A 143,867-nucleotide genomic window follows, 5' to 3' on the forward strand; every position below is an offset into this window, starting at 1 on the left:
TGCAGGGAATGAAATGAAACATCACAAGAATAAACGCTATTGATACATTTAGCTACTTTGTTACAATGTTTATACTTCACACGAGCCTTTTCAACTAGGCATGTATGAATAGATGCATTATAATCATTACGGAATTTCTATTGAAGGATTCTTCAGGCTCCACATCATAGGATGAGGTCACCCACCATTATGCAGCCTTCAATATATTCGTCCCTTTTAGAATCCAATTGAGTGGAAGGAGGACTTATACTCTCGTCTCTAACATGTAGGCTCAACATTTCCAATCAGTCCCATTACAAGTCAGAATGTTGAATAAACCTAATTTGTACTTACTTTACCTGTTGTGTTCTGATTTTAATTTGGTTCCTTATGTCAGAGGTGATCTGATACAAAATATCCACAGGGAAGTGTTATTAGCCTGATTTTCAATTTGCTGGTCAGTATATGGTTCTGTTTGTTTGCAAATTAGGGTTAAGTGTCTTGCTCAAGGGTAAGACACTTCACCTTATTTGTCACCTTGACAGCTGGTGTATTCGAACGAGTGACCTTTTGGTTACTGGCCCAATGCTCTAACTGTTACCTTCTACTATTGTTTACATATTGTGCATCACGTGCAATGCATCAGGAGATTGAAAATGCAAACCGGAAATACAAGCTGACAGAGCCATATACAGACTGGTGCCCCAAGAAGTCAGGTTAATATGACTTTCCTGTGGACATTTTAGCTCCTGTTCTTGCCGTCAAAGGGACCAACAGCACGGACAACTGGTGAAGTTTTAAAAATATCATTTTATTTAACATTCTGGCATGTAGACTTGTATCTTTTTTTGGGGTGACTTCTTTCAGACTGAATAGCCATGGTGTAACCACGGTAACAGGCTGATGTATAAGGCAACCTTCAATAATAGCTACACATATTCATCTGACTATTAATAGCCTAGTGAAATCACCAGATAATTCTGCAACAAGAGTGGCATGATGGTGAAGCTTTTTCACTTGTTATTCAATCAAAGAAGTTCAAATGCCACTGAAGGTACTGCATTTTTAATTTAAACTTGATCAAAGCAGCTTGAACTCTTTTGTTTTAGAGAAGCATGTTTATTGAGCCGTGTCAACCAAAGAACTCTCACAAGGTGTTACTGTATGAAATACAACATAAAGTTGACTGACCGCAGCCTGGTGAGGTAGGCCAACGTTGATTCACTGAAGAGGCATCTTATCTTAAGCCACAACCTACTCTTTACCAAGTTATGTACAGTCAGTCTTTTAGTAGCAAAATATGTTATCCATGATTTCTGATCAGATTAAATGATGAGTTGACACACGTGGTCTAGAGTACCGAGCACAAAGCTGTCCAGTACAGAGATGTCATTATGTGATTGTGTACACTTGCAGTTGATGTGAAAGAAGCAGGGTAGTTGCCCAGAGGTGGTATGACAAGAGTGTGATGCTCCACACTGCCACGGAGTCATCACAGATGAAGCCCCATAATCTAGTGAACTAATTTGTATGCAGAATCTTGAGACCTCATGTACAGTCAACAGGACTTTAGTTGGCACCCCACCCTAGTAGTAGGGGTGATGATGACACGCCCTTTACTGGACATCTAGGTACGTTTTCCTGTCTATAGGGCATTAGTCAGCACTCACTTGGTCATTGTTCAGCCAGTCAGCACCTAAGTGAGAATCCTAGATGAGCGAGACAGATCTGAGCTGGACTTGAGTGGTAAGAAATGGTATGTATTGGGTGATCAGCGGTACTTCAAATAAAATGTTATATGTGACATGCACCGAGTACAACAGTTGTAGACCTTACTGTGAAATGCTTACTTACAAGCCCTCAACCAACAATGCAGTTCAAGACATAGTTAAGAAAATATTGACTAAATAAACATAAGTAAATAAAGATATATTTAAACTATTTTCTACATTGTAGAATAATAGTGAAGACATCAAAACTGTGAAATAACACATGGAATCATGTAGGAAACAAAGTGTGTTAAACAAATGTAGCCACCTTTTGCAATGATGACAGCTTTGCACAAGCTTGGCCTTCTCTCAACCAGCTTCACCTGGAAGGCTTTTTCAACAGTCTTGAAGGAGTTCCCATATGCTGAGCACTTGTTGGCTGCTTTTCCTTCACTCTGCGGTCCAACTCATTCCAAACCATCTCAATCTGGTTGGGTGATTGTGGAGGCCATTCATCTGATGCAGCACTCCATCACTCTCCTTGGTCAAATAGCCCTTACACAGCCTGGAGGTGTGTTGGATCATTGTCCTGTTGAAAACAAATGATAGTCCCATTAAGCACAAACCAGATGGGATGTGGTAGCCATGCTGGTTAAGTGTGCCTTGAATTCTAAATAAAGCACCCACCATCACACCACCTCCTCCATGCTTCTCAGTAGGAACCACACATGTGGAGATCATCCCTTCACCTATTCTGCGTCTCACAAAGACACCGCGGTTGGAACCAAAATTCTAACATTTGGATTCGTCTGAACAAAGGACAGATTTCCACCGGTTTAATGTCTCGCTCGTGTTTCTTGGCCCAAGCAAGTCTATCCTTCTTATTGGTGTACTTTAGTAGTGGTTTCTTTACAGCAATTTGACCATGAAGGTCTGACTCACACAGTCTCCTCTGAACAGTTGATGTTGAGATGTGTCTTACTTGAACTCTATGAATCATTTATTTGGGATGCAATTTCTGAGGCTGGTAACTCTGAGGCTGAACTTTTACCAAATAGGGTTATCTTCTGTATACCAACCCTACCATGTCACAACACAACTGATTGGCCACATGCATTTTGAGATAATAAACAGTGAGTAGCAGCAGTGTTAAAAACAAAGTGTGAGGGGGTGTCAATGCAATCATGTGGGTGGCCGTTTGATTAATTGTTCAGCGGTCTTATGGCTTAGGTGTAAAAGCTGTTAAGGAGCCTTTTGGACCTAGACATGGCGCTCCGCTTGCCGTGCGGAAGCAGAGAGAAAGGCCCAGTCACCCAAGTCATAGACCAATGACGTGACAATTTTTTGGGGGCCTTCATCTGACTGGTGAAGTGGTACAGTATGTTTTGGGGCGTGCAGGCTGTTCCCTCTAGCTAGCTGTTCCCTCGTGAGGGAGGCAGGGAGCTCCTACAGTATATCCTTCTCCAGGGTTCTGACTGGGCCGCTTGAGGAAGGAAATGTCTTTCCTTCCCTCTATTGTGTTGAGCAGGAAGGTGGCAGTGCTGCCGTCACCAGCTGACAGCTGTTTCCTGCGGCCCACTGCCATGTTCTCTACCCACTGCCTGGGCTGAGCCAAGGCTGTGTTCTCTGAATGCATGCACAGCCTGTCCTCTATCCTTAGCCTGTCCTCCTATGCAGCTTGAGGTCGGGCATGTTCTAAGACAATCAAGCATATTCCCTCACGCTATCCTGCTGTTGGAGGAAGTTCTAACACTTTTAATGGTTTGGGATGACCACCACCACAGTCTGTGCTGTTTTTCAAGCTAGTTGTCCTCAGTTTGCTTTTCCTTGTTTATCAACCACTCTCTTAGTTGCTTTTGACATGCCTTGTGAAAGCTGTTGCCTTTTGCCAATACAGCATTGGGTTCATGAAAGAATTTGCTGTAATGTGTCCATGTTTCTGAAGGACCAGGTTCTTACTAAATCGCAGTAGAAAAACAGTCATTTTAAATAAAGTGTGAGATGGGAAAACGTTGTCAGGCAACAGAATATTAAACCAATCTGTTCAGTGAATCTGAATCTGGAGTAGTTTTTGTGGAAGCTGGTGAAATTGCACCATCACAGTTCCTTTAGAGGCCATTCTTTCAGAGAAGTCAGACTTTTCTTTTTTTCCCGAAAGCCATAATTACAAAGCACAGTAATCAATATGTCTAGACCGTATCTCCCCTGCTCATAATGGTGCTGGGAGTGTGGTTGGTGCCCCATGCTATTCTGTCCGTCTCATAAGGAGAAAACGGAATAGCTTACATAATGGGAGGGAGAGTCTCGCCGTTACACCACTGACTGACTGGCTGGCTATGCAAGGCACTTCCTCATACAGATAGCCAATCAGTGACCAGGGGGGTTTTCTCCAGCTCAGTGATGCACAGTAAACTCATTTATATCTAAAAGGCTCTGCTGCTCAGGTGTTTGGTTTATTACAGTATTATTACACACATTATATACATCTTTTCCTATTCTTTACTACAGCACTTTCGGCAAGCCCTTCTAGCTGAGATTGACTGAGGTGTCGATAGCTAGCTGATTTCTCTCTGAGGGACTGGTGTGATGCATGGTTCTGTGTACTCTGGTCTCCCTGGCTATGAATTAGCAGCAGCAGTCTCATACTCCTCATCTCTCTCTCCCTCCCTCTCCTGCTGTGTTCCAGGTATAGCCAGCCGCCTGTCGCCATGGCAACCAGCAGCGCGGTGCCTAGCGACAACCTCCTCACGTACAAGCTGGTGGTGGTGGGGGATGGTGGAGTGGGGAAGAGCGCGCTCACCATCCAGTTCTTTCAGAAGATCTTTGTGTCTGACTATGACCCCACCATTGAGGACTCCTACCTGAAACACACAGAGATAGATGGACAGTGGGCCATCCTGGACGGTATGGAGACATTTTCTCACTGTCTCTCTGGGTTAGGAAGGGCTGGTGTCCTTTATCAATTATGTTTAGGATTTTAATGAAACATACTGTTGTGGCACAGTATTCCCATATAGTTTCAGATTTAGACCTATACAATATGTGCATTTGTTTGCAATTGATAGCTTGTAGCTTTTCCAATTATCCATATGAAAACAAGCAAGAAGTTGATTCACAGTAGCGTCTTGTAAAACCTGTAACACTGGTACCTGTATGTGTGTAATTGCACAGTGCTGGATACAGCAGGCCAAGAGGAGTTCAGTGCTATGAGGGAGCAGTACATGAGGACTGGGGATGGCTTCCTCATAGTGTTCTCTGTGACAGACAAGGCCAGCTTTGAACATGTGGACCGCTTCCACCAGCTCATCCTCAGGGTCAAAGACAGGTGAGGCCCAGCTCTTGATAATGATGCGTGCCTTGTGGGCCAGACACCTACACGAGACTGCTGCTACTGTAACGAATGCCTCTGACTGGGTTGTCTGCCGCAATCTTTTGTGTGTTCCCTCTAACACTCTCACTGTTCAAGGGTTCATCTACACATGCTTTTCTTTTTTGTATCTCTTGTTCACGACAAAGTTAAACAAGTCCTTCCCCATCCAATGTTTTCATTCCAGTCAGGTTGTCAGCTGTGTAGTGGTGTAACTGTACACATGTTATGTTGAATGAGATACATCTGCTCTTAAGTCCTTCTCTTTCCTTCTGCTCTCCTTCAGGGAGGCCTTCCCCATGGTGCTGGTGGCCAATAAGGTGGACTTGGTTCACCTCCGCAAAATCACCAGCGACCAGGGGCAGGAAATGGCTGCCAAACACAATGTGAGTACAGTGTCAGCTCAGACAAGGAGTGGGGCAGCTTGATGTCTCAATCCTTTGTTTTGAATATCTTGTTTGATGCAGTACAGTGTCCAAATTGATTAATGTACTCTTAAGTCTGAATGGATAATTTTGGCTAGTCTTTCATGGTCAGGAAAAAGTCTGGGCCATAGTTGAACCTGTAGAAGTCCTTTCCCCACTGCTGTTGTCAGTGACGGGTTGTTCTATGGGCTGTGTGTTCTGGGCTGCTGTCCCTGGGAGAGGTTTTTGGGTGCAGGGCAGGCAGGTATGCTGACTCAGTTAGCTACAGAGTGTGATATAGGCCTCTGGGGAAAGATTGCACGGAGGCTCTGTGGTGGGGGTGGGGGGGAATCACAAATATAGCCAAGCTTGGCATTTACTGTTTTAGAACAGTGTAAGAGTGTATAAAATTGGGTTTGCAGATCTAAGCTTGCATTTGGTTTTTACTTGCAAAATTCGCATCTCTTGTTATGAGCTGGAAAAGCATCATTAGTATTTGTGTATACCTTGTAGCACTAGCAAAGACGGAGACTTTTATTTTTTTGCTTGTGTACTATGTCATTTTCCTGAATGTTTGATCAATATGTTTGTTTTTTCACAGATCACGTACATTGAGACAAGTGCCAAGGATCCCCCTATGAATGTGGACAAGGCGTTTCATGAACTAGTCAGGGTTATAAGGTCGGCCAAACTACTAGACTCGAAGGCTATGTTTAAGAATTGTATAGGCTTGATCATTATATTGGATTCAATTCATGCTTGAATAATAGAGAACCACCATTTTGGTTTCCCTTTGCAAATATACTGTATATGGCATGAATGCCAGCAAAAGTCTGTTAAAGGGTTGGGGGAAAACTATAGCTATGTCCTGAATGAACAGACATGTAATTTCAGAGGAATCCAGTATGTGTTGATGTTCGGTGTGGTCATATCCTGCTGGAGGGCCCACTCATCTGTTTGTCAGGCATTTAAAAAGTACCACATAAAGACTTTGAGGCCCTCTAGCCAAGCAGCAAGACTATATGATTTTTAACCCTCACGCTCCCTTCTCTTGTCCTGTCCTTCTCTTGTCTACTCCTTCCTTTACATACCCTCCTTTCCTACAAATTTTCTTTTTTTTCCTACACTCTCTTTCTCCCCCATCCCTTCTCTCTATTTTGCTCGGTCTTTCTCTCTCTTCCTCCCGTGCAGGCAGCAGATCCCAGAGAGGAGCCTGAAGAAGAAGAAGAAGAAGTGGCGAGGAGAACGATCTACGGGTTCTCACAAAGTCCACTGTGTCATCTTGTGATGGTGTCGCCTCTGCTAGCAATGATATTAGAGAGAACTGCGGACTGGCAGTAACCAACAACTGGAGGGGGAATTGGGGGAGATAAGGAACTGACTGTTGACTGTTACGGTGTCAAAGAAAATCCCTCACTCCAAGGCATGGCCAAGTGGGGTCTTACAGGGGCATCATTGTCTGCCCGCTTCCCCTAATTGGTCAGAAAAAAGCACTCCCGGAAGAGCTCCTTATGAACTGACTGATTTCCAGACAGTGCAGTGATGATGCTCTCCATGGAAGTGGAGGTGGACATCAAGGTATTCTCCTGGGTGGGGAGATGTGACGTTAGATGTTGTTAGGGACCTATGAACTGATTGTGTTGTGTTGTGGTTGTAAGTTCTCCATGGTGTTGAATGTTAAATTCTGAAATGATAAAGAGGACGATTATGAAGTATATTCTATCTGCACTAGCCACAGGCATAAGAGGATTTGGCTTTGGGGTCCTGAAGAGAAGTGGGAGGATGTGGCTGTTAGTACTTTTTATTTACATTTTTCTGGTGGGGAATCTGGCTTTAGGGGATCAGTTACTCCAAGCAACAATATGTTAGATTTCTCTGTCTGATAGGGAGTATTTAATACCTATGAAATGGCTTGTACTGTTAAAGCACTAAACAAAAAAAACTTTGGGGCTTGTTCATCTGGGGTGTATTCATAACGCCAATTCTGTTGCAAACTCCAAACGGAAAACCTTTGCACGAAAACTAGACTTTCTATTGGACAAATTCAGGTAGGTCCCTCCCTGTTTTGTTCAGTTTACTTGTTTTGGTTCTTAAATGGTAAATTATTTCAATTGAAAAATGTAATGAATACACCCCTGGTTAGAAATTTGCCCTTGAATGAAGTACCTTTGCACTTTGAATAGATTTTGACTTTCATATCTGCATGTGTGGAAAAATTGCAAATGATGAAAGGGAAGACGTAATAGAAATGGACTCAATGTGGAAAAACTGAGCTTAACATAATTATGTCAATACCATGTAGCTCATTTGCTTGTCTCATGTCGGTTGGACAGAACAGTTTATACCAGTGGAGGCTGCTGAGGGGAGGACGGCTCATAATAATGGCTGGAACGATGCATATGGAATGGCATCAAACACACTGAAACCATGTATTTAATACTATGCCGTTCCAGCCATTACAACATGCCTGTTCTCCCCAATTAAGGTGCCACCAACCTCCTGTGTTTTATGCTCTCAGCCCTGGGTTGTGTTCAGTAGGGCACACTGTAGAAAAACAGTTTGCAATGGAAAACTAAAATTGACATTTCTTATTGAAGTCTAAGTAATCAATCCACGTTTCAGTACATTTTCATCTGGTACCTACTGAACATAATCCTGGAGTGATCCTGCTGTACTTCACCCAGAGGTACAGTGAAAGTTCCACTTCCCAGGGTATGAAGCAACAGACATGGTGTCTTTGGCAGTATTTTACAAAAAAAGAGGTCTGAAGAAATCAATGATATTGTATCAAGTATGTTTGATACTTTTTTATTATTGATCTGAATTTCTTGTGTTTTTAAAAAATAATTAATAATTTATTACTGTACCTGTTACCTCAACATGATGTATTATAACTGGCTGTGTCTGACTGAGCTAGAGGAAGATGAGGCACAAAACAATGGCCACTGCCTTTCTATCTGGCTTCCTTCAGGGTTTCAATAATGAATAAAGAAAAACAGTATTGTGAATTCAATGATCCTATCTCTGACTGTGTGTCTGTATGTGTTCTTGGCTTACTTAACCACGGAACCAAACAATCTTTTACAAGAGATTGTGGTTGCACCCCAAATTTGCCCTGGACGAACGTAGTGCACTGTATAGGGAATTGGGTGCCATTTTGGACATTATGCACACTGTCTTTACATGTATGTTCTGTGTAGTGATGACCATAACTAATATCAGCCGTCGAACCGTTGACTGTTAGGCGCTAAGTGTCCTGCTGTTTGTCTGTTGAAGTAGACTGTTTTATAATGATCTGTAAAATATGTATTATGATGTGCCTAAAGCAGGTAGCCCAGTGGTTAGTGTTGGGCCAGTAACCGAAAGGTCGAATCCCCGAGCTGACAAGGTCAAAATTTGTCTTTCTGCCCCTGAGCAAGGCAGTTAACCCACCTTTCCCTGGGTGCTGAAGACATGGATGTCGATTATGGCAGCACCCCTGATTCAGAGGGGTTGGGTTAAATGCGGAAAACACATTTCAGTTGTACAACTGAATGCCTTCAACTAACTAGGTATCCCCCTTTCCATAATACCAGCCTTCAGAGGTGCTTGTTCAGCAGGAGCCCCCGGTATTAATCATATTGCTGGGTCAGTAGAATGCTGTATTTCAAAATATTGATCTCTCCACCCACCATGGAATAGATACAGCCTCTACTGCTAAAACGGATCCAATTGGAAAATGAATGTCCTTGTCATCAGACTCCAATGAAAAGATTGAGTGTCACTTTCTTTTAAACTCTCACTGCAAAGATATACCTGACTTTCTGGGTGATAGAACACACTATGTTCATTTGATATGCAAAGGAATTAAAATGTTATTGTACATATGCTGTGCTGCTCATTTTTTGGATGCACCCTAGAGAGTTAAGAACTTCTCACTCGGATAAGATATGCCTGCATCAAGGCTGTATCTTGTACTGTTATTTTAGAGCCTTGGGGTCTGTTCAAGTGATTGCAATGTTATAGAACGTGCAGAATCTTCATATAGAATTATATTGTGTAGAACAGACATGCTACTCTGTGATATATATCTTGGTCCTTCTGTGGCTCAGTTGGTAGAGCATGGCGCTTGTAACGCCAGGGTAGTGGGTTCGATTCCCGGGACCACCCATACGTAGAATGTATGCACACATGACTGTAAGTCGCTTTGGATAAAAGCGTCAGCTAAATGGCATTTATTATTATTATTATTATTATTATTATTATATACATTAGGGGATAATGTAAAATATAATGCATATGACATATCTGTAAAGTCTAGAATGTTGCGCCATCCTGAATGAGCCTCAGCTTTCTTTTACTTCTGCTAGTCAGTGCTTTTATTGTTAGCAACAAACCTACTTCTCATCGGCCTGTAGCCCCGTCCCAAATGGCATCCTATACTGTACCAATGGAGGCTGCTGAGGGGAGGACGGCGCATAATAATGGCTGGAACAGAGTAAATTAAATGGAAACAAATACATGGAAACCATGTGTTTGACGTATTTGATACCATTCCACCAATTCAGATCCGAAACTACTGTTACCCTTGACAAAGATTAGCAAAAAATACCATTTTAAAAAATCATGCAAATTCTGAGCTTTATTTTTTTTAATATATATATATATATACTAATTCAATTGCTCAGAGAAAGAGATTTTGTTTAACAATTAATACTAAAAAATTCTAAAAGATGTTTTCAATACTCTGCAAGACTGTGAGGATAATGGCACTGTGCCTTTTTCCAAAATGTTTTATGAGATTGGAGAACACATTGGGGTGATCTAAGACCATTCCTCCATACAGAATCTTAAGATTCTTGATATCCTTTGTCTGCACTTATGGACGACCCTCTTCAATTCAAACCACAGGTTTTCAATGGGGTTCAAGTCATTGGCACTTGGATTGTAACCTTTGCTATGGTCAGATGACATGTAAAGAGATCTCTTTGGCCATGCAAACAAGTGGTGGGTTTGGAGTCAAAAGAAAGATGTATATGACGAAAAGAACACCAAACCTACTATAAAATATGGTGGTGGATATTTAATGTTATGGCTTTATAGGTCAACCATAAACCTGGTTGCCTCTGCCAGGAAGCTGAAACTTGGCTGCAAATAGATCTACCAGCAAGACAATAACCCCAAACACACATCAAAATCCAAAAATAAATGGTTAATTGACCAATGCCTTGAACCCCCTACGGGCCCTGGTCAAAAGTAGTGCACTATGTAGGGAATAGGGTGCCATTTGAGATGCAGACAGGGTCTAAATTACATGCAGCATGTCACACTTCACGCCTCTCTGTGTCATCTTTCCTTTTCACAGACAATGAATAAATCATGTGCTGATGAAAGCTGCTACTGCTGGGTGAGGAGTTGCTCTGATATTGAGGACTTTGAAGATTATATTTCAGAGGGGCTCTGAGGAAAGAGATGTCAAACACCAGACATAAAAAACATACAAAACATCTGGTTTTGTCAAAGTCAACTGATGTTTTTTAGATTGTGATAAGGAAAGAAGCATTAAAGCCATTTTGGACATTTCTGTAAAAACATGCATGAAGAAATCAAATGAAGGACTAAAATGTAATTAATCATGTTGTCCCAGCCAGGGACCATGACCTGACCTGGAAATATTATTGGTTTTCTTGAACTATAACTATATTGTTGCAAACTTGCATGAATTTCAATGACTGATGTATGCTACAGGACTTGCTGCTGGCTATAGTACACAGATTTAAGTTGTGTATTTACCTCATTTGGCCAAGTGATGGCGCCATTGTGTTGTCTCAAGGGGTGTTGCATCAACCTTGTGTAAAGCATTCACATCCCATGGTATTACCACAGGTTTCAGTACCTCACCTTGTAAGGATAACAGCACTAAGCTTTTTTTTGCAAATGTTTCATGAGATTAGAGAACACATTGGGAGGAATCTTCAGGTTTAGAAAGGTAAGTGTCATCATGCCTGTGTCCATCTCTGACCATGGTGTACTGGTATCCAAGTGTCTCTCTGATGCAAAACGCAAGAAGTCAAACTTCATAGACAAGAAGGGTGGCTGCTTTGTTGAATTAGCAAAGAAAGGTGTGACCAAGCAAGTGTAGCATATTATCTATGCTATACTCTCCAGGTGCCAGCACTTCATCTGTTACACTGTGATCAGTTGTGTTCCAGAATAATTCACCTATTCATTTCATTATTCATTTGCTAAATTATTGCACAACACAAAATGTTCTCAGTCAAGAGAGAGTGTGCCGCAAACCAACAACCAAAAACTGTCAACACATGTCAACAGCTGTGCTGCTGTTTGTTATAATTATATTTTATTTCAATCTATGAAGAGCAGCCTGCTCTCAACTCATACAGAAGAGTGTACATTGTGAGCTCACTGAAAAACGCAAATGAATGAGTCCTTGTGGTTCAGTACTAATGATAGTTAATTTAAGCAATAAGGCACGGGGGTGTGGTATATAGTCAATATACCACTGCTAAGGGCTGTTCGTATACACGACGCAACGCGGAGTGCTTGGATATGGTCTGATATACCACGGCTTTTGCCAATCAGCATTCAGGGCTCGAACCACCAAGTCTATTATTGAAAATAATTCTGTAGTTCAACTCACACTAACAATTATATATCTACAGTATATACAGTCAGTTCCAAAATGATTGGCACCTTTGATAAAGATGAGCAAAATTGACAATACAATAAATAATCAAATACTGAGCTATATTGTATGCAAAAAAAATAGGAACATTATATTATTTTATACTAATACAATTTATTAGAGAAATACATTTTATTTAACAAGTAATATTTTTCTCTCTCTAAAAGATAGGGGTCAAAATAATTGGCACCTCTGTTTTCAGTACCTCACCTTGTAAGGATAACAGCACTAAGCCTTTTTCTCAAATGTTTCATGAGATTGAAGAACACATTGACCATTCCTCCATACAGAATCTTTCCAGATCCTTGATATCCTTCGTCTGGGCTTATGGAATGTCCTCTTCAATTCAAATCACAAGTTTTCAATGGGGTTTAAGTCCGGAGTCCGGAGACAAAATATCAATTAACCATTTATTAACCATTTATTTTTGGATTTTGATGTTTCAGCCTCCTGGCAGAGGCAACCAGGTTTTGGAAAAAATTATGCTGTTGACCTTAACCGTTGACCTATAGCACCATAACATGAAATATCCACCACCATATTTTATAGTAGTTTTGGGGTTCTTTTCGTCACATGCATCTTTCTTTCGATGCCACTTGTTTGCATGGCCAAAGAGCTCTATTTACATGTCATCTGACCATAGCAAAGTTTCCAATCCAAGTGCCAATGACTTGAACCCCATTGAAAACCTGTGGTTTGAATTGAATAGGGTCGTCCATAAGTGCAGACAAAGGATATCAAGGATCTTAAGATTCTGTATGGAGGGATGGTTTAAGATCACTTCAATGTGTTCTCCAATCGCATAAAACATTTTAGAAAAAGGCACAGCGCCATTATCTCACAAGGGGGAGTGTTGCGGAGTATGGAAAACAAGGGTACCTGTTTTGGGGTTATTTTTTTATTATGTGTTAAACAAAATCTCCATCTCTGAGCATTTCTATCAGTATATATACAGTGGGGCAAAACAGTATTTAGTCAGCCACCAAGTTCTCCCACTTAAAAAGATGAGACAGGCCTGTAATTTTCATCATAGGTACACTTCAACTATGACAGACAAAATGAGGGAAAAAATCCAGAAAATCACATTGTAGGATTTTTAATGAATTTATTTTCTGGAATTATTTTCTTATTTTGTCTGTCATAGTTGAAGTGTACCTATGATGAAAATTACAGGCCTCTCTCATCTTTTTAAGTGGGAGAACTTGCACAATTGGTGGCTGACTAAATACTTTTTTGCCCCACTGTATATACAAAATAATAATAATAAAGCTCAGCATTTGTGTTACTTAATTGATTGACTTTTTTTGCTCATCTTTATCAAGGGTGCCCATAGTTTTGAATCTAACTGTATATGCGCCATTTAGCATTTATCTTAATCAATTTACAGTCATGTGTGCATACATTTTACATATGGTCGGTCCAGGGAAATGAACCCACTATCCTGTTGCAAATGCCAAGCTCTGCCAACTGAACTACAGAAGAACGAATAATTCAGTTGCTTACGTAAGCAGACAGCTAGAGAGTCATGATTTGTATAGACAAATCTATTAATTCAATTATATTCTTCAGTTTATATAAATTCATCATGATAAGTACATGTGCTATTCTGTCTGTCTGTGCTCGTGTTTTTAAGGGTTTTTCAAAGTGTGCACAAATTGATCAACTTCAGGTTATTTTTGCGCACTCATCTAAAGACAGGCAAGATTGTCTGTGTCTGTCTGTCATTTTGTCAAAAATCATTGAAAGCATTTCTCAAGGTCATGTTAACACAACTTTTACATTTCTGTATGTTATCAAATGCTGCATCTCAATTCCTTCTACTCTAACTCTTTGAAGTTCATGAAAAGTACAAGAAACATTTCGATGAAAACATGCCTTCAGACAATACAAAGTATTCTATCTCCATAGAAACAGTACCTATCGCCCCGCCGATGATATTTTACACTTGCCCATGAGGGCCAATCTCTACCCTTAACCTTGTTCTGAACACCTCCAAAACAAAGGTCATGTGGTTTGGTAAGAAGAATGCCCCTCTCCCCACAGGCGTGATTACTACCTCTGAGGGTTTAGAGCTTGTGGTAGTCACCTCAAGTTCCTGGTGAGTGTGGCTAGACCGTACACTGTCCTTCTCTCCGTTAAATCTAGACTTGGTTTCCTCTATTGTTATCACTCCTCTTTCACCTCAGCTGCCAAACTAATTATTATTCTTGCCCTTTGTGCTGTTGTCTGTGCCCAATAATGTTTGTACCCTGTTTTGTGCTGCTACCATGTTGTGCTGCAACTATGTTGTGTTGCTACCAAGTTGTTGTCATGTTGTGTTGCTAACATGCTGTGTTGTCATGTGTTGCTGCCATTTTATGTTGTTGTCTTAGGTCTCTCTTTATGTACAGTCGTGGCCAAAAGTTTTGAGAATGACACAAATATTAATTTTCACAAAGTCTGCTGCCTCAGTTTGTATGATGGCAATTTGCATATACTCCAGAATGTTATGAAGAGTGATCAGACAATATTGTAATTAATTGCAAAGTCCCTCTTTGCCATGCAAATGAACTGAATCCCCAAAAGATATTTCCACTGCATTTCAGCCCTGCCACAAAAGGACCAGCTGACATCATGTCAGTGATTTTCTCGTTAACACAGGTGTGAGTGTTGACGAGGACAAGGCTGGAGATCACTCTGTCATGCTGATTGAGTTCGAATAACAGACTGGAAGCTTCAAAAGGAGGGTGGTGCTTGGAATCATTGTTATTCCTCTGTCAACCATGGTTACCTGCAAGGAAACACGTGCTGTCATCATTGCTTTGCACACAAAGAATATTGCTGCCAGTAAGATTACGCCTAAATTAACCATTTATCGGATCATCAAGAATTTCAAGGAGAGTGGTTGAATTCTTGTGAAGAATGCTTCAGGGCGCCCAATAACGTCCAGCAAGCGCCAGGACCATCTCCTAAAGTTGATTCAGCTGGGAGATCGGGGCACCACCAGTACAGAGCTTAGTCAGGAATGGCAGCAGGCAGGTTTGAGTGCATCTGCACGCACAGTGAGGCGAAGACCTTTGGAGGATAGCCTGGTGTCAAGAAGAATCTAGAAGAAAAAGAAATGCACACCTATTTAGGCGAGGTGCTGGCTAGCGGAGTAAAAAACTTGAAAATAAAAGAGAGCCGCACACTCTAGGAGCTCAGATGCAAAAATGTAATTACCAGTAATTACATTTTTGCATCTGAGCTCCTAGAGTTGGCGGCTCTCTTTTATTTTCTGGTGTCAAGAAGGACATCAAAGAAGCCAATTCTCTCCAGGAAAAACATCAATGACAGGTACAGAAGGTACCGGGATTGGACTGCTGAGGACTGGGGTAAAGTCATTCTCTGATGAATCCCCTTTCCGATTGTTTGGGGCATCCGGAAAAAAGCTTGTCCGGAGAAGACAAGGTGAGCGCTAACATCAGTCCTGTGTCATGCCAACAGTAAAGCATCCTGAGACCATTCATGTGTGGGGTTGCTTCTCAGCCAAGGGAGTGGGCTCACTCACAATTTTGCCTAAGAACACAGCCATGAATAAAGAATGGTACCAACACATCCTCCGAGAGCAACTTCTCCCAACCACCCCGGAACAGGTGAAAAACAATGCTTTTTCCAGCAGGATGGAGCACCATGCCATAAGGCAAAAGTGATAACTAAGTAGCTCGGGGAACAAAACATCGATATTTTGGGTCCATGGCCAGGAAACTCCCCAGACCTTAATCCCATTGAGAACTTGTGGTCAATCCTCAAGAGGTGGGTGGACAAACAAAAACCTACAATTTCTGACAAACTCCAGGCATTGATTATGCAAGAATGGGCTGCCGTCAGTCAGAATGTGGCCCAGAAGTTAATTGACAGCATGTCAGGGCGGAATGCAGAGGTCTTGAAAAAGAAGGGTAAACGCTGCAAATATTGACTCTTAGCATCATTTCATGTAATTGCGAATAAAAGCTTCAGTATTCCATAGTAATATCTGACAAAAAATACACTGAAGCAGCAAACTTTGTGGAAATTAATATTTGCGTCATTCTCAAAACTTTTGGCCACGACTGTAGTGTTGTGTTGTCTTTCTTGTTGTGATGTGTTTTGTCCTATATTTTTATTTAATTTATTTGTATTTTTAATCCCAGCCCTCATCCCTGCAGGAGGCCTTTTGCCTTTTGGTAGGGCATTATTGTAAAGAAGAAGAAGAAGTTCTTAACGAACTTGCCTAGTTAAATACAGGTTAAATAATAATAATAAAATAATTGGATACTCTGTGTGTTGATCTTTGGACCCCAGCCCTCCCTATTAACTTTCTTCAGCCATGTGGTGATTGACTGGAGTCTGAAAGATGAAAGGGGAGCGGGCCAGAGCAGGTAACTCAAACAGCCTGGACAGGAGAGGACAGAGAGAGAAAGGGAGTGGAAGGGAAGCAGAGAGGGAGGAAGAATAAGAGAGAAGAGGGAGAGGGATAGAAAGAGTGTGAATGAGGTGAATGAATGGCTGATGAAATGACAGGAGAGGCTCACAGGTGCGCCTGAGGGAACACAGCTGGGGTGTCATTCCACCGACTCGGTGCAGTTTGAAAGTGTAACCCGGTCAAAAAATAATAATAATTTCACATAATTTTAACATTCTGCCATGAAGAGCACATCTTTATAAAAAACAATTTTTTCCATCTTAAGAGGTTAAATGTAAAAAAATCTATAGTAAGTGCCTATTACAGTGTAAGTGCCACATAAAGTAACAGGGTTAACGATTTCATCTTATATAAGCCATACATCCCCTCATGACAAAGGGAATTGGCAATTGAATGCAAGCTTCACAAAAAAATGTAATTTCTAAAACATTTGTAGACTCTCTATGTGTAACAAGGTTAATGTGTTTTGCTTGACCCGCTCAGTTTTCCACCACAAACACCAGAAAATGGCCAAAAATAGTAGAACCAGCTGACTTGCTTTTACACTATGATTTAACTATTGGATGTTAGAGTTCCCTCTATCCCTATCTCTCTCCGTAGCCTTCTGTGACTCTGTCTCCTCCGCTCTCTCTTTCTCCTCTCTCTCCCTCTCCCTCTCTATCTCAAGTGCCATAGCATACCTTCTTCTGTACCCACCTTATCTTTCATTATCTTTCGTCAATCCAAATGAGTGTTAGGGCTGTTTCTGTTTTGGTTCATTTTGTTTTATTTTTGGTTCTCCACCAGCTGTAAGGAGCTGTGTGGCTGTGATAGGAGCATCTCGTCACGGTGGTGATGCTAATTCAATGGGGGAGAACTGGGAAGTGATTTTTGGAAGAGAGGAAGGAATGATGCATTGGTGTATTGGGGGAGGTTTCAGGGAGAGGAGGCTGGGGGATTACGATGGGGTGGGAGTAGTCAGAGACTTGATCAGGAGGACTCCCATCTGCCAGCGGTCCTACACTAACCCTGTTCCTGGATGATAAGGAAATACTTGCTTTCTGTGGAACAAAAAAATGACATATCTTTCAAAAGTCTAGCTGTCAAAGAGTGGAAAAACAGTTTGAAGTGCTTTGTTCTTGAGGAGAGAGAGGAAACCCTAAGGAATTAAAAATATGTGAAACTGCTTATCAGCTTCTTATCAACTTCTTATCTAAGGGTTTACTGAGGAACTGTAAATAATAAAGGCTATACTTATTAATAATGTACTTTGAACTTTGGCGAAAAGCTCGGCACACTCATACTCAGGCTGACTGGGTCTCGTTCAGGCAAATGAGAAATAAGGGCACTCAGGCTATCCGGAAGGCCAAAGTTAGTTACTTTATGGAGCAGTTCTCTCTCTGTGGGTCTAACCCCAATAAGTTCTGGAAAACGGTCAAAGACCTGGAGAATAAACCCTCGTCCTCACAGCTGCCCATGTCTCTTAAAGTTGATGATGTGGTTGTTACTGAAAGGAAGCACATAGCTGAGCTTTCTAATCACTGCTTCATTGAGTCAGGATTCCTATTTGACTCAGCCATGCCTCCTGGCCAGTCCAACATTTCCTCTTCTACCATCACTTCTAATGTGACTATCCCTGATGCTCCTCCCTCTTTTCCCCCTGCCCCGTTACAAAGTTCACTGAGTCCGAGGTGCTAAAGGAGCTCCTTAAACTTGACCCCAAAAAAACATCTTCTTTAAGTTTAGACCCTTTCTTCTTTAAGGCCCCTATAATCATCATGCCTATCTCTGACATTTTTAACCTGTCTCTCCTCTCTGGGGAGGTTCCCATTGCTTGGAAGGCAGCCACGATTCATCCTTTATTTAAATGGGAGATCAAGCTGGTCCTAACTGTTATAGGCCTATTTCTATTTTCCTCTGATTATCAAAAGTGTTGGAAAAATGAAATAATCAACTGACTGGCTTTCTTGATGTCTAAAGTATTCTCTCTGGTATGCAATCTGGTTTCCGCTCAGGTTATGGATGTGTCACTACAACCTTACAGGTCCTCAATGATGTCACCATTTCCCTTGATTCTAAGCAATGTTGTGCTGCTATTTATATTGACTTGACCAAAGCTTTTGATACGGTAGACCATTCCATTCTTGTGGGCCGGCAAGGAGTATTGGTGTCTCTGAGGGGTCTTTGGCCTGGTCCTCTAACTACCTCCCTCAAAGAGTGCAGTGTATAAAGTCAGAACATCTGCTGTCTCAGCCACTTCCTGTCACCAAGGGTGTACCCCAAGGCTCGACCCTTGGCCCCACACTCTTCTCAATTTACATCAACAACATAGCTCAGGCAGTAAGAAGCTCTCTCAACCATTTATATGCAGATGATACAGTCTTACACATACTCAGCTGGCTTCTTCCCGGATTTCGTGTTAAACGCTCTACAACAAAGCTTTCTTAGTATCCAACAAGCTTTCTCTGCCCTTAACCTTGTTCTGAACACCTCCAAAACAAAGGTCATGTGGTTTGGAAAGAAGGATGTCCCTCTCTCCACAGGTGTGATTACTACTTCTGAGGGTTTAGAGCTTGACGTAGTCACCTCATACAAGTACTTGGGCATATGGCTAGACGGTACACTGTCCTTCTCTCAACACATATCAAAGCTGCAGGCTAAAGTTAAATCTAGACTTGGTTTCCTCTATTGTAACCACTCCTCTTTCACCTCAGCTGCCAAACTAACCCTGATTCAGATGGCCATCCTACCCATCCTAGATTACGGAGATGTGATTTATAGATCGGCAGGTAAGGGTGCTCTCGAGCGGCTAGATGTTCTTTACCATTCGGCCATCAGATTTGCTACCAATTGTCCTTATAGGACACATCACTGCACTCTATACTCTTCTGTAAACTGGTCATGTCTGTATACCCATCGCAAGACCTACTGGTCGATGCTTATTTATAAAACCCTCTTAGGCCTCACTCACCCCTATCTGATATATCTACTGCAGCCCTCATCCTGCAACAAACACTCAAACTGGACAGTTTTATTTCAACCTCTTCATTCAAAGACTCAATCGTGGGCACTCTTACTGACAGTTGTGGCTGCTTTGTGTGATGTATTGTTGTCTCTACCTTCTTGCCCTTTGTGCTGTTGTCTGTGCCCAATAATGTTTGTACCCTGTGCTGCTACCATGTTGTGTTGCCATGTGTTGCTGCCATGCTATGTTGTTGTCTGAGGACTCTCTTTATGTAGTGTTGGTTTATCTCTCTTGTCGTGGTGTGTTTAGTCCTATATTTTTATTTAATACATTTTTCTTTTTAATAACAGCCCCCATCCCCTGCAGGAGGCCTTTTGGAAGGCCGTCATTGTAAATAAGAATTTTATCTTGACTGACTTGCCTGACTAGTGGTGTGGGTGCTGTGCTTTGGCAAAGTGGGTGGGGTTATATCCTGCCTGTTTGGCCATGTCCGGGGGTATCGTCGAATGGGGCCACAGTGTCTCCCTACCCCTCCTGTCTCAGCCTCCTGTCACGACTGCTGCCGAAGTCGATGCCTCTCTTGTTTGGGCGGTGCTCGGCGTTCGACGTCACTGGTCTTCCAGCCATCATTGATCCATTTTTCATTCTCCATTGGTTTTGTCTTGTCTTCCTACACAACTGGTTCCAATCCCATTCATTACATGTTGTGTATTTAACCCTCTTTTTCCCCGCATGTCCCTGTCAGATATGGTTTGTTTGTATATTTGTGTATTATGTATTGGTGCGCGACAGGTTCTTGTACCACTTTTATTTTATCTTGTGTTTTTGATTATGGAGTTTTGTCAAGCCTATTAAACGACTCCATTTATACCAAGTTCGATTCTCCTGCACCTGACACAGCCAATTTCCACCTGGCACAGCCAGAAGAGGGCTGGCCACCCCTCATAGCCTGGCTCCTTTCTAGGTTCTGGCCTTTCTAGGTAGTTTTTCCTAGCCACCATGCTTCTACACCTGCATTGCTTGCTGTTTGGGGTTTTAGGCTGGGTTTCTGTACAGCACTTTGAGATATCAGCTAATGTAAGAAGGGCTTTATAAATAAATTTGATTTGATTTGATGTGTAGCTTCACCATTGTTTCTGTGTACGTATGGTGCCTTGGCACTGTAATTTAAATCAATGCTCTGTCCCCCTCTTACCATTACTTTCTTCCTAATTTCAGCATAGTTTTTGTCTACCTTACTTTTATTTCTAATATAGTTTCACCATAATTTCCACAGTATGTACCTACAGGGCAAAGGCACTGTATACTAAAGCAATGCTCTTCTCCTCAGTTACCGTGTTAATTACCATTCATTTCTTTCTAATGTCATCATAGTTTCCATGTACCTTACTGTTAGTTTCTTTAGATTTTCTCAGATAGATCAACACCACAATAACAAGTCATTCTGTTTGTTATCTCCATAGATAATACTTTCTACATAGCACAAGAAACATTCATAATATACTCCGTTAATATAATGGCAATTCACAACACTTGAATAAAAGGATTGTACAGTACATACACTGAGCAAAATTATTAAGCACAACATGCAAAGTGTTGGTCTCATGTTTCATGAGCTAAAATATCAGCCTATTTCTCACACAATTTGGGCACAAATGTGTTTACATCCCTGTTAGTGAGCATTTGTCCGTTGCCAAGATAATCCATCCACCTGGTGTGGCATATCAAGAAGCTGATTAAACAGCATGATCATTACACAGGTGCACCTTGTGCTGAGGACAATAAAATACCTCTCTAAAAAGTGCAGTGTTGTAACACAACACAATGCCACAGATGTCTTAAGTTTTGAGGGAGTGTGCAATTGACTGCAGGAATGTCCACCAGAGCTGTTGTCAGAAAATGTCATGTTAATTTTTCTACCATAAGCCGCCTCCAACGTTGAGAATGGTGTGTAGAATTAGACTATGATAGACAGTCTCTCCTGGACAATTTGGCCGACTACAATTTTATTTACTTTTTCTATCGCCAATTACTGGCTAACGAAAACCCTGGTGCATTTTCCCATCCGAGTTGTGTTTCCATCAAATTGACGGAATTGCGGAAAAGAGTCTGTGCATAAATACATACTGCAAATAAAATGAACTTTTGCAGTTATGTTCCCATGAACCAAATAAAAAAGACATGTTAAATAGGTTTCCATCGCATTTTAAACTCCAGGCCTACTGATGTTCCGTAGGTATAACGAATGTGCCAACTCTGGTATTGGCACGTGCGCTCGAGCCAACAGCTCGTAGTGCAGGTAGAAACTCCTGCAAGCGGTTAGACAAGTGAAAATTATGGTCAGTAAAGAAAACTTTAAGCTCGTCTCTCAATTTAAAAAAACGTTTCAATACTTTGCCTCTTGATAACCAGCGCACTTCTGTATTTTGTAAAAGCATTACATGGTTGCTGCCCATATCATTGCATGGTGCAGAAAATACACGAGAGTTCAGGGGCCTTGCTTTAACAAAGTTAACCATTTTCATTGTAGTGTCCAAAATGTCTTTCAAGCTGTCAGGCATTCCCTTGGCAGCAAGAGCCTCTCGGTGGATGCTGCAGTGTTCCCAAGTGGCTCGGGAGCAACTGCTTGCACGCTCATTAACGCTCCACTATGTCTCCCTGTCATGGCTTTTGCCCCATCAGTACAGATACCAACATGAGCAGCAGCTACGTTTGGCTACATACGGACCGTTAGTGGATTTCCAGCAAAAGAGTAACGGTTAATGTGATTGGATGTTAAATATTTGACTTGGCTACCTGTATTTGACATTGTGCTGTTATTTCGCTGAACACTAGATTTTTGTATTTTATTTTTGCAGTGAAACGAGGCTACTTAGGCGAGAAAAAAACCTCCCCCAAATGTGTAGCCCCGACTGTTTGAGAATGTGAAGAATCACATTTTTATTTGGCGTACCCCAGACGGCATACCCCAGTTTGGGAATACCTGGCCTAATGGACCAACTTGAAAGAAAATCAGCTCCTGCACTTCTTTCATCCCAAGTCAAGCACTGTTTAAGTAAGTTACAACAGTGGCCAACCCATTGCTGACTAGAAATGAGCTATAACTGGGCTAATAACTCACTTACTAGCAAAGAATATGAACAAATGTACACACGTGGCGACATGCAGCTCTTGCTTTCATCTAAAAACATGCTGTAAACACAAATTCAAAGTGAAATGCACAGAAGAATATATGGCAATGGTCTATTTGCATAAAGGGATACTCCAGCTCTGATTGGTTATGGTCCAACTGTCTGTGTAGAGTATGGGCCTGAGTCGTGCCTGTCAATGCAATAGAATCCTACTCCAATGCGCTCTGCCAACAAGAACATCTATTTCATAGTTTGTTTTGTTTTGGTGTGTTGCGTTGCGTTGAAAGTGTCACATATTGCGTTGATTTGATTATCATTTGCACAGTAGAGGGAAACGTTGATAGTGTTATCTAAAGGGGACAACTAGAAAGTTGAGTGAATTTCAATCTCAAGCTTATTTGCACAGTCCTGGGGAGCTGTGCGCCTGCGTGCAGCTTAGAGGGAACATTGCTCTCAGCCCAGGGGCAAAATGTATGAATTTATGGTTGGATCAGAATCATTTTTATAATCATTGGCTGGTACGAGTAATTAAGTAAAACCACAAGTCTCTTCATCCATGGCTAATTTAAGAAAGGGACAAATTTAGCTAGCTAACTAACCACTGGAGGATAATGTTAGAACAAGATGCAACAATACATTTTTTTTGCTGAATCATCAAGTTTGCTGACAACATAACAGTGGTTATGCCTGATTACCATCAATGACGAGACAGCCTACGGGGAGTAGGTGAGAGCTCTGGCAGAGTGGTGCCAGGAAAATGATCTCTTCCTTAACATCAACAAAATAAAAGAGCTGATTGTGGAATACAGCAGAGAGAGCAAGCTCCCATCCACATCAACGGGGCCGCAGTGGAGAGGGTAAAAAGCTTCAAGTTCCTCTGCATGCAAATCACTGAGGACCTGAAATGGCCCCTCCACACCGACAGCATGATGAAAAAGGCTCAATAGTGCCTCTCCAACCTCAGGAGGCTGAAGAAATTTGGCTTGGCCCCTAAAAACCTCACAAACTTCTACAGATGCATCATCGAGAGCGTTCTGTCGGACTCATAGAGATAGATAGAGGACTCATCTTTGTATCTCTGCCATTATACCGTCTATGAAAGCATTGGAACACCATTGTGACGATCTCCATTTTCTTCATAATTGGCTGATCCCTCCTCATGACCCCAGTTGGACATGACTCTAACAAGGTCACCAGGAGGGATCAGCCAATGAAGTTGGAAGTCCCACCCAGTTGACTACTGGGCTCTGCCCATGCCAATATGGCCTTTTGGCACTAGAGGCGTCTATCACTCTCTATGGTCGGGCTGTATCATCACCTGGTACGGAAACTGCACCGTACACAACCGCCGGGCTCTCCAGAGGGTGGTGAGGTCAGCCCAACGCATCATCGGCCAAGAAGATCATCAAGGACCTCAGCCACCTGAGCTACGGCCTGTTCACCCCGCTACCATCTAGAAGGCGGAGACAGTACTGGTACAGCAAAGCTGGGACCGAGAGACTGATAAACAACTTCTATCTCCTGGCCATCAGACTGTTAAATAGTCATCACGGCCCAGTACCCTGCCCTGAACCTAAGACACCGTCGCTAGCCGGCTACCACCCGGTACCCTACTCTGCACCTTAGAGACTGCCGCCCTATTAACAAAGAGTCATTGAACGCTGGTCATTTTAATAATGTTTACATATTGTTTTACCCACTGTATATGTATATACTGTATTCTAGTCAAGGCCCATCTTATATACTGTAAATACTGCTTTTTTATTCATATACTGCCCATACTTTATATTCTGGTCTCTGACATTGCTCATTCTGATGTGTCTTAATTTATTTTTTAAATTATTATTATTTTTTAAAATTACTTTTGGATTATGTGTGTATTGTTATTATATTTCTAGATATTACTGCACTGTTGGAGCTAGAAACACAAGTATTGCACTGCACCTGCGATAACATCTGCAAATCTGTGTACGCAACCAAAAAATGTTGATTTGATTTGATTTTGTGATGTGATTGGCTTCCCTTGCTATTGAATTCACTGCTATGGGTGGCAACAATGCAACAAACGTGCTTGGCTCTGCCTGATTATACAATCCTAGCAAGCAATGTAAAAGTAAACCCTTCCAATGACCGGAAGCCACATAGCGCTGGTGGCACCCTGAGCTCCCCTTCCTGTCAGTGGATGTAACCCCCTGTGACTCTGGGCCGTCTGCAAAACACTCAGCATGCCCCCCTTTACACATGATCATTAAATCAACCTTGGGGTGAAGGAGAACATTACAAATAGCTTGCTGTGAGACAGAGAGAACAAGAGTGATGCACAACCTCTTATCTGTCATGGAGTGACAGCTCATTTTTCATTACAGCCCACTCCAGTTCAATCACAATAAATGGGAATGAACAGGAGGAGTAGCTGTCTGTTTTGACATTGAAAAGAATAGATCACAGACACTAGATAGGTAATCGAGGACGCAGAAGCAGCTCCTCTATCATTTCTCCTTGCCTAACACTCCACTGTTTCCTGTAGGTGCCACCTGTTCCTCTATCTCCTCATACCTGTCAGTCTAGCTCTATACACATATTTAGTCTCGGCAGGGGAGATGATGACAACCATGCTCAGACACAAGGTTCATGGAGAGGAGAGTCTTGGGGGTATCAACACGATCTCCACACTCAAGGAGGAGATAGGAGAGGCACGTTCTTCCACTCCGGCTGCCCACCCCAGGGACTGAGTATGTGCATTTACACTGGCAGCCCAATTCTGATACTTTTCTTCCTAATTTGTTTTTTGAACAATCAGATTTTCTCTAAAAAAAAGATCTGATGTGAAAAGATCTGATGTGATTCGTCAACACAGTCTTACTGTTTTCCAAACTGTAAGAAAATGGTCTCAGATTGTATTCCGGAACCACAGATTTCCATGAACCTCAGGTATCCAGTTTACTGGAGGATAGGATGCTTGGGTTCCAGTATGAGTTTACAGAAGTTATTCAGGATTCGTTTCTAAATGCATACAGTGGCTCCGGAAAGTATTCAGACTCCTTTACTTTTCCACATTTTGTTAGGTTACAGCCATATTCTACAATATATTAAAAAACATAATAATTCAGCAATCAACACCCCATAATGACAAAGCGAAACAGGTTTTATACATTATTGCAAATGTATTCATATTAAAAAACAGAAATACCTAATTTACATAACTATTCAGACCCTTTGCTATGATACTTTAAATTGACCTCAATTGCATCCTGTTTCAATTGATCATCCTTAAGATGTTTCTACAACTTGCTTGGAGTCCACCTGTGGTAAATTCAATAGATTGGACATGATTTGGAAAGGCACACACCTGTCCATATAAGGTCCCACGGTTGACAGTGCATGTCAGAGCAAAAACCAAGCCATGAGGTCGAAGGAATTGTACGTAGAGCTCCGAGACAGGATTGTGTTGAGGCACAGATCTGGGGAAGGATACCAAAACATTTCTTCAGCACTGAAGGTCCCCAAGAACACAGTCGCCTACATAATTCTTAAATGGAAGAAGTTTGGAACTACCAAGACTCTTCCTAGAGCTGGCCGCCCGGCCAAACTCAGCAATCGGGGGAGAAGGGCCTTGGTCAGTGAGGTGACCAAGAACCCAATGGTCACTCTGACAACGCTCTAGAGTTCCTCTGTGGAGATGGGAGAACCTTCCAGAAGGACAACCATCTCTGCAGCACTCCACCAATCAGGCCTTTATGGGTGAGGGGCCAGACGGAAGCCACTCCTCAGTAAAAAGCATATGACAGCCCGCTTGGAGTTTGCCAAAAAGCAACTACAGACTCAGACCATGAGAAACTAGATTCTCTGGTCTGATGAAACCAGGATTGAACTCTTTGGCCTGAATGCCAAGCGTCACATCTGGAGTAAACCTGGCAACATCCCTACGGTGAAGCATGGTGGTGGCAGCATCATGCTGTGGGGATGTTTTTCAGTGGCAGGGACTGGGAGACTAGTCAGGATCCAGGTAGAGATGAATGGACCAAAGTACAGAGAGATCCTTGATGAAAATCTGCTCCAGAGTGCTCAGGACCTCAGACTGGGGTGAAGGTTCACAATCCAACAGGACAATGACCCTAAGCACACAGCCAAGACAACGCAGGAGTGGCTTCGGGACACATCTCTGCATGTCCTTGAGTGGCCCAGCCAGAGCCCGGACTTTAACCCGATCTAACATCTCTGGAGAGACCTGAAAAGAGCTGTGCAGCAACACTCCCCATCCAACCTGACAGAGCTTGAGATGATCTGCAGAGAAAAATGGGAGAAACCTCCCAAATACAGTTGTGCCAAACTTGTAGTGTCATACCCAAGCAGACTCGATGCTGTAATCACAGAGCTTGAGAGGATCTGCAGAGAAAAATGGGAGAAACCTCCCAAATACAGGTGTGCCAAGCTTGTAGTGTCATACCCAAGCAAAAACTACTGAGTAAAGGGTCTGAATACTTAGGAAAGTGTGATATTTCTAGTTAGATTTTTTATACATTTCTAAACCTGTTTATGCTTTATTATTATGGGACATTGTGTGTAGATTGATGAGGGGGAAATTCATTTAATACATTTTAGAATAAAGCTGTAACGTAACAAAATGTGCAAAAAGTCAAGGAGCCTGAATACTTTCCGAAGGCACTGTGGATTGTAAAGCAGCAAATATGATGCTCGATCGGCACTCATACAGGAACCCAAGGGGGAAATCAGACAGCGGCTCCAGTGAAGGAGCAGCAGGCCACCTCTACCGTCTGTGATCTTATGCAGCACACGTTCTCTGAAGAATAAAATGAACTCCGACTCAACACCAGAGCATGCTCTGAGTACAGTGAGTCCTGCATCATGATATTTACTGAGACTTGGTTACATCAAGACATCTCTGACTCTCTTATTAAAGTAGAGGGGTTTACGCATGTCTGCTTGGATAGTAGTGATGCGTCACGGAAGAGCAGAAGGGACAGTATCTGTGTGTACATCAACAACAAGGGGTGTAGACAATATACAATACCAGAGTCTTGCGTATTGTAAATAGAATCTGAATTTGGGAACATTCTTATCTGCTCTGTGTCCGGCAGCCCAAGTGGCTGACTGTATCCATCAACAACTACAACACACCACAGCAGCCTCTATTTTCATTTTGGGGGACTTCAATAATTGCAAACTGGAAATGTCACTACCTGGGTATGAACAATATGTTAAATGTGACACTCGAAATAACAGAATTCTTGATAAATGTTACGGAAATGTTAAAAATGCATACACAGCTTGAGCCAAACCATCCCTGTCTAACTCTGATCACAACACTGTCCAGCTCATTCCCACCTACCGTTCAGCTCTCGAGCAGTAAACCCCTTGTGAAATCTGGGAATGTGTGGAAAGCATAGAATCACTTAAGGGATGTTTTTTGTTTAGGGATTGGGACATTTTTCATGAGTTAGATGTGTACAAGTCAACACAGATTGTCACAGTCTTTATACATTTCTGTGTTGGCTCTGTGATACCCAAAAAGACAGTAACGGCCATTCCCAAACAACAAACCATACATCACCAGGCAAGCATGGAAAAACAAGGACAAAAAGGAGCTCAACCAAAAGCTCACGAAGACAAGGAACCAATGGGAAAATAGTTCCTTACAATGAATTCCAAAGAACTGTGGGAGTCGATGAGAACAATTACCAGCATGAACCCTGCATAAATAACCCTTGCACACACCAGGTGAGCTGACCAAAGACAATTCATTATATGTTTTTTCGCGATATTTGATCTACATGACTTCTCTGTTGAGTGTGATAATGTGATTGACTCCATTCTTATTGATGGTTGTGTTCATAGGTTCGAAATCAACCCTATAGTTGTCACTAGAGTCTTCAAGCACACCTGTGTGAATAAGGAAACAGGTCCTGATGGTATCTCTGCTTTTCTTCTAAACACATGTGCAGTGGAACTGACTCTGGCTTGGTGCCCTTTTTTTCAGAGGTCTGTTGACTCCCATACTGTCCCATCTCTGTGGGAAAAAGGCCATTATCACTCCAGTCCTCAAAAAGCCTTGTCCACAATAAAGTAATGACTATAAACCTGTTGCCCTGACCCTCATCGTAATTAAGTGTTTTGAAAATATCACGGTGAGTGAGCTCCGTTCAGATGTGAACCCTGTGTTAGAGTCTTTGGCTATAAGCAAAGTCGTGGAACTCATGATGCAATCAACACTATTTACAATGTTGCACCTTATTGTCATTGGAAAATCACAAGGCCTGTGCTAGACTGTTATATATTGATTTCAGTTCCGTGTTTAGCACAATACTACTCAGCCAGTTAAAGCAGATGGACGTTAACCCCTATAACGTAAAGTGGTACCACTCGTTCCTGACTAGCCTACTCAGCAGGTTAGAGTTAACAGTACCCTCTCTGAGTCTAGAGACAATTGCACAGGGGCCCCGCAGGGTTGTTTGAGTTCACCCATCTTATGCACTAGCAGTAATCCTGATAACTATATTGTCAGGTTTTGTGATGATACCACCATTCTTGGTCTGCTGTAAGTAAGATGGGTGAGCTGTAAGATGCTGATACTACTGTGTACAGGGCAGAGATTCAAAAGGTTTGTCAAGGGGTGTGAAGAGCACCATCTCATCCTTAATGAGAGGATATGGAGGATATGGTGTTTGACCTCAAATCTGTCGGCGACCACAAGCCTGTGGCTGTCCACAATGCCAACATAGCGCAGGTTAGTCCATATAAGTACCTGGGTGTACACATGGACAATGTGCTGAGCTGGAGGGTCCAAGTAGAGAGTGTCTGCTGCAGAGTCCAAAACGCCTCTATTTCCTACAGTGTCCTGAGACACGGCATCACAGTCTGGTTTGGCAACGTATCAGTCCAACTGAAATCCCAAATTGCTCACCTGATACAAACTGCCATGAAGGTCATGAGTGTGAGGCAACATTCATCCCTGCAGACTATTTTTGAACAAACCGTTATCAGAAGCAGAAAATGATTTCAGATCACTATATGGTCATTCCTCCCTTCAGACAGACGCTATAGGGTCATTCCTACCTTCAGACAGACGCTATAGGGTCCCTCCTCCCTTCAGACAGACACTATAGGGTCATTCCTCCCCTCAGACAGACGCTATAGGGTCATTCCTCCCCTCAGACAGATGCTATAGGGTCATTCCTCCCCTCAGACAGACGCTATAGGGTCCTTCCTCCCCTCAGACAGACGCTATAGGGACCTTCCTCCCCTCAGACAGACGCTGTAGGGTCCCTCCTCCCCTCAGACAGACGCTATAGGGTCCCTCCTCCCCTCAGACAGTCCCCACATGTAAGTTGAACAGGTATAAGCACTCCTTCATTCCCATGTCCATCAAATACCTAAACAGCAATCAGTAAAGCTGAGCTGTGTTAGTACGCCTCTGACAGAATAAGGGAATATGCAAAGTTTTATGTATGTGGCTAAATGAGAAGGGTATGATGATAAGGATAACATGCATGCATGTATTATGAATGTGTAATGTAGTTTCTATACTGTAAACAGCAGTACTGTGTGTTCAAGACAATTTCCCCATTGGGACATTAAAGTTCATCCTATACTATCCTATCACAGACATCACGAAATGGTCTACGTCCCAAATGGCATCCTATTCCCTTTATAGTGTAACACTATGTCCAGGGACCATAGGGGCTCTGGTCAAAAGTAGTGAACTATACTGGGAATAGGGTGCCATTTGGGGCGCACTAATTTAATTTGTTGCTCTAACTCCTCCTGACTCCTGCTGCCACACTTTGCCTTTCTATCACTGTTCCATCTCCAGCCTTGTTTACCTCTCTGTGTGTCTGAGACTTAATTGATATACTTTAATATCTTCTGCTCTTTGCTCCCTGCTCTGTATGACTTTCCGAGGCCTCTGTAAGTGGCTGTTGTTGTCAGCGTGGGAAATGGAGATGATGTCCATTATGGATTTATCGTCATGATCATCTTACCTTACGTCAGCACAGTTGTTGTTCTGTTTCCAAGAAACAGCTAACTAATGGCATAGTCTGTTTTTAGATGGCAGGCACGTCCATTTGAGTTAGCATGGCTTTTTCGATTTTTGTCAATGCATGTTAATTGAGATGAAAACATGCATGAATGGCATTGTGTTTTGATGTGTGTAATATGTTCCATGTTAACAAGTAGCCTAGATGGGGATGCGAAACTAAACACACTTGATTAATGATTGTGTGATGTGAGAGGATGTTATGATTGCTATTGTGAGCGTGGTAGAGTACTTCTCTAATCACACACATACAGTTCCCTACATATTTATTTGGACTATTCATTTAGTTCTATACTCCACCAATTTGGATTTCAGATTAAATGTGGTACGTGAGTCGACAATAGAGAACATCATGTTTTGTTTGACGGTATTTTCATACATATCTGTTTTACCATTTAGAAATGAATGCACACTATGTGTCTACTCCCCCCATTTGAATGTGTCTTAAGTATTTGGACAAATTAACTACTATTCTATTACATTTCGTTAAAAGTTTAGAATTTGGTTCCATATTCCTAGCACACAATGACTACATCAAGCTTGTTGGATGCATGTGTAGTTTGTTTTGTTGTGTTTCGCATTATGTTGTGCCCAATATAAATGAATGTAAATGTATTGTGTCATTTTGGAATCATTTTTATTGTAAATAAGAACATAATAAGAACAACAGAAATAAGTCTCTCGCTGTTGCCACCTGCTACCGACCCCCCCCAGCTCCCAGTTGTGCCCTGGACACCATTTGTGAATTGATCGCCCCCCATCTAGCTTCAGAGTTTGTTCTGTTAGGTGACCTAAACTGGGATATGCTTAACACCCCAGCAGTCCTACAATCTAAGATAGATGCCCTCAATCTCACACAAATCATCAAGGAACCCACCAGGTACAACCCTAAATCTGTAAACAAGGGCACCCTCATAGACGTTATCCTGACCAACTGGCCCTCCAAATACACCTCCACTGTCTTCAACCAGGATCTCAGCGATCACTGCCTCGTTGCCTGTATCCGCTACGGGTCCGCAGTCAAACGACCACCCCTCATCACTGTCAAACGCTCTCTAAAACACTTCTGCGAGCAGGCCTTTCTAATTGACCTGGCCCGGGTATCCTGGAAGGATATTGACCTCTTCCCATCAGTTGAGGATGCCTGGTCATTCTCTAAAAGTAACTTCCTCACCATCTTAGATAAGCATGCTCCGTTAAAAAAATGCAGAACTAAGAACAGATATAGCCCTTGGTTCACTCCAGACCTGACTGCCCTCGACCAGCACAAAAACATCCTGTGGCGGACAGCAATAGCATCGAATAGTCCCCGCGATATGCAACTGTTCAGGGAAGTCAGGAACCAATACACGCAGTCAGTCAGGAAAGCAAAGGCCAGCTTTTTCAAGCAGAAATTTGCAACTCTAACTCCAAAAAGTTCTGGGACACTGTGAAGTCCATGGAGAACAAGAGCACCTCCTCCCAGCTGCCCTGGGTAACACGGTCACCACCGATAAATCCATGATAATCGAAAACTTCAACAACCATTTTTCAATGGCTCTCTGTTGACTTGGCTTTCGAAGACCTTAGATAGGCAGGGCAGGATGGATATAGGTCTGTAACAGTTTTGGTCCAGGGTGTCTCCCCCTATGAAGAGGGGGATGACTGCGGCAGCTTTCCAATCCTTGGGGATCTCAGACGATATGAAAGAGAGGTCACTGACCATCTCAAATCCCACCGTACCTTCTCCGCTGTGCAATCTGGTTTCTGAGCCGGTCACGGGTGAACCTCAGCCACGCTCAAGGTACTAAACGATATCATAACCGCCATCGATAAAAGACAGTACTGTGCAGCCGTCTTCATCGACCTGGCCAAGGCTTTCGACTCTGTCAATCACCATATTCTTATCGGCAGACTCAGCAGCCTCAGCTTTTCTAATGACTGCCTTGCCTGGTTCACCAACTACTTTGCAGACAGAGTTCCGTGTGTCAAATCAGAGGGCATGTTGTCTGGTCCTCTGGCAGTCTCTATGGGGGTGCCACAGGGTTCATTTCTCGGGCCGACTCTTTTCTCTGTATATATCAATGATGTTGCTCTTGCTGCGGGCGATTCCCTGATCCACCTCTACGCAGACGACACCATTCTGTATACATCTGGCCCTTCTTTGGACACTGTGCTATCTAACCTCCAAACGAGCTTCAATGCCATACAACACTCCTTCCGTGGCCTCCAACTGCTCTTAAACGCTAGTAAAACCAAATGCATGCTTTTGAACCGTTCGTGGCCTGCACCTGCATGCCCGACAAGCATCACCACCCTGGATGGTTCCGACCTAGAATATGTGGACATCTATAAGTACCTAGGTGTCTGGCTAGACTGTAAACTCTCCTTCCAGACTCATATCAAACATATCCAATCTAAAATCAAATCTAGAGTCGGCTTTCTATTCTGCAACAAAGCCTCCTTCACTCACGCCGCCAAACATACCCTAGTAAAATTGACTATCCTGCCGATCCTCGACTTCGGCGATGTCATCTACAAAATAGCTTCCAATACTCTACTCAAAAACTGGATGCAGTTTTTCACAGTGCCATCCGTTTTGTTACTAAAGCACCTTATACCACCCAACACTGCGACCTGTATGCTCTAGTCGGCTGGCCCTCGCTACATATTTGTCGCCAGACCCACTGGCTCCAGGTCATCTACAAGTCCATGCTAGGTAAAGCTCTGCCTTATCTCAGTTCACTGGTCACGATGGCAACACCCACCCGTAGCACGCGCTCCAGCAGGTGTATCTGACTGATCATCCCTAAAGCCAACACCTCATTTGGCCGCCTTTCCTTCCAGTTCTCTGCTGCCTGTGACTGGAACGAATTGCAAAAATCGCTGAAGTTGGAGACCTTTATCTCCCTCACCAAATTTAAACATCTGCTACCTGAGCAGCTAACCGATCGCTGCAGCTGTACATAGTCCATCGGTAAATAGCCCACCCAATTTACCTACATCATCCCCATACTGTTTTTATTTATTTACTTTCTGCTCTTTTGCACACCAGTATCTCTACCTGCACATGACCATCTGATCCTTTATCACTCCAGTGTTAATCTGCAAAATTGTAATTATTCGTCTAACTCCTCATGCCTTTTGCACACAATGTATATAGACTCTTTTTTCTTTTTTCTACTGTGTTATTGACTTGTTTATTGTTTACTCCATGTGTAATTCTGTGTTGTTGTCTGTTCACACTGCTATGCTTTATCTTGACCAGGTCGCAGTTGTAAATGAGAACTTGTTCTCAAGTAGCCTACCTGGTTAAATAAAGGTGAAATAAAATTTAAATGAATAAAAATGCCTGCAAAACATGCTAACCTCTCACCATTACCAATAACTGGGAGGTTAGCATTTTTGGGGGGGTCTGACATTTATGATTCTAACTTTTCACTCATCATCATTCACGATTCATTAATGATTATCTGAAACACAGCCAAAACAAACTGCAAATGAATCTAACAAGTTTGTAGAGTCACAAAGTTGATGTTGCCATTGCGTGTTTGGAATATAGGACCAAATAGTGAACGTGACTACATTTAATACACTATAAGTGAATTTGTAAAAAATACTTATGATACTTTCAAATGGGGGAACTAAATACTTGTGAAGTGCTTCCATTTCTAAACATTACAATATGAAAATACCTTCAAAAAAGGTGACATTCTGTACTGTCGCCTCATATAAAACTTTTGATCTCAAATTCAAAATGTTTGAGTATTCAGCCAAATTAAAAGTTTTACCTTCACTGTCCAAATAAATATGCAGGGGAGTGTATTTTGTCCTTATATCCATTGTTTAAGGGGAAAAAATATATAGTAATTGTATGGAATTTCTACACTCCACTAGTTTCATAGAACAGAAAGTGGTATTTTAAATTGCATTTATCACAATTTTTGTGAATTGTATTGGACCATTTCCATGTAAAAGGACCCATGAGCACTAACGTGAAGTTCATAGGAGCACATCAGATTTCTTGTCAAATGAAAGGTAAAAGTTTATATTTTCTAGAGAAATGAAGGCATACAGTATAGACATTTTCAACCATTTTCCACCCTAAACATTTGGAATAAGCAGGCTTTTGTTTCTGGTCAAACAGACGGAAAAGGGGTCTCAGAAGACATCTAGCAGAAAAAGTCTTAAAAGGTATTAGATATGATTTAAGGATAAATGATATTAATCCACATCTCTCCTGATTGACTTGGTTGTTGAACCTCAGCTAACGGGTCAAGTCAACGTGCTCGGCTCCGCTTGATTATGCAATCCTAGTGAGCAACGTAAAAGTCAACCCTTTCAACGACTGAAAGCCAGATAGTGTTGGTGACACCCTGAGTTCCCCCTATCCTGTCAGTGGATGTAACCCTTTGTGACTCTGGGCCAACTGCAAGACACTCAGCATGCCCCCCTCTGCACATTAAAGAGGTAAAAGCAAAACGACGCGGAGGCAGAGGCTGCGCGTCCCAAATGGCACCCTATTCCCTCTATAGTGCACTACTTTTGACAGGGACCCATTAGGCTCTGGTCAAAAGTAGTGCACTATGTAGTGAAAAGGGTGCTATTTAAGACACAGACATAGTTTAGTGACTGAGAATATCAGGCAGTAAACGTCGCTAAAAGCCCTTTAAAAGCTGCCACCAATTTACCCGTTGTATGGTGAAATTCTAATACAACACGTTGAATCTTCACGCTGATTCTCCTCCTGTGACTATAATAACTACTATTAAAGGAAGCATGACCAAGCTTTTAAAGTTTAATCATATGTTTTGTTGTTGTTTTTTCCCTGGCTCTGACTTTCATAAAATGTTCCTCTGTGGGGAATGAAGTTGTCTACACAGCTACAGGCTGCTAAGGCTTACAGTAGCTAAAATATGGTAACACTTTACTTGACGTCCAGCGTTATAACACATTATGACACGATCATAACCATGTCATATGTCATAACAGGTGACATAACTTGTGATGACACTGGTATTGTGATTACCATCATAACCATACAAGGCAGATAGGCCTATCAGGTACATGCCTTAATACAAAAGACAATATCAACATGTAAAGTACAATATATTTACAAAAGTATGTGGACATCCCTTCAAATGAGTGGATTCGGCTATTTCAGCCACAACCGTCGCTGACAGGTGTATAAAATCGAGCACATAGCCATGCAATCTCCATAGACAAACATTGCCAGTAGAATGTCCTTCCTGAAGAGCTCAGTGACTTTCAACATGGCACCGTCATAGGATGTCACCTTTCCAACAAGCCACTTCATGAAATTTCTGCCATGCTAGAGCTGCCCAGGTCAACTGTAAGTGCTGTTTTTGAGCATGGAAAACGTCTGGGAGCAACAACGGTTCAGCCGCGAAATGTTAGACCACACAAGCTCACAGAATGGGACCGCCGATTGCTGAAGCACGTAGTGTGTAAAAATCGTCTGTCCTCGGTTGCAACACTCACTACCGAGTTCCAAACGGTCTCTTGAAGCAACGTCAGCACAATAACTGTTCGTCTAGAGCCTCATGAAATGTTTTTCCATGGCCAAGCAGCCACACACAAGCCTAAGATCACCATGTGCAATGCCAAGCGTTGGCTGGAGTGGCGTAAAGCTCAAAGCCATTGGACCTCTGTGCACAAAGCGAGGTCCATACAGAAAAGGTTTGTTGAGATCGGTGTGGAAGAACTTGACTGGCATGCACAGAGCCCTGACCTCAACCCCATCGAACACCTTTGCGATGAATTGGAATGCCGAGTGTCAGCAAGGCCTAATCGCCTAACATCAGTGCCCAACCTCACTAATGCTCTTGTGGCTGAATGGTAGCAAGTCCAGCAGCAATGTTCCAACATCTAGTGGAAAGCCTTCCCAAAAGTGTGGAGGCTGTTATAGCAGCATAGGAGTGACGAACTCCATATTAATCCCCATGATGTTGGAATGAGATGTTCGACAAGCAGGTGTCCACATACAGTCTATCGCACCAGAAGATGTTGTAATCAGCAATTTCAATGTCCTTATCCATGATACAACTCTTGAGCACAGGAGGTTGGTGGCACCTTAATTGGGGAGGACGGGCTTGTGGTAATGTCTGGAGCGTAATTGGTGGAATGGTATCAGATACATAAAACACATGGTTTCCATGTTTGATGCCATTCCATTCGCTCCTTTCCAGCCATTATTATGAGCCGTCCTCCCCTCAGCCCAAGATATGATTTGAAAACCAAGGGGGTCACCATTTTTGTTCAATTCACAATAGAACTAATAGCACTTGTCGAGTTCATCACTAGCTGCCGGGTTAATCACAAGCTGCCAGATTGGCAGAGGTATTCAGGGGAGTTAGAAGAAAATAAATGAGGGTACTTACATTAGCCACACTTGTACGGGTCATAACATGCTTTCCATGTCCTCTGTTACTAATTATAATAGGGAGGACTGGAGCGCTAACAGACCTGGACCATCAGTCTCTAAAACAGTTTGCAATGTTGCTGGAAATATTCCTGGAATCCCTGCGGTTAGGGTGAATCGCGTCACTTTAAAAAGCGTTGGTTGTTCCCATAGCAAAATAGAATTGTCACAAAAGGAAACATTCTTGTTATTGCAAAGTTCATTGAAGTATTCATTTTAGGGCAGTGATGCAGCTGAAACGTTTCAAACTCCTTCGAGAGCACGGGAGGGGGCCAGAGATCATTCGTATCTTCCCTGTGCTAATGAGGGTGTTTAAAAGAGCATAACAATTGTTGACTGCTGAAAGTTGTTTGTCATAGAGTCGCTATAACAAGCTTCAGACCTCATACACTTTCCCTACTAATGGGTCACTGCGGTGAAGAGAGTACAGGAATTATAGGAATGTCAGTGTCCTAGTCCTGGGCGCTCCACTTGTCTCCAAGTGACTTCTTTGTGGCATGAGTGTTTCATACACAGCAGTATACCGGAGCAAACAGGTACCCAATTAAGCTCTTAATTGACACAAGAGAGAGCTGTGCTCCTTGCTGCCAAAGAGTAGATCCCTTCCTCTTTTTCTTTCATCTCTTGTCAATGCAATAATGGGAGGTCGGTACCTCAGCCCCCACTTTCCAGGGAGAGCAATTGGCACAGAACCCATCAAAACAGACTTGACATCGAGAGAGGTGAACCTTGCATGTGTGCTGTGTTGATGCGGGTGCTGCTTGCCAATGATGACAAGCAGAATTTGATGGCATTTGCATTTCTCTTTGATGTTGTGAAAACATATTTTCTCTCATTTTTTTACACGTATATTTAGCTTTTTATCTCTGCCCCTACTGATGAAGGCTTTTGCCATAATGCTTGAAGAAACAGATACTTTTTTGAACAAAAGAGAACTTTGGTAAAAAGGCCTGGTTCTGCTTGTGCCCCCTAACCAGACGTATTCCATGTCATGACGTTGGCCTGTTGGGGGAGGTTTATGACCCTCATAAATACCTTTCCCCTTTTCTCTTTCTCTACTTTATAGAGCTGACTCTTGTAAAGCCTTTGTAACATAGAGAGTCTGGTAACATCAAAAGGTGGGAAACGGAACCATATTTTGGTAATCCAACCAGTTGAAAATATGCATTGGTACTTAATGAATATGATCTCAGATCAGTTGTTGCCTGAGACATTACTACTTACTACTACAGAATGACATAAACTGTATCTTGGAAAGGCGACACATTCTAGTTATCAGATTCACATGGAATTGTTGTGCAGTTTAAATGTTTAAACATGAAACTATTTGTGAAAATATGAAATGTAATTTTAGCTTCTTAAATGAGAGAACGGTTTGTCATAGAGAAACTCTGCTCACTCAGAGGCCCCGCCTAAGTGAACAGACATTGGTTGTAAACTATGAAACACGCCCTACTTTCACCACTATATATACCGGTTGACAAAAATTCAACTTTCTGTTCCAAGTACGAGAGGACGGCGGTCCCCACGTTAAAAGGACAAGATCACCAACAGAACTAAGCTAACCTCAGCGTGAGCTCTGGTTGAACGACAAGAACCTAACGAAATTAGCATCGAATTTCAACGTGAAGATGATGAGGACAAGAGATCCATGCTGGACAACCCGGCCTTCTATCTACAACCAATCTACTGAAGCGCAGCTCAGAGTAAATAATTATTGCATTTTCCTTTTTCAAATGGGCGGTTATTTAGAATGCATAAGATACTGTATTTATGATAGCATAGCTACCTACGGCCCGATGGAGACACAAAATCTTTTTGTTCCTCAGTCTTCCCGCTCTTTCATTCAAATCCCAAACCCCTTTCTTTGTGTAACCAGCCGCCATATCTGTTCCGTCAGCCAGGAACGTTTTCCTTGTATGATCCATTCCGTGTAGATGTAATTCTGTGTGATTATTTAGGTATTTAGTAAATAAATAATTAAACCAAATTTTGTATTGCTGATTCAACTTGTTCGCCAGGGTTCGTGAATATTACCAAGAATATACAACTTTCAGATGAGACTGAATAAGGTGAGGATTAAATATTGACTGCTACTGATGTAAAAGATTACTGGGTCTTTAAGAGTTTATTCGGAAGATAACAGCTCTATAAACATTATTTCGTGGTGCCCCGACTTTCTAGTTAATTACATTTACCTGATTAGCTAAATCAGGTGATATTAATTACAGATACATTATTTTATAGAATAGCATGTCATATCACTTAATCAAGCATAGCCAAAGATACGACATCACGGTTCCCATTTTAGACATGAATGTAGTCTATTGGTTAGACCATAGAGAGATGTAATTTTCCAAAAGCCAAGGCTGTTTGGCTTTTTAGCCTAGCCTTTGGATAAATTCCATGCAATCGATTCCAAGCGAAACTTCTTCTAGTGTTATAGAGAACATTGATTCCATCCATTGTTCCTCTAGTCACACCGTTTTGGCTGGGACATTACTATTGTTATTTTCACCACAACTCCCCATGATTTTAGAGGTGCTGGTTCAATTACACTCACAGTTGGAGGGCCAGTGGCACCAACCACTGTAATTGCGCATGGTGAACCACTAATCATAGCCTATTTTTTTGTGGAATATTTTGCTGCATATGTTCAAAATGTGACTTTTGTGGACGTGGCATACCTATCGTCAGTGTTAACTTAAACACTTTGTGAAAACGTCCTTGAAATCTGCTCACTCCAGTTTGTCCTTGTTGAACACACTTTTGTTTTCCATTTACTAAGTCCCTGTTATTTTCTAATTTTTTACAGTCAGGCGATATGGCCTCAACAGGACTTTACCTGTAAGTGCCCATAAACTAACTACCATTATTGATCCATTGGGCTTCTCTTGGCACCCTGTTAAATTGAGGGCCATATTTTTACAGGAACTAATATAGAATAGCTTTTGGTTTGCTTAAAGCAGGGGGTTCAATTTGGCCCTTGGGTGGTTTGAGTTTAAAATAAATAAATAAATAAACCAACTCAAAATACTTTAAAATTAGAAATATATAAAAATATACCAAAAATATCAGTGCAGCCCTCTGGAGACCGAATGTGTGAAAATGAGTTTGACACCCCTGAATGGACGTGCTCATACACATATACACTTACTAACATGATTAAACCATTTTGGCTTGTTTAGGAACTGTACAATTGAGAACCATATCTATATTGATGCATATAGGAATCAACCTTGGCTCGACTAAAATGACTTCCAGGAAATAGAATAGAATAGCCTTGTCTGTACAAACACAGTAATAGAGGTTTGATTTGATGAGACCCTCGTCTGTAAGAACGATAAAGTAAATACACAATACAGACCTGAGGGGGAAAAAAAGAGCCGTCTACAATACATAGTAAATTTACCAATCTCTCTGTACGAGTGACAGTAATGTAAGTAACTTTAAAAGACAGAAAGAATCGAGAACAGGGAGTAGTGAAATAACATTTATCACAAGTTAACAGAGAAGAGAACAACAAATATCACTGAGACATGACTGTAATCACTTAAGCCAACAACAAGCCAGACTGAGAGAAATGTGCTTTTTTTAAAGGTATTTTTCTAGACTGGATAAAACTCAGCTTGACAAGGGGGAAAACAAAATACTGTTGGCATCCAGACATATGTTAGTCAGTCAAATGTAATTTTGGATTTGAAAAAAATCATGCTTTGCAGAAACGGACACATGATGCAGTCAGTTCCTCTAGCCCTTAGTACTGACCTTAGCCCTCACTTCCCCTAAAGGATGGAATGTCTGATTGTCAACAACTGGGGAGTGTTTGGCAGAAAACATGGATCCTTGGCTCAAAATCACATGGATAAAGCAATAAACATTTGTATTTTTTTGCTTGAAAATGTCATGCATTGGCTACAAAAAGGTCAGTCCATGATTTTGTACAAAGATGAGACATGTGTTTTATTGTTTGTTGTCTTACCCCTCAACTGTGGAGTGTTTCTGTGTGTTTGAGTCTGTAGCCTGCATATTGATCCACTGTATGTATCCTGTTCCTGATTCAAACAGTTGCTGTATCATTTTACTGCAAAAAATGCTTAATTCTGCAGGAGTTAATATTAAGGCTATGTGAGAGGTTATAGACCTACAGTCAGTGTCCAGATTTCCTTTTCCATTTAACCCATCTGAACAGTAGGCTACCATTCCCTTGATGTGTCATAGGGCTATTTGAAGTCCCCATCTTGTGACTGTTGAATTTGTATAGCGGCTCACAATCATCACACAACACTGTTATCATCCTCTTTTACCACTTCACCAAATCTTTCCAAACATGACTTTTCTGGCCCTACCTTCTCTTTATTTTTAACTCTCCCCTGTGCAGCTTTTCTCTTATTGAATTAAAAAACTCTGACATTGTCCTTTTTGCCTCAGTGGATCGAGTTAACTTTCTCTGCCCGTTTCCAAAGGTTTTTGCCAATTGGTGTGTAGGTTATGTGGCACACCTACAGCTTAGGTTTACGCACTAATTCCAGATTGCCTAAAATAATGAAAGAAAACACTCAATGTAGCCTATAGATATAAATTGCACAAGAATGATACATTTATGGATTTTTCAAGGTATTGTTTTCTCTTCATTCAACCCGCCCGCAACCTACCCGCCCTTCATCCACACAATAATTAAGGACCCTAAACCCACGCTTTGCGGATATAACCGTGGGGACTGCGGGTTATGAGTCAACCTGCACAGCACTACTACATTTGTATCTCTATGAATGTACATGCGGTTCCAAGTCTAGGGCCAGGAGTCTTTGGTCCCTATCCCAAAGGCCTGGAGTTTTTTCCCAGCCAAAATATATATTATAATGATTCAGGAAATCCTCCCATATCTCCCCTTGTCTACAGCGTCTCCTCATCATCATCTGCGGTCATGCTACTGTTGAGTACAGGCAGCGTCTCCTTCAGAGAGATGTCATCCACCTGCTTGGCACTGTCCTCCTCTGGTTCCTCAGGGATGGAGGGGTGGAGGCTGTCTGGGTCTGAGTTACTAATGACGTAGCCAGGCAGGGTGGCATGGGTGCTGAGTGTAGGGGGTCCGTTGCTCCGGTAGACCCGGCTGGAGAAGAGGGTGGTGGATCGGGTGGCAGGGCCAATCCCGGCCAGCTGGGACTGGCTGATGGTGCTGTTGTTGAGCACTGTGAGCACCGAGCCATAGCGGTACCTGCCACACACCACCGGACCTTTCCAGTCAAACGCCAGGTTCCAACGAGTCCACGTCTTTTTGATCTCTGCCTGGACCTTTGGGGGAGATGAGGAGAGGGTGAGGGGGAGAAAGAGGGTGTAGGTGGGGTGGTTGGGGAGGAGGATGGGAAGAAATAGAGAGGAAAAGGGTTGGGGGGAATCTTAGCCCTTGTTTCTCATATGTTGAAAGAACAGAGATCTAAGGAGCCGCTCTAGGGATGTTCTCAACCTAGAGATGTCTTATGTTGAAGTTACACAACTTATACAGAGTGTAAAATCATCCGCACTCACCTCTCCATTGCAGTAGCAGTAGATGATGGATACAAAGAACCCCTGGAAGAGACAGAAGAGTGTGAGGTGAGAACCAATGTCATAAAGAAGATCAGTTTATTTCTGGGTTGCAGGGGCTTTGCAATTCAATGTTCATATTGTAAATCAATGGAAAGTGTATAGCATTGGGGCCGCAGGTAACCTAGCAGTTAAGAACAGAATAGGTGAAAAAATCTGTTGGTGTGCCTTTGAACAAGGCACTTACAGTAACCCTAATTGCTCTGGATGAGAGCATCTGCTGTAAATCACAAAGCCTTTGTCAATCTGGTGACATGTACAGTGCCTACAGAAAGTATTCCCACTCCTTGACTTTTTCCACATTTTGTTGTGTTACAGCTTGCATTTTAAATTGATTCACAGTTTTACTGCAGTGGGCTAAATCAGGGACACACAGAGTGATTATTGGTAGTCTTAAACAAATCTACTTTGCAACAAAAGTATATACCTCACACACATACAGTGGGGCAAAAAAGTATTTAGTCAGCAGTTCTCCCACAGTTCTCCCCAAAAAGATGAGAGAGGCCTGTAATTTTCATCATAGGTACACTTCAACTATGACAGACAAAACGAGGAAAAAAAATCCAGAAAATCACATTGTAGGATCTTTTATGAATTTATTTGCAAATTGGCTGCATCATGTTATGGGTATGCTTGTCACAGGTTTGACTTAAAATTCGTCTTGAAAATCTATGGCAAGACCTGAAAATGGCTGTCTAGCAATGATGAACAAGTAACTTGACAGAGCTTGAATAATTTTAAAAAGAACAAATGGGCAACTATCGTACAATCAAGGATTGCTGTAATCACTGCCAAAGGTGATTTTAACATGTATTGACTCAGGCGGTTGAATACTTATCTAATCAAACTATATTAGTGTTCTATTTTTCTATACATTTTTCTATTAATGTTATTATTTTTCTATTAATCTATTTTCACATTAGAGTATTTTGTGTAGATTGTTGACAAAAAATGTCAATTTAATCCATTTTAATCCCATCCCACTTTGTAACACAACAAAATGTGGAAAAGTCATGGGAAGAGAATCATTTTGAAAGGCACTGTATTCCAGGGGGGAAAAGTGCCCTTCTCCCCTTTATTCTCTCTCTATTCAACACAACACAGACTTCTGAAATGCCATAAGAATGCATGAGATGTTTTGATAGGATTCATATGTTGATTTCAACCTTCATTTCTCAAATCATCATTTATAAGAATCATCAATCATAAGAAAAGGTCTTGCATTGATCGGCATCCCTTCTGGTATATCTCACAGCCCATTATATCTGTCCGTCTCTCTTTCAAATCGAGCCCTTTTCTCCACTCTTGCTTTCTTTATGTAAGCAGCAGCACCCTTTTGCTCTCTGTTAAGGTTGCAGATCTATTCCAGTGGTTGGCTTTGCTGTAGACAGAGCTGAGGCATGCATGTGAATGGCTTAGTAAGCAGAGAGCACTAAACTTGCAAAGAACACATGGTGTAATTTACACTCATTTATCTCATCACCACATTGAGCTGATAAATAGAGAAACGGAATGATGAGTCAAACTAAAATATTGTCACACTGTTAGTTCTCTGCTGCCAATGACTGGAACAAACTGCAAAAATCACTAAAGCTGGAGAGTCTTACCTCCCTCACTAGCTTAAAGCACCAGCTGTCAGATCACTGCACCAGTACATAGCTCACCTGTAAATTAGCCCATCCAATCTACCTCATCCCCATACTGTATTTATTTATTTATCTTGCTCCTTTGCACCCCAGTATCTATACTTGCACATACATCTTCTGCACATTCTACCATTCCAGTGTTTAATTGCTATATTGTAATTACTTTGCCACCATGGCCTATTTATTGCCTTACCTCTCTTATCCTACCTCATTTGCACATGCTGTATATGTAATTTTCTACTGTATTATTGATTGTATGTTTGTTATTTCCATGTGTAACTCTGTGTTGTTGTACGTGTCAAACTACTTTGCTTTATCTTGGCCAGGTCGCAGGTGTTAAGGGTTTCTTCCGATGAAGGAGAGGAGGACCAAAATGCAGCATTATCTTTAATAAAGATAATGACGAACAAGACAAAAAAACATGAAAAGCCAAAACAGACCTATCTGGTGCAAACAAACACAGAGACAGGAACAGTCATCCACGAAACACTCAAAGAATATGGCTGCCTAAATATGGTTCCCAATCAGAGACAACGATAAACACCTGCCTCTGATTGAGAACCACTCTAGGCAACCATAGACTTACCTAGACAACTCTACTATACCACAATCCGACACCACACAATGTCACACCCTGGCCTGACCAAAATAATAAAGAAAACACAAAATACTAAGACCAGGGTGTGACAGCAGGTTGCAGTTGCAAATGAGAACTTGTTCTTATATTTCCCTCACTAACTTTAAACATCAGCTATCTGATCAGCTAACCGATCGCTGCAACTGTACATAGTCCATCTGCAAATAACCCACCCAATCTACCTACCTCATCCTCATACTGTTTTTATTTACTTTCTGCTCTTTTGCACACCAGTATCTCTACTTGCACATCATCATCTGCTCATTTATCCCTCCAGTGTTAATCTGATAAATTGTAATTAGTTCGCTACCATGGCCTACATAAACCACAGGATCATACTCAAACGTACAATATTAAATGGGCGGCAGGTAGCTTAGCGGTTAAGAGTGTTGAGCCAGTCCCTGATTCAAATCCCGAGCCAACTAGGTGAGAAATCTGTCATTGTGCCTTTGAGCAAGGCACGTAATCCTAATTTCTCATGTAAATCACTCTGGATGAGGGTGTCTGCTAAACGACTAATGTTTTAATGTACAGAGGTTTCCACACTTCATATTGTGCTGTATGAAGAATAATGCCTCAGGGCAATGCAGCTATGATGTATGTAGAAACCGGAATAATATGAATGCCCTTTGCTAACTGGAGACAAGGGAAGGGAAAGATATTACAAAACACATCACAAACAAACGTGGAAACAAAAACAAATGGGAGGACAGGTCCTATCCTCTGGGCAATTCCATAGAAAGACAACCAGACAAATAAGACAGTTCTACATTGTGCGAGGAAAGCCACGCTTTGTAGTCAAATAAAGTGTTTTTCCTTTTGCCTGTAGAACTACTATTAAAGATATAACAAGGAGGCTAAGATGCAATGAGCAGCTTATGAGGATTAACCAGAGATTTCTAATAATGCAGCTACCAAGCTGTCAGATGTAGCATTGCTCGTTAAAACAACAGTTTGGTGTCTCTATAATGAGCCACTTAAATCATTCAATTCAAAAGCATAAAAGTATGTTTTGAAGCTGAACTATTTCATTAGTAGAATGAGATGAAAATGCTTGGTGCTGAGCCACTACTAAGGCGTCCTACACACTATTACACTGTCTGGCACAGCTGTGATAAACTGACTGAAAACAGAAGGCTCTCATGTCTGACAGAGTAAAGCTGATCCGAGTGAATTTACCAAGAAGGCATTGAATGTTCCTGAGTGGCCTAGTTGCAGGTTTGACTTAAATTGGCTTAAATCTATGGCAAGACTTGAAAATGGCTGTCTAGCAATGATCAACAAGTAACTTGACAGAGCTTGAATAATTTTTTAAAGAATAATGGGCAAATATTGTACAACACAGGTTTATAAAGTTCTTAGAGACTTACCCAGAAAGATTCCGAGCTGTAATCACTGCCAAAGGTGATTTTAATCTCTACGGGATGGGGTGTCCCTGTCCTGGGATTGTTGAGCTAACATGCACTAATGTGATTAGCATGACAGTTGTAAGTAACAGCAAACTTTCCAGGACATAGACATGTCTTATATGGGCAGAAAGCTTAAATTATTGTTAATCTAACTGCACTGTCCAATATACAGTAGCTATTACTGTGAAAAAAATACCATGCTATTGTTTGAGGAGAGTGCACAGTTATGTACTTGAAAATGTATCAATTGACCAATTGGGCACATTTGGGCAGACTTGATACAACATTTTGAACAGTAATACAATGGTTCATTGGATCAGTCTAAAAATGTGCACATACACTGCTGCCATCTAGTGGCCACAATCTAAATTGCTTCTAGACTCCTAAGTGATATAATAGCCTTTCCCTTGCATTTCAAAGATGATAGAACAAAAAAGAAAATAGAAAATTCCTGTTTATTTTCTTTCTATTACCTTTATCAGATCTAATGAGTTATATTCTCCAACATGAATTTCACATTTCCACAAACTTCAAAGTATTTCCTTTCAAATGGTATCAAGAATATGCATATCCTGAGTCCTGAGCTACAAGCAGTTAGATTGGGGTATGTCATTTTTGGCCAAAATTGAAAAAAGGGTCAGATCCTTCCACAAATCAGGCCTTTATGGTAGAGTGGCCAGGCGGAAGCCAATCCTCAGTAAAAGGCACATGAAAGCCCGCTTGGAGTTAGACAAAAGGCACCGAAAAACTCTCTGACAATGAAAAACAAGATTTTATGGCCCGCTTTTTCAGCAGCAGGAACTCTGAGTCTAGTCAGGATCGAGGGAAAGATGAACAGAGCAAAGTAGAGAGAGAACATAGATGAAAACCTGCTCCAGAGTGCTCAGGACCTCAGACTGGGACAAAGGTTCACCTTCCAACAGGACATTACCCTAAGCACACAGCCAAGACAACGGAGAAGTGGCCTCGGAAACAAGTCTCTGAATGCCCTTGAGTGGTCCAGCCAAAGCCTGGACTTGAACCCGATCGAACATCTCTGGAGAGACTTGAAAATTGCTATGCAGCGATGCTCCCCATCCAACCTGACAGAGCTTGAGAGGATCTGCAGAGAAGAATGGGAGAAACTCCCCAAATAAAAATGTGCCAAGCTTATAGCATCATACCCAAGAAGACGTGATTCTCTGATTGCTGCCAAAGGTGCTTCAACAAAGTATTGAGTAAAGGGTTTGAATACTTATGTAAATGTGATATTTCTGTTTTTAATTTCTAAAAACCTGTTATTGCTTTGTCATTATGTGGTATTGTGTGTAGATTGATGTTGAGAAAAACTGATTTAATACATTTTACGATATGACTGTAACGAAACAAAACCTTTGAAAAAGTCAAGGGGTCTGAATACTTTCCGAAGGCACTGTAACTGTGTACCACTCTTCATACTTTCAAGCATGGTTTTAGCTGCATTATGTTATCGGTATGCTTGTCATTGGGACTAGAGTTTTTTAGGATAAAAGGAGAAGAAGCAAAGCACAGGCAAAGTCCTAGAGGAAAACCTGGTTCAGTCTGCTTTCCAACAGACATTGGGAGACAAATCCTCCTTTCAGCAGGACAACAACTTTAACCACCAGGCCAAATATACACTTGAGTTACTTACCAAGACGGCATTGAAGGTTCCTGAGTGACCTAGTTACAGTTTTGACTTAATTGGCTGTCTAGCAATGATCAACAAGTAACTTGACAGAACTTGAAGAATTTAAAAAGAACAAATGGGCAAATATTGTACAATCCAGGTTTGCAATGTTCTTAGAGACTTACCCAGAAAGATTAAGAGCTGTAATCACTGCCAAAGGTGATTTGAACATGTTTTAACTCAGGCCGTTGAATACTTATCTAAACAAACTATATTCATGATTCATTAATCGATTTTCACATTAGAGTATTTTGTGTAGATTGTTGCCAAAAAATGACAATTTAATCCATTTTAATCCCACTTTGTAACACAACAAAATGTGGAAAAGTCATGGGGAGAGAATACTTTCAAAAGTCACTGTATTCCAGGGGGGAAAAGTGCCCTTCTTCCCTTTATTCTCTCTCTATTCAACACAACACAGACTTCTGAAATGCCATAAGAATGCATGAGATGTTTTGATAGGATTCATATGCCTATTCATATGCCATATGACAGACAGAGTGCAGCTGATCCAAGTGAACCTGATCTGTCACTAGCACTTGGTCCGGAGAAAGACCTTCCCTGTCTTTATTGGCCTCAGCTAGACTCGGCTAGACAGGCAGTAGCAGGAGGGAAGGGAATCTCCCCACCTGCCTGAGGACCCTGTCAAACCGCACCAGTCTGAGTGAACTCAACGGAGCGAATGATACGTAGCGAATGCTACACAGCAAAGTAGCTTTCACTGGTTCAGGTCAAACTCCTGTTCCAACTTATTTTCGTGGGATACAACTTCAAAGCTTTCTTTAAAAATTGGATCCTACTTTATTTAATTGGATACTGTTGTATCAGCTTTCGTAGCTACATACATGTACATTCAACCTTGAGGACCGGTTCTATTGTAGAATTCAAACTGTGTTCTTCAAGAAACAAAGAAAATTTGTAATATTTTTCCCTCATTTAATTGTGCGATTTGGCTTCAACTTTCAGGATATAGTGGCTTATTCTGCCACATTAGCAATTAAAGTAACTATTATGAGCTAGGCCTACAGAACACAGTAAACGCCATCTTCCATTCACAGTGGATGCTATTCAAAAGGAATTATTTAGTACAGAATGTGATTATAGGTGCCAAAAGAGGGTGGGACCCATACGTTATTGACACCACATTTTAGCCATTTTCATCCAGAGTGACTAACAGCGAGTGCATAATTGTTCATACTTTTGTGTATTGGTCCCCTGTGGGAAGAGAACCCATAACCCTAGCGTTGCAAGCGCCATGTTCTACCCAACCGAGCCACACAGGACTTATGATATGATTCAGAGCCCATTATTTGCATTACCTGTGGGCCAGGGTTACTGTAAGTGTTGCTACTAGAGTACACTAAAGCAGCCTCAATTGTATCAGTCCTAGTAGATTGGCCTTTCTTCAGGGAGAGGAATGCAGGACTAGAATAGAGTAAGAGTAATCTTTCACTATCACCTCAGTAGGAGTATCTCTAGTAGAAACACATTTCCCTCATTTTCCCCCAGGTACTGCATCATTTCTCATACAGGTCTAGACAGTGAGGGCCAGGGAGAGCCAAGGACAAAGATGATAATATAGAAAGTACAGTAGCAATCAGTTGTATTGATCCTCTCCCAATGCTTCTGGCAGAGTTTTGAATCGATTAAGTGTCACCGACCTGTGGTGATAGATAAAAGTAGAGTTGTAGAAGCTAAATCATAATTTCATTGCCTGATTATTTGTGATGAATGTTGGTGGGACCACAAACAGCCTCACTTTACAGAATAAAGTTCAAGGAGTGTTGAAAAGTAAAGTTCTCCCTGACGTTATTGAAGTCTCCCTGAAGTTGATAAAAAAATGTCTTCAACAATATAAGTGTAATACACAAAAAACAAAGTAAACGTATGCCAGCTTGATAAACCTGAGGGATGTGTACCTCATATCATACATGTCAAGTAACAAATGTAACAAATAACTAATTTTCAAAAGATAGTTAGTTACCTGGAAGGAGTTGAAGAAGAGCTCGAAGTACATCCTGACCTCCCAGCTGAGGCCCTGGAAGGTGTGAGGCATCCCCACAAACACAATGTAGTGGACCCCAAACACCAGAACCAGCACTAGGGTGGACTTAGCTAGCTTCCTGTGGATACATACAAAAACAGAGGATAGGAGGGGATCAGTTTGAGCAAGACAAGACGAGATGTAGAATTGCTGAATCTTTATCTCATAATAGGTCATTATCTGGGATGGAAGGTGACCAGTAATTGTGCGCAGCCCGACTTCAATGCAATTGTTTTTCTCACAAAAACAAAAGCTGAACATCACCAGTCTTTATATCACAGTGGATTCAGTCATGACATCGACACTCACCAACAGTGTTTCAAGTTTCACAGATGGCCATTAGTCATTTCACATTTGCTGCCTTCTGATCTCCTCTCCAGAGGGGTCTCTGGTGGTTCTTCCCCTCAGATCTGTTCTGCATTAGTTATCTATCCAACCAATCTCCTGATCCATCAGTGAAAATGCCAATAAGCAACAAAATCTACCGGTAAGTATAAAGCATTTTTAAATAGCATGTAGGCCGACGTTCCGAACGGAGAATGATGTAAATGGATTGTGAAATGGCACATTTAGTTCAGTGCCTCGTGTCAACAGCCATCATCAGTCATGCTACAGTTCAGTGAACACAAGGCTGACTCCCACAGCAAGGTTGACAGTCTCCAGCAGAGTGATGTTATCTGTGTGTGTGTGTTGTGCCTGTGCATGTGTGTAAACGTGCGTGTGTGTGCCTGTGCGCTGTGTGTGTGTGTGTGTACGTCGGCCTCAATGTCTGTCTGTCTGTCTGTCTGTCTGTCTGTCTGTCTGTCTGTCTGTCTGTCTGTCTGTCTGTCTGTCTGTCTGTCTGTCTGTGTGTCTGTGTGTGTGTGTAAACATGAGACATCCCTGGCATCCTGGCAGCTGTTAACCGGCCACCTGGTGCCCAGCACTGCACTGTGGTACACTGCTCAGCAGGGGAGGAGGGGCAGAAGCAATTGATCACTGACTATTATTAAGCCTAGCAGTGACGTGGGGTTTGGCCCAACTGCGACCCTGGTGGAAACACTCTGGATCAGTCCCAAATGGCATCCTCTTCCCATTATAGTTCACTACTTTTGACCAGAGCCTTATGGGCCCTTGGCCAAAAGTGGTTGACTATATAGGGAATACTAGAGTGTCATTTGAGATGCACGCTCTGAATGAACCCCTGAATAACTATTACCTCCCCAACATACAGCCCTATCATTACAGGGACATCCACTGTGGATGTTGTTTTTTACCATCATGGGTAATAACAACAAGGCTGATGAGTACATTTTCTAAATGTAAGGATATAGTTAGTACTGAGTATAGGAATTCAACATCCACATATTATATGGATAAATATGGATAAAATCACAAGGCTTTGGGCTAGGGGCAGACTTTCTCAAAGTATAATGTTCAATTAAGCTTAATTGGTTTTGGTCAAATACACACTGGTACCATAAGTTCCCTGAGGCCTAGAATAAAGAAGTTGAAGGCATGGACCTTGCCTGAGGCATGGACCTTGCCTGTGCTCTTCTGTATGCTTTATGACCTATCATCCTATTTTGTAATGTTAAGGGGGCACAGAGGAGATTTCAGACAGAACATGAATTGTAAACTAGAGGCAAGACATTTTACACCCTAGACAAAATGTACACCTATCAAGTTATTTTCAAAAGAGAACATGAAAGGAGGAACTAAAGGTCAAATCAAATACAAAACAAAATGCAGAGCAGAGTAAATAGCATATTTAATTTCAAATGTGCAACTCTACAGCCTGAAACACATTGTGCATTTAGAAATAATTCAAGGTAGAATGCCTTCTCTACAGTTGACTTTCATTGGGAAATTCAATTTCACATTTGAATCCATAGCAATTCAAATAACTAGTAGGTCCTTACAGACATCTTACAGAAATATTTGCACTAACTGTAAATCGCTCTGTATAAGAGTGTCTGCTAAATGACTAAAATGTAAAGGTAAATGTAAATCTTTGCCAATGTCACTGTGACATTGATCTACCCACCTGTACTGCTTTCTTGTGTCGTATCTCCCTGCATTGGTCTCCCTGATCTTTGTCGCCAGCACTCGCACAATGTTCACAAAAAGGATAAAGTTGAGCTGAAAGGACAATTGGAAAAAGTTCTAATTAGCCGAGCCAGAGATACTAGCCACTTCATTGCAGAGAGTACAACTCCTCTGCTTGAAACTAATTGCCTCACTTCTTTAATCTCTTCTCAATTCCCTGCATTCTTGAGCTCTATCTGAAAAGCCCATTTTCTTAGCACTTAATATCTCTTCATAATCCCATTATAGAGAAATTGGGTTTAACTGTCAGGAGGCAGTTGATAGATTATAGACCATACAGTGGCTGCACTGAAAACACAGGTTCTATCTACCATGTTAATGTACAGTGCAGTACCTTCGGAAAGTATTCAGCCCCCTTGACTTTTTCACGTCACAGCCTTATTATTAAATTTATTAAATCGCTCTTTTGTTTCCTCATCAATGCACACACAATACCCCATAATGACAAAGTAAAAACTGATTTTTTTAAATGTTTGCAAATGTATGAAAAAAATAAAATTGAAATATCACATTTACATAAGTATTGAGACTCTGTACTCAGTACTTTATTGAAGCACCTTTGGAAGCAATCAGAGCATCAAGTGTTCTTGGGTATGATGCTACAAGCTTGGCACACCTGTATTTGGGGAGTGTCTCCTATTCAGCATCACTGGACAGCTGTTTTCAAGTTTCTCCAGTTCAATCGGGTTCAAGTCCAGGCTCTGGTTGGGCCACTCAAAAACATTCAGAAACTTGTACCGAAGACACCTCCTGCATTGTCTTGGCTGTGTGCTTAGGGTCGTTGTCAAGTTGGAAGGTGGCACAGGCAGGGAGCCCAGCCATCCAGCGAGTACTTTCGCCCCAGTCAGGTTTTGACATTTAAGTCATTTAGCAGACGCTCTTATCCAGAGCGACTTACAAGTGCCTGGAACAGCCATTAGTGACCTAGGGGGTGAGAAGGCTAGGTATTCCTTAAAGAGGTGGGGTTTCAGGTGTCTCCTGTGTGAGGCAGGTCTGATGGTTGAGCGCTCTGGAGCAGGTTTTCACCAAGGATCTCTCTGTACTTTGCTCCGCTAATATTTTCCTTGATCTTGACTAGTGTCCCAGTCCCTGCCGCTGAAAAACATCCCCACAGCATGATGCTGCCACCAACATGCTTCACCGTAGGGATGGTGCCAGGTTTCCTCCAGACATGTCGTTTGGAATTCAGGCCAAAGAGTTCCATCTTGGTTTCATCAGACCAGAGAATCTTGTTTCTCATGGTCAGAGTCCTTTAGGTGCCTTTTGGCAAACTCCAAGTGGGCTGTCATGTGCGTTTTACTGAGGAGTGGCTTCTGTTTTACTGAGGAGTGGCTTCTGTTTCACCACTCTACCATAAAGACCTGATTGGTGGAGTGCTGCAGAGATGGTTGTCCTTCTAGAAGGTTCTCCCATCTTCACATAGGAACTTTGGAGCTCTGTCAGAGTGACCATTGGGTTCTTGGTCACCTCCCTGACCAAGGCCCTTCTCTCCCAATTGCTCATTTTGGCCGGGCTGCCAGGTCTAGGAAGAGGCTTGGTGGTTCCAAACTTCTTCCATTTAAGAATGATGGATACCACTGTGTTTTTGGACTTTCAATACTTTTTTTTGGTACCCTTCCCCAGATCTGTGCCATGACAAAATCCTGTCTCGGAGCTCTACGGACAATTCCTTCGACCTCGTGGCTTAGTTTTTGCTCTGACATGCACTGTCAACCGGGGAACCTTATATAGACAGGCGTGTGCCTTTCCAAATCATGTCCGATCAATTGGATTTACCACAGGTGGACTCCAATAAAGTTGTAGGAACATCTCAAGGATGATCAATGGAAACAGGATGCACTTGAGCTCAATTTCAAGTCTCATAGCCAAAGGTCTGGATACTTATATGTAAATAATGTATTTTTGTTTAGTTTTTTTGTATACATTTGCAAAAATGTCTAAAAAAAACTGTTTTCGGTTTTGTCATTATAGGGTATTGTGTGTAGATTTATGATGAAAAAAAAGTAATTTTATCAATTGTAGAACAAGGCTGAAATGTAACAAAATATGGAAAAAGTCAAGGGGTCTAAATAACTTTCCGAAGGCACTGTATATCATTACATAAAGCAATTCAGCACAAGTACGAGTGTGAGTTATAGAACTCCACATCTAATATAAGGGAGACTATAGGCTTTGTAATGGGCTTCAAGGAATGTTCCGAGTGTTGAGGCAGCATTCAATTCCAAACTCAGAAATATACCTGACTCATAAACGGAATCAGGTCAATGTTCCATTTATGATGAATGATCGTTTCTCTTTGAGGAAAACCTCTCATTGACTGGTGAGAATAGCGGTAAGAAAAGTATTACTTTGGACATATGTGGCAATCAGTTGAATGCCTTTGCCACAATAGAATTAAATAATTGGAAAAATGCAAATAGTCGTTTATGTATTTAGGCATTTCGTTCTGAGGGGGCTTTTGGATTGGGGTTTCTAATGAAACCTAACATCCATTAAACACCATTCTATCACTTTGCATGTGAAAAATCATGGCAATATGAATACAAAATACATTCAACAGTAGTCTCATTTTAGAGTGATTGGTTATTGTGCCATCCATTGCAGTGGGAACAGACTGCAATGGATGGAATTTTAATTTGATCATCTCAACCATCTTGGTGAGACTGTTGGGGCTTAATTTGTTTCACCATTCATATAGCGTGTATATGTGACTAGTGACATCTAGACAAGCTATATGATAGGCCTTTGACAGCCCATTCTCACCATATGAGTGAGAATGATTTCCAAATCCCATACTGGAGAGCTAGCCAGCCCTGAACTAACACACTTTCATTCAAATATTCAACTTCTCTAACTATTTAACTAAAAAGTATTCTCCCTGGACCATAATTAAATGACGAGTAGCAGGGCTGGACGGAAAGCCTTCAGACCCAGATCCAGTATATTCTCAGAACAGATATAATCTTTTCAGACAACCAATCTCAACCTCAGTTCATTCCTTCCAGACAGATTATTTTATTACATCCCAAATGGCACCCTATTTATTTTATAGTGCACTACTTTTGACCAGGTAAAAATAGAACATGGTGCCATTTGGGATTTAACCTTGATCTCTTATTCATTCCACCTTACTTATAGATTCAGATCACCCTCCTCAGATCCCAATCACTTCATACTCCTTCATTTCAAATCAGTGTAATTGTATACATTCCCTCCAGTCTCAGACCCAAAGGGAACAGAGACTGAGACCAAAGCTGCTTACCGGCAGGAAGGAGGGGAGAACAACTGATTAAAACAGACAGCCACGAGGCAAAATTTATTTGAATGTAACATTTAACAACGCACCTTCTTTAGAATACATAGTCTGGCTGATCGAGTAAGTGAAATGTGAACAGAAACAACATAAGGATTTAAATGATGTACAGTATGTTATTAATCCTACATGATCCGATCGGGCATTGTGAACTCCCATCGCAAAGGATAACACTTCAAAGTCAGTCAGACAGTCAGTGGAGTGGAAGCTGCAACTGGCAAATTGGCTCTTATGATAAGATACTGTAAGTGTGCCTCCAAAGGAGTTACAATTGCTCACATCGCAGTCTGCATATGATTTCCCAGAGTTAACACAGAGATGGCGGGGAAATGGGGGGCAGAGTTGAATGTTTAAACTCCATCAAAATCGATCATATTTTGCCAGAGTGCAATTTTCTTCCAGTTAAAGATTCTCAAATTTCACTAGCGGGCTTCATTCATGCGAGAGACCCCCATAGACAGTGTAAGAAGCAGACATCGTCATGCTGTGTCTGTTTCTTCAGCTTCTGAAACAACTTCGCTTGGTGATGGGTCTCAGCAGGCAGGTCTGTGTGTCTAATCTTTAAAGCTCCCGATAACCCACACACTGACAAAAAAAAGTAGGTCGTCTTAACTAAATAAATACTGAGGCTGTAAACATACAGTATATACTTCATTGGTTGTCTATATTTTCTCCCAAGGATTTGTGTGCACTGTAGTCATAATAAGTAGTAAGAACAACTCTATAACAAAGGTTTGAACCAATCAGTGAATCAAATTACACAACAAGACTTACTAAACATCATAATCATTATGTGTATATTATATACTCATGCCTACGATAGACCTAAAGTCCCATTATATTCTGGGAATTCGAATGATCTCTCATCTCCATTTCCTGCCTCTCTCTGGCCTCTGTCCTGTAGTGTTCGTTATTGTAACACCATAGAACACCAAAGAGCAATTATCATGTGAACTGAGTTTGCCTTTCCTGCTCTCATATCAGTCTGTGTCGCTGCCACAGGGGTGTTCAGCTGTGTATTATGAAACAGAGAGAAAAGTTAGGGGGTATAGTTGATCTATTTTCCTGAGGAAGCGTGTCATCCTTAAGCTGCACCAACCCTGAGACTGAGATTGCAGGCAAAAAGCAAAGCATTTCTCTGACTTACTCCGATGGCTGTCAGAATGGGAACCTGGTATATCCACTTAATGTTCCCAGCACTTAACTCCCAGCACCTAGAAAATAGGAGAGTAAAATAGATGGTTAGAAAAAGACAAACCATGAGGATAAAGTTAGAGGGAGTGAAGGAATAAATATGGGGTGATCAAAACAAAGAAACGGAAAGAGAAGTGGAGGGATGGAGAGAGTGAAAGAGGTGAAGAGAGAGAGAGATGCAGTGAGCTGGAGAAAGAGGAGAACTGCACTTAACATTCCTGGGATAGGATAATGAACTCCATTAAGAGACTCCTCCATATTCATTACAGTGACAGACAGGGCAGTTAAAGAGAGCTCCATTGAGTTCCATCAGGGCCAATGGCAAAGGCTATGCCTGCCTACCCATTCAATGTGAGAACGTGTTTAGCTTATTCTGTCAAAGGTTTGTTTACCCGCTATTTGAGCACACTTAATCCGGTTAGGGGTGTTTACATCATGAATCGCAGAACGACAAGCTCTGAAAATAAAACACCCATCCAAAGTGGAGTCATGCTGAGAACCAAGGGAGATTCTGGGTAGACATTCTGCAAACATGATTTGGAAGGTTTTTGAACACACATTAGATAGGAAGCTGTTTGAAAAAGTCTGCAAAGGTTTTATTTTCACTCCAAAAATGTGCCACATTTAGGTATGATAGCTGGCCATAATTGGTATGATAGCTAGCCATAATTGGTATGATAGCTGGCCATAATTGGTATGATAGCTAGCCATAATTGGTATGATAGCAAGCCATAATTGGAATTTGTAGGCGATTTGAAGTATTCAACCTTGCAGTTGTGTTTTTTTCTGCACTGAGCAGCAGTGTGTCTCAAATGGACAGAGTTGACACTTGATTTAGAACTAGTCGGTCTCATTTAAAACTGACAGTGAAGCTGGCTGCAAGTAATCCATGACAGAAAAATCCTTAAAGATGGAATCCGCAGTAGGGGTAAACAGCGCCAGTGGCCGCCCCAACACAAACAATGATGTTCGAGGGGGAAAAAAGCGTTTGTTGTTTGCAGTAACTTCGTTGTTGTTGTAATATCGCAAACAGATGTGGCTGTTTCACCATTAAGGATTCTATCTTTAATGTATTGTTAACTATGATTATACATCTAAAAAGTTGTGTATTAAGTACATCATTTATAAACATACCAAGAACACAGAAATTAAAATGATCCATTTATCTTTTTTCTAAATGATTGCACTTTCTACAAATGCTTACTCTCTTAAGGTTGCTTACTGAGAGAATAATTGATGAAAAACATTGAGAGAGAGAGAGAGAAAGAGAGAGAGAGAAAAATAATATAGCCCAGGGTGTCATTTAGGTTTAAATAAATATAAAGCAAGCACTTTCAGATTTCCTCAGCTAACATTTGCAGCAGGCGGCCAATTCCCAGCTCCGGTCCTTAATTAAGGAAGGTGCTAAGTAACAACAGGGGGAAATTAATTTCCATGACTAATAGACAAGCAGAATAGGATTCATATTCCTTTTGGGACATTTATGTAAGCTTGTGTGATGATAACTGCCTTGACACTCACTGTTGTGCACAAACCAACTATTTTGTTTAGCTAATTGGCTACAGGTAAACTGTGTGACCCTTAAAAGGGGGCTTAGACCCCTCAGTTGAAACTTTTCCGACTAGTTTTATGTTCCTATATGTCATTAAGCAGATGCCCTTATCTAGAGCGACTTACAGGATCAATTAGGGTTAACTGCCTTGCTCAAGGGCACATCGACAGAGCACACACACCTCGTTGGCTCGGGGATTTAAACCGGCGACGTTTCAGTTACTGGCCCAATGCTCTAACCACTGGCGTGAAATCTTTATCTCCACTGCGCTGTATCAGCACCATGGACAGAATGTGGAGTGTGTGCGTGTGTGTAGGGGTGCTATGGAAAGTCACTGGGTGGTTAGGTATGACTCCTTTTGGTTTTCATAAAAAGTGAGAAAAACGCTGGTAGGCTATGTGAATAATGTGACATAATGCATCCACCTGTAATTATCTTGCTTTAAAAAGCATTAGCTCTAAGAACCTACAGCACCCGATGTCACATGAAGGCCAAAAAGATCATCAAGGACATCAACCACCTGAGCCACGGCCTGTTCACCATCCAGAAGGCAAGGTCAGTACAAGTGGTCAAAGCTGGGACCGAGAGACTGAAAAACAGCTTCTATCTCAATCAGACTGTTAAATAACCACCACTAGCCGGCAACCATCCGGTTACTCAAACCTGCACCTTAGAGGCTGCTGCCCTATATACATAGACATGAAATCACTGGTCACTAGTTACTTCAATAATGTTTACATGCTGCTTTACTCATTACACTCTGACATTGCTCGTCTTAATATTTCTATATTTCTTAATTCCATTCTTTTACTTTTAGATTTATGTGTATTGTTGTGAATTGTTAGATACTACTGCACTGTTGGAGCTAGGAACACAAGCACTTCGCTACACCCACAATAACATCTGCTAAATATGTGTATGTGACCAATAATATGTGATTTGATTTGAGAGCAATGAACAGCAGTAGCAGCATCAAACCACCAAAGCCTCTGCCAAGCCCAGCAGCGATGAAGCTGTTGAGCTCCAGCTAGCTCTGCGTACCATCCCCCCATTATCCTGGCGCTGCCAGGATAATTGCTCCACAGCCCCCTCCACCTCCAACCGTTCCTGACGATCTTGGAACAGAAGAGCATCCTACCCTAGCTGCATTTTTTCTGTCCAAAAACATTTATTAGCAACCGATTCATAGGAAGAGAGTGGCTGGAATACTCGCTTTTTGCAGATGCAGCACTTTGTTTCCCATGTCGAAAGTTCTGTATTGGGTCCAATGCAAACACAGACAAGGCCTTCACCCAAGCTGGGAATTCTAACTGGAAGCATGCGATTCATATTACCAAAGGATTCGCTAGGCACGCATAAAGCCAGGAGCATTTGTAATGCACTGCACTATTGAAAGAAAAGTGCTGTGGGAACTGAGGTATCGACACTTGGTAAGGTTTGGGCAACTGGCAAGAAATTGCATGCATTTGTCGGCGATTGTGGACATTATTGAGTTCCTTGTTTTAAACCAGCAACCAATGAGGGGGACATTGGACGTGATAGAGTCCAGAGGGGAGGCGGACAGGGGACTTTCTATGTCTACGTCCAATCATATTCTCCTGAAGGAAATTAAATTCGCCCAACGGGCCAATGGATGCCAAGCCCTACATCAGAAGCCCCGCCTTCCTGGCGATAATACCAGGGCTCGCATTAATTTCCTCAATTCAGTACCGCTCTTCAGTGAGACCAAACCCCTGATGGTGCAGGGCAAAAATATGTTAAACCTCGTTCCATCCTTCAGAGTTCTATTCATAATTGTACCTTCGCTTTCAGTCAGTCAATCAGTATAACATACTATGGGGACGTATAATCACGCCCCAAGCTGGCTCAGAGGGTACCAAACTAGGAGGCCCATGGCAGCACAAGCACATACAGGTTCTACCAGCTCCAAAAAGTGGTTACAGAAGCCACCTTTTTCCCTAATACTTACCAGAGCAGGCTGAACTGTCAGAGCCTCATGAGGCCTGAACTGTCAGAGCCCCATATAGGGAACCATAACCTTCTGCAACTTGGCGCACGGCCAAACTCCTACTGCAGCCCAAGTCCATAGACCCTACGTTTGCAACAACAATCACAAGTCAGAACAGAACATCGTGACTTGGTAAAATATACAGGCGTAAAGAGCGCACCAGACACAGGTCACGCAACCCCTGTTGTTCACTAGAAGCAATTGGAGGAGGTGTGAAAGGGAACAGCTCGAAAGCCAGGGCGTAACCTTGGAAGAAAGAGCTGCATTAGGACATAACATCACTTTGGAGTTGCCAAGCACAAACTCCAAACAGGAAGGGTGTACTGATAGCACGTGGAGATCCCCAACGTGCTTGGCCGATGCCAAGGCCATGAGGAGGACAGTCTTGTAGGAAAGGATCTTCAGGTCTACAGACTCCAATGGATCAAACGGAGGCTGACACAGAGCATCCAGGACCAAAGCCATGTCGGTGCCATAGGCACCAGAGGATGTGAACCCGGGGTAGAGCCATTAATCCTTACATGACATGTCGAGATGGCTGCCATATAAACCTTAAATGTGGCGAATGAAAGGCCCTTCAATGTGGAAATGAGCTCTTGCAAGAAAAGCAAAATGTCCACCAAAGAGCTCTGAAAAGGAGATACTCCTTTAAAACCTTTTCACATGTGAGTTCCAAATATCTCTAATGGTTGCACCAGCCGGAGCTTTTTATGCGCGTTATGTCGGAATGCACTCATTGTACTAAAATGTGATTGTTACGCAACAGGACAGTTAACCCACACGGCCCTCAAACCAAGACACACTGCCTGCTAATGTTTCAACTTGTCAATTTCAAATGATTCTTTTTTATAACAGTTTGAATTGAAGTGTCTTCCGCCTCCTCATTAATCCACTTAGAAGTAGCCCATTTCACTGTTGCAGACAATTTATGTTTGAGACGTGCGTTACTGAGCCAGAAAAACTTCTCTCTTCCATGAAAGCCCAAGCACTTCCCCAGTGGTTCCCCAGATCAAGTATGCAGACATTTGCACATTCTTGCAAAAACATTTTCCCACCGGCAAATTTTCCGGCTGGCGCTCAGATTGCCTTCATTGTTGTTTTCTTTACAAATAATAACTTTGGACATGTATGCATGCCTATCAAAGTAAGTTAATAATTTTCTGTGTATCGTGTTGTCATTCCTACTGTAGCATTACCTACCGTATAATGCATAATGTATTCACAGTTTTTTTTCACGTTTTCAAGTACTGATTGCAATGGACACACTTTTTTGAAGGTTGTACTGATTATGATGAGCTAATGCTAAGATATTTGCCAGCTATGTGTAAGCCATGTTTGTTAACATTATGCAATGCATTCGTGGAGTCACGTAAACGTCTGTCAGAACAAAGATGCTATAACAAAATGAGGTGAAGTGATCTTTCGAGTAAACATCCTGAAGTGAATGAAGGGAAGTGAATGATGGTGTCACGTCTACTCCCGCTCCCCCTCTCCGGCGCTCAATGTTGCCAGACTACTAACCACCGGTCCTGGCAACCAATCTATAAGCACACCTGCGTCTCATCATCAGTCACACCTGGACTTCATTACTCCATGATTACTTACCCTTTATATAGCACTCTTTTGTTATCAGGTAGTATTGGTTATTTTTTCTTGGCAGATGTTTCACTTATTTTGTATCGTTCTATGTTCGTTATTATTAAATTCACCAATGGCACCTGCTTCCTGACTCCCTGCGTCGACATTAAAGATGGTAGAAGACACACCCCCATCAATATGAATACTGCAGACCAAACTCATCTTGTCTCCTCTTATCTTCGTTTGACATGAAAAAAACAAATATGGTGGCAAGCACACACTATCTATCGTCAGATTACTTTCACATTTTTAGAAAGTGTTTTACTCAATTATTTTTATCAATGGTGAGCTCACCCGTGATGATATGAATTGTAAATAGTAATTGCTATTAGTTAATGCATATGGTTTCTGTCAGCCGAACAAGAATAGACTGACGAGTTTCAGAAGAAAGTCCTTTGTTTCTGGCCAATCGAACCCATAAATGCTGATGCTCCAGATACTCAACTAGTCTAAATAAGGCCAGTTTTATTGCTTCTTAAATCAGGACAACATAATTGCAAAAGGGTTTTCTAATGATCAATTATCCTTTTAAAATTATAAACTTGGATTAGCTAACACAATGTGCCATTGGAACACAGGAGTGATGGTTGCTGATAATGGGCCTCTGTACACCTATGTAGATATTCCATTAAAAAAATAAGCTACATTCACAATGTCTACACTGTATTTCTGATCAATTTGATGTTGTCACGTTCGTAGTATTGATGAGACCAAGGCGCAGCATGATATGAATACATACTTATTTTAATAAAGAAAGAACACTAAACAAACTAACAAAATAACAAAATGAATGTGAAGCTATATAAACCGAGTGCTGACAGGCAACTACACATAGACAATAACCCACAAAACCAAAACGATAAACAACTGCCTCTGATTGGGAACCAATTCAGGCCACCATAGACCTGCATTACCTAGACATACAAAAAACCATAAATATACAAAAACCCTAGACAGGACAAAAACACACATACCCACCCTCGTCACACCCCGACCTGACCAAAATAATACATAAAACATAGATAACTATGGTCAGGGCGTGACAGATGTTATTATAATGGACAAAAAATAGGCTTTTCTTTCAAAAACAAGGACATTTCTTAGTAACCCAAAACTTTTGAAGGGTAGTGTATATATATTTTACCCCCTTTTTCTCCCCAATTTCAATCTTGTCTCATCGCTGCAACTCCATAACGGGCTCAGGAGGCAAAGGTCAAGTCATGCATCCTTGGAAACATGACCAGCCAAACCGCACTTCTTAACACCCACCCGCTAGCTGCATGTGTTGGCGGAAACACCGTTCAACTGACAACTGAGATCAGCCTGCAGGTGCCCAGCCCACCACAAGGAGTCGCTAGAGCACAATGAGCCAGGTAAAGCTCCCCCTCCAGCCAAACCCTCCCCTAATCCGGATGACACTGGACCAATTGTGCACCACCCTATCGGACTCCCGGTCAAGGCCGGTTGTAATACAGCCCAGGATTGAACCCGGGTACATAGTGCGATGCAGTGCCTTAGACCGCTGCGCCACTACAGAGGCTGGAAAATGTGTTTTTCTTTGTCATGCTTGTTTTCATATCCACCACTCTTGACAACCATGTGTCTGAACGTGGGGAAGGAACTGTGTTTATTATTCCCACACCTAGATGATACTGCACTCTCGATACCCCTGAATAATCTGCTTTCGTGGTACTGCCGTTCTGATCCCCGGCCCACACTGGGTTTGGGGACTTCGGCAACTAGTAACTTGTCCCCATTGACCGAGCCACTTGTGAGCACTGTTGCCACAGTTAATGCTTGGGCAGGAGGGCCCAGAGAACACGCCCCCTCCCCTGGCCTCCAGCTAGGGTCGCAAGGTCTGCTACACTCCCCGCACCATGGAAGAATCTGCTTTCACCATGCTCTCCTTCAACCCAGACATAGGCCGTTGCCCAGAAGCACCAAGATGGTCATAAACTGACCTCGAAGCCACCCCCTGGCCTGGGGAAACCCGCTTCTGGCCTGGACCTTTTCCTTCATGCCTCGGGAACTGCCGAGATGCCTCCGCAAATGATTTTCATGGGAAAAGTCACGGAAGAGCTGCGTCCTGTTTATGTTTCTCCTCGAAATGGCCAGTAAGTACTCCATAGCCGAGCCAAACAACCTTGCTGGGGAAACTGGCTCATTCAAATATTGCAACCCCTTCTCCTCCATACCCTCTACATTCATGAACTCGCCATAACCTGGTAGCACCAGATGGCTAAATGAAGGGATTCCCTGGAAATATTTTTGAACTTACTCTTACCACTGGCCATCTTACTCAAGCACTGGCTACGCAAGCAGAGCAGAAAGTAGTGAGCTTTAAACAAACACAAAAAACAATACCAAGACCAAACTCACAACATCTAGGGGGACGAGTACGCTCTCCCCACTAACAGACACCTAAGTCGGAGCTGGAACTAGTCTTTGAGTACTTAAAAAGTGTTTAAATTGCTCAACACATTCTTCCTTCAGGCGAGCTGAAGAGCGAAGAATTAAGGTAATGAATTATAGCCAGGAAGGCGGGGCTTCAGAGGGCAGGCTCAGCATTGAATGGCCTGTTAGGTGTGATTTTAGTTTTCCTCAGGTTTTGATAATTAAATATCATTCCAATGCAAGAACACCAAAATATTGTGCCCACTCGCAGATTTCAACTGCCCCCTTAGTCACTCTATCCTGGCACCAGGTCTGAATAAAACCTGTTGCCCAGCCAGCAGAATTTGTCTCGTACATGTGTTGTCTCGCACATGGCCCTGACCTCACTATCCGAGGGTGTCTCAGGGGGAATGGGATATGCATTTGTACATGTGTGAAACAGGACAAATATAAGCACCCCTAATTAAACTTTGATGACTCAAATCATAAAATAGTTTGTCTAGATTCATCCAACATATCATGCTGGTACAAATGAAGGCTGAGGGTGTGACATGGCAACACCTGGAGCGGAGAGCAAAATAATGAAAGGGATGGAGGTGATACATCGATGGCCTATGTACCACAAGGAACAAAAAGGCCTATATAAGTAAGTACAAAATGCTCAAACCAATATAATTATCTAGAAAGCTATGAAACAGAGGTAAATCTATTCACTACGGTGATGTTAATTTAAATGTATTCACTATTGTGATGTTGAATATTATGATGTTTTGCATCCCAATTCCTTGGAGGAGATATGGTGCACTTGCTACTGGTAAGGGCACTCTACATAAAAGTCATATTTATATAGTGCATATGAAGAGCAGGGTATGTATAATGGAAGCCTGCCAAGGTGCTTTCAAGGGCCATAGTTGGAGGATTCCATCTGGTGAGAAGATCATTGAAGATAGCTATTAGATACTGTATCTACATTAATGACCTAAATACTGAATTTGGACTAGTGTCTCACTCACCTTCCATCTGCCAGTGTTGCCCGGACAACTGCCCATGTTGCCACGAACAGAGCTGGAACCCCTGAAATTGTACATGAGGAAAAGAACATCATCTCTTTACAAATGTTCTAAACACTTACTAAACATAATGCAATTACTTAATGACTTGTTGCATTATTATGTTCTTAGCTCACTAATAGCATCTCTAATACCTCAGGAACAGGCTAGTTAAACAAACAATGAGTTACTCAACTCAGAAATGGCACTCTGAGCATAATATTTGAAAGCAGGATAATTGAGTGCGTAGAATTTCTCTTCCAGTGAAGGTATTTTAGAGCCAGCTAGCTAGAAAGCAGGAAGTTGTGACTCATACTCAACAAATATGTCTCTCTTCCCGTTGGAGCTGAAACGTGCGAATAAGGACAATGCTGGGCCTAAATAGTTATACGATTAGAGCATAAAGGTCTAAGTCATTTTTAGCATTAGAACAGCAAGTATTTATATAATGCGAGTGTAAAAACTATTGAAAGAGAGAAGATTTTTTAATCTTGGAATTTTACATAAGCAATCACATTTGCATTTTTTAAAACTTCAAACAAGAAAACATGCCGCTCTGCTGAACATAACAGTTCCATCATAACTTCTTTACTCCAATAACCTCATATTTCCTTCATATAAATGTAATTACATGGTTCGCTGGATTGACATGGATTGCAATTTTGTGGTTTAACCAAAGAGACAAAATCACACTGATTGACTGTGATAGACAGGATTGTTTGTCTGTTTGTTTGTTTTTGTGTGTGTGACTGTGTGTAAGTCAGTGTAAGTGTTTGTGCCTGCCTGCTTGCCAGCTATCTGCACGTGTTGGGTTTGTCAACAACAGGGTTTGAGGGCCACAGATTTTTTTCAGACCAATTTAATTTGTTTGTCAAAAACAATAGAAAATATATATACAGGTCCATTATAACTTCTACATAGTGTAAATCTAAACTCAGTAAATATTCGTATGAACATAACAAGATTCAACAACTGAGACATAAACTGAACAAGTTCCACAGACATGTGACTAACAGAAATGGAAAAGTGTGTCCCTGAACAAAGGGGGGGTCAAAATCAAAAGTAACAGTCAGTATCTGGTGTGGCCACCAGCTGCATTAAGTACTGCAGTGCATCTCCTCCTCATGGACTGCACCAGATTTGCCAGTTATTGCTGTGAAATGTTACCCCACTCTTCCACCAAGGAAGGTCCAAGCCCTCACCCTCCGATCCAACAAGTCCCAGATGTGCTCAATGGGATTGAGATCCGGGCTCTTCGCTGGCCATGGCAGAACACTGACATTCCTGTCTTGGTGGCATTGTCATGCTGGAGCGTCATGTCAGGATGAGCACAGCGTTGAGATTGCCTGCAATGACAACAAGCTCAGTCCTATGATGCTCTGACACACCGTCCCAGACCATGATGGACCCTCTCTAACCAATGTGAAATGGCTAGCTAGTTAGCGGTGGTGCGCTCTAATAGCGTTTCAGTCGGTGATGTCACTCACTCTGAGACCTGAAGTAGTTGTTCCCCTTGCTCTGCTTTTGTGGCGCGATGGGTAACGATGCTTCGTGGGTGTCAGTTGTTGATGTGTGCTGGTTCGAGCCCAGGTTGGGGCGAGGAGAGGGACGGAAACTATACTGTTACACCTCCACCTCCAAATCGATCCCGCTCCAGAGTACAGGCCTCGTTGTAACGCTCATTCCATCGACGATAAACAGCAGGGACCCTGGGCATCTTTCTTTTGGTGTTTTTCAGAGTCCGTAGAAAGGTCTCTTTAGTGTCCTAACTGTGACCTGAATTGCCTACTGTCTGTAAGCTGTTAGTGTCTTAACGACCGTTCCACAGGTGCATGTTCATTAATTGTGGTTTATTGAACAAGCACGGGAAACAGTGTTTAAACCCTTTACAATGAAGATCTGTGAAGTTATTTGGATTTTTAGTAATTATCTTTGAAAGACAGGGTCCTGTAAAAGGGACGTTTCTTTTTTTTTGCTGAGTTTCGTCTTAGACATTCAAGAGTGGCCTGGAGTTTTTTTCAAATCCCAAATAATTATTTCCCTCCAAAATACACAAAACTCCGGAGCACACCCATTGGCCACGTTTGTCGTTAGCGATGGGATTTAGGCTTACGAGTGTTTTTAGGCTTACGAGTGTTTTAACGATGCATCTTTACTACAAAGATGTACATAAAATGTGTTTCCCAAAACACCACGCAGAAAGAACATTCGTTAAGTGCGTCGCTGGACCATGTACTATACAAATACTGATAGGATTGAAAGAAATGCAGAGCTGTTCTCTGATAAGCTTTCTTCACTCAAATCTTAATTTAACGTTCTAATCATTCCACAATTCTGCCGATGGTTCAGCTCCTAGAGAGATATCACCTTTTTTTAGGGGCTATATCAGCTTTAATATTGCAAATATTGCAGATAGATTGTGGCTTCCATGAATATACAGTGCCTTGCGAAAGTATTCGGCCCCCTTGAACTTTGCGACCTTTTGCCACATTTCAGGCTTCAAACATAAAGATATAAAACTGTATTTTTTTGTGAAGAATCAACAACAAGTGGGACACAATCATGAAGTGGAACGACATTTATTGGATATTTCAAACTTTTTTAACAAATCAAAAACTGAAAAATTGGGCATGTAAAATTATTCAGCCCCTTTACTTTCAGTGCAGCAAACTCTCTCCAGAAGTTCAGTGAGGATCTCTGAATGATCCAATGTTGACCTAAATGACTAATGATGATAAATACAATCCACCTGTGTGTAATCAAGTCTCTGTATAAATGCACCTGCACTGTGATAGTCTCAGAGGTCCGTTAAAAGCGCAGAGAGCATCACGAAGAACAAGGAACACACCAGGCAGATCCGAGATACTGTTGTGAAGAAGTTTAAAGCCGGATTTGGATACAAAAAGATTTCCCAAGCTTTAAACATCCCAAGGAGCACTGTGCAAGCGATAATATTGAAATGGAAGGAGTATCAGACCACTGCAAATCTACCCAGACCTGGCCGTCCCTCTAAACTTTCAGCTCATACAAGGAGAAGACTGATCAGAGATGCAGCCAAGAGGCCCATGATCACTCTGGATGAACTGCAGAGATCTACAGCTGAGGTGGGAGACTCTGTCCATAGGACAACAATCAGTCGTATATTGCACAAATCTGGCCTTTATGGAAGAGTGGCAAGAAGAAAGCCATTTCTTAAAGATATCCATAAAAAGTGTTGTTTAAAGTTTGCCACAAGCCACCTGGGAGACACACCAAATATGTGGAAGAAGGTGCTCTGGTCAGATGAAACCAAAATTGAACTTTTTGGCAACAATGCAAAACGTTATGTTTGGCGTAAAAGCAACACAGCTCATCACCCTGAACATACCATCCCCACTGTCAAACATGGTGGTGGCAGCATCATGGTTTGGGCCTGCTTTTCTTCAGCAGGGACAGGGAAGATGGTTAAAATTGATGGGAAGACGGATGGAGCCAAATACAGGACCATTCTGGAAGAAACCCTGATGGAGTCTGCAAAAGACCTGAGACTGGGACGGAGATTTGTCTTCCAACAAGACAATGATCCAAAATCTACAATGGAATGGTTCAAAAATAAACATATCCAGGTGTTAGAATGGCCAAGTCAAAGTCCAGACCTGAATCCAATCGAGAATCTGTGGAAAGAACTGAAAACTGCTGTTCACAAATGCTCTCCATCCAACCTCACTGAGCTCGAGCTGTTTTGCAAGGAGGAATGGGAAAAAATGTCAGTCTCTCGATGTGCAAAACTGATAGAGACATACCCCAAGCGACTTACAGCTGTAATCGCAGCAAACGGTGGCGCTACAAAGTATTAACTTAAGGGGGCTGAATAAATTTGCACGCCCAATTTTTCAGTTTTTGATTTGTTAAAAAAGTTTGAAATATCCAATAAATGTCATTCCACTTCATGATTGTGTCCCACTTGTTGTTGATTCTACAGTTTTATATCTTTATGTTTGAAGCCTGAAATGTGGCAAAAGGTCGCAAAGTTCAAGGGGGCCGAATACTTTAGCAAGGCACTGTAATTGTCTGCATCATTTCCAATTGTGCACATTGTAACACATCATGAAATATAGAGGAAAAAATGTGACAGTGTAGCATACAAAAAATAACTCATTTGACTGAACATTATATTTATTTCAATATGACTGAAATATACACTGAATGTACAAAACCTTAGGAACTGTCACGCTCGTCTGAATGAGTGGACCAAGATGTAGCGTGGTATGGTTCCATCCTCTTTATTTTGAAGTGAAATTCAAAGAAAACAATAAATACAAAACGAAATGTGAAGCTGCTATAGTACTCACATAGTCAAGATCCCACAAAGGGGAACTGGCTGCCTAAATATGATCCCCAATCAGAGATTTGTCAGAGCAAAAACCAAGCCACGAGGTCGAAGGAATTGTCAGTAGAGCTCCGGGACAGAATTGTGTCGAGGCATCAATCTGGAGAAGGGTACCAAAACATTTCTGCAGCATTGAAGGTCCCAAAGAACACAGTGGCCTAGAGCTGGCTCTCTGGCCAAACTGAGCAATCGAGGGAGAAGGGCTTTGATAGGGGAAGTGACCAAGAACCTGATGGTCACTCTGACAGCACGCCAGAGTTCCTCTGAGGAGATGGGAGAACCTTCCAGAAGGACAACCATCTCTGCAGCACTCCACCAATCAGGCCTTTATGGGAGAGTGGCGAGATTGAAGCCGCTTCTCAATAAAAGGCACATGACAGCCTGCTTGGAGTTTGCCAAAAGGCACCTAAAGACACTCAGAAAATGAGAAACAAGATTATCTGGTCTGATGAAACCAACATTGAACTCATTGGCCTGAATGCCATGCGTCACATCTGAAGGAAACCTAGTACCATCCCTACGGTGAAGCATGGTGGTGGCAGCATCATGGGGTGGGGATATTTTTCAGCGGCAGGGACTGGGAGACCAGTCAGGATAATACCACTTTAAGAATATTTACATCGAGGGAAAGACAAACGAAGCAAAGTACAGAGAGATCCTTGATGATAACCTGCTCCAGAGAGTTCAGGACCTCAGACTGGGGTGAAGGTTCACCTTCCAACTGGACAATGACCCTAAGCACACAATCAAGACAATGCAGGAGAGGCTTCGGGACAAGTCTCTGAGTGGGCCAGCCAGAGCCCAGACTTTAACCCAATCGAACATCTCTGGAGAGACCTGAAAATAGCTGTGCAGCGACGCTCCAAAATTTCTAAACCCTGTTTTTTCTTTATCATTATGGGGCATTGTGTACTCACTTTTGTTGCCAGCGGTTTAGACATTAATGACTGTGTGTTGAGTTATTTTGAGGGGACAGCAAATTTACACTGTTATACCAGCTGTACACTCACTACTTTACATTGTAGCAAAGTGTCATTTCTTCAGTGTTGTCACATGAAAAGATATACTCAAATATTTACAAAAATGTGAGGGGTGTACTCACTTTTGTGATATATTGTGATATACTGTGTGTGTGTGTATATATATATATATATATATATATATATATATATGTACCTTGTAAATACCTTAAAAAGTTATACCTTAAAAAGTTTGGGGTCACTTTGAAATGTCCTTGTTTTTGAGAGAAAAGCACATTTTGTTGTCCATTAAAATAACATCAAATTGATCAGAAATACAGTGTAGACATTGTGAATGTTGTAAATAACTATTGTAGCTGGAAACGGCTGATGTTTTATGGAATATCTACATAGGCGTACAGAGCCCCATTATCAGCAACCATCACTCCTGTGTTCCAATGGCACGTTGTGTTAGCTAATCCAAGTTTATCATTTTAAAAGGATAATTGATCATTAGAAAACCATTTTGCAATTATGTTAGCACAGCTGAAAACTGTTATTCTGACTAAAGAAGCAATAAAACAGACTTTCTTTAGACTAGTTGAGTATCTAGAGCATCGGCATTTGTGGGTTCGATTACAGATTCAAAATGGCCAGAAACAAATACATTTCTTCTGAAACTCATCAGTCTATTCTTGTTCTGAGAAATGAAGGCTATTTCACGTGAGAAATTGCCAAGAAACTGAATATCTCGTACAACGCTTCACAGAACAGCGCAATCTGTCTCTAACCAGACTAGAAAGCGGAGTGGGAGGCCCCGGTGCACAACTGAGCAAGAGGACAAGTACATTAGAGTGTCTAGTTTGAGAAACAGATGCCCCACAAGTCCTCGACTGGCAGCTTCATTAAATAGTACCTGCAAAACACCAGTCTCAACGTCAACAGTGAAGAAGCGACTCCGTGATGCTGGCCTCATGGCAAGCATACACCAGATTCACAGACTAGTGCAAATAAACTTAAACAAAGCAGAATCAGGATATGATTGCCTACACTCCATTGCTATTCACTGCAGATCCCGCCTTTATTCCGCTTTGACCAACTTTTTTTGGGACTGTGTGTGATTCCAGGCTGGTGATAGGCTACTTTGCTTTACAGAGGTGCCGGTATGCATTTCCCGAAAAAATGGGAGGCACTGGTAGGGGCTCTGGACAGCTCCGCCCCAAGTCAAGCACTGCCTTTCCTTATGAAAAAAGTATTTATTCAGCATCTACATTTCAAAGGTGTCTTTCATGCCTCCTGCTCCCTACCAGGAGGAACACATCAAACGAGGATGGGCATGAATAAAGCACAATTTACCATAAGAGACTTCTTATGGTAAATTGTGCTTTACTCATGCCCCATCCTTGTTTGATGTGCTATATTCATGCACGATCCTCGTTCTGATGTATAAAAACAAACAGAGCAACAGTCAGAGGAGGTTGTAAGTGGATTTGTATCGATGCTGCTTCTTATGATTGTTTTCTGAATGTTATTCTTACGCAGCATTGGTGAGAAGAAACTACTCTAATAGTAGAGTTGTGAGATCAACAATCAATTCTTCCTGGGGCAAGACTCACTATCTGAGCATTTTATGAAATACCGACTAAAAAGAGTGTGAAGAATAATGCTCCAACAAATGATATTCAGTGTGAATAGAGGAGTGCGGTTACAAAGTAGAGAATAAGTTTAAGTTAGGAGTGAATCCGGTGTCTTCATGCCAGCAGACTTGCTTATGCTCAGCTAGCTTTGCTGTATGTGTTGTTAGAGTTGTCTCCCTGCAGAGACAGAGGCATGCCTTGAGTTTGTGATGCTCACCGATTAAGAACAACATTGAAGTGTCCTATGGAGGGTCCTTTGGGGTCATAAAGTATCGTGGTTCTAGGATCATAAAAGTACGGATTTGATATTGGCCACAATTGCAGTGGCCGGGCGCCTTAAGGGGCCAGGGAAAGGTTCTCAACATCTCCCCTTGTCCTGTGGGTATTGTGGTTCCAAGGATAAAATGAAGACCAAGATAATTATTTCATATTATGTTGAAAAAAATTGAAAGAAATATTAGTTCTTAAGATCTACACCACGTCCAACCAACTTCATAGTCTCATATCCAATCAGCAACGTGAGACAGGCGGAAAAGAGAAGTTTGCCTCAAGCTAAATAACCAACACCACTATAACCATAATTGCCACAACACACCTATCTGAGCAGCACACCTGAATCCCAGTGGTAGAGTAGAGTATTAAAACCACAATCATCCTGTCTCAGTTATAGTAACTCTACTCAGAATGTTTTTTTCCCTTAAAATGGAGTCCAACCTTTACTTCAATAGTGAAACTAGTTGGACCTGATCCTATAGTACTAGGGACTCAGTGGGAATCTATGTTATGAGTACTTGTCATCAGCAGGTGGAAAACACACACATAGGGGGAGAGATGATGACCTTGGAGTCTGTGATTCAGATGCGTCAGCGACAGGCTGGCGTGGGAGCACAGAGTGATGATTCAATCACAATTTATGGCATTGTCCCAATGGCTGGCCATATTATGTTTGCTATCACAGGAGGGAAGCACACCTCCACTGTGGCATTTCCCAGAGAAGAACGTTCCCACAGACCTTGGGAGTACGGACACCGTCTGAAGTGTGAAGACTGATGAAAACTTGAATCGACAAAATTAATGTTACTGTGTGAATGAAACTGTTGTGTTTGGATTGTTTCAAGAGTTCCTAAAGAGCTGTACATTTTTACATGTCTTATTACATTGTATGTTTTCCGGTTGATGCATTTTCAGAGAGACAGGGCTGAAATTGTATGTTGGGTTTTTCGGTTTTCAGGCACATTTCTGTTGTCCGTAACATTCAAATTGAATTGCGTTGATTTGATTTTAATCTGGGTGTGATGTCCTGCCTTTTGTCTTCCCCCAGAAATGTGCAAAGTAATGTTAATTCATGTTAGGGGTGAGTTTCCGTTTTTTTCCCATGGATAAAAGGTCTAAGTCTAATTGTGAACTTGTTTGCAAGCTCCATGTGTGTGCAGACAGACACACATTCAACGTTTTCACTTGGAGATTATTAAAAAAAAACTTGGAACCACGTACGTCTTATTAGTAGAGTTATTTATTTAGTCTTATATACTGTAATTAATTCTCCACTACATGTACACTGGAAGTGTCAATTCATTTGTGACTAATACAACGTATTAGTTGATTGGAGTAAATAGATGCCTCATTTAAAGAGTAAACTCTTTGATTGATTATATGTTAAAAATTGTATTGGACTATTGGTAAATGTGGTTTACACTATACACATAGCATTATGCATAGGTTTTAACTTTACATCTCTGGCTAAGATAGATTTCATAAATTAAAGCTTGGACTGTGGTCGCAAGAAACAGCTCATAAGTCCGATAACTTTATGTGATTATGTTAGAATACAGGTACTTAAAATATCAGAGTGGGGATGCCGAAACTCGCAGAATGGTTACGTCTATTTTGGTTTACGTTTGACCTATAGCATTTATTCAGTCAGATGAATGTAGTTTATTGTTACAATGTGCGCTGAAAGTTGGGAAGCAAGTTCAGGGAGTGAGTGTTGTAATAAATAAATACAACGTAATACAAAACAAGGAAAAACGAATGATGCACAGACATGACACTGGAACAGAAACAATGACGCCGGGGGAAGGAAACAAAGGGAGTGACATATACAGGGAAGGTAATCAGGGAGGTGATGGAGTCCAGTTGAGTCTAATGACGCGCAGGTGCACGTAACAATGGTGACAGGTGTGCTCCATAACGAGCAGCCTGGTGACCTAGAGGCCGGAGAGGGAGCACACGTTGCAGTACTCCCTGCCTTACACGCGGCTCCAGTTGCAGGACGCCGACCATAATGACGATCCCAGGGATCAGGAGCGGAACGGTCACCCCTGCTGATGCGTGGGAACCTGTCGCCGGCTGGGCCGCGGGAACCTGACAGACCAGCTGAGGCATGAGAGCCTGTGCTTTCACTGCGTCCAGCTCTGCTTTGGGGCGGCGATATTCCCCTGGCTGTTCCCAGGGTCCTTTGCTGTCCAAAATCTCCTCCCAAGTCCATTTCTCCAAATATCGCTGCCTCTCCTGCTGCTGCTGTCCTTTACCACGCTGCTTGGTCCTTGGTTGGTGGGTGTTTCTGTAACGGCAGATCTCCTCTTCGTCTAAAGAGGAGTAAGGATCGGACCAAGATGCAGCGTGGTAAGTGTCCATAACTTTAATCAAAAAAGCACTGAACACTGAATGCAAAAATAACAAAAGAAACTAAACCGAAACAATACAGTGTGGCGACAAACAGACACGGAAACAAAAACCCACAAACCAACAGTGAAACCCAGGCTACCTAAGTATGACAACTAACGACACCTGCCTCTGATTGAGAACCATCCTAGGCCGAAACAGAAACCAAACATATAAAAACAAACAGACTTCCCACCCCAACTCACGCCCTGACCATACTAAATAAAGACAAAACAAAGGAAATAAAAGGTCAGAACGTAAAAACTGTTGAGTGTGAAAAACCCAGCAGCATTGCAGTTCTTGACACACTCAAACTGTTGCTCCTGGCAACTACTACAATACCCCATTCAAAGGCACTTAAATATTTTGTCCTTCCCATTCACCCTCTGGATGGCACACATAAAGTACAGCATCCATGTCTCAATTGTTTCAAGGCTAACATCCTTCTTTTACCCGTCTCCTCCTCGTTACCTACACTGATTAAAGTGGATTTAACAGGTGGTGACATATGTAAGGGATCAAAGCTTTCACCTGGATTCACCTGGTCAGTCTATGTGTAAGGGGTGCATACTGGCGGCAGAGAAGTCAGGCGCAGGAGAGCAAAAACTGTGTTACAACGGCGCAGTTTAATAATAAAAATCACCGTAAACAAAACAATCAAATACAATGGGTTCAAAACCCGTCGCACACCAGACGTAACGTGCACAAGCACTTACAATAAACAATTCCGGACAAGGATATGGGGGGAACAGAGGGTTAAATACACAACATGTAATGATGGAATTGAAACCAGGTGTGTGGGAAGACAAGACAAAACAAATGGAAAATTAAAAGTGGATCAATGAGGGCTAGAAGACCGGCGACTCCGACCACCGAAAGCCGCCCGAACAAGGAGAGGAACCAACTTCGGCGGAAGTCGTGACACTATGTCATGGAAAGAGCAGGTTTTCCTAATGTTTTGTACACTGTGTATTTCCTCTCTTCTTTTTTCTATGTATTGCATGGAAAATATCATGTGGAACAACAACAACAGCGAAGGTAAACATTTTTATACAAAAGTAGCTACATTATTTTTACTCTGCGTACTTTTTTAACAAACTACATTTTACTTAAGTAGTTTTTACACAATTAGTTTGCCTTCTACTTTAGTAAAATGTTATTATAGTAACAGTACATCTACTTAAGTAGGATACTTCAGTACTCTTTCCACTTCTGGTTATCCCGAGTTGAACTCAGAGTTGATCAAAGTTAACACGCTAACTCCTCAAACCAAGCTCGTAGTATAGGTCTCTGGTGTCAGAGTGCATTATCAATGTGTACTGGCATTTAGATAACAAATATTACAGCATGATTACCAAAGCTCTTGATGAAATGAAGTAAACATTTGTTTTTAGAATGCACACCAACCCAATCAAATCCCATAAACGCTGCAGTCCTACAATGACATCCTCACACACAGGTCTCCCTTGCAAAATAGTTTTCATCTCAATGAGAATAACCTGTAGCGACATAGGTACATTAAAATAAAATCATGACACACACTCACCCCATCCGATGAGGGTGAAACCCCACAGGTACTTTGTGTCAGAGAGGAAGGCCATGAAGATGAGACTATGGAGGTACAGGCCCTCTACTAGGATCCAGTAGTAGTTAGTCGCCAAGAAATAGATGAACAGCAGCACTGTCACTTTACAACCAATCTGTAAAAAGAGAGAGAGACAGACAGGGAGACAGTGAGAGAGATAGGGGGAAGAGATGGAGAGAGAGAGAGACTCAAAACAATTGAGAAAGAAGAATGATTAATAAATAAATGACAATATAGGAACGCAATAAAGCTTTGGAATTGCCCAAGGTTTCACTGTCTGAAATGCATCCTTCCCCCAAAAATGACTTGTTCTCACTGCAGGTACTTTATAAAAGTTCCCTTCTTCTGTAGAGAGAACTGGTTCTGGTTCTGTGATTTCCTTGTATCAGGGAGGCCTATACTGTCTCAGATGTTGAGACGCAACACTCACATTTTCAGTGTCTGCAAAAGGTCTGTTAGGTGCCAGAGGAAGCTAGAGTCTAAATGGAAATAACAGCGCCAAAGAAACACTATAGACATGTCTATCACAGTGGGAGACAGCGGAAACATTACAATGTGACATTTCTCTAAATGGCTTCCCTGCCAGCCCACGTTCCAGTAATGCCAAGCCATTCGAAAAGAAAGGGACACATTACTGTTGCTCATTGGCTGCTACCAGTGATGACTTCTCTAGTAAACTATACTAGTCATTGATCAGGGTTGGGTAAGTGACTTACTAAATGTCATCCGTTACAGTCAGGGGATGGTTGGAACTGAAATTATTTTCAAATGGTTTCCTTATGAACAGAACCATTATTTTTTCAATTCCATTCCACTGTTTCGACCAGCAAAATACATTTCTGAACCGATTATAGAAACCCCCCAAAAGTATTGGTTTATTCCCATCCTTCCTGTTTCTTTTTAAACCTCTGAAATCGTATTTGTTTTTACATTTAGCGCAACAGTAAATTACTTCGCCAGTCACGCAATGAACGGCTTGCTATGGGGCGGGCAAGCTATGTCTCAGCAAGTTGTTTAAGACAAGTGTAGGTTGGGTAGAAAGGGAGTGAGGGGGGGAGAGGAAGTGAGGGGGGAGAGAGTGAGTGAGGGTGGAGGAGGAGGCCTGGCTTGAAGCGATGGGCATCTTGTGATGAATTATACCTACGGAGGAACTTTGAACGTCTTTTAACTTCAGTTGGCTTAACTTCTTTGGGACAGGGGGGCAGTATTGAGTAGCTTGGATAAAAAGGAGCCCAGAGTAAACTGCCTGCTACTCAGTCCTAAAAGCTAGAATATGGATTTAATTGGTAGATTTGGATAGAAAAAAACTCTGAAGTTTCTAAAACTGTTTGAATTTACAGCTTTTCAACGATTGACAGCTGCCTCTGATTGAGAACCATACCAGACCAAACACAGAAATCCCAAATCAAAGAAAAAAGAACATAGACTGCCCACCCCAACTCACGCCCTGACCATACTAAAACAAAGACAAAGCAAAGGAACTCTCTGTTTCTCCACAAACTGTTGGAGCTCTCTCTCTCTCTTTTTCCTTTCTTTCTCCCTCTCGCTCTCCCCCTCTACCTCCCTTTCTCTTTCCCTCTGTCTCTGCTGACACAGTGCTACTAGACACCTTGAACCTTTTTCTCACATTTTATATTACCCAGAAAGTTTGAGTTTTGAAGCTCTCTGACACCTCTTTCATTATCACAACAAACTATGGTGAATGAGTAGTTTGCCCCACCGTACAGAAGATCAGACTGAAGCGTATCCTCGGATTACTCAATACAGTGGCCTTCAAACACCACACTAAGACATTCAATCTCTCTCTCGGTCCTCCCACTTACTCTGTTCCACTGTTATAAATATACTGTATAATATGTTCCAACGGCTGCCTCTGACATTTGATCTGCAGCATTCAGAATAGCATACAGTATCTTTGCAACTTTCAGTAACTATTTTTCCTCAATCTGAGGTAGACAAGTCATCAAAGTGTCACTCATACAGTATGTTACACCTCTCTGAGGCATGGTCAGTACTGTCTCTCTGATCAACCTGGGCTGATAGCTGCTTCTCCACACACTTAGGTCAGTTTCTCTGTCAGGGAGGAAGAGGACCCAGGCAGTTGAATTTATCCTCTTTATTTTATTTTACTTACTTACTTTATTTAACTAGGCAAGTCAGTTAAGAACAAATTCTTATTTTCAATGACGGCCTAGGAACAGTGGGTTAACTGCCTGTTCAGGGGCAGAACGACAGATTTGTACCTTGTCAGCTCGGGGGTTTGAACTTGCAACCTTCCGGGTACTAGTCCAACACTCTAACCACTAGGCTACACTGCCACCCCAGTGTAGCCTAGCCTGAGGATCGCTTCTAGGGTGTTTCATGTTAGTGATATGTGAACGCTCAGCTTTTTGAAGCTGGCAGGTAAGATATGATATAAAAGTGTGTCATTGCACATGACATCTGATATGAAAAAACTGCACCCTTGCAAGGAGCCTTTAAGTATAAAACAGGGTAGAGGAGGAAGGAATAGAAGGAGCTGAACCAGGGGTAGGAATGGGAGGAGGGGGAGAGAGGGAGGAGATTAAATTTAGCTGATTCTGCTGTTAATCACCAAAGTCAGATCAGTCAAAATCATTTGAAACTTCTTTCTTTGAAGTCTCAAACAAAAGCCTACTCACAATTCAGCCAGAGATGAAATCACATCACAAATTAACTAAAAACAATTGTCTTCTCTCAATAGATTGCTGTCACATTGTATAAATTATTGGAGACAAGTGCCGGGTTTTAATACTCCACCCAAAAATACAACATGCCATGAAAGACACAGGGACAAAGCCCAAAACAAATACATTTACAAAAACACAGGGATGTAACCAAAACACATTAAATACACGGGACAAGAACAGTAATAACAATACACGGGACGAGACCCGTAATAACGAGTACAAAATACACGCAGCATGAAAGCCAAAACAACAAAGCGCAGGTACTCACAAGACCAACGGACATGGTAACAATAACCGACAAGACAATGGTGAACAGAGTGCACACATATACAATTACTAATCAGGGGAATTGGAAACAGGTGTGCGTAATGAGACAGTTCAGTGACGCCTAGAGGCCGGTGACGTAGACTTCAGGAACTGGTGCATGGAATGAGCATTAGTACCGGGGAATCCGTGACAGCTGCAGCAATGCACATGTAATCACAGGGTAAACAAAAAGCATAGAAGTTTAATCAAGATGCACATACCATGGGAAGAACCATTGAAACTGCTTTGTTGGCCAAGCTCTGAGCAAAAAAAAGCACTGCGACATGAGCATGTCACGCTGTGCCATAGTGCTAATAAAAGTTCAGCTGGTTTCTCACACTTGAAAGGAAAACGACTCTGTAAATATATATTGTTATGTTCCAGCCCTCATTAGACATGCAACAGACAGCCTTAAGGCTTAATGACTTAAGACAAAACAGAAAACAAAATACGGTACAGTAAGAAGCACAAACCATTTTAAATGGTCCTGAGGAACTACTATACAAAGGAAAGAGATTAAAGTAAAACATGGCAGTCTCTATAGCTTTGAACTCTTTGAACCAGCTATCCCTTATAGAAAATACACATTTTCTGTGTAACACCTGTAAAGCCTATGGCAGCGGGCTAGCAATCTATAGCGCTAAGCTAGTGCTCCCTGTGGTATATCCTCCCTCGCATGTTTGCAGTATTTATTCCTGTCTATACAGCAATTACAGAGCAGAGGAGGCTACAGTAGGGGAACAGACAGACTGACAGAGCATTTTCAGAGCTGGACAATTAAAATCACAGACAAGTGGAGACTATAGCCTTGGGGTACTGAGCATAGCCAGTCTGATTAGCTTTTTGAGTGCAACAGCATGCATGATCTTGAGGTGTTGAGGAAAGACCAGAATAGCCCCCTGGCTCGAGCTCTTCATTAAATGTGCAGTGGGCTGAATGGGCATGAGTCATGGAAGACTAGTCTGTATATTCAAACGCACATCACAGGCATGGTGGACTGAAGAAAACATCTAGGAATGAAGTAGGTCCCTCACACAGGGTTGCATTTACTAGCCTAGTTAATGGTATGTGTTGGAGCAATCGTGTGTCCAGGTTAGGGAAGTGACAAAAACACATTTTCGTTTAAACTGCCAGTTTTTAACCGGTTTTCTGTTAAAACCTTTAAAAAAATTATCGTAATTCCACATGAATTCACAATGCACCTGCGCTGTTGCGAGCAATGATTTGGGTCTCATGGTGCGTCCCTTTCAGATGGTTAAGCATTGCACCTGTAATACCATTACTGTACCTCAATTCCACCTCGCAAAGTTTACATTTCCTTCTCTTTTAACTTCTCAAAGTATTACCATACAGGACTTTGCTGCTGTTGCTTGCCTTCTCTGCAATTTTTCAAACTGTTAACAACGTATTTTTGGAACAGAGGAGACTGATTAGTTGCGATACTTCTGAGAACACAAACAATCGCATCTTTCATGGCGAGCTAGTGAGGGATAGAGAGAGAGGGTAAGGGCACACTATAGGCAGGTCAGCCACGAGGCAGACAGAGTCAAAATCATGCACTAGGCCTATGTATCGGCAATCAATCTGTATTTCTCAATGGAATGCTGTATCTCGCAATTTCTTGGCTTGCTATGTCTCGCAACTTCAGTAAAACAGGCCCTATCATCAATGAATAGGCTAGGATATTTTACACACAAAAGACTGAAGACTGAACACAAACTTGCTTCATTAGCTAAGAGAAAGAGCAGGCTAACCAGCATGAAGGAAAGAGAGGAGGGGGCAGGCAGAAAGAACTGTGGTGTGCATATACAGTATCTTGGTAATCTGTATCTCTTGTCTTGCATGCCTCACAAATTCACCAAAATAGCCTATAGTTCACCTCTCTGGTTTTATTTAAATTACACAACTTTCCCCAGGCGTGCATAGCGTATTATCTAGTTAGGCTATAACACGGAAAATGATCTGTTTCATGATAACTGCACTCTGAATGAAATTTTGTGGGGGGGGCAAAAATGTAGGTTTTGTTTAGGGATTTTTCTTAACGTTAAGGATCCCAATTTCATTAAAATATTTTACTCTATTTCACTATTTAATTTCTTTATGAGTCCTGTAAGAGCAGGGTTTATTGGGATCTTTAGGGATAATTAGTGGAGGAGGGCAGGAGTGGATGCAGAGGAGTGGAGGAGAGGAGGAGTGGGATGCGCTGGCATGAGGTGCAGCACGACTACTCACATATTGAGAGTTGTCCAGTGGCGCCATGGCCACAGTCTTGAAGTTGTCCATGAGCACCGCATCAAACTCCTGCAGGCCGGCGCTGGCGTACACCACCCGGTCCTTGACGAAGATGCTGATGGCTCGGAGCATGAAGGAGACAAACAGGTGGATGTGGATATAATTCCTGGTACAGTGGAGACGCCTGAAAGAGAACACAGACCCAGGAAAAGTTAGCAATAGTCCTTAAAGTCTCTTATAGCTGAGACAAAATGCAAGTAAGAACGTCGAAAAGCAGCGGGTGGCTGCGGTGTGTTAGCGATCACTTGCTGGGTGTCGACGAACGGATTATAGACTAAATCAGTTACTCTTTGCTCAGAGGAAAGATACACTTTCCAAGCCACCCACTCAAATTGATTCTGGGGACCGTTGAGTCAGTCCCTGAGTGTTCTCTCTGCAGTCTCTATTTCACTCTGTTCAAAAGCTCCATTAACTGGAGAAAGAGTATTCTTTCATCCAGAACTACTCTTAATAAAGAGATGTCTCCCACATCCATATAGTCCATATAAGCACTGGTCTTATACACTTATGATTCAAAACATCTCTTTACATGACATAGACTGACCAGGTGAATGCTATGATCCTTTATTTGTGTCACTTGTTATATCCACTTCAATTAGTGTAGATCAATGGGAGGATACAGGTTAAATAATGATTTTTAAGCTGAGACAATTGAGGCATTATATTTTTAACCTTTGTTTAACTAGGCAAGTCAATTAAGAACAAATTCTTATTTACATCAACAGCCTACCCCAGCCGAACCCTAACCTGGACAATGCTGGGCCACCCTATGGGACTCCCAATCACGGCCTGCTGTGATAAAGCCTGGAATCTAACCAGGGGTTGTAGTGATACCTGTAGCACTGAGCTGCAGTGCCTTAGACCACTGCCCCACTCAGGAGACATGATGCCACGAGAATTTTTATCCCAATGTCCTAACTGAACAATTTTTTAAGTTTGAAAGACCCTGGTTAATGAAGAATTAGACAAAGCCCCCAGTCTGCAATAGATGAATCCTTTACTCAGAGAGTACTCTGACTTCAAAATGAGAACCCAGTCTTTTTATAACACACACACACACACACACACACACACACACACACACACACACACACACACACACACACACACACACACACACACACACACACACACACACTGAATTCTTATCAATAGAAACTCCACCTTTCTTTTAGGTGGGCTGTATTTTTCCCACCGTTCACATTCCTAGTTTATCACTTTTCTCCCGGCCTGGCAGTTTCTAGCCATTCCTCTCCTCCCTAGATTAGAGGGGCCTTTCTTTCCTGTTGTCAGTTTTCAGATTTATAACTAGGTCATCTGCAGTTCAGTTGTTCTTTGTTGTCTCAACTATACATTTCTCACCTTGCTACATAGTAACACAATGTTTTTTGTCTTAACTTGTCTTACACACACATTATTGGATTATAGTCTTATAATTCTAATACATTTCATACAGTTATACAGTTTCAGAGTGGAACACTTTAGCCATTATCTTATAACATACAAATGATTCTATCACATGGATTGTGTATGTTTGCCATTCAGAAGGTGAATAGGTAAGACCAAAAAAATGTAAATGCCTTTGAACAGGGAAGGCTGCTGGATTTTTCACACTCAACCTTTTCCCGTGTGTACTGTATCAAGAATGGTTGATCACCCAAGGGACATCCAGACAACTTGACACAACTGTGGGATGCATTAGAGTCAACATGGACCGGGAGGTACAAGTCAATATTAGATAGGTGTTCCTGGAGACTCCCAGGTGGCACAGCGGTCTAAGTGCTTGAGGCGTCACTACAGACTAGGGATCGATACCAGGTTGTGTCACAGCCGGCCGTGATCGGGAGACCCATGAGGCGACGCACAATTGGACCAGTGTCGTCGGGGTTAGGGGAGGGTTTGGCCGGCCGGCCGGGATTTCCTTGTCCCATTGCGCTCTAGCAACTCCTTGCGGTGTGCCGGGTGCCTGCATCCTGACTCGATCGCCAGCTGCACTGTGTTTTCTCCGACACAATGTTGCGGCTGGCTTCTGGGTTAAGTGAGCAGTGTGTCAAGAAGCAGTGCTGCTTGGCAGGGTTGTGTTTGGGAGAACGCGTGGCTCTCGAACTAACTACCAATTGGAGAAAATGGTGTAAAAGTAAGAAGAAAAAAATATAAAGGCTGGGCATTTACATGCAATCCAATAATTGGAGTTCCTCTGTCCAGTGTTTGTGTTCTTTTACTTATCATAATCTTTTCTTCTTATTGGCGAGTCTGAGATATGGCTTTTTCTTTGCAACTCTGCCTAGAAGGCCACCATCCCGGAGTTGCCTCGTCACTGTTGACGTTGAGACTGGTGTTTTGCTGGTACTATTTAATAAATCTGCAAGTTGAGGACATGTGAGGTGTCTGTTTCTCAAACTAGACACTCTAATGTACTTGTCCTCTTGCTCAGTTGTGCACCGGGACCTCCCACTCCTCTTTCTATTCTGGTTAGAGCCAGTTTTTGCTGTTCTGTGAAGGGAGTAGTACACAGCGTTGTACGAGATCTTCAGTTTCTTGGCATTTCCTCGCATGGAATAGCCTTGACTTCTCAGAACAAGAGTAGAATGATGAGTTTCAGAAGAAAGTGCTATCATTCTGGACCTTTTGAGCCTGTAATCGAACCCACAAATGAAGATGCTCCAAATACTCAACTAGCCTAAAGAAGGACAGTTTACTTGCTTCTTTAATCAGGACAACAGTTTTCAGCTGTGCTAACATAATTGCAAAAGGGTTTTCTAATGATCAATTAGCCTTTCAAAATTATCAACATGGATTAGTTATCACAACGTGCCATTGGAACACAGGAGTGATGGTTAATTATTAATGTGCCTATGTAGATATTCCATTAAACATAAGCCACTTACAGTTATAATAGTCATTTACAACATTCACAATGTCTACACTGTATTTCTGATAAATTTTCAATCATTTTAATGGACAAAAAATGTGCTTTTCTTTAAAAAACAAGGAGATTTCTAAGTGACCCCAAACTTTCGAACGGTAGTGCTGCACTGCTCAAAAAAATAAAGGGAACACTAAAATAACACATCCTAGATTTGAATGAATGAAATATTCTTATTGAATACTTTTTTCTTTACGTAGTTGAATGTGCTGACAATAAAATCACACAAAAATTATCAATGGAAATCAAATTTATCAACCCATGGAGGTCTAGATTTGGAGTGACACTCAAATTTAAAGTGGAAAACCACACTACAGGCTGATCCAACTTTGATGTAATGTCCTTAAAACAAGTCAAAATGAGGCTCAGTAGTGTGTGTGGCCTCCACGTGCCTGTATGACCTCCCTACAACGCCTGGGCATGCTCCTGATGAGGTGGCGGATCGTCTCCTGAGGGATCTCCTCCCAGACCTGGACTAAAGCATCCGCCAACTCCTCGACAGCCTGTGGTGCAACGTGGCGATGGTGGATGGAGCGAGACATAATGTCCCAGATGTGCTCAATTGGATTCAGGTCTGGGAAATGGGCGGGCCAGTCCATAGCATCAATGCCTTCCTCTTGCAGGAACTGCTGACACACTCCAGCCACATGAGGTCTAGCATTGTCTGGCATTAGGAGGAACCCAGGGCCAACCGCACCAGCATATGGTCTCACAAGGGGTCTGAGGATCTCATCTCGGTACCTAATGGCAGTCAGGCTACCTCTGGCGAGCACATGGAGGGCTGTGCGGCCCCCCAAAGAAATGCCACCCCATACCATGACTGACCCACCGGCAAACCGGTCATGCTGGAGGATGTTGCAGGCAGCAGAACGTTCTCTACGGCATCTCCAGACTCTGTCACGCCTGTCACATGCTCAGTGTGAACCTGCTTTCATCTGTGAAGAGCACAGGGCGCCAGTGGCGAATTTGCCAATCTTGGTGTTCTCTGGCAAATGCCAAACGTACTGCACGGTGTTGGGCTGTAAGCACAACACCCACCTGTGGACGTCAGGTCCTCATACCACATTTACATTACATTTAAGTCATTTAGCAGACGCTCTTATCCAGAGCGACTTACAAATTGGTGCATTCACCTTATGACATCCAGTGGAACAGCCACTTTACAATAGTGCATCTAAATCTTTTAAGGGGGGGGAGTCTGTTTCTGACCGATCCAAGATGGCGTAGCAGTAGGTCGTCCTGTTGTATCGTGTCCCCTGTATATATATTCTCTTTTTCGTTTTCGTCTTCGCATATCTTTAAAAACATTTTGCTAAACCTAAGCTTCCAAATACTCTCCTGCAACCCGCCTCACCCAATGTAGCTACTTTTTCCTAAAGTATTTATATTTACTTCGGAACCGGAACCCCTCAACTGAAGCTAGCCAGCTAACCACCAGCTATGCTAGCAGTCTTCAGCTAACCGGTCATCAGCTAACCTTTAGCTCGGAAAGCTCTCGCCAGTTCGAACAACGCGACGCTAACCAGAGCATAACGGACCTATTTATTTTTTATCCCCGGATTCCCACCGCAAACAGAACATTTTTCAGCTGGATCTTCACAACTAGCTATCGAGCTAAACCGCAACCCACGACCGGTCTATCGATGTCACCGCATGAAGAGGAATAAACAGACTCACCCCATCGCGACGTCCCCCAAAGGCTAACTCTCTAGCCCTTGCTATCTCCTTGCTTGCTAATTCGGCCTGCTAACTGCTAGCTTGTTTAGCCCAGGTCCGCTAACTGCTACCTTGTTTACCCCGGCCTGCTAACTGTTAGCTTGTTAACACAGTAACCGTCTGCATCTCCGCGTCCCAAACACTCAGTGGCCCATATGTACTTTATATCTCTTCCCGATTTAAAAAAAATAAATGTTTATACCTTCTGGAAACCTGCCTCACCCAATGTGATACGGAATCGCTATTATTTTTAATTTTTAGAACACACTCAAGAACCTCCAGAAGCTAACCAGCTAACTAGCTACAAGCTATTTAGTCATTGTTAGTTTTTTAACCTGGATAACACTCGCCAGTCCAGCTCCCCTGCCCCATCCACCGCTGCCCCCTGGACACTGATCACTTGGCTACATAGCTGATGCACGCTGGACTGTCCATTAATCACGGTACTCCATTCTGCTTGTTTGTTTTATCTGTCGGCCCCATTGCCTAGTCAACGCCATTTTACCTGCTGTTGTTGTGGTAGCTGATGAGCTGTTGTCTCACCTACTGTTTTAGCTAGCTTTCCCAATTCAACACCTGTGATTACTGTATGCCTCGCTGTATGTCTCTCTCAAATGTCAATATGCCTTGTATACTGTTGCTCAGGTTAGTTATCATTGTTTTAGTTCACAATGGAGCCCCTAGTCCCACTCCTCATACCCCTGATACCTCCTTTGTCCCACCTCCCACACATGCGGTGACCTCACCCATTACAACCAGCATGTCCAGAGATACAACCTTTTTTATTTATTTTTATTTCACCTTTATTTAACCAGGTAGGCTAGTTGAGAACAAGTTCTCATTTGCAACTGCGACCTGGCCAAGATAAAGCATAGCAGTGTGAACAGACAACACAGAGTTACACATGGAGTAAACAATTAACTAGTCAATAACACAGTAGAAAAAAAATGGGCAATCTATATACAATGTGTGCAAAAGGCATGAGGAGGTAGGCGAATAATACAATTTTGCAGATTAACACTGGAGTGATAAATGATCAGATGGGCATGTACAGGTAGAGATATTGGTGATATTGGTGTGCAAAAGAGCAGAAAAGTAAATAAATAAAAACAGTATAAAAACAGTATGGGAATGAGGCAGGTGAATAAGGGTGAGCTATTTACCTATAGACTATGTACAGCTGCAGCGATCGGTTAGCTGCTCGGATAGCTGATGTTTGAAGTTGGTGAGGGAGATAAAAGTCTCCAACTTCAGCGATTTTTGCAATTCGTTCCAGTCACAGGCAGCAGAGTACTGGAACGAAAGGCGGCCAAATGAGGTGTTGGCTTTAGGGATGATCAGTGAGATACACCTGCTGGAGCGCGTGCTACCTCTCTCATCATCACCCAGTGCCTGGGCTTACCTCCGCTGTACCCGCACCCCACCATACCCCTGTCTGCGCATTATGCCCTGAATATATTCTACCATGCCCAGAAACCTGCTCCTCGTATTCTCTGTCCCCAACGCTCGAGGCGACCTGTTTTGATAGCCTTTAACCGCACCCTCATACTACTCCTTCTCTGTTCCGCGGGTGATGTGGAGGTAAACCCAGGCCCTGCATGTCCCCAGGCACCCTCATTTGTTGACTTCTGTGATCGAAAAAGCCTTGGTTTCATGCATGTCAACATCAGAAGCCTCCTCCCTAAGTTTGTTTTACTCACTGCTTTAGCACACTCTGCTAACCCTGATGTCCTTGCCGTGTCTGAATCCTGGCTCAGGAAGGCCACCAAAAATTCAGAGATTTCCATACCCAACTATAACATCTTCCGTCAAGATAGAACTGCCAAAGGGGGAGGAGTTGCAGTCTACTGCAGAGATGGCCTGGAAAGTAATGTCATACTTTCCAGGTCCATACCCAAACAGTTCGAACTACTAATTTTGAAAATGACTCTCTCCAGAAATAAGTCTCTCACTGTTGCCGCCTGCTACCGAACCCCCTCAGCTCCCAGCTGTGCCCTGGACACCATTTGTGAATTGAATGCCCCCCATCTAGCTTCAGAGTTTGTTCTGTTAGGTGACCTAAACTGGGATATGCTTAACACCCCGGCAGTCCTACAATCTAAGCTAGATGCCCTCAATCTCACACAAATCATCAAGGAATCCACCAGGTACAACCCTAACTCTGTAAGCAAGGGCACCCTCATAGACGTCATCCTGACCAACTGGCCCTCCAAATACACCTCCGCTGTCTTCAACCAGGATCTCAGCGATCACTGCCTCATTGCCTGTATCCGCTACGGAGCCGCAGTCAAACGACCACCCCTCATCACTGTCAAACGCTCCCTAAAACACTTCTGTGAGCAGGCCTTTCTAATCGACCTGGCCCGGGTATCCTGGAAGGACATTGACCTCATCCCGTCAGTTGAGGATGCCTGGTCATTCTTTAAAAGTAACTTCCTCACCATTTTAGATAAGCATGCTCCGTTCAAAAAATGCAGAACTAAGAACAGATACAGCCCTTGGTTCACTCCAGACCTGACTGCCCTTGACCAGCACAAAAACATCCTGTGGCGGACTGCAATAGCATCGAATAGTCCCCGCGATATGCAACTGTTCAGGGAAGTCAGGAACCAATACACGCAGTCAGTCAGGGAAGCTAAGGCCAGCTTCTTCAGGCAGAAGTTTGCTTCCTGTAGCTCCAACTCCAAAAAGTTCTGGGACACTGTGAAGTCCATGGAGAACAAGAGGACCTCCTCACAGCTGCCCAACTGCACTGAGGCTAGGTAACACGGTCACCATCGATAAATCCATGATTATCGAAAACTTCAACAAGCATTTCTCAACGGCTGGCCATGCCTTCCGCCTGGCTACTCCTACCTCGGCCAACAGCTCCGCCCCCCGCAGCTCCTCGCCCAAGCCTCTCCAGGTTCTCCTTTACCCAAAATCCAGATAGCTGATGTTCTGAAAGAGCTGCAAAACCTGGACCTGTATAAATCAGCTGGGCTTGACAATCTGGACCCTCTATTTCTGAAACTATCCGCCGCCATTGTCGTAACCCCTATCACCAGCCTGTTCAACCTCTCTTTCATATCGTCTGAGATCCCCAAGGATTGGAAAGCTGGCACAGTCATCTCCCTCTTCAAAGGGGGAGACACCCTGGACCCAAACTGTTACAGACCTATATCTATTCTGCCCTGCCTATCTAAGGTCTTCGAAAGCCAAGTCAACAAACAGGTTACTGACCATCTCGAATCCCACCGTACCTTCTCCGCTGTGCAATCTGGTTTCTGAGCCGGTCACGGGTGCACCTCAGCCACACTCAAGGTACTCAACGATATCAACACCATATTCTTATTGGCAGACTCAGTAGCCTCGGTTTTTTGGATGACTGCCAATTACTTTGCAGACAGAGTTCAGTGTGTCAAATCGGAGGGCATGCTGTCCGGTCCTCTGGCAGTCTCTATGGGGGTGCCACAGGGTTCATTTCTCGGGCCGACTCTTTTCTCTGTATATATCAATGATGTTGCTCTTGCTGTGGGCGATTCTCTGATCCACCTCTACGCAGACGACACCATTCTATATACTTCCGGCCCGTCATTGGACACTGTGCTATCTAACCTCCAAACGAGCTTCAATGCCATACAACACTCCTTCCGTGGCCTCCAACTGCTCTTAAACGCTAGTAAAACCAAATGCAAGCTTTTCAACCGATCGCTGCCCGCACCCGCATGCCCGACGAGCATCACCACCCTGGATGGTTCCGACCTTGAATATGTGGACATCTATAAGTACCTAGGTGTCTGGCTAGACTGCAAACTCTCCTTCCAGACTCATATCAAACATCTCCAACTGAAAATCAAATCAAGAGTCGGCTTTCTATTCCGCAACAAAGCCTCATTCACTCACGCTGCCAAGCTTACCCTAGTAAAACTGACTATCCTACCGATCCTCGACTTCGGCGATGTCATCTACAAAATTGCTTCCAACACTCTACTCAGCAAACTGGATGCAGTTTATCACGGTGCCATCCGTTTTGTCACTAAAGCACCTTATACCACCCACCACTGCGACTTGTATGCTCTAGTCGGCTGGCCCTCGCTACATATTCGTCGCCAGACCCACTGGCTCCAGGTCATCTACAAGGCCATGCTAGGTAAAGCTCCGCCTTATTTCAGTTCACTGGTCACGATGGCAACACCCATCCGTAGCACGCGCTCCAGCAGGTGTATCTCACTGATCATCCCTAAAGCCAACACCTCATTTGGCCGCCTTTCCTTCCAGTTCTCTGCTGCCTGTGACTGGAACGAATTGCAAAAATCGCTGAAGTTGGAGACTTTTATCTCCCTCACCAAATTCAAACATCACCTATCTGAGCAGCTAAACGATTGCTGCAGCTGTACATAGTCTATTGGTAAATAGCCCACCCAATTTCACCTACCTCATCCCCACAGTTTTTATTTATTTACTTTTCTGCTCTTTTGCACACCAGTATCTCTACCTGTACATGATCATCTGATCATTTATCACTCCAGTGTTAATCTGCAAAATTGTAATTATTCTCCTACCTCCTTTGCACACATTGTATATAGACTCCCCTTTTTTTCTACTGTGTTATTGACTTGTTAATTGTTTACTCCATGTGTAACTCTGTGTTGTCTGTTCACACTACTATGCTTTATCTTGGCCAGGTCGCAGTTGCAAATGAGAACTTGTTCTCAACTAGCCTACCTGGTTAAATAAAGGTGAAATAAAAAAATAAAAAATAAAAAAGTTTGAGCAGACACATACACATTTGTGGCCTGCTGGAGGTCATTTTGCAGGGCTCTGGCAGTGCTCCTCTTGCTCCTCCTTGCACAAAGGCGGAGGTAGCGGTCCTGCTGCTGGGTTGTTGCCCTCCTACGGCCTCCTCCATGTCTCCTGATGTACTGGCCTGTCTCCTGGTAGCGCCTCCATGCTCTGGACACTACGCTGACAGACACAGCAAACCTTCTTGCCACAGCTCGCATTGATGTGCCATCCTGGATTAGCTGCACTACCTGAGCCACTTGTGTGGGTTGTAGACTTCGTCTCATGCTACCACTAGAGTGAAAGCACGGCCAGCATTCAAAAGTGACCAAAACATCAGCCAGGAAGCATAGGAACTGAGAAGTGGTCTGTGGTTACCACCTGCAGAACCACTCCTTTATTGTGGGTGTCTTGCTAATTCATTGGTCCCTTTGAAATTGATAGTACCACTAACCCCTCTGCTATGCGCCTGAAACCCCCAGCCTCTCTCAAGATCCACCCTACCTTCCATGTATCCCTGTCAGTTCCAGTCCCCTGTCTCCTCCTGCAACAGCTCCTCCACCCCCTCAGCTCATCAATGACCATCCTGCCTGTATCATCAGCAGCTTCTGGACGTGTGCCGTCGGGGCCACGGCTGGCAGTACCTGGTGGACTGGGAGGGATATGGGCCTGCGGAGCGGAGCGCCTTCCTCTTACGTGCTTTCAACACCTCGCACCCAGATAAGCCTGGTCAGGCACCAGGTGGCACCCATAGTGGGGGGGTAATGTTACATCTGCTCCTGCCATGCCCTCTACTTCCCATCCTGTGTCCCCCTAAACTGCCGCCACTCCCCCAGTGCTCTCTTCCTCTGTGTGTGTGTTTGTGTTTGTGTGTGTGTGTGTGTGTGTGTGTGTGTGTGTGTGTGTGTGTGTGTGTGTGTGTGTGTGTGTGTGTGTGTGTGTGTGTGTGTGTGTGTGCGTGCGTGCGTGCGTGCGTGCGTGCGTGCGTGTGAGTCACCGTGCCTCAGCCCCAGTCTATACCTGGAGGAAGGCCCACTCCACTGCCATTTCCACGCTGCCAGATCGTAATCTCTGCTCAGTCAGTCTGTGTTTTTTTTAGCCGTTTGTTCCTGCTTAGATCCTGTTTTTGTGTCATGCCTGTTTTCCCTTGCCTTACGCTGTTTTCCTCTCCGCTACAGTTCTGCCCGCTCTGACTTTGGCCCCTGTCTCTAGTCCCACGTCTCATCAGTCCTGATACCCTGTCCTGGACCCCCCATTCTACTGCTTCCTTGGATTCCTCTCCGGACGTGCTTACCAAGTCCCAACTCCCCTCGCTCCAGCCTCTGCTTCAACATCTGGCTTCCTGTATTCCGCTCAAGCTTCCCACTGTGTTTCATTAAATATCTCGGTTACCTCATCCCAGCCACCTCGTCTGAGTCTGTTCTTGGGTTAACCTCACTAGGGTATGTGTGACGCGTCCCACCTGGCCAACTTCCAGTGAAATTGCAGAGCGCCAAATTCAAATACAGAAATACTCATTATAAAAATTCAGAAAACATACAAGTATTTCACATAGGTTTAAAGATTAACTTCTTGTGAATCGAACCACGTGTCAGATTTCAAAAAGGCTTTACAGCGAAAGCATAACTTACAATTATTTGAGAACATCGCCCAGCAGACAAATAATTACAAACAGTAACCAGCCAAGTAGAAGAGTTACACAAGTCAGAAATAGAGATAAAATTAATCACTTACCTTTGATGATCTTCATATGATTGCTCTCAGAAGACATTAATTTACTCAATAAATGCTTGTTTTATTCGATAAAGTCTCTTTATATCCAAAACCCTCCATTTTGTTTGTGTGTTTTCTTCAGTAATCCACAGGCTCAAACGCAGTCACAACAGGCAGACAAAAAAAAATAAAAAATTGTATCCATAAAGTTCATAGAAACATGCCAAACGATGTTTATATTCAATCCTCAGATTATTTTTAACCTAAATAATCGATAATATTTCAACCGGACAATAACGTTGTCAATATAAAAGGTAAACAAGAAAGGCACTCTCTCGGTCGTGTGCATGAAAAAGATCTGTGACACTGCAGGGTCCACTCATTCAGACTGCTCTTACGCCCTCATTTTTCTGAATACAAGCCTGAAACAATTTGTAAAGACTGTTGACATCGTGTGGAAGGCAGATGAACTGCAATTTGAGTCCTAAGTCAATGGATACTGTAATGGCATTGAATAGAAAACTACAAAACAATAACAAATCCTACTTCCTGGATGGATTTTCCACCTGCCAAATCAATTCTGTTATACTCACAAGACACTATTTTAACAGTTTTGGAAACTTTAGAGTGTTTTCTATCCAAATCTACCAATTATATGCATATCCTATCTTCTGGGCCTGAGTAGCAGGCAGTTTAATGTGGGCACGCTTTTCATCCAAAATTCCAAATGCTGCCCCCTACCCTAACTTGTTCCGCTCAACGTGACACAAGGTTTTCATGCAGATGGCAACTCGTTACACTGGCTACACAGTTGACATCAGAAAGACAGAGCTTACACCAAGGTACAATTTATTTTACAGTGCATTTGGAAAGTATTCAGACCCCTTGACTTTTATCACATTTTGTTACGTTACAGTCTTTTTGTAAAATTGCTTGTTTTTTTCCCCTTCACAAATCTACACACAATACTCCATAATGACAAAGCAAAAACAGATTTTTAGAAAAGTTTGCTAATTTATAAAAAATTAAACTAAAATATGACATTTACAAGTATTCTGACCCTTTACTCAGTACTTTGTTGAAGCACCTTAAACAGTGCTTACAGCGTTGGGTCTTTTTGGGTATGACGCAGCAAGCCTGGCACACCTGTATTTGGGGAGTTTCTCAAAAGTCAAACCCCACAGCCACAATATAATCGGTCTAGACACCCCCCAAGGTTTAAAAACAATGTTATTTCTAATCAACACAGGTACTAACGGTTCATTATTCATACTGGGTTTCACCAAAAACAGCAGGTGTAATATCCCCCGAGGATGTAGGAAGCAAAAGACAATCCAGCCAACTCTGCATATAAAAGGTCTAGACAGCCCCCTAAAAACAATGTTTATTTCAAAACAATACCGTTACTATCAGTTCATTTTTGCATAGAGGATGTCGATCGAAAAACACTAAACTTACTCATCGCTCTGTAAATTCATCCCAGCTGAAAACTCTTTTTCTGCTTTTCTGCAAGCCTATACACATGGAGAATTATGAAGGTGAGGTAGTGAAAATAATATTTTCGCTTTTGGGTGTTAGGTATAGTTTGAGAATTGTTTGATCTTACGAAATTAATGCACTGTTTGGAACTATCTCTTTCTCTTTCTAATGTTAAACCGGTGTTATATGTTTTTACAGATATTCTAAAACGGGTGGACCTCAATTTTTCAGGCATGTATTTATGACAATTGCACTTATTTTTACATTTTAAAATGTATATATTTCATGTAAAAATATGTTAATATCATTCAAAACGTCTATAGGATACCCAGTTGACACTTGGCATAATTGATTTGAATCATCCCCATAAAATGAGGAAATCGCCATCACCCGATCTCGCTGCTTTCTCTTCCTTAACTTGTTGAGGATAGGGGGCAGTATTTTCACTTTGGATGAATTGCGTGCCCATAGTGAACTGCAACCTACTCTGTCCTAGATTGCTAATATATGCATATTATTGTTACTATTGGATAGAAAACACTCTGAAGTTTCTAAAACTTTGAATTATGTCTGTGAGTATAAAATAACTCATAGGGCAGGCAATCTTCCAAACAAGAAGTGAAATTCTGAATGTGGGGCAACTTTAACTTCTTGCGTCGAGCCATCCCGGATCCGGGATCGTGAATACAGCCTCAAGCTCATTACCGTAACGCAACATTAACTATTCACGACGTTACTATTCAAGCTTAGCCTTTTGTTAACAACACTGTCATCTCAGATTTTCAAAAATATGCTTCTCAACCATAGCAAAACAAGCATTTGTGTAACAGCATTTAGCGTTAGCATAGCATTTAGCATTAGCATTCAACAAGCAACATTTTCACAAAAACCAGAAAACCATTCAAATAAAATAATTTACCTTTGAAGAACTTCTGATGTTTTCAATGAGGACACTCAGTTAGATAGCAAATGTTCAGTTTTTCCTGAAAGATTATTTGTTTAGGAGAAATCGCTCCATTTGTGCGTCACATTTAGCTAAAAAAAAAAATGTATCCAGGATTGTGTAAATCTATCAGCAAGCTCATTAGCATAACACAACGTTAACTATTCATGAAAATCGCAAATAAAATGAAATCAATATGCTAGCTCTCAAGCTTAGCCTTTTGTCAACAATGATGTCATCTCAGATTTTCAAAAATATGCTTCTCAACCATAGCAGAACAAGCATTTGTGTAACAGTATTGATAGCTAGCGTTAGCATTTAGCGTTAGCATTTAGCGTTAGCATTTAGCGTTAGCATTTAGCGTTAGCATTTAGCATTTAGGTTAGCATTCAGCATTTAGTGTTAGCAGCGTTAGCATTTATTTTCAGCAGGCAAAACCAGAAATCCATTCAAATAAAATAATTTACCTTTGAAGAACTTTGGATGTTTTCAATGAGGAGACTCAGTTAGATAGCAAATGTTCAGTTTTTCCTGAAAGATTATTTGTGCAGGAGAAATCGGTCCGTTTTCTGCATCATGTTTGGCTACCAAAAAAATAATAATAATTCATTCATCCAAACGCCAAACTTTCTTCCACATTAACTCCATAATATCGACTGAAACATGGTAAACTTTGTTTAGAATCAATCCTCAAGGTGTTTTTCACATATCTCTTCATGATATATCATTTCTGGAAGTCTCTTCTCTGTCTCAATCACATGGATGAATGCGAGCAGCTTGGAGATTATGCAACAATTTCAACAAAGGACACCGGGCGGACCCCTGGTAAATGTAGTCTCTTATGGCCAATCTTCCAATGATATGCCTACAAATACGTCACAATGCTGCAGACAACTTGGAGAAACGATAGAAAGGGCAGGCTAATTCGTGGCGCTTTCACAGCCATATAAGGAGACAATGAAAAACAGAGCGTCAAAAATCCTGCTCATTTCCTGTTTGAAGTTTCATCTTGGTTTCGCCTGTAGCATCAGTTCTGGGGCACTCACAGATAATATCTTTGCAGTTTTGGAAATGTTAGAGTGTTTTCTTTCCAAAGCTGCCAATTATATAAATAGTCGAGCATCTTTTCGTGTCAAAATATTGCGCTTAAAACGGGCACGTTTTTTTTCCAATAATGACATAGCACTCCCATAGGTTGAAGAGGTTAACGTCATCGCCCCTCCTTTCCCAACAAGATATGGATCTGGTAGCACTTCCTACGCCTTCCACTAGATGTCCTCATTCAGTAGAAAGTGGAATGGAGCATTTGCTGTGAACTTTGACCGAATGGGAGGGGAAATAGTCAGTGGCCCGACCGAATACCATTTTCCTGTGGTGCATTTCTCTGTGGGTGCTACCGCCGTTCCATTTGGCTGCAGCTGAAAACATATGATCCGGTTGGAACGTTATTGTATATATATGATAATAACATCCTGAAGATTGATTCACTACTTAGTTTGACCAGTTCATTCGACCTGGAACATATCTTTTTGAAGTTTTCGTGCAAGTTATCCTGGACCAGCAGTCCGTTTTTGGGCACGTGAGCTGAAAGTGATAGCAAATGCAGCTAATTGGACACTAGTATTGGACATTATGGAACAAAACAACGATTTATTGTGGGACTCCTTGCACTACATTCTGATGAAATATCATCAAAGGTAAGGGAATATTTATGTTGTAATTTCGTATTTCTGTTGACTCCAACATGGCAGAGAAATACTTTTACGTCTGAGCGCTGTCTCAGATTATTGCAATGTTAGGCTTTTTCCGTGACGTTTAAAACAAATCTGACACAGCGGTTGCATTAAGAACCAGTGTATCTTTAATTATATGTAGAACATGTACAGTGGGGCAAAAAAGTATTTAGTCAGCCACCAATTGTGCAAGTTCTCCCACTTAAAAAGATGAGAGAGGCCTGTAATTTTCATCATAGGTACACTTCAACTATGACAGACAAAATTATTTTTAAAAAATCCAGAAAATCACATTGTAGGAATTGTAATGAATTTATTTGCAAATTATGGTGGAAAATAAGTATTTGGTCACCTACAAACAAGCAAGATTTCTGGCTCTCACAGACCTGTAACTTCTTCTTTAAGAGGCTCCTCTGTCCTCCATTCGTTACCTGTATTAATGGCACCTGTTTGAACTTGTTATCAGTATAAAAGACACCTGTCCACAACCTCAAACAGTCACACTCCAAACTCCACTATAGCCAAGACCAAAGAGCTGTCAAAGGACACCAGAAACAAAATTGTAGACCTGCACAAGGCTGGAAAGACTGAATCTGCAATAGGTAAGCAGCTTGGTGTGAAGAAATCAACTGTGGGAGCAATTATTAGGAAATGGAAAACATACAAGACCACTGATAATCTCCCTCGATCTAGGGCTCCACGCAAGATCTCACCCCGTGGGGTCAAAATGATCACAAGAACGGTGAGCAAAAATCCCAGAACCACACAGGGGGACCTAGTGAATGACCTGCAGAGAGCTGGGACCAAAGTAACAAAGCCTACCATCAGTACCACACTATGCAGCCAGGGACTCAAATCCTGCAGTGCCAGACGTGTCCCCTTGCTTAAGCCAGTACATGTCCAGGCCCGTCTGAAGTTTGCTAGAGAGCATTTGGATGATCCAGAAGAAGATTGGGAGAATGTCATATGGTCAGATGAAACCAAAATATAACTTTTTGGTAAAAACTCAACTCGTCGTGTTTGGAGGACAAAGAATGCTGAGTTGCATCCAAAGAACACCATACCTACTGTGAAGCAATGGGGGTGGAAACATCATGCTTTTGGGCTGGTATTCTGCAAAGGGACCAGGACTACTGATCCGTGTAAAAGAAAGAATGAATGGGGCCATGTATCGTGGGATTTTGAGTGAAAACCTCCTTCCATCAGCAAGGGCATTGACGTGGCTGGGTCTTTCAGCATGACAATGAACCCAAACACACCGCCGGGCAACGAAGGAGTGGCTTCGTAAGAAACATTTCAAGGTCCTGGAGTGGCCTAGTCAGTCTCCAGATCTCAACCCCATAGACAATTGTTGGAGGCAGTTGAAAGTCCATGTTGCCCAGCAACAGCCCCAAAACATCACTGCTCTAGAGGAGATCTGCATGGAGGAATGGGCCAAAATACCAGCAACAGTGTGTGAAAACCTTGTGAAGACTTACAGAAAACGTTTGACTTCTGTCATTGCCAACAAAGGGTATATAACAAAGTATTGAGATACACTTTTGTTATTGACCAAATACTTATTTTCCACCATAATTTACAAATAAATTCATTAAAAATCCTACAATGTGATTGTCTGAATTTTTTAAAATAATTTTGTCTGTTATAGTTGTACCGATGATGAACATTACAGGCCTCTCTCATCTTTTTAAGTAGGAGAACTTGCACAATTGGTGGCTGACTAAATACTTGTTTGCCCCACTGTATCTTCAGTCAAAGTTTATAATGAGTTTTTCTGTTAACTGGCGTAGCTTTCTATAATTCCTCCGGATATTTTGGAGGCAGTTCTGAAAATGGCGTCAATGTAAACCGAGATTTGTGGATATAAATATGCATATTATCGAACAAAACATAAATGTATTGTGTAACATGTCATATGAGTGTCATCTGATGAAGATTTTCAAAAGGTTAATGATTCATATTTATCTCTAATCCTGCTTTTGTGACTTTATCTTTGGCTGGAAAAAATGGCTGCGTTTTCCCTTTGATTTGGTGGTGGTCTAACATAAATATGTGTTGTGTTGCCTCATGACTAACGAGACATGGTGTGATGAAAGAAACATATAGGAACTCAAATCCTTCTGTTCACCTGATTTAGAATTCCTCACAATCAAATGTAGACCGCATTATCTACCAAGAGAATTCTCTTCGATTATAATCACAGCCGTATATATCCCCCCCCAAGCAGACACATTGATGGCTATGAACAAACTTTATTTAACTCTTTGCAAACTGGAAACCATTTATCCGGAGGCTGCATTCATTGTAGCTGGGGATTTTAACAAAGCTAATCTGAAAACAAGACTCCCTAAATTTTATCAGCATATCGATTGCGCAACCAGGGGTGGTAAAACCTTGGATCATTGTTACTCTAACTTCCGCGACGCATATAAGGCCCTGCCCCGCCCCCCTTTCGGAAAAGCTGACCACGACTCCATTTTGTTGATCCCTGCCTACAGACAGAAACTTAAACAAGAGGCTCCCACGCTGAGGTCTGTCCAACGCTGGTCCAACCAAGCTGACTCCACACTCCAAGACTGCTTCCATCACGTGGACTGGGACATGTTTCGTATTGCGTCAGATAACAATATTGATGAATACGCTGATTCGGTGTGCGAGTTCATTAGAACGTGCGTTGAAGATGTCGTTCCCATAGCAACGATAAAAACATTCCCTAACCAGAAACCGTGGATTGATGGCAGCATTCGCGTGAAACTGAAAGCGTGAACCACTGCTTTTAATCAGGGCAAGGTGTCTGGTAACATGACCGAATACAAACAGTGCAGCTATTCCCTCCGCAAGGCTATCAAACAAGCTAAGCGTCAGTACAGAGACAAAGTAGAATCTCAATTCAACGGCTCAGACACAAGAGGCATGTGGCAGGGTCTACAGTCAATCACGGACTACAAGAAGAAACCCAGCCCAGTCACGGACCAGGATGTCTTGCTCCCAGGCAGACTAAATAACTTTTGCCCGCTTTGAGGACAATACAGTGCCACTGACACGGCCTGCAACGAAAACATGCGGTCTCTCCTTCACTGCAGCCGAGGTGAGTAAGACATTTAAACGTGTTAACCCTCGCAAGGCTGCAGGCCCAGACGGCATCCCCAGCCGCGCCCTCAGAGCATGCGCAGACCAGCTGGCCGGTGTGTTTACGGACATATTCAATCAATCCCTATACCAGTCTGCTGTTCCCACATGCTTCAAGAGGGCCACCATTGTTCCTGTTCCCAAGAAAGCTAAGGTAACTGAGCTAAACGAATACCGCCCCGTAGCACTCACTTCCGTCATCATGAAGTGCTTTGAGAGACTAGTCAAGGACCATATCACCTCCACCCTACCTGACACCCTAGACCCACTCCAATTTGCTTACCGCCCAAATAGGTCCACAGACGATGCAATCTCAACCACACTGCACACTTCCCTAACCCATCTGAACAAGAGGAATACCTATGTGAGAATGCTGATCATCGACTACAGCTCGGCATTCAACACCATAGTACCCTCCAAGCTCGTCATCAAGCTCGAGACCCTGGGTCTCGACCCCGCCCTGTGCAACTGGGTACTGGACTTCCTGACGGGCCACCCCCAGGTGGTGAGGGTAGGCAACAACATCTCCTCCCCGCTGATCCTCAACACGGGGGCCCCACAAGGGTGCGTGCTGAGCCCTCTCCTGTACTCCCTGTTCACCCACGACTGCGTGGCCACGCACGCCTCCAACTCAATCATCAAGTTTGCGGACGACACAACAGTGGTAGGCTTGATTACCAACAACGACGAGACGGCCTACAGGGAGGAGGTGAGGGCCCTCGGAGTGTGGTGTCAGGAAAATAACCTCACACTCAACGTCAACAAAACTAAGGAGATGATTGTGGACTTCAGGAAACAGCAGAGCGAACACCCCCCTATCCACATCGATGGAACAGTAGTGGAGAGGGTAGCAAGTTTTAAGTTCCTCGGCATACACATCACAGACAAACTTAATTGGTCCACTCACACAGACAGTGTCGTGAAGAAGGCGCAGCAGCGCCTCTTCAACCTCAGGAGGCTGAAGAAATTCGGCTTGTCACCAAAAGCACTCACAAACTTCTACAGATGCACAATCGAGAGCATCCTGGCGGGCTGTATCACCGCCTGGTACGGCAACTGCTCCGCCCTCAACCGTAAGGCTCTCCAGAGGGTAGTGAGGTCTGCACAACGCATCACCGGGGGCAAACTACCTGCCCTCCAGGACACCTACACCACCCGATGTTACAGGAAGGCCATAAAGATCATCAAGGACATCAACCACCCGAGCCACTGCCTGTTCACCCCGCTATCATCCAGAAGGCGAGGTCAGTACAGGTGCATCAAAGCTGGGACCAAGAGACTGAAAAACAGCTTCTATCCCAAGGCCATCAGACTGTTAAACAGCCACCACTAACATTGAGTGGCTGCTGCCAACACACTGACATTGACACTGACCCAACTCCAGCCACTTTAATAATGGGAATTGATGGGAAATGATGTAAATATATCACTAGCCACCTTAAACAATGCTACCTTATATAATGTTACTTACCCTACATTATTCATCTCATATGCATACGTATATACTGTACTCTATATCATCGACTGCATCCTTATGTAATACATGTATCACTAGCCACTTTAACTATGCCACTTTGTTTACTTTTTCTACATACTCATCTCATATGTATATACTGTACTCGATAACATCTACTGTATGCTGCCCTGTACCATCACTCATTCATATATCCTTATGTACATATTCTTTATCCCCTTACACTGTGTATAAGACAGTAGTTTTGGAATTGTTAGTTAGATTACTTGTTGGTTATTACTGCATTGTCGGAACTAGAAGCACAAGCATTTCGCTACACTTGCATTAACATCTGCTAACCTAACCATGTGTATGTGACAAATAAAATTTGATTTGATTGATTTTATATTTGTTTTCATTTTAAACATTTTAAAAATCGGACATGATCGGTAGATGAACAAGATGTTTATCTTTCATTTGAGGGATTGGACTTGTTAATGTGTGAAAGTTAAATATTTCTAAAGAATATTTTTGAATTCCCTGCGCCACCTTTTCAGCTGAATGAGGGGGGGGTGGAGTTCCCTGAGGGGAACAGGTTTAACTCCGTCTAATCTAGAAGTTCTGTACATCCATGAATCCACGTAAATCCACCAAATCTGTTACATTTCAGCTGAACTCTCTGTTGCAATCGGGAGAGTGGGCCATCAGTTATTGTTTATAGTTATTACCGCGGAGAGCGGCTTGGAGTGCACGCTTCAAATCTATTGTGTAATGTGAATGGTCCATGATCACAGCCCTACGGATCATCACAGGCCAATTAGGCCAACGATATATGGTTAATATGTCATTAAATTACATGTACACATGAAGACACTTGAAAGGGTGAAATATGAAACGTCATTGTCTGCTGAACTGATCAATTCTGATATCAAACTAAATGGGGATTATAGATTGAATAACCGATCACTGTATGTATTATTCTTCTCATGATTATGATAAATAGTTACGAGCATAAATGACTCAAGGATGATTCCTATTGACTTCTTAATGAACTGGATTGTTGAATTCCCTAAATATGGGAATAATGAATGATTGTTATGATTTGATCTTTGTGATTATGAATTTGATTGGATACATGTTATTCTGTTTCCTGTGTTATGCAGCATAGACTACTCAGTAAATATACCACTTTATGGTTAAAGGAATTCCTGCCTCAGTCTCATCCATTCCTCTGTCACCTGTTCACCTTCATTGTCAGTCATACTACCTGTCCAGCTACCAACACAGATTCCACTAATCTTTCAATTATTTAAAACATCTATAGGAACTCAGCTGAGACCGGGAATAATTGATATGTGTCACACCCTGACCATAGTTTGCTTTGTATGTTTCTATGTTTTGGTTGGTCAGGGTGTGAGCTGAGTGGGCATTCTATGTTACATGTCTAGTTTGTCTAGTTCTATGTTTGGCCTGATATGGTTCTCAATCAGAGGCAGGTGTTCGTCATTGTCTCTGATTGGGAACCATATTTAGGTAGCCTGTTTGGTGTTGGGTTTTGTGGGTGATTGTCCTTGTTACTGTCTCTGTGTTACTTTGCACCAGTATTAGGCTGTTTCGATTTTCGTGGTACGTGTATTGTATTTGATTCGTGCTTACTTTGTTTCATTAAACATGGATCGCAATAGCCACGCTGCATTTTGGTCTGACTCTCCTTCACATACAGAAAACCGTTAGACTCACCCACCACAACAGGACCAAGCGGCGTGGTAACAGGCAACAGCAACGCAAAGAGGAATGGACATGGGAGTACGGTTTGGACTGCAAGAGTATGGACTATACTTCTTGGGAGGAGATAGACAGGTGGGCGGTCGACCCAGGAGAGTGCCGGAGCCCGCCTGGGATTCGATGGAGCAGTGCACGGAAGGTTATCGGAGAATGGAGTTGACGAAGCAAGCATGGCGGCGCAGACGGAAGCCCGAGAGTCAGCCCCAAAAATGTATTGGGGGGGGGTGGGGGGCTCACAGGGTGTATGGCTATGCCAGGTAGGAGACCTGCGCAAACTCCCTGTGCTTACCGGGGGGCTAGAGACCGGACAGGCACTGTGTTTTGCTGTGAAGCGCACGGTGTCCCCAGTGCGGGTGCATAGTGCGGTACATTCCAGCTCCGCGTATCGGCCAGGCTAGAGTGAGCATTGAGCCAAGTGCCATGAAGCCGGTTCTACGCAGCTGGTCTCCAGTGCGTCTCCTTGGGCCGGCTTACATGGCACCAGCCTTGCGCACGGTGTCCCCGGTTCGCCTGCGGGCTATTCCACCTCGCCGCACTGGCAGGGCTACCGGGACCATTCAACCGGGTAAGGTTGGGCAGGCTCGGTGCTCAAGAGCTCCAGTGCGCCTGCACGGTGCGGTCTATCCGTCACCACCTCCACGCACCGGCCCTCCGGTGGCAGCCCCCCGCACCAGGCTGTCTCTCCGGCTCATCCGTACAGGTGCTCCCGTCTGTCCAGCGCTACCGGAGCCTCCCACCTGCCCGGCGCTGCTGCCGGAGTCTACCGCCTGCCCGGCACTGCCGGAGCCTCCCGCCTGCCCGGCGCTGCTGCCTGAGTCTCCCGCCTGCCCGACGCTGCTGCCGGAGTCTCCCGCCTGCCCGGCGCTGCTGCCGGAGTCTCCCGCCTGCCCGGCGCTGCTGCCGGAGTCTCCCGCCTGCCCGGGCGCTGCTGCCGGAGTCTCCCGCCTGCCCGGCACTGCCGGAGCCTCCCGCCTGCCCGGCGCTGCTGCCTGAGTCTCCCGCCTGCCCGACGCTGCTGCCGGAGTCTCCCGCCTGCCCGGCGCTGCTGCCGGAGTCTCCCGCCTGCCCGGCGCTGCTGCCGGAGTCTCCCGCCTGCCCGGCGCTGCTGCCGGAGTCTCCCCTCTGCCCGGCGCTGCTGCCGGAGTCTCCCCTCTGCCCAGAGGCGCCGGACCCCCTCTGCCCAGAGGCGCCGCCCCTCTGTCCAGTGGGGTCATTAAATACGGTCGCCGTGGCTAGGAGGCCACGGAAGCGGACAAGGTGGGGGACTAAGACTACGGTGAAGTGGGGACCACGTCCAGCACCAGAGCCGCCACCGCGGACAGATTCCCACCCAGACCCTCCCCAATAGGTTCAGGTTTTGCGGCCGGAGTCCGCACCTTGGGGTACTGTCACACACTGACCATAGTTTGCTTTGTATGTTTCTATGTTTTGGTTGGTCAGGGTGTGAGCTGAGTGGGCATTCTATGTTACATATCTAGTTTGTCTAGTTCTATGTTTGGCCTGATATGGTTCTCAGAGGCAGGTGTTCGTCATTGTCTCTGATTGGGAACCATATTTAGGTATCCTGTTGGGTTTTGTGGGTGATTGTCCTTGTTACTGTCTCTGTGTTACTTTGCACCAGTATTAGGCTGTTTCGGTTTTCGTGGTATGTTTATTGTTTTTGTATTTGATTTGTGTTTACTTTGTTTCATTAAACATGGATCGCAATAGCCACGCCGCATTTTGGTGTGACTCTCCTTCACATACAGAAAACCGTTACAATATGGGTCATCTAACATTAATGGTTGTAACTATTGAAGATGCAAAAAGGAGTTTTACGAAATACATTTGTTTCATTGACAGATACTTATTATAAATAAATATAACATTATTATTATCATATTTATTATTATGTTACATGCAAGACATACCCAGAACCAGGCAGTGATGAAAACATTTTAAAGGAGCTCTAATTCAAACATGCAAAGATATATATTTGATACAATTACCCCATTAAAAACTGTTGTTATATCACTTCTCATTGTGTACATTTCAAGGTTTCACAAACATAAAACTATCTAATTAATGTTTCTCAGACTAAAACACTGAGTTTCCTATTTACTAAAGAACAATCATTAAGACAAAAGACAAAAAGTTGTAATATAATCTGTATACATGTCATTCTATATTGAAAACAGGTACATTCTGTAAGATTTTGATGTTGATGTGATAAAACATTTTTTTTATTAATCTCGCAATTTAGGATAATACTGTTTACTTGATACTTTACTTAAATTGTATTTATCTTGTCTCATACCATGCTAATACACTACCAAGCAATGCAAACAGATGTGGAATTAACCCCATAACAGGTGTGTCTTTTTGGATCAATAATTGATCAAGAATACCAATAGGGGTAATCAGATCATCTTCCCTATTACGGCATCATATAATGAGAAGTCATATGCAAATCCATAAAACTCTGTCAATAATACATTTCAAACCTTACAGGACTACCATGCATATCCTACCATCTGAGCCTGAGTAGCAGGTAGTTTACTTTGGGCACCTCAGTCATCCAAACCTTCAAATACTGCCCCCTATCCCTAACAAGTTATTAAAGGTTTTGTAAGTTGAAACAGGTCTCATTCAGCAGTCTAGAGATCAGATAAAAAGGGATGCCCCACTTACTAAAAACTATCTCTTGTCATAGATCACCTTGCCCTTTGGCTACTGACGTATGTTACAAACCCCATGTGTCTTAAAGCTTAAGATATAATGGCTGCTGTAGAAGGATTTGACCCCAGTTTGCAACTACCATTTTTGGCCTTAATCGCAGGCCCATCCAATAGCGGTAAAACTTGTTTTGTAAAAAGTATTTTAGAGAATTCTGAACATGTATTATCTCAGTAACCTGAAAATATTGTGTGGTGTTATTCATGTTATCAACCTTTGTATGATGAGCTGTTGAAGAAAATAAAAATCAAGTTTGTTGAAGGAATACCCTTTGAATCATAATCCTCAGGATTCACATATATTATGCACTTCCTTACATGAACAATGCTCTGCCATTGTTGGCTCTGTACAAAGAGAGCATCCACCAACTCTAACATTTTCAATTCCATTAGGTCCCAGCATCCCTGTCTGATGATGAACTTTTACCTCCTTATAAAAACAATCTGCTGGTTTTGGACGATATGTTATTTGCAGGTAGCGAACATCCTGAAATTGCACAAGCTTTTACCCAATATACTCATCATAAAAACCTGTCCGTGTTTTACTTGGTGCAGAATGTGTTTCACCATGTAAATGCATTAAATGCAATAAGGTGTTGTTGAGGTCCAGATAGTTGTCACTGTGGCCTGGTATGAAAAATTCTATAGGACCGTTTCTGTAATGGCAGAGAGTGGGGCTATCTCCACATAACAGGACCTATCTATTGAAAATTGGGTATTGGGGGAAGTGAAAAGTTTGAGCTCTGTCTTTATAGCTTCAGAGGACATGTGGTGTAAAAGAGCCATGTTGCTTGTTCTGTTAGAAAATACTTCAGAGTATTCTTTTTGTCGTTTTTGGTCCAGACCTCCACACTTTACCACGTCTTTCACTTACTGAGTTTCTTTTAACGGTTGACCTCTGCTTTTTAGGGGCTGGCCTGCGCCTTATACCCGGAGGTCTCTTTTTTGGTCTTCAAGACAACAGCATAAGCCCCGAGCCTTCTTGATGCTCAGCATCTGATGACGCCTTTCTGGTCATATCATTGGCTACAACCTCACTTACAATATTTTTTGCCGCTGATTTTAAATGTGGTTTGGCTATGCTGAGGCCTCTCTTCATAAACGGTAAAACCATCCTAAAGAGTTTATAAATATGAGTCCTATCCCTGAACCGTACATGGTTGGGGATCCGTGATAGCCGGGTAATCCATTACCCACCTGATCAACATTAAATGAGGCATAGCAGTTAGGGCCGAGATGTTGGTTGTGTTACATAACCATTTTAATTTAGTTGTATTATGTATATTAAAAAAAATATTTATATAATACTAATAATATTGTCATTTATTGTTTTTGTATTGTTCATTATTATCTTTATTAAAGATGTATCGAAATAACCACGCTGCAGTTTGGTCCTCCTCTCCTTCGACGGAAGAGAGAGGTTTTGGTAGGTCTAAAGTGGAGTTTTACAATCGTTTTACCATAACTAAATTCAATGTTTTCTTTTTCGATCCGTTTTAAGCTCAACCAGAATGTTTTCAATATATTTTTGCTTACAGGTACATAGTGTGGTTTGTCATAGTTAACACTGACTACATCACCATCCTTTCCTTCTATATGAACTGTTCTCAGGAGGGGCACATAACTGTCTCCTACCCTTTGATAGGATATGATGTCGGTATACAAAAATATGTTGTAAAACCCTGCATGTATATCCACAGGGAATGGGAATAATTTATCTCTCACATACGTCCATTTATTAGAACTCATCCCCAACATGTAGGCTAAATTACCGCTGGTCTTTATACCCCCATCAGCAGCCCCTGAGATTTGTACACGTTTATGAACAGGGTTGTAGTTCAAGAGTAGTATATTGTTCAGGGTTAGGAGTTCGTTCAACTCTGAGACGATAAGTTTCGGGGGTTCCGATATCCTTTTGCAATAAAAATCACGGTCCTTATCCTTGATATTATACCAACTATGGGGGTATGTAATCTCCCTGGGACCTACTTCCCAGGCCTCTGATAACTCTATATGCTTTGGAAAATTGGTTGTATAATTCGAATTTTGGATTTTCATATATATATGTGCAGACGCATTACTGGGGAGAGTCAGGTAGAAGCCGTTGTGTTCCATGATGCATTCCGGTGTTTTTCAACATCTGCTCCGCCATCCTTCTTGCCCCTCTGGTGTACAATAACGTTAATGATGAGCCCCTTTCAAATAACGAGAACATTTCATTTTAATTTTGAATTTTTATTTTTGCAAACATCAAGTATTACGTATACAGACAATTCAGGATACGTAGCAGGATATTAGTCCCAGTGTGTATTGTTACTCGGTCTCTTGCGGTTTATTGAGCAAGAAAGTCACCACATCCGCCACCAAAGCTTCCTTGTATTTGTTGTTGTCCACCAGGGTGTGCCGGATTCCTTTGAGGTTCTCGTGGATGTAGATCGCCTCCTTCAGTTCATGTAGGAAAGCCTTGGTTACCCCGTAAACTCTGGGAATAGACGGCACAAGACCGATAGATTCCAGGGCTCTGACCATCAAAGGTATAAATCGGCTAGACCACAGTCTTTTCACCAGATCCTCAAAATGGTTGAAGAAGTAGTACCGTGGGAGGTCGTATAAACACAAATGTCGTCGTTGGCTGGGGTGATTGATCTCACAACCGATGCATTTTTCTCTTATATACTCTCCAATCACCACATCTAAAAGTGTGGCTACAGAGGCCTTGATGGTGTCCACAAAAATAGTATTGACCACCCCATCAAACACATCCTCAGGCGGTGTACATGTAGGGGGTGTCGGGGGTCTTGCCTGGGGGGAGTAGAATGGAGGGCTGTGAGGCATAGAGTCTTTAGGGTCTGGTACCCTTGACGTATCGGAGTCCTGGTATGGTATATGAATATCCATGGTATATGCTGAAATGAAGAACCGGAGGCTTTATGGGGACTCCTTTTATTGTTGAACCAGTCATTTGGTATCGGGGAGTGGTTAACGCAGTAGACGCGTACTTTGTTTTCTTAGGGGGCTGACCCTTCTGAGGATGACCCTTCTTGAGGTTCCTTTGAATCATAATCCTCAGGATTCACATATATTATGCACTTCCTTACATGAACAATGCTCTGCCATTGTTGGCTCTGTACAAAGAGAGCATCCACCAACTCTAACATTTTCAATTCCATTAGGTCCCAACTTTTAAAAGGAATAAGCATACGCAACCTAAAATCCCCAGTCAGGCCACCATCACGAATGTTTTGGTTACAGATTTCCTCATTGCTGATAGAGAACTCCACGCACCCACATGGAAGTCCATTCTTTCTTTGTATTTTCACCCTCTGAAATATTATTCCTGAGGAGTCAGGGGCACCTTCCCAACGGGTCTCGTAGCCCGTGAACACGCTATACGCCTTTGTGATAACTCTAAGTTCGGGACACACCACCTTGCGAAAAACCTGCCAGTCTTCAAGCCTGTAGTCTACTTCTAAAGTCTGGTCTGTATATTCTTCTCCTTCGGCTACGGTATAGAGTTTCACTCTACAGGCCGGGTAATCAAACAGATAACCCCATTGCTGTCCATTAGGCATCATCACTTGATATTTCAGCGCAGTTGCGGGCGGTATTTGGGTTCTATACATATTTAGAAACCGCATCGTATATTGATGCTTTATACTCGTACCTTTCTCTATGTTTCAACCGAGGTCCTGCTTCTGTTGTTACGGTCATCACGGGTGTGTCACTGATCACAAAATCCATGTTTAATTTCTTTAGTGGTTTATCGTGGGTGCTTGGGGTGTTCTGGGGCTGCCCCCCCCCAATATCCCTGGACATTCCTGTTTCATAGACAACAGCCCTAAGGTCACTAAAACAGGGTGGGGGCCATGCTCTTTGAAATGTTCAAACACATCCCCCAGTTCAACGAGGTCCCTACACATCAATCATCATGACAGCTTCAAAGGAACAGATGAAATATATGCATAAATTAACACCCATTCTAAAGCGTGAGAACAGGAACAACAGCATGCCCATATAGGTGCACTCCCTAGAGCACGTGATAACTTACCGCCAGGATGTCCTGACAGGATGCCCATATATGGGCATACACACGTGACCCGTGACATAGGGTCATAAATCACACGTTTGATGTGTGCCGTCTACTGTATTCTCTCTTGCACTGTACCTACAGTCTCTCCTATCTCTCTCAGAGTATAACGGAATCACACACAGTAGCCTTAGAATCACTGGATATATGAGCTGTTTGGAATGAGCACTCCCTCGCCTGCTTGGCTTCTACAGGGTAAAGAGATATCAGTTTGCCCTGGAGAGAAACAACTGTCCACAGGTGTCAGAGAAGGGGACTGTCAGTTATGACATATCAGTGATTTATATCTGCTGCAGAGTACCTTAGTGGAATGGTAAAGTGTTTAAATACTTATGGAAATAAGGTATTTCTGTTATTTTATTTTTAATACATTTGCAAAAAATGTGGCTTTCATTTTGGATTACTCTGCAGTCTGCATTTACATGTTGACAAATATATTTTCACCCTTGCAGTGCACAGCCACGGAACAGCTATATAGTGCTCAATTGCACAAGTCAAACCAACATTGGTTTGGCACAGTGTTTGTTTGCAAAACTGAGTCTTCATTGATCAAATGATTATAACTAGCAGCCTCTCACACTCTTTCAGAAAGACACACACACACACACACACACACACACACACACACACACACACACACACACACACACACACACACACACACACACACACACACACACACACACACACACACACACACACACACACACACACACACACACACACACACACACACACTCACCTGAAGTATCCAATGATGAAGATAGCCACGAGTAGAGAGCTGAAGGACACAGCATAGCCCACAGTGTACATGACATACAGCCGCTCAAAGAAGTTCTGCTGGAAGAGACGGAGGGATATATAACCGTAAAGCTGCCCATACAGAGGTGTTACTAGATAAGCTGAAACTGTCATGTAGTGGTTCCAGTGGGTTTGAGCATGGTTCTGGCAACACTAGGGTTGTGGGTTTGTTCCTCACATGGGCCACATATACTGATATATTCTATGTGTCACTGTCAACTATAAGTGACTTTAAATGAAAGCACATGATTTTACATGCAATATATGGTGACATGGAGGGTTTATGTTTGGGTTTAAGATTAATCTACAGTAGCTAAAGAACAGTACCCACTTTCCCTCTCTCGTTGCTTGGCTTCATAAACCCTGGGCCCAGACACTCTGAGTAGTTAGGCCACGTCCTGTTCAGGCTCTCCACAAAGACCCACGACCCATTGATGTCACACTTCCTGTAGGTGTGACCTGGAACATATCAACAACACACTGTAGCGCTTCACTTGGTTCCACATGTTACATGTGAGATAATACATATGGTAATTCAAGCATTAAAATTCACAAAAAATGTACAATATTATCAATAATTCACTGGTACAGAGATATTGTGTTCTAATCCTATTTATATGTGCAACCCATTCATCCATGCATGCAGAGGCGAGTTGGGTGTTACCTTTGTGGTTGAAGTCGTAGACATAGCTGGGGCAGGGGACCTTGGTGACAGCTCCTGGGTAACCCTGAGGCCAGCAAACCAGGCCGTCCCAACCAGGGGGGCAAAGGTCATCTGGAGGAGAGGTAGAATGCTTCAAATGCAGAGTTTACTCATTTCAACTACAGTATGTGACCGGTGTACAACCTCAGAAATATGAACACGTTGGGAATGGAGGTTGTTCGGAATACTGATACTTTACTGTATTGATATATCAGCACACTTCCCTATGCATCACAAGGAGTGCACACTTTGGCTGATTTTATGCCTCGATCATAACGGTTAAACTGTTTACCTGTAAAACTTAAATTAATAGCCTGGGTGTTTATTTGCTTCAATCACTGAACATAAGTGTTTTAATGTCATGTAATATTTAAAATGGTATATATGGTATATAACTGCTCTGCACATGTGATCACTGCGAGCTTGAATTTGATGTTTTCTTTTCTTTTTGGTGGCACCATGGCTAGCTAAACATGACAGCTTTAAAATATATATATATATAATTGAATGCATAATGAATTGACCGTGGGAGTATAATTAATTGACCGTGGGAATATCAAAGCGCATCTAACCACTAGGCAGGTAACCTAGTGGGAAGAGTGTTGTGCCAGTAACCAGAAGGTTGCTGCATCAAATCCCTGAGCTGACAAGATAAAAATCAGTTGTTCTGCCTCTGAGCAAGACTGTTAACCCACTGTTTGTTGGGTACTGTGGATGTTGATTAAGACAGCCCCCCACACCTGTCTGATTCAAATGCAGAAGACACATTTCAGTTGAATACATTCAGTTAGACAACTGACTAGGTACTTCCCTTTCCCTACATATGAAAATTAAAAAGGTTTATGAATGAATTACTATTAGTCAGACAAAACCTGCCGAGTTTAGCAATAAATAGTGGTTGAATGTATCCTTAAACTTACTACTTTGATGTGTAATTTTTATAAAAACTTTGTAAATAGCACCTAAATCGTAGCAAATTTTTATTTATTTATTTTAACCTTAATTTAACTAGGCAAGTCAGTTAGAACAAGTTGTTATTTCCAATGACGGCCTACCCCGGCCAAACCCTAACCTAGACAACGCTGGGCCAATTGTTCACCGCCCTATGGGACTCCCAATCACGGCTGGTTGTGACACAGCCTGGAATCAAATCAGGGTCTGTAGTGATGCCTCTAGGACTGAGATGCGGTGCCTTAGACCGCTGTGTCACTTGGGAGCCACCAATCTTGCAGGCCAGAGCTCCATCTTGGGTTTTTTTCTTCCGAGACTGTTCATGTATCTCGATGGCCATCTCTGGTTACAGACAGTATATACAGTACAGTGCCTTCAGAAAGTGTATTAATTCACCCAGTCACTACAAAGATAGAGGCGTCCTTCCAAACTCGGTTGCTGGAGAGGAAGGAAACCGCTCAGGGATTTCACCATGAGGCCAATGGTGACTTTAGAACAGTTACAGAGTTTAATGGCTGTGATTGGAGAAAACTGAGGATGAATAAACAACAATAAACAACAATAAACAACAGTTATTCCACAATACCAACCTAAATGACAGAGTGAAAAAAGGAAGGCTTTTCAGAATAAAAGTATTCCTAAACATGTATCCTGTTTGCAAGAAATGTGGCAAGCAGGACAATAAACTAAAACACAAAGCCAAATCTACCCTGGAGTTGCTTACCAAGAAGACAGGGAATGTTCATGAGTGGCTGAGTTACAGTTTTGATTAAAATGTACTTGAAAACCTATGGCAAGACCTGAAAACAGTTGCCAATTATGACCAATTTGAAATAGCTTGAATAATTTTGAAGAATAATGAGCAAATGTTGCACAATGCAGGTGTGGAAAGTGTTTAGAGACTCACCCAGAAAGACTCACAGTTGTAATCGCTGTGCTTCAGCGAAGCTGATTACTTTGGTTCTGAAAAGTATTGACTCAGGGGTGTGAACACTTACACCATCTTAATCTTTTCTTTTTATTGACCAGTCTGAGATATGGCTTTTCTTTGCAACTCTGCTTAGAAGGCCAGCATTCCGGAGTTGCATTGGCACTCTAATGTACTTGTCCTCTTTCTCAGGTGTGCACCAGGGCCTCCCACTACTCTTTCTATTCTGGTTAGAGCCAGTTTGCGCTGTTCTGTGAAGGGAGTAGTACACAGTGTTGTACGAGAACTGCAGGTTCTTGGCAATTTCTTACATGGAATAGCCTTCATTTCTCAGAATAAGAATAGACACGAGTTTCAGAAGAAAGTTCTTCGTTTCTGGCCATTTTGAGTCTGTAATCGAACCCACAAATGCTGATGCTCCAGATACTCAACTAGTCTAAAGAAGTCTTGTTTCATTGCTTCTTTAATCAGCCTAACAGTTTTGAACTGTGCTAACATAATTGCACAATTGTTTTTGAATGATCAATTAGCCTTTTAAAATGATAAACTTGGATTAGCTAACACAACGTGCCATTGGAACACAGGAGTAATGGTTGCTGATAATGGGCCTCTGTACACCTATGTAGAGAGGCCCATTATCAGCTATTATCAGCTATATCACCTATCTACACTGTATTTCTGATCAATTTGATGGTATTTTAATGGACAAAAACGTGTGTTTCTTTCAAAAACAAGGACGTTTCTAAGTGACCCCAAACTTTTGAATGGTAGTGTATGTAATTTTGGTATTGTTGTATTTAATTTTCCATAAACTTGTAAACATTTCTAAAAACATGTTTTCACTTTGACATTATGGTGTATTTTGTGTGTAGACGGGTGAGAAAAAAAATATTTAACTCATTTTGAATTTAAGCTGTAATACAACAAAATGTAAATTGCTTCTGGGAGCTAGGCGTATATGTCGCACGTTATTACTTCATAAGAAAGACATTTGAACATTTTTTGGCAGAAATGCAATCTGAAACATGTGAACTTTCATGTGCCTTAATAACAAATGTGTATGCCATCTGTAAATACGAATACAATTGCTAAATTACAAGCTTAGTTGGTTTAGCCACGGGAAAAGGCAGGAAACTTCTCGCTAGCCATGAATGGCTGAGATAATGGATGGGCTGGACATGCCTAGAGATGAGTTCGGATTGGTCTGCCATGTAGCACACTTCTGTCTATAACATGAGCTGCACCGTATGTGTAGGTTATCCTTTTTCACACAGCTTTTTTTAAAGATATAATGATGAACTGTTAGCTAGCTAGCTAACGTTAGCTGGCTGGCTCGCTAGCTAACGTTACATTAATGATCTGTGTAGTAATATTATTCGTATCTCAGAGCCATTGGCATTGCTAGTTATAGCCTAATGTTAGCTAGCTAGCTAACGTTGAACCTAGTTGGTTAGCTACCTGCAGATTCATGCAGGGTAGTAACTTTATGAGTTGGGCTTATGGTTCGTTGTTTAACTAGCTAGCTACATGTCTAAACAAAAGACTATGCAAGTATCCATTTCACTACCATTTACACCTTCTGTATCCTGTGCATGTGACAAATAATCTTTGATTTGATTTGATATAGTGTGTAGAGACGGTAATGTCAAGAACAACATGACCTGCCCCAAAGTCAAATTAGGATATAACGTTTGGCCAACGAGACAGTGTCCATACTGCATACTGATTTACTATTTCCTTGACTTGCATTGTAATTCTGGAAGTCAGTCAGGAGGCAGACGTCTGATTTTACCACATGCACGTTGGTTTCAGGGAAAACGTATTTACTTAGAGTATGTCTGCTTAACTATGACTCACAGAAGCAATACAGCATCACAGAGATATGTCAAGTGAGGGCAGGTTTAAGGTTACAGTCCACAGTATATGTTGTTATTACCTGCAGGGTCGCGGGTGGAGAGGTTCTGGTGGCATTGGAGTTTAATGTCATACAGAATGTACATCTGCTCCTCTGCTGTCAGACTCTCATCAGATCCACCCTGCAGACGACAAGCAGTGGCTAGTGTCAGTCTCACATTCTTCTGAGATAAATAGAGGTTTCTGACAAAAAAAATACTAAGTTAACACCTCTTCTGAGTGGTTGTCTAATGTTCTCAAAGACCTATGTTCTGATTACGGCCTTACAGTATTTCACACAGAGAAATAAAGGTTGGTCACAAGTAATGAAAGAGATTGGAAATGCAAAGAGATCGGAAATGGTTAACATGAAGAAAGCATTTATAACAATGCACCCACATAACAACCAGACCTGGGTTCAAATACAATTTCAAATATATGAATTTCTTTCATGTACATTCAAAGTAAGTACTCAGATATATTTTATTTGAAAAGGCAAGTGGTTTAATATTTTAAAATACTCAAATACATTCACTCAAATACACTCCCATGCATTTAATGTATTTGAAAATAGTATTTGAAATAAACATTCGAAAATACTCTTCAATACAATTTTGTAAGATATATTTACATTTACATATAAGTATATATATTTGATATATATTTTTTACAAATAGCCATTCAAATACTCAAATAAAAGTACTTGTTTTGGGCTGTGTTTTTGAAAATACTAGTATTTTAAATACCAGATACTCAAATACACATGTATTTGAACCCAATAACAATTAAAGTAATGCTGTGCCTTATGGAATAACAAACATATTCTACGTATGTGTATGCTTTCCTCAATTATTTTTAATTAGAATTTAACCTTTATTTAACTAGGCAAGTCAGTTAAGAACAAATTCTTATTTACAATGACGGCCTACACCGGCCATACCTGGACGACGCTGGGCCTATTGTGCGCCGACCTATGGGACTCCCAATCACAGCCTGTTGTGATACAGCCTGGATTCAAACCAGGGTGTCTGCAGTGATGCTTCTAGCACTGAGATGCAGTGCCTTAGACAGCTGCGCCACCTGGGAGCCCAAAGTAGCCTAAAGTACTTTGAATGACTCTATGCCCTTTTGAGTTCAGTTACTGTACGGTGTCTTCAAATGCCATATCACTTTTGAGTCAAGAAAACGATTTGTGGATGTGGATGACTCATTGAATGGCATGAACCAGAGTCAAGATAAATGATTCATTTATTTTCATTTTGATAATAGATTTTTCTCAGAAAGTAAAGTTTGGTTGTTGCCATGACATACAGACAAGGAAGGAGTTGCAAGAGTTTGCCTTTTTGTTTGTGGTTGTATATCCTTTTAAAATAACATTATGAATGTGTTTTATATTACCATGGAAATCACTATTTAGATGGTGTATGTCCTCATACAGAACACATTTTTCAATGGCACACAGTCCACATGCATATCTTCAAATTTGATTTGAATTGCAAGCATATTCCTGAAAAAATAACTGACATTGTCCATCAAGGCCTGGAGCTGAATGGCAATTCACATCTCACTGGCAGTCTGCATTACATGTACACCTACAGTAAATTATTGAATGGTGTTGACCAGGGGTCAACCTCATAGATGCTAACAACTTCAACAGTTACAGACACAGACACATTAGGAGCATCTAATGGAAATGGAAATGATAGGAAGGCGAATGTGTGCTATCTGTGATGAACATCTCTTGCCCAAGGGGCATGTGGAGCACTGGGGAGCATTGGGACCATAAACCTTCATTGATGAGCAGATGGAATGGATAGATATTAGAATTACAGGCTGTGACGATATGTGGAATATCCCACTGTCTATCACAATTGCCACTTGGCCCCTGCACCCCTCTCATGCTGATGTTACAGTCTCCTGCACGCTACACTACTGTTTTAGCCTTACGCATTAACTTGGGGAGAGAATTCAAGTCTTCAGGTTTCAGGCAAGGTTACTCATCATAGCCTGAACCCAAGGTCACTCATCATGCGAGAGTGGTTCATTGAACCCTCGCCATTCCACTAAGGTGCTCTGCAGCAGATATAAATTACTAATATGTCATAACTGACAGTCCCCTTCTCTGACACCTGTGGACAGTTGTTTCTCTGCAGGGCAAACTGATATCTCTTTACCCTGTAGCAGCCAAGCAGGTGAGGGAGTGCTCATTCCAAACAGGTCATACATTCAGTGATCCCAAGGCTACTGTGTGGGATTCCGTTATACTGTGAGAGAGATAGGAGAGAGCAGAGGTACAGTGCATTCGGAAAGTATTCAGACCCCTTGATTTTTTCACATTTTGTTACGTTACAGCCTTATTGTAAAATGTATTGAATTATTTTTTTCCTTATCAATCTATACACAATACCCCATAATGACAAAGCGAAAACAGATTTTTAGAAATGTTTGCAAATGTATTAAAAATGAAAAACAGAAATATTTTATTTACACAAGTATTCAAGCCCTTGCTATGAGACTCGAAATTGAGCTCAGGTGCATCCTGTTTCCATTGATCATCCTTGACATGTTTCTACAACTTTATTGGAGTCCATCTGTGGTAAATGCAATTGATTGGACAAGATTTGAAAATGCACACACCTGTCTATATAAGGTCCCACAGTTGTCAGTACATATTAGAGCAAAAACCAATCCATGAGGTCGAAGGAATTGCCAGTAGAGCTCCGAGACAGGATTGTGTCGCGGCACAGATCTGGGGAAGGGTACCAAAACATTTCTGCAACATTGAAGGTCCCCAAGAACACAGTGGCCTCCATCATTCTTAAATGGAAGAAGTTTGGAACCACCAAGACACTTCCTAGAGCTGGCTGTCTGGCCAAACTGAGCAATCGGGTGAGAAGGGCCTTGGTCAGGGAGGTGCCCAAGAACTCGATGGTCACTTTGACAGAGTTCCAGAGTTCCGCTGTGGAGATGGGAGAACTTTCCAGAAGAACCACAAATCTCCGCAGCATTCCACCAATTAGACCTTTATGATTGAGTGGCCAGATGGAAGCCACTCCTCAGTAAAAGTCACGACAGCCCGCTTGGAGTTTGCCAAAAGGCACCTAAAGGACTCTCAGACCACGTGAAACAAGATTCTCTGGTGTGATGAAGCATGGTGGTGGCAGCATGATGCTGTGGGGATGTTTTTTAGTGGCAGGGACTTGGAGACTAGTCAGGGTCAAGGGAAAGATGAACAGAGCAATGTACAGAGAGATCCTTGATGAAAACCTGCTCCAGAGCACTCAGGAATTCAGACTGGGGCGAAGGTTCACCTTCCAACAGGACAACAACCCTAAGCACACAGCTAAGACAATGCAGGAGTGGCTTCGGGACAAGTCTCTGAATGTCCTTGAGTAGCCCAGCCAGAGCCCAGACTTGAACCTGATCGAACATCTCTGGAGAGACCTGAAAATAGCTGTGCAGCAACGCTCCCTATTCAACCTGACAGAGCTTGAGAGGATCTGCAGAGAAGAATGGGACTAACACCCCAAATACAGGTGTGCCAAACTTGTAGCGTCATATCCAAGAAGATTTGAGGCTAATATCGCCCCCAAAGATGCTTCAACAAAGTACTGAGTAAAAGGTCTGAATAGTTATTTTAAATGTGATATTTAAGTTGTTGTTTTTTCATATGTATTTGCAAAAATGTCTAAAAAATTGTTTTTGCTTTGTCATAATGTGGTATTGTCTGTAGATTGATGAGAAAAATAACAATTTAATCAATTTTAGAATATTAGAATTTTCAATATTTAAACTTCTTCAGCACCAGTACCTCTTATAGAATACTCAGAGGGGAGTTCATACTAATAAATATTGTGTAGGAGGAAGGTTAACAAGGGTTATCATTCTGTTACGTGAGATGCATAGAGGCAGAATGAGAGACTCTGCAGTGACCAAGGTGGGGGAGAGGTGGTACTGGTTGATCAGATGTGAGAGGTGGTACTGGTTGATCAGATGTGAGAGGTGGTACTGGTTGATCAGATGTGAGAGGTGGTACTGGTTGATCAGACATTACAATTATTACGGTTTAATATGTGCAAAGATGAGTACATATCCTACACTCATCTATGGCCTATTCTGTATCTTTTCTATTTCCAGATGTGTGCCTGCAAAGTTGATCTCTCATGTGTCTTAAGAAACATATTTGAGATCATGAGGAGGAGTTGTACTCCATTCTCTACAGTGCATGGCTGATAAGTTTGAAGCACAACTAAACCACACTACTGACTGACAGTGAGCACAGATAATTATATACACCACAATCCCTTAATTAGATGCATCATACACACTCTAAGCCAAAATACAGGGTATCTATATTGTATTTTATTTGAGTAAACATCACAAATGTTGTAATTACATGTAAAAAAACACAAGGAAACAACATCCTTCACAGCACTGTACAATAGTGAGTCACACACTGCATTCAGTGAGGTGGGGAATATCAACACTGTTAAGGGGTCTCCATAATGCCTACATTATAACAGGGGTCTCTAAATTGAACAAGATCAGTGAGCCTGCTGCCCGCTGATGACGAATTTCAGATTTCTCATTGTATGAATGAGATGACAAATGGAATGAATTTTCACAACTGAATGACAACCCACTGGGCACAGACTGGTTGAATCAACGTTGTTTCCACGATAATTTCAATGAAATTACGTGGAATATACATTGAATTAACGCCTGTGCCCAGTGGGAACGGAGTCTATTAAATATTTGATTCATTGTGAAAACATAAATATGATTTTCCACAGCTGATAAAAATTGTTTGCCGACTCAATGTTCAACTTTGGCAATTTATACTATTCTAAACATACTAAACACACTAAACACACTAATTTAAAAAAATCGGACATTTCCTGTCCTATTCTGAACACAGCTGAACAATTAGGACTACGTTTTGTTTCTTACCTGTGCGTTAACACATGTCCAGCACAGGGCGAATGAGACCAAGTTCCATAAGATCCACTTCACCATACTTCCAAACAGGGCAAATGTCATAACTGTTTGTAGAAAAAGCGTCACCTATCTATTTGAAACTCTAAATGTAGTTAGGTTAAACGTAATTTCAAGTTATAATTATTTGCTATTCCGACTCCAATAGTCGTTGTCTGGTTCACCTTTCCATATAGGGCACATGACAAAGGTCTGACTTTTTTTCGACTATGACTGAAAAATCTTCAAAACACGTTTTTACGATAATAAATATAAGGTAACATGTTCATACAATGTCAATAACAAGCGCAAAAAAATATGAAAAGGTCAGCGAGAGCTCGCAAACACATTTAACAATAATTCCTTATCCATAATACACATTTTTTTTTCCATATAGTACGCTAAAGCATATGCATTCTGCCACGACTTCTCAGAACAAGTTTGTACATTCCAGTTGTCTTTTCAGAGAGAAGGGCGCGAATTCTCTTTCCGTCCTCAACAAAGCTTAGTGAAGACGTGAAAAGGCACGTGCTGTTGATACCGCTAAACTAAAGCGCATGGATCTTTTGGTGGTTCGGCAAAATCACCCGTACTCTTCTTTAATTTCCAGAGTCCTTGTACATTCAGTGCAGTTTTATCAGTATCTGAATGACTGAACAGTACATTAACAGCGTTGCATATCCTGACACGAAATTCCACCGAATACATATATCACATTGCAGGTTTGATCGCGCAATGCATCGTAAACAGAAACACAATTTGAAGCAACTCTTTTGACTAGTGAAATATTTCAGTAATCGCAGTAAAATATCGCGTAATTAGGTCAAATGCTCAGAATCTTCCCACAGGAGATTATTATTTCAGAAACTATTCTATTCAAGGACCGTTTAACTTAATTTGGGATGTGAAGCGAGGTTTCCTCTGCTGTCCTCGTTCTGCAGTGCTAAAGTGGCGGATGAGCTTTCCTTGGTGCTGAAACTTCGTTCGAAGGACTGACCCGAAAGTTGGCATGGCGCTATAAATGCAGGAAATAGTCTCTGTCTTTAGCCGAGTGGAGAAAAAATGTCCGATGTCATACCAGGACAAAATGATTTAAACACTAAATAGGCCTACTCTGCCAATATATTTGTATATGTGACCAAGACAGGTTGTACTTTGCAAGCTGTGGAGTTCAACAATAGCATGACCGCTTCCATTGATATTACTCACCATACCACTGCGAATGGAGGCACGAACAACCGCTGGAAATAATACAAGCAGACTGTAATCAGAAGCTACGCACGTGTGTGTGTGCATCACACTAAACCATCCTTTTCTTATAGAAGATAGAAGCAGCATGTGCTCAACTAGTATTGGCATGGTGCCTTCCGAGCATCCAATTATCAATGCTAATTAAAATATAACACTTGATGTCGTCCTCTCTACTAGTTCCTCCAGATACACAGGTCACATCCCGAATGTAACCATATTCCCTCTATAGTGCACTAGTTTTGACTAGAGCCTTACGGGCCCTGGTAAAGTTCACTATAAAGGGAATAGTGTGTCATTTTAGACATAGCCAATGTGCAGAGCAGGAAGTCGGCAACTTATCTATGAACTGGGTATGAAGCAGGATCAAAAAAGTGAAACATCAATAATTGCACAATAAAACTCACAGACTCTGTGGATGCTGCCACCAAAGTGTGTGAGAGAGGGTGTTCTATTTGATTTAGTTCCCTTCCATCTGATGGTAAAATAACAGAATAAACTTGGCCTGAACTCCACATATGTTGTCTCCAAGATGTGTATTAGCCTAGCAATGTGAATGAGTCCACAAACATCCGTTCCCCCAAAGCATCAGTTCCCCTACAGCTCTAATCATCAATTATCTCAACTCAATTAACTCCCAATGCAACTACAGTGTGGAATAACTTTTGAGTGGTGCATCACTTCATGTCATATTCTGGACAATATACATAAATCCAATTGTAATCCCAATATTGTAATATTTCATTATTTCTGTCCTGGGCCGATTGAATTGAATTGCTCACTCTGAGGCTTGTCGGATCAGAAACCCCCGTTGGATTGAGTTGAGCTCACCTCAACACATTTGTAGGGTACTAGGGGGTAACTAGCCCCCTCTAATAACAATGTTTAATTGCTGACACAAAAAAAGCAATGTTTGGAGAAAAACAATTGGTATGTGGACGAAGGTCATGCTTAGGCAAATAAACTCTAAAGGGAAAAATGGTTATTGTTTACATTTTTCAGTTTACATTTCATGAAATGTTGGTTTTAGAGAAGGGGCGCTTTTTTAAAGTACCAGGGTTAAAGTATCCCCCATTTCATCAGATTTATTTAGAAATTATTTAGTAAGTAATACTTAAAAGCTAAGGTTAGTTGTCTTATTTTAAATATTTAAATAAAATATGGGGGAAAATGGTGTTCAACATGTCACAATTAATATCCGCACTATGAGGAGATAGAAGTCGGCGAAGTCGGCTCCTCTCCTTGTTCGGGCGGTGTTCGGCGATCGACATCACCGGCTTTCTAGCCATCGCCGCTCCATTTCTCAAATATCAATTTGTTTTGTCTTGTTTCATACACACCTAGTTTTCATTCCATAATCACACTACATGTATTTAGTCCTCCGTTCCCCTCCATGTCTTTGTGTGTGATTGTTTATTGTTAATGGTGTATGTTCACACGCTATACTTTTGTTTATTGTTCCGTATAATTTGGGCACTTAGATGTCATTTTGTGCCTATTTGTTGATCGGAATAAAAGTGTGCCTGTTTACTCTACTCTGCTCGCTCTCCTACACCTGACTTCGCCTCCCTTACACAGCCTTAATAACAGATATTTGATGTAAAGTCCCTCTTTTTAACTCACCTGCACATTCATCTTCTTTGTTATTTCATTGTTGTTCCTTTTCCTTACAATCCATTATGTACAATTGCACTACATTTTATTGGAATAATGCAAGATTTTACAATCCCACCAGTCTTTAAAATGACAAAAGGTTTTCAATAGCTGTTTTTAATTCATAAAAATGCATTGGTATATAATATTGGAATGGAATATAATTAATAACATTGAGAAATAACTTAATAACAATACATTATTACTGAACTAATTGTGTTGCAACAACCTTATTTGAGACAACCTTTTTTGGAAGAACCTGCTTCGTTTTCTTACTCTCTCTTTTCTTCTTGTTGATGTTTCTGTCTAGCATTTTCCTCCAGCATCCTTTTGTAAGGTGAGGCTTTCGGTACAGCTGCAGACTCTGTATTCCTCTTCCTTGGTCTCGCCTCCTGGATCCTCGGCTTTGGGGACAACTCCAATAGAACTGCTGCAGCTGCATCTGTTGGTTGTTGGTTTAAACAAAAACAAGAATGTATTGGTACAATAAACACTTCTAATCACTATATGCAAATATAGATGGTACGGTCTAACGGCTGCAGCATGTGGCTGCAGTGGGGTGGCAGAGTGATGTGAATCACTCCATGGTGTCACACCCTGACCATAGTTTGCTTTGTATGTTTCTATGTTTTGTTTGGTCAGGGTGTGATCTGAGTGGGCATTCTATGTTGTGTGTCTAGTTAGTCTGTTTCTGTGTTTGGCCTGATATGGTTCTCAATCAGAGGCAGGTGTTAGTCATTGTCTCTGATTAGGAACCATATTTAGGTAGCCTGTTTGGTGTTGGGTGTTGTGGGTGTTTGTTCCACACGGGACTGTTTCAGGTTTACACGGTTGTTGTTTTTGTAGTTTATTCATGTATAGTTTTCTTATTAAAAACAAACATGAATTTCAACCACGCTGCATTTTGGTCCTCCTCTCCTTTGACGGAAGAATCCCGTTACACATGGCCTCTTGCTGTCAGAACAGCCTCCAGGGTCTTATGGGAGTGGTGCCCATCGAGGATGAGGATGTGGGGTTCCTCAGGGGTACAACCAACACTGGCCGAAGTGGTGGAGCCAGCTGACAAATATGGTACTTTCCACCTAGCCTGAGTCACTCACCCTTCCAATGGACCCTGGAGGTGCTCCAACCAGCAGGTGTCCGTTCATCGTCTTCTTGACAAGGTAACTATCCTACATGGAAGAGAAGACTGGCACTCTGCACATTTGGCTGATTCCTGGGGTTTTCACCTCCTTTCCACTGTAGACCGTAGGGTTCTTGGTGGAATGTTGAACACCCTGGTAGCCCCCTTTAAGTTCTGTGCATTTTGTACTGCCTTCAGGGCATGCTGTATCATCTCAGAGACATAGCTTCCACAGTCTGTTTTCTTCTTGTATATTCTCATCTGAAAATAAAAACATGAAATTATATTAGGAACTGTAAGGAACTGACCATTAACCTAAACCCTGACCCCTAATCTAACAGATGGCCCCTAACCCTTACCCAAAACCCTCCCTAACCGCTAATCTAACAGATGGCCCCTAACCCTTACCCAAAACCCTCCCTAACCGCTAATCTAATAGATGGCCCCCAACCCTATTAACCTGCAGGGGGAAAAGGTGCCAATTTAAAAGCTCTCTTTTAAAAATGTAGCTAGCTGTCCTCTCGAGTGTTGCAGCCTGTCTAAGGCACTGCAATGCAGATCCGGGTTTGATCCCAGGCTGTGTTGCAGCTGGGTATGACCGGGAGACCTATGTGGTGATGCACATTTGGTTAGGGGAGGGTTTGGCTGGCATGCCCTTGTCCCATTGCGCTCTAGCAACTCCTGTGGCGGGCTGGGCACATGCACGCTGACATGGTCACAAGATGGACAGTGTTTCTTCTGACACATTGGTGCGGCTGGCTTCCAGGATAAGCAAGCAGTGTGTCAAGAAGAATTGCAGCTTGTCAGGGTCGTGTTTTGGAGGATGCAGGCTCTTGACCTTCGCCTCTCCTGAGTCTGTACGGGAGTTGCAGCGATGGGACAAGACTGTAACTACCAATTGGGGAGAAAAAGGGGGTACATTTAAAAAAAAAAAAAATAACCAACAAAACAATAATAAAAATACAATTAAAATAAACACATAGCTAGCTATAAAGCTATATGTCATAAAATGCTGTGTAAAATAGCTAAAAGGCTATAAAGTAAGATTAACTGTAAAGCTATCAGTCACTAGTGGAAACATTTTCAACTGCAATTAAGTTATCTTTTTTAATATATTTTACCACAGACGATCTTGTAGTAAGGTTGCTCGCTAGCACTGCTAGCATCTTATGTTAACGAGCATTTACTTATAGTGTGGTTGCTGAGTGGTGCAGTGGTCTATGACACTGCATCTCAATACAAGAGGGATCACTGCAGTATCTGGTTCAAATCCAGGTGGCATCACATCCAGCTGTGATTGGGAGTCCCATAGGGCGGCGCACAATTGGCCCCGTGTAGTCTGGGTTGGGCTGGGGTAGGCTATCATTGTAAATAAGAATTTGGTCTAAACTGACTTGTCTAGTTAAATAAAGGTTCAATATAAAAAAATAAAATGCTACCTAGAAGCTTAACATAAACTAGCACACACTAAATGTCTAAATGACAGGTAGAAATACATTCATAACCATAAAGGGGTAACAAGCCCCCAGGGGTCAGTTACCCCTAGCAGGGGGGGTGACTTGCCTCCAATACACTCATCCAACATATTACTACTTTACAAATTAAAAAAAATAAATTCTCTCTAAACAAGTGGATTATTTATCTTATTTATCTCCTTCATGTATGTATGTATGTATGTATGTATGTATGTATGTATGTATGTATGTATGTATGTATGTATGTATGTAGATCTAACTTCATTGGAATATAGCTACAACTTTTTTACTATTAAATTTTAAACATTTTGGACATTTTTGGTTGAGCAAGAGTAGTGTCAACCAGGGAAAGTGTTGGGAAAATAATTTGGTGACATCTTGTGGTCCTTTAATGTGAATTCCAGGGGGTCAGTTACCCCCCTAATACCCTACCATGTGTTCTACCTTTCTCCTGTTGCTCACTGTACAATACAGTTGTGGCAGGCAGCTATAATTAAACTTAAAGTATCTTAGAGACTGTTTGCCTTATAATCCACCTATGGTCAATTAAGCGTACAAGAGATTACTACTGTAGGATACACAGTATATATGCAGTATTATAATTATGTCCTGTGTTCCTTGTGAGTATGCTTGCTATATACAGCGCATACGGAAAGTATTCAGACTCATTGACTTCAACATTTCGTTACTTTTACAGCCCTGTTCTAAAATTGATGAAATTGTTTTTTCTTCGTCAATCTACACAAAATACCCCATAATGACAAAGCAAAAACAGTTATTTTTTTGCTAATTTATTACAAATAAAAACTTCAATATCACATTTACATAAGTATTCAGACCCTTTACTCAGTACTTTGTTGAAGCACCTTTGACATCGATTACAGTCTTAAGTCTTCTTGGGTATGAGGCTACAAGCTCGGCACACCTGTATTTTGGGAGTTTCTCCCATTCTCCTCTGCAAATCCTCTCAAGCTATGTCAGTTTGGATGGGGAGTGCCTCTGCATTCAGAGGCTTGTCCCGAAACCACTCCTGTGTTGTCTTGGCTGTGTGCTTAGGGTTATTGGCCTATTCAATGGTGAACCGTTGCCCCAGTCTGAGGTCCTGAGATGCAAGGTTTCCTCCAGACTTGACGCTTGGCATTCAGGCCAAAGAGTTCAATTTTGGTTTCATCAGACCAGAGAATCTTGTTTCTCATGGTCTGAGAGTCCTTTAGGTGCATTTTGCCAAACTCCAAGCGGGCTGTCATGTGCCTTTTACTGAGGAATAGCTTCTGTCTGGCCACTCTATCATAAAGGTCTGATTGGTGGAGTGCTGCAGAGATGGTTGTCCTTCTGGAATGTTTCCCTATCTCCACAGAGGAACTCTGGAGCTCTGTCAGAGTGCCCATCGGGTTCTTGGTCACCTCCCTGGCCAAGGCCCTTCTCCCACGATTGCTCTGTTTGGCCGGAAAGCCAACTCTCGGAAGAGTCTTGTTGGTTCTAAACTTCTTCCATTGAAGAATGAGGGAGGCCACTGTGTTCTTGGGGACCTTCAATGCTGCAGAAATTGTTGGTACCCTTCCTTAGATCTGTGCCTCGACGTAATCCTGTCTCTGAGTGCCACAGACAATTCCTTCGATCTCATGGATTGGTTTTTGCTCTGACATGTACTGTTAACTGTGGGACCTTATATAGGCAGGTGTGTGCCTTTCCAAATCATGTCCAATCAAATGAATTTACCACAGGTGGTATCCAATCAAGTTGTAGAAACATGTCAATGAGGATAAATGGAAACAGGATGCACCTGAGCTCAATTTTAAGTTTCATAGCAAAGGGTCTGAATACTTAAGTAAATAAGGTAGTTCTGTTTTTTATTTTCAATAAATGTGCCAAAATGTCAAAAATCCTGTTTTCGCTTTGTCATGGTATTGTGTGTAGATTGATGAAGAAAAAAAAACTTTCATCCATTTTAGAATAAGGCTGTAATGTAACAAAATGTGGAAAAGGGAAAGGGGTCTGAATACTTTAGCTCTAATACCAGATTGTTACTGTAATTCTACAGTATATGCATTTCAGTATGTCCAACTTTCCTGTCCAATGTTCCTGGGTTAGATCAAAGTCTAAAAAGGGAAGCTAAAGGGTACTAGAGAATTATCTGGCATTGTCACATCCATATGGTACACTGTGTAAGACACATCAACTGAGTTACGTACATAACTTCACAATACCCAGTAGAGTCACCGGAACATCTTCTTCGGGATAGGGTCTATTTTTCTCCACTTCCTGTCTGACTGACGTGCCCAAAGTAAACGGCCTGTTACTCAGGCCCAGAAGCCAGGATATGCATATAATTGGTAGCATTGGATAGAAAACACTTTGAAGTTTGGAGAAATGTTGCATGAGACTATAAAACAATTGATGTGGTAAGAGAAAATCTAAAGATTTCTGTTGGGATCCCATGCTCTTACATTACAACGTATAGGGAGGGACAATGTTAACTCCGGCTCCCAGATTGCAATTCCTATGGCTTCCAAGAGATGTCAACAGAATAGAGTTTTAGCACCGGGAGTCAGTTGGAAATCAGTCTGCGGGCGTGAGATGAGGAGGATGCACACTTGCTAATTTTACTTTTCTTTTGAACATACCAAATACCACCAAGTACTGGAAAATATCCATTGTTACCACATAGCTTCTTAGTTGGTTCCATGTAACAACATGAAGCATTATCATCTTCCTCAAACAACCAGTACACAAACAGGTGATGTAATAGCAACCTGTTTTGCCAGCTGGGCACAATTTCCTCACTTCTGTTTGCATTCTTGGGTAAACAGTTGTGCACTCAAGTCCACAATCCACATACTGTGGCTTTGTGTGAGTACGCATAGTAGTATCCTTGATAAATGTAGGTGAATGACTGACAACAGCCTTCAACATTGGTTATTACTAGTATGGTAATTCTAATTCATTGTTTCATAACAGAGAGCCCTATAAACCTAAGAATCTCTTCTGATTGGTTTACTACTCATTGTGTTCCAACAATACCAGTACTCAAATAACATAAAAAAACAGACTTGAATCTTTTTTAAGAGCTTGCTGCTCACCAGTTAGTAACAGCTTTGACTCTTCCTTGCCTAAAACTGCTCATGGTATTTTAGTCCTCAAAGACGCAATTAAACAAACAGCTAAACCAAAGTCTCAAAATGGCTATCAATGATATACAAAAAAGTAGCACCACTGAACATTTGCATACCTCAAGAGATCTTGTCATACCCAGATCTGTTTCACCTGTCCATGTGCTTGTCTCCACCCCCTCCAGGTGTCGCTCATTGTCCCCGGTGTATTTATTCCTGTGTTTTCTGTCTTTCTGTGCCAGTTCATCTTGTTTGCCAAGTCAACCAGCGTTTATCTCCTAGCTCCTATTTTTCCCAGTCTCTGTTTTTCCTAGTCCTCCTAGTTTTGACCCTTGCCTGTCCTGACACCGATCCCACCTGCCTGGCCATTCATCCTGCCCTGACCTTGAGCCTGCCTAACACCTTGTACTGTTTGGACTTGGACCTGGTTATTGAACCCCTGCCTGTCCTGACCTCTAGACTGTCTAATGCCCTGTACTGTTTGGACTCTGACCTGGTTTATGAACTCTCGGCTGTACCCGACCTGCCTTTTGCCTACCCCGTGTTTTATAATAAATATTGGAGCTCAACCATCTGCCTCCTGTGTCTGCATATGGGTCTCGCCTTATAGCTCTAGCATATGGAGCTGAGAAACTGAAATATGTGACAATTTGCCAAATTGAAAGGTAAGCTCCTTATATCCAATGATACATTTTTTTTGTCTAGACACAACAAGTGACAAGTCTATGAATAAATGACCCACTTTTAATTCTTTATGAAATGTTTTTCTTTTTTTTACACAGCAGTGTTTCTGTGGCTTGCATATAATTACACAGCATGTTCATTTGTGGAATAGTCTCTAGTAGTTTCTACTCTGTATTTAGGCTCATTGTAAACATATCCTACTGATGCCCTTATCCCACCCCCTGAGCTAAATGCAAATATGCTGTGGAGGTAGAGTACAGGACCCCAAGCAGAAACCATTTGGGCTGTTTCCAACACTAACATGTTCTTGTTGGTTCTTTTGTCAAAAGTAGACGTGAACAGATTTTAAACACAAACTGAAGTACACACACACACTCCCTAAAGCTCTCTCTCGCTCAACCGCAAAGAATGCATGCACGCATGCACACACACGGATGCACGCACGTTGAGAAAAGGCCAACTCAATTCTTATTGGACCAAGATAAGCGTTGGTATTTGGTGTTTGCTTTCTGGTTTCCCTGTGGTATGCTGCATGATGAGATGGTGTGAACCTGGGTATGACCCTCTAGTCTAGTCAGTGTTACTACTTTCGTCTTCCCACCCAGTAGGTGACGTAGTGCACGGTGCTGTCCCTGCCTCCACAGCCTCCGCAGCCCAAACCCACAGGATAATTGCCGTCTAAGGGCTCTATTCAATCTGTAGATCTGCTTTATAGCGCGATTGACCAGTAAAGGCAATGTTCCCGTGTCACGGAGACTGCCTTCACAGTAAACGCTACATAAGTCGGACCAATCAAAAATTACCTTTACATTTTAACGCGCATCTTCCTCCATCAATTCGGCTTGAATCCAACCCTTAAGAAAAGATCAGCCAGTCCCGCCTACACCCGCCTGGGCAAACTGCTCTGCCAGAGTTCTGTAATAAGGGCTCCCACATAGAATATGTTCTTCATCAAGTTGGGGCTGCTTTGCTTTCACTAGTTTAATTTTGCTATCCACCAAATCTAGTATAATTTAACTATCCACCAAATCTATGCTGAAGCTTATTAGCTTTCGAAATGGATTTTCATTTCACAGCGTGTACAAATGTTTATTTCTGTGTCCAGTAGTCTAGTCAGCTGCCAGTACAGCCTTGTGATGCTGTCACAGCCTTATTCCCAGTATACACAAATATATTTTCCTCAGTCACTTGAGAAAAGCAAATGTACTGTGAAGTTTCACACCACAACAGCGAAAAAAACAGAACCTTTACACCGTAGGTTGGCAATACTTGTATTGTAACAGTCAGTGTGGTAATGCTTCTTTAATCATTTGATTGATGTTCCACTTTCAAAGACTAATTAATCCTCACTTTCATTTGTGCAGTACACCTGGCAAAAATGACCTCATTATTACTTTTCAAACTGTATCTGTGACACACTGTAATCGTGGTAAGAGAGAAAGAGGGATAGAGAATGAAAACAAGTGAGAGAATGCGAGAGAGAATGAAAGCAAGTGTGTGTGTGTGTGTGTGTGTGTGGTGTGTGTGTGTGTGTGAGAGAGATTGAGGGAGAGCAAAGAAAGAGTATGCAATGGTGCTCAAATATTAACTACATGTGGCCTATCTTTGAAGGGGTCATGAAAACAGTTGATTCCTTTCACCTGTAGCTAGTGGGTCAGGAGCCATGACCCACTAGCTAAACAAATAAATAATAGAAATAAAGAAACTAAAATGCCCACCCTAGTCACACCTTGGCCTAACCAAAATAGAGAATAAAACCCACTCTATGGCCAGGGCGTGACAGTACACCCCAAGGTGTGGACTCCGGCCGCAAAATCTGAATCCTAAGGGTGAAGGTCCGGGTGGGCCTCCTTTACGGTAGCGCCTCTGGTGCGTGACGTGGACCCGCCTCTGGCTCCCCCCACTTTGGTGGCACCTCTTGTGCGGGGACCCTCGCCTCTGACCCCGGACTGGGCACCCTCGTCGCCGGAGGCTCCGTGCCATGGATCGTCGCCGGAGGCTCCGTGCCATGGATCGTCGCCGGAGGCTCCGTGCCATGGATCGTCGCCGGAGGCTCCGTGCCATGGATCGTCGCCGGAGGCTCCGTGCCATGGATCGTCGCCGGAGGCTCCGTGCCATTGATCGTCGCCGGAGGCTCCGTGCCATTGATCGTCGCCAGAGGCTCCGTGCCATGGATCGTCGCCGGAGGCTCCGTGCCATGGATCGTCGCCGGAGGCTTCGTGCCATGGATCATCACTGGAGGGAGGAGACTTATGGGCAGTCTGGTACATGGAGCTGCCACAGGGCTCACCAGGCTGGGGAGACATACAGGAGGCCCTGTCCTTGGCAGAGGCACCGGATACACTGGGCCGTGGAGGCGCACTGGAGGTCTCGGGCTAAGAGTCTGCACAACCCATCCGGGCTGGATGGGGACTTTGGCCCGGCACGTGCGGGGTGCATGCACAGGACGCACTGGGCTTTGTAGATGCACTGGAGACAAAGTGCGCAGAGCCTGCGCAGGATATCCTGGGCTGTAGAGACTTACTGGAGGTCTGGAGAGCAGGGCTGGCACAATCCGTCCTGGCTAGATGCTCACCCTAGCCTGGCAGATGCGGGGAGCTGGGATGTAGCGCACCAGGCTAAGAACGTGTACTGGAGACACCGTGCGCTCCACCGCATAACACTGTGCCTGACCAGTACGACGACCACCACGGTAAGCATGGGGAGTTGGCTCAGGTCTCCAACCTGGCTCAGCCAATCTCCCCATGTGCCCCCCCAAAAAACTCTTCGAAGCAGCGAGGAAGGCGGAGGCAGCTAGGAAAAGGGCCAAGGATTACACAGGGACAAGGCAGGCACTAAAGACCAGGAGGGGGAGTGGCCGTGTAATCCTTGGCCCTTTTCCTAGCTGCCTCCGCCTTCCTTGCTGCTTCGACCTGCTCCCATGGAAGGCGATCTTTTCCGGCCCGGATCTCCTCCCACGTGTAGGATACTTTGCCGTCCAGGATGTCCTCCCCATGTCCAGTCCTCCTTACCACGCTGCTTGGTCCTTTGGTGATGGGTAGTTCTGTAACGCTCATCTGAAGAAGAGGACCAAAGCGCAGAGTGGTACATGTTCATGATTATTTATTCAAACTGAACACTGAAACAAAATAGAACAAAACGAGACAGTTCTGTCTGGTGCAAACACAAAACAGAACTACCCACAAAACACAGGTGGGAAAAAGCTGCCTAAGTATGATTCTCAGAGACAACGATAGACAGCTGCCTCTGATTGAGAAACCACACCCGGCTAAAGACAAAGAAATAGAAAACATAGAAATAAAGAATGCCTACCCTTGTCACACCCTGGCCTAACCAAAATAGAGAATAAAACCCTCTTTGGCCAGGGCGTGACACTGCTGACATTCTTCTGATGTCGGGTCTTAATTTGAGTGTTTGCTACAGTCGGAAAATAATCCTGCAGCAACAGGAAATTAGAATTATTATGTGGATTATAATTCATGTACATTTTTGTAAGGTTTGATACATTTTTCGAAAAGGGAAAATGGAAATTACAAACTTCAGAAGCCCTTTTAAACCTCAAATACACTGCAAGTTTTACAACTAAGATCCTACATCTGTACGCCAAGAAAGCCGTTGCAGGATGATCATATCTTCATCCAAAGAGAATTATAATATCTTTGTCTTAGGGGAATTGTTTCATCTTTGTCCAATAATATTCTTATAATGCAATAGGATTTCACCAAACTCTCAGTGGAAGAAAGACATTTTTTTTTCAACAGGTGTCTTAAAAATAACCAACATTTTGAAACCTTGAGGGACACGTGTGTGCTGTTTTATCATGTGGCTTTGTGCACCAGAGATCAATGAAAAGTAAGAAAGAGCAACAAATGCCATTAAAGGAAAAGAACCATAGGGGCTTCATGGAATGGCTTTGAATTCTATTATTTGTGATTGACAGTTATGTCAAAGGTTGTTTGGTAGGAGCTAATTTCCCAATCATGCTATTTTAAAACCCCTAGACTAGCAATTTGCGTTCCCTGCACCCTGCTACAGACTTTGCCTTCCCTACATTATGTATATGAGCTGGTTCAAACATACGAGTCGTTGAACATTGACTTTCTGATCCTGATTTTCCCAATGGGAAGGGGACACTCACTATCACGCTTTCCATCAAAGAAGCATGAATTAAGGAGTAATCTGGAGTGAAGAGGAACACAAATCTGATTAAGGTTAAGGGCCAAAACGTGTTGGTTTTACTTTTAACAATAAAGAAGCACTGTCCAAGTGTTGATTCATTTCCTCTTCACTCCTGATTTTCCCAATTGCATGGAGGGAGAGTCACGCCCTGACCTTAGTTATCTTAGTTTTCTTTATTATTTTGGTTAGGTCAGGGTATGACAAGGGTAGTTGGCTTAGTTCTTGTATTGTCTAGGTGATTTTGTCCTGTCTAGGGTTTTGTATATCTATGTCTAGGTATATGTAGGTCTATGGTGAACTGAATTGGTTCCCAATCAGAGACAGCTGTTTATCGTTGTCTCTGATTGGGGATCCTATTTAGGTTGCCATTTCCCATTTTGGTTTTGTGAGTTATTGTCTATGTGTAGTTGCATGGCAGCACTTGTTGTATTAGCGTCACGGTCGTTTTTGTTAGTTTGTTTAGTGTTCTTTGTTAATTAAAGAAGAGTTATTCATATCATGCTGCGTCTTGGTCTCCTCACTATGACGAACGTGACAGAGGACAACCGTTTAATGCAAGGATGGTACTATATCCTTATTGCAATATGAAAAGTTTGGTTACTCTAACTTTGTCACTCAAGTCCAGTAAATGTAGTTTTTTTGTTCTAATAAGAGCTCAATAACTGAATAGAGTTGAATCACCACTGAGTGGCATCGATTAAAAAAAAAGTATGATTTGTTTGTACAACGGATGGGTCTAGTCCTGAATGCTGATGTTAAAACCACATTCCAGCCGGTGTCTATTCCACAAGTTACCACCAGCTAAATCTGACGTTAAAATGCCAATTTACTCCATTCCATATGGCTGTTTTTTTTGTTATGATAAGAGATCAATTACTGTGATTGGAGCTGATTATCCACTGAGTGGCATTGATTCAAACAATTATAATTTGAATAAACACAATCCATTGGCTGCCACAGTCCAGCAAGTGTAATCTCTAATCACTCAAATAGGAAAATTACAGTTGTCTTACTTCAACACAGGGATTTCAGCAACCCAAAACATGTAGCCTCCGATTCCACAAAGTGACACGCTTTAAGAATTCCAAGTTTCACCCAATCAATTGAAGGGTATCTGAAGGGAAAAAAGTACACATGGAATGTTTCAGGGAATCTGAACATCCATAGGTACTCTTGGAATAGGGGAATCTAAGTAGGAAAAAGGGGAAATTACATCTACAGTATGCATCCACGAAAGGTATTCAAGTACAAAAGATGGCACCGAAGAACATGGCTGACATGTTACATTCTCCCAACTAATTGTGCTATTTTGTTATTTTATTTTTGCATTTTGTGTAACTTATTTTTGTACATATGTACATTCTGTTATGGCCGAAAATAACTTATGGACATCAGAACAGCGAATACTCTGGAAGAAACTTTTTCCTTTAATAACGATTCTGACGAGAAGGATATGCTGCTTCACTGGAACAGGCCCAGATCCCCGTCATTTGCTTGAAGAAAATACACAGGAAAAGGGACCACAGATCGGGCTGCCTTCTGGGAATCCATAGGAGAGCGAATAAACTACCACTGCCATCCGTTCTTCTTACTAACGTGCAAACATTGGAAAATGTAATTGTTGACCTACGATTAAAATTATCCTACCAACGGGACATTAGACACTATCTTATGTTTCACTGAGACGTGGCTGAACGACGATTCGCATAATATAGAGCTGGTGGGATTTTCCATGCACCGACAGAACAGAGAAGCTACGTCTGGTAAGACTAAGGGTGGGGGTGTCTATTTGTCAACATCTGGTGTGCAATGTCTAATATTAAAGAAGTCTCAAGGTATTGCTCGCCTGAGGTAGAGTACCTTATGATAAGCTGTAAACCACACTATCTACCAAGAGAGTTATCATCTATGTTATTGATAGCCATCTATTTACCACCACATAATGAATATGGCACTAAGACAGCTCTAAACAAACTCTATAGGCCATAAGCAAAGAAGAAAATGCTCACCCAGAAGCGGCACTCCTAGTGGCTGGGGACTTTAATGCAGAAACACTTAAATCAGTTTTACAACATTTTTACCAGCATGTCACATCTGCAACCAGAGAAAAAATTATCCTAGACCACATTTACTCCACACACAGAGATGCAGACAAAGCTCTCCCCCGCCCTCCATTTGGCAAATCTGACCATAATCTACCCTCCTGAATCCTGCTTACATGCAAAAACTAAAGCAGGAAGTACCAGTGACTCGCTCAATATGGAAGTGGACAGACGACACGGATGCTACACTACAGGACTGTTTTGCTAGCACAGACTGGGATATGTTAGGGATTCATCCAATGGCATTGAGGAGTACACCACCTTGATCATTGGCTTCATCAATAAGTGCATCGACAACGTCATCCCCACAGTGACCGTACATACATATCCCAACCAGAAGCCATGGATTATAGGCAAAATCCGCATCGAGCTAAATGCTAGAGCTGCCGCTTTCAAGGAGCGGGAGACTAATCCGGACAGTTATAGGAAATCCCACTATGCCTTCAGACGAACCATAAAACAAGCAAGATGTCAATGCAGGATTAAGATTGAATCCTACTACACCGGCTCTGACGATCGTCGGATGTGGCAGGGCTTGAAAACTATTACGGACTACAAAGGGAAACCCAGACGCGAACTTCCCAGTGATGTGAGCCTACCAGACCAGCTAAATGCCTTTTATGCTCGCTTCGAGGCAATCAACAATGAAGCATGCACGAGAGCAACAGCTGTTCTGGATGACTGTGTGATAAAGCTCTCGGTAGCCGATGTGAACAAAACCTTTAAACGGGTCAACATTCACAAAGCCGCTGGGCCAGATGGATTACCAGGACATGTACTCAAAGCATGCACGGACCAACTGTCAAGTGACTTCACTGACATTTGCAACCTCTCCCTGACCGAGTCTGTAATACCTACATGTTTCATATACCGCCCCAACAGATCCACAGATGACTCCATCTCAGTCACACTCCACACTGCCCTTTACCACCTGGACAAAGGGAACACCTATGTGAGAATGCTATTCCTTGACTACAGCTCAGCATTCAACACCATAGTGCCCACGAAGGACTCTGGGACTAAACACATCCCTCTGCAATTGGATCCTGGACTTCCTGACGGGCCGCGACCAGCTGCTAAGAGTTGGCAACATGTCTGCCATGCTAATCCTTAACACTGGGGCCCCTCAGGGGTGTGTACTTAGTCCCCTCCTGCACTCCCTGTTCACCCACGACTGCGTGGCAAAACATGACTTCAACACCATCATTAAGTTTGCTGATTACCGACAACGATGAGATGGCATATAGGGAGGAGGACAGAGAACTGGCAGTGTGGTGCCAGGACAACAACCTCTCCCTCAAAGTGAGCAAGACAAAGGAGCTGATCGTGGACTACAGGAAAAGGCAGACCGAACAGGCCCCCATTCTCATCGACTGGGCTGTGGTGGAGCGGGTCGAGAGTTAAGTACCTTGGTGTCCACATCACCAACGAACTATCATGGTCCAAACATACCAAGACAGTCGTGTAGAGGGCATGACAAAACCTCAAGAGACTGAAACGATGAGTCTGCAGATCCTCAAAAGGTTATACAGTTGCACCATCGAGAGCATCATGACCGGTTGCATCACCGCCTGGTATGGCAACTGCTCGGCATCTGACCGTAAGGCGCTACAGAGGGTAGTGCGTATGGCCCAGTACATCACTGGGGCCAAGCTTCCTGCCATCCAGGACCTATATAATAGGTCATGGATGTCAGAGGAAAGTCCATAAAATTGTCAGAGACACCAGTTACCCAAGTTATAGGCTGTTTCCTCAGCTACGGCACTGCAGGCGGTACCGGAGCGTGAATTCTAAGACCAAAAGGCACCTTAACAGCTTCTACTCCCAAGCCATAAGACAGCTGAACAATTAATAAAATTGCCACAGGACTATTTACATTGACCCCCCGCACCCCCTCTCTCGCCCCCCTCTCTTTTGTACACTGTTGCTCACTGTTTATTTTCTATGCACAGTCACTTCACCCCTACCTACAAATGACAAATTACCTCAACTAACCTGTACCCCCACACACTGACTCAGTACCGGTACCCCCTATATTGTTATTCTTATTGTGGTACTTACTTTTCATTATTATTATTATTATTATTGGGGCAGCAGGGTAGCCTAGTGGTTAGAGCGTTGGACTAGTAACCGGAAGGGTTTGCAAGTTCAAACCCCCGAGCTGACAAGGTACACATCTGTCGTTCTGCCCCTGACCAGGTAGTTAACCCACTGTTCCTAGGCCGTCATTGAAAATAAGAATTTGTTCTTAACTGACTTGCCTAGTTAAATGAAGGTAAAAATGAAATAAAATAATTTTTTACTTTAGTGTATTTGGTTAAAAAAAATCTTAACTCTTCTTGAACTGCACTGTTGGTTAAGGGCTTGTCGGTAAGCATTTCACGGTCAGCTCTACACTTGTTTGCGGCGCATGTGACAAATAAAGTTCGATTTGTATTTTATTTGAAGTAATATATAATACATACGAATCTGTGTTCAGAAAGTTGACACTGAGTAATGACAAACCAAAGACTCCTAGATAAGTCATTTCATCACAGTTCCAACAGCTCAAACAACTTCACCACATTCCTCACCAATTTGTTCACTGTGTGGAGAGCGCTACTTTCCAATGATATATTGGTTGGTACCATCTTTAACCCATAACTGAGTGTGATCAGTGGATTTGACAGGCTCCTATTAAAATGCACATGCCGTGGGGAAACCTCATGATAATCACATGGGCAATTAGATAAGCGGCAGGCGATTGTAGTGTACTTGGTCCAATGGACAATTGAAGCACAGTACATTTGGCAAAATGCATGTATGGGTCATTAAATCTCCAGCCTTCTCTGGGTGATGTAACCACGTGAAAAAATACAACAGTTTACTATAGAATACTACAGTACTTAATATATAATTCTATAATAAACTGAAGTATACTGTAGTCGGCTCCTCTCCTTGTTCGGGTGGCGATCGACATCACCGGCTTTCTAGCCATCGCTGCTCCACAAACAGGGTTGTCTCCACCCATTCCATCCGGAGAGAATTCCGGAGGAATGTGTCTCTCCCTTCCAAGGGAGAATGATGGAACGGCAGCACAGTGCCAGGGATTCTTGCTACAACTGGACCTCTACCTGGCCACTGTGCACCCAGCACCCTCGGGAGGGGAGAGAGTGGCCGCTCTCGTCTCCTGCCTCACAGGAAGAGCGCTGGAGTGGTCAAACGCCAGTTGGAGAGAAGGAGACACGGCTTCAGACCACTTCGAGGATTTAACCTGTCGTTTCAGGGCCGTCTTCGACCATCCACCTGAGGGCAGAGCGGCGGGGAGAGGCTTTACCATTTGAGGCAGGGGACTAGGAGCGCCCAGGACTTCGCCCTTGAATTCCGAACCTTGACCCCTGGAGCAGGCTGGAATGACAGAGCCCTCATCGACCACTATAGATGCAGCCTAGGAGAGGACGTCCAATGTGAGCTGGTCTACCTTCCGGTAGTCCAACGCTCTAACCACTAGGCTACCCTGCCGCCCCATATGCATACAACAATTTATTTTTTTACAGTATCAATACTTTGACATGCATGATAAGTGCAGCTTTGACTGAATTGCAGCTGTCCGTAGTGTCAGTTTATATTTATATGTCATTATAAAATGTGATGGGAACTCAGTCTTGATAAACTGCAAGCTGCAAAGATTTGTTTGTTAATCTTCCTCTAGCTTAGATATGGATCTCCTACATGTAAGTCAGAGAGGTACTGGCTCTACGTTCACATCCCTCAGCCTCCCACCCCTGTCTACAGATGTAGGATCTTAGTTTGAGCCAGTTTGCTACAGCAGGAAAATAATCCTGCAGCAACAGGAAATGTGAATTATTATGTGGATTGTAATTAATGTAAATTTTTGTAGGGGTCTGAAATTCAAAGTGGAAATTACAAACTTCAGAAGCCTTTTTTAAACTTCAAAACACTACAAATGTTAAATTGGGTGATCAAATTAAGATACTGCATATATAAACCCCTGGATCTATCTTTAGAGAGCAATGATTCAGGCCATGATAACTAAATACACAGGTCTGAACATAGTGATCCAGCTCAGTGCACCACAGAAGTCGTGCGTCCAAAATGCCCCCATATTTCCTATATAGTACACTACTTTTGACCAGAGCTCTGGTAGTGCACTATATAGGGAATAGGGTGCCATTTTGGATGCACAGCAGTCTTCAGCTATCAGCTTCTGCCACTGTCAACCAAACACATATTGTACAGCTAAGCTTCTTATCAGCAAGAGCTGACGGAAAGACACAATAGAGATCTATAAGTCCCATCTGGAGGACAGCTCACACCTGGATAATGGGAAACAAAATCTTCACACTTGTAAAGAATTATTCTACACTGTCATCTTGGAATCCCTTTGTGCTGCATAATCGTCTTGTCCCTTAAGTTAATTGAAGAAGTGGTTCCCAACCTTGTTCTGTTACTGTACCACCAACTGAATTTTGCTCTGCTCGGAGTACCCCTAAAGTACCCCCTGCATTTTAACAGTAGGTCTATTGTCTCATGAGTCATCTCAAGTAAAGCCTGTTGATAGGCCAAGTACCCCCAGGGGTCCTAGTTCAACACCTAGTTGGGAAGCACTGCCTTAAAGGACAAACTAACGTTAAAATACCCTGTTTGTCTCGCCTTCAATGAACATAAAGAATAAGTGATTGTCAGTTTGTTATTTTCTTGAGCACTGACTTCGATGCTGAGGGAACTAGCGATCAGCCGTGCTGCAATTTGTCTGCCATATATACAGTGCATATTTTCTCTTTGTTCCCGAAGTTCATACTGAAGCAAGTCAAGAAGATGCAGAAAAATTGCTGACAAAAAAAGGGATGGGAGTCTTCAAAGGAAGTTTGTGTGGAGGAAAGTTGAGCTGCTTTGTGAGAAACAGACCTGTCAGGAAAAGCGGAAGCTGAACAAGACAACAGGGTTTAACATTCTGCCTCAAGATAAATAAGGTTTTCCCACACACAAACATGAAAATACAGTGTCCGTAAAACGTATATGGGTTAAGAACTTGTGAAAGAGCACAGTTTGAAAGATATAGCAAATATAAATCAAACCGGATGGACATCAGAAAAACGGGGGGTAGGGGAAGGACAGGAGTAAAAGGAGTAAAAAACAAAATGGAACTATTGTGAAATAGACTGTGTCCATAAAATGTATATAGTAGAATCCTAAGTGTTTTTGTTCACTAGTTTAATCCAATTAGGGGAGGGGTGGTAGGGTTAGAAAGTAATAAAGGAAAAATTATATGCATGTGTGTGTGTGTGTACAGTGGGGCAAAAAGTATTGTCAGCCACCAATTGTGCAAGTTCTCCCATTTTTGCAAATAAATTCATTAAAAATCCTACAATGTGATTTTCTGGATTTTTTTTTCTCATTTTATCTGTCATAGTTGAAGTGTACCTATGATGATAAATTACAGGCCTGTCTCATTGTTTTAAGTGGGAGAACTTGCACAATTGGTGGCTGACTAAATACTTTTTTGCCCCATTGTATGTATATATATATATATATAAACATTTGCAAAAAATATATATGGGGGATTGGAAGTGATGCAGACAATTACATTGATGGAAGCTACAATCTAGTTGCACTATTAAAGATTATCTACCCCACCAGTCAATTTTAAGCCATTAATATCAAGCAAAGGACAAAGTTCATAGTATTGCAAACAAAAAAATATATAATTGAAGCAAAACAAACCCAAAAGTATTGATAGCAAAACAAAAAAAGGTGAGAACAAATGAATTGTAAATGGATGCAAAACATTTTTATTCAGCATTTTATTTTATCATAGCATGGTTAAATAAAACTCCTTCCTCTTTCCTGCAATTTTCCGCAGCTTTTTTTCCAGGTGCAAGTTGTGGTACTGTAACGCTCGTCTGTGTTGGAAGAATAGGAGGACCAATGCGCATCGTGGTAAGTGTTCATATCTTTTAATAAAGTAATCGAACACTGAACAAAACAATAAATGACAAACGAACAGTCCCGTAAGGTGAATGACAAGCACTAATCAGGAAATATAATCACCCACCACTCAAGGGTGAAAACAGGCTGCCTAAGTATGGTTCTCAGTCAGGGACAATGATTGACAGCTGCCTCTGAGAACCATACCAGGCCAAACACAGAAATACCAAATCATAGAAAAAATAACATAGACTGCCCACCCAACTCACACCCTGACCATACTAAAAAAAAAAAGACATCACAAAGGAACTAAGGTCAGAACGTGACCGGTACAAATAAATTCCAGCGATATAACACCCTGCATACCACTGCTGGTTTGCCTATAAAGCTAAGCATGGTCGGTACTTGTCAGTTCCTGGAAGGGAGACCAGATGTAACTGGAAGTGGTGAAAAAAAAAACCTGTGGGAAAACAAATTTGCATGTGAAACTTCACACGTCTGAATGTGAAGATTTTTTACATGATTTGTTTACACGTTCCCAAAAACTGTTTTCTTCAAATATATATATATTTTTATATATGATTGTTTTGAAAGAGCACACACACATGCATACATGCACCAGCACACATACTCACATGTATATGCGCACACACCCATCTTGCCAAACCCGCTCAAAACCTCCAATTTGTGAAACATCATCCTGGAGTCCTTGAATTCGTGCTAAGGTAAAAGCCTTCACCAAAGCATGTCTTAGATCTAATCTTTTCTCTCCAGGTGCTCTCTCCCACTTTGATGGAATTGCATTGACGTAAGTGGAATGCATCCCTCAACAACAGAGCTATCCCTATTTTGGAGTCATCCTGGGTCTGTGGCGTAAAAGCTCTCACCAACCATAACTTTAATGGGATTGCACAGATGTAAGGCACAGCCCTCGAAGTCAACAGAGTCCATTCAATTCAGAGTCTCTCATCACATGGTTTTACCACCTAAGGAGACCCAGCCCCTGTCGAGTGGCTCTTAACCCACTAAAGTCGATGTCCAGGACCCCACGGAAATCCAATTAGCATAATAATAACAAATCCCCTTAAAAATTGGATGAACCAGACTTGTGGAGGTCTACAATTTTTTTCTGAGATCTTGGCTGATTTCTTTTGATTTACCCATGATGTCAAGCACTGAGTTTGAACGAAGGCCTTGAAATACATCCACAGGTACACCGCCAATTGACTCAAATGATGTCAATTAAGCTTCTAAAGCCATGACATCAGTTTCTGGGATTTTCCAAGCTGTTTAAAGGCACAGTCAACTTAGTGTATGTAAACTTCTTACCCACAGGAATTGTGATACAGTGAATTATAAGTGAAATAATCTGTCTGTAAACAATTGTTGGAAAAATGACTTGTGTCATGCACAAAGTAGATGTCCTAACCGACTTGCCAAAACTATAGTTTTTGTTAACAAGACATTTGGAGTGGTTGAAAAACCAGTTTTAATGACTCCAACCTAAGTGTATGTAAACTTCTGACTTCAACTGTACATATAGAGGGCTATGTGTCTCACCACTTGGTTATTGCAAGGCTAACCCTCAGGGAAATCATGACTGGGCAGCAACAGATAAACACAACCATTTTCACTGGACTATGTGGTGTCAGCTGCTAATTTTCAGATTTACATCTTTAAGGTTTTTTAATTGAATGCATGAGAGACAGGTTCCATGTAGAACAAGACAGGCAGATATGGAGAAATAGAACACAGAACAGTTGAATTACCTCTGGTTATGGACACTTTT

At 42.3% G+C, this 143,867-nt stretch overlaps 2 protein-coding genes across 3 annotated transcripts in view; one reads left to right on the forward strand and one right to left on the reverse strand.

Moving 5' to 3' along the window:
* Positions 1–8,472, forward strand: part of LOC118366973 (ras-related protein M-Ras-like) — a 9,249-nt gene extending 777 nt beyond the window's left edge. Inside the window, exons 2-6 of the mRNA XM_035749854.2 lie at positions 4,375–4,592; positions 4,860–5,013; positions 5,342–5,441; positions 6,061–6,140; positions 6,651–8,472. Coding sequence (XP_035605747.1) covers positions 4,397–4,592; positions 4,860–5,013; positions 5,342–5,441; positions 6,061–6,140; positions 6,651–6,747 — 627 coding nt within the window. The 5' untranslated portion in view covers positions 4,375–4,396 and the 3' untranslated portion in view covers positions 6,748–8,472. The remainder of the gene's footprint in view (positions 1–4,374; positions 4,593–4,859; positions 5,014–5,341; positions 5,442–6,060; positions 6,141–6,650) is intronic.
* Positions 8,473–40,599: 32,127 nt separating this feature from the next.
* LOC118366974 (parathyroid hormone 2 receptor-like) lies at positions 40,600–121,537 on the reverse strand. Of its 2 annotated transcripts, none has more exons than XM_035749856.1 (13): positions 120,553–121,537; positions 115,646–115,745; positions 111,792–111,902; positions 111,459–111,586; positions 111,069–111,163; positions 81,825–82,008; positions 76,540–76,693; positions 65,329–65,389; positions 56,677–56,743; positions 52,155–52,249; positions 50,069–50,207; positions 42,649–42,690; positions 40,600–42,414 (listed from the first exon to the last, which is right to left on the reverse strand). In XM_035749856.1, exons 1-13 carry the CDS (start codon positions 120,640–120,642, stop codon positions 42,016–42,018), a joined length of 1,665 nt encoding a protein of 554 aa, XP_035605749.1. In that variant the 5' UTR covers positions 120,643–121,537; the 3' UTR covers positions 40,600–42,015. The 2 variants fall into 2 exon arrangements, with proteins under 2 accessions (XP_035605749.1, XP_035605748.1); XM_035749855.1 differs by having other exon boundaries at positions 111,069–111,166.
* Positions 121,538–143,867: the final 22,330 nt, after the last annotated feature.

The sequence above is a fragment of the Oncorhynchus keta genome, chromosome 34 (assembly GCF_023373465.1).
Source record: "Oncorhynchus keta strain PuntledgeMale-10-30-2019 chromosome 34, Oket_V2, whole genome shotgun sequence".
In the NCBI taxonomy this organism is placed as follows: domain Eukaryota; kingdom Metazoa; phylum Chordata; class Actinopteri; order Salmoniformes; family Salmonidae; genus Oncorhynchus; species Oncorhynchus keta.

Coding starts and splice junctions, on each gene's coding strand:
- LOC118366974 (XM_035749855.1), bottom strand. CDS start 120,642: ATGACATTTGCCCTGTTTGGAAGTATGGTGAAGTGGATCTTATGGAAC. Junction 52,250..56,676: donor CCATTCTGACAGCCATCGGA/GTAAGTCAGAGA, acceptor TTGTCCTTTCAG/CTCAACTTTATCCTTTTTGT. Junction 42,415..42,648: donor ACTGCTACTGCAATGGAGAG/GTGAGTGCGGAT, acceptor TCTCCCCCAAAG/GTCCAGGCAGAGATCAAAAA.